The sequence below is a fragment of the Eucyclogobius newberryi genome, unplaced genomic scaffold, assembly GCF_026437365.1.
Source record: "Eucyclogobius newberryi isolate DKJ021-1_F unplaced genomic scaffold, fEucNew1.0.hap1 SCAF_8, whole genome shotgun sequence".
Classification (NCBI taxonomy): Eukaryota; Metazoa; Chordata; class Actinopteri; order Gobiiformes; family Gobiidae; genus Eucyclogobius; species Eucyclogobius newberryi.
The window spans coordinates 3577613-3721791 of NW_027316500.1; the positions used below are offsets into that span (position 1 = coordinate 3577613).

General features: G+C 41.7%; 4 protein-coding genes across 7 annotated transcripts; all 4 read left to right on the forward strand.

The window, feature by feature from the left end:
* Positions 1–34318: 34318 nt before the first annotated feature.
* On the forward strand, positions 34319–56901 carry usp54a (ubiquitin specific peptidase 54a). Of its 3 annotated transcripts, XM_072436301.1 has the most exons (22): positions 34319–34668; positions 41699–41791; positions 41872–42006; positions 42157–42270; positions 42991–43073; positions 43999–44101; positions 44184–44330; positions 44429–44578; positions 46145–46313; positions 46913–47104; positions 47223–47357; positions 47759–48419; positions 48515–48630; positions 48708–48872; positions 49139–49258; positions 49838–50000; positions 50488–51245; positions 51317–51414; positions 51910–52023; positions 53671–53902; positions 54694–54884; positions 54996–56901. In XM_072436301.1, the coding sequence occupies exons 1-22, from the start codon at positions 34462–34464 to the stop codon at positions 55377–55379; spliced, it is 4530 nt and encodes a 1509-aa protein (XP_072292402.1). In that variant the 5' UTR covers positions 34319–34461; the 3' UTR covers positions 55380–56901. The 3 variants fall into 3 exon arrangements, with proteins under 3 accessions (XP_072292402.1, XP_072292400.1, XP_072292401.1); XM_072436299.1 differs by lacking the exons at positions 53671–53902; positions 54996–56901 and having other exon boundaries at positions 54694–54901; XM_072436300.1 differs by lacking the exons at positions 49838–50000; positions 51317–51414; positions 51910–52023; ... (1 more) ...; positions 54694–54884; positions 54996–56901 and having other exon boundaries at positions 50488–50802.
* A 15277-nt stretch (positions 56902–72178) lies between these two features.
* On the forward strand, positions 72179–75789 carry LOC140351646 (homeobox protein Hox-D9b-like). Of its 2 annotated transcripts, none has more exons than XM_072437571.1 (2): positions 72179–72911; positions 73999–75789. In XM_072437571.1, the coding sequence occupies exons 1-2, from the start codon at positions 72251–72253 to the stop codon at positions 74244–74246; spliced, it is 909 nt and encodes a 302-aa protein (XP_072293672.1). In that variant the 5' UTR covers positions 72179–72250; the 3' UTR covers positions 74247–75789. The 2 variants fall into 2 exon arrangements, with proteins under 2 accessions (XP_072293672.1, XP_072293673.1); XM_072437572.1 differs by having other exon boundaries at positions 74002–75789.
* Positions 75790–92352: 16563 nt separating this feature from the next.
* LOC140351197 (homeobox protein Hox-D4b-like) lies at positions 92353–95181 on the forward strand. Its single transcript, XM_072436935.1, has 2 exons — positions 92353–93109; positions 93500–95181. Exons 1-2 carry the CDS (start codon positions 92686–92688, stop codon positions 93802–93804), a joined length of 729 nt encoding a protein of 242 aa, XP_072293036.1. The 5' UTR covers positions 92353–92685; the 3' UTR covers positions 93805–95181.
* A 3335-nt stretch (positions 95182–98516) lies between these two features.
* On the forward strand, positions 98517–104776 carry mtx2 (metaxin 2). The gene is made up of 10 exons (XM_072436936.1): positions 98517–98672; positions 99418–99465; positions 99553–99599; positions 100363–100435; positions 100519–100595; positions 101011–101103; positions 102179–102217; positions 102292–102417; positions 102610–102686; positions 103500–104776. Exons 1-10 carry the CDS (start codon positions 98633–98635, stop codon positions 103657–103659), a joined length of 780 nt encoding a protein of 259 aa, XP_072293037.1. The 5' UTR covers positions 98517–98632; the 3' UTR covers positions 103660–104776.
* The last annotated feature ends 39403 nt before the right edge of the window (positions 104777–144179 follow it).

A 144179-nucleotide genomic window follows, 5' to 3' on the forward strand; every position in this document is an offset into this window, starting at 1 on the left:
TACATTTTTCACAAAAATCACTTCCTCTGCACATGCTCAGTTAAGGCAAACCTGCAAAGCTCCTTGATTCCCACACAGGTTTATTCAGTGTGGTTTGAGCACAGATCCATGGGTTTGAGGCTGTGTGGTCCTCAGAGCACATGTGCAGAGCTCTAAAAGAAGCTGCTGTCCGCTCTGGGTCTAAAAGCTCATGTTAGAGAGCGGAGCATGAACGGGCCTCTGAACACGGCCACAAACTGAAAAGTGGAGAGAGAAGAGCAAAGCTACCCGCAGTACTGCTCAGCAGCCTGTAGTGGCCACTGAAACACACTGTGACTTCCAGCCAAGCTTCAGCAGCAGAAGTGAGGGGAAAACAAGCTATATTTCAGAACAATTTAAATATTTTCAATATATTTCAATATTTATATAACATTTCAATTTAGATTTTATTGGTCAATCACTGCTTGTCTTGAGTGTCCTAACGCACACCACTGCTTTCAGCTATGGTCAAATGCACAGCTTCCCTTAGTGATGTCATTCATGTGTTTTTAACATATAATGACGTATAATTATGTTTGTTTGTGGGGCCATAGCACCTTTTCTGCATCAGACCCTGTTTGTGTTAGCGATCTTCTGACCTTGGGCTGACTAAACTTGTCAACTTGCAAGAAAATGCTGATGGCAAAGAGCCCTGGGGCAGAGTTTGAATGAAGCAACAACTTTGGATAAACAAACGTGCTGCTTAGAGGAAGTTTGTGAACATCTTCATTCTATGCATCTGATTGGCTGATTCCCTCTCGCTCTCTCCCCCCACGTGTGTCCTCTGCATCCCTAATGAGTTGGTGTGTATTGTTGCATTGTTGCGTAAAATTAGCAACTGAATAAATGCTACATAGTTACACAGAGGTTCCCAGGCCTGTGTTCACACGCTCCTGCCACATCTTTGTATAGCTATAAGCACAAATGGACGTGCTCTCTGAGTGAGGACATTTGAGACGGGGCGCGTGTGTGTGGAGGGGTCAGGGTCAAAGCTAGGGTCAGGAGGCTCGGTTTGTGTGGGAGATATTGTGGATAGGGATGTCAAGATGATTTAGTTCATTGATTATCATGATTATTCAGGCCACAATATAACAAGAACTTTAAACGTTAGAATTTCCAAAGCTAATTTAAATGTTTATACTTAAGATTTTGATCATTTTGGTGATATTTTGCATGTATAACATAACTGTTACCTAGCAGCCATATTGTAAACAAAGGCCAAAATCAATATAAATATGTAAAATGTCAGGAAATGTGGGAATTGAGGGAAGGACTAACCATAACTAACTGAACCGTTCCTAAACGTTTAAGGATACCCAGATAATAAACTCTTGTACAGTCAAAACTTAACATTTGCCAAGAAAATTCTAAATGATTAGATTGCTAAGCTCTGCCTGTAAGCAACTAACCAAACTTTTTGGGAGTCTTGTTTGTGGTTGCACGATCTGCAGGAGAAATACCAATTGCACATGCGCAGTATTGTCGTTGTCATCCCTCATTCTTCCAGGAGTGTTCCATTGTAGAAAAAGATTCAGTTGTAGTCATCTGGACTCTGTTTTTAGAATATCAATGCGCAATATTATATCAAAGTCCATATTAGTTGTTCAATAACTTATTCAACAATACAAAAACACACATGGCCTTAGATTATGATAGGCCTTTATTAAACTCCAGTTGAAGTGTTTTATGTTATTTACGTCTAACATACACTTATTTACTGTTGAGTATTTTCTCATTTTCTCCTACAGATTGTGCAACCACACTGTAAATTGTCCCTATAGATGGAAAGACGCTTTAATGATGACATTTTGTTTTAGAACTTGGCTCTATTTCCTGTCATGTTCAGCTTTTCTTATTTTTCTTGCTGATATAAAACTATGATAAATAGGCAAGGTTTATTTGTAGAGCACGAAGGCAATTCAAAGTGCTTCACACAACGGGGGAAAATGCATTAAAGACATGACAGAAATCACAAAACCTTTATTTCTATTAATTTGGTTTAACAATTTTGCTGACATTGTGTCCGTGCTTAGTGATCCACCAGATGGAAAACCAAATCTATTGGACCACACTGGCAGACACTCAAGACAGTCTTTCCCATATTTATATGACATTGCCAGCGTGACAAGTTTCTCTGGGATGGGCACATCGCTTTTAGATTGATTCTTTTGACCGTCCCTAGACGTCAGCGCGTTAACTACCTCTGTACACGTCTGTGCTGAGCATATGTATCTTTTACGACGACTCTCTCGTAGACACCTCCACCTTATGTGTGGCACTTTTGTATCTTTAAAGATGAACCCAGTCTTGTCCGTCCCCTCCCGAGATTTAGCTTTTGCTAAAGTAATTGTCCCAGACATAACTTTTAAAAACACTTTTAGTCTTAAAACTCGCTCTTGATCAGTGGGTAGGTGCGCCAGTATTTTTAGGATTATAAATATTCACTACAGGTTCTATACCACCAATCTATGTTCTAATTATAAAAACACGAGAACCTGCTAGAGCAGTGGTCCCCAAACTACGGCCCGCGGGCCACATCCGGCCCGTTGGGCCTTTCAATCCGGCCCGCCAAGCTTGTCCAAGTTATATAAAAAAATATATATATATTTTTTAAAAGACCGTAGATGGAATGAGAACGAAAGGAAGGGGAATGCTGAGAGAGAAAGGAGGACATGCCGCAAATGTCGGAGTTGGGATTCAAACTCACGATACTGTGGCTGGCCGTTCATTTTACCTTTTTGCCTGTAATGCCCACATTTCCCCAAGAGATGGTACTGTTCCCTCTAAGCTGCGCCTGCGCAGCTGCGCACTGCTCGCACATAGTGCACTGCTCGCACATAGTGCACTGCTCGCACTTAGTGCACTGCTCGCACTTAGTGCACTGCTCGCACTTAGTGCACTGCTCGCACTTAGTGCGCGCACAAGAAAATCTATGGCGCACAGAAAATAAAATTCACCACAAACGGCCACCGGGGCCAATCAAGCAGGAAGCGCAAGTGTTTGACACTGAAGAAGACTCTTGTGGACAGTAGAAGACAGTAGATAATTAATCATTATTTAATGCATTTGGAAAACAGTTTGTACATTGAGCCTTGCATTTGCTGCTTTGTTACAAGTTACAGGTCAAATCTTGCGTGTAATTTATAGTAATTCATTAGTTCACACAACACACCATATTTTCCTGGCCCGGCCCCTCGGCCAAATTTTAGAACCCAATGTGGCCCTCAAGTCAAAAAGTTTGGGGACCACTGTGCTAGAGGCTCTTTAAGTTGTTTCAATTCAATGTCTACCCAAAATCATTTCCGTAGCACTAGCAGGGACTCAGCAGTGAGTGACTCGGGTCAGATGTGGGATGTGTGTGAGCTGTTGGATCAGATAGAGCGCTCTTTGTGATTGTGTGCTGTTGAAACAAAACCACTTTTATGTTTGCAACCCCCAGTATTGTCACAAGTTCATTATAATACCGTGCTTTGCCACATGACTAACAAATGACTTTAGAATAACAGACTTGGCCATTGTTACAACTTACACCATTTCATTTTCATATTCTGTGCAATATTGATAAACACCAACAGCAATGAGTGGCCCTGTATGTTAGAACAGTGCTTTCTCAACCTTTTTCGGTCACAACCTCCATAGTAACCGGTGCTCTCCCCAGAATCTTTTAAAGGGATGGTATATATGCCTCATATGGGGTTGCATTTTCCTCCAAAGATGGTTTAATATACCTTCATTATTTCCAAAGGTACATGCACCCTAAACATACTATTACATGGTGAATATTGGCTACCCAAAACTTAATGGAATAATGGAAATGATAAATAAACACAAAGACAGTCATTAAAATGTATTACCAGTGAGCACTGTATCACAATACACAATTTTATTACTAATTTTGGTATGTAATGAAAATGTGTACAGTTTTAGCTAATGGATGAAGGCAGTATTATAATGCTGAAATAATTTAGACACATCAACTCTTCTTGGCCTTTTCATCCATTGGACACAGGCAGCCCCACAGTCAAGCTCATCAGGGTCCCTCAGATACATCTTTATTTGCTCCAAGTTTGTTCCGGGTCTTCCGGGTAGTGTGTAGGCACGTCACTAGAGCGTAATCGCTGATTGGTTGCTGCACCGCGTCTGCCGCAAAAAAGTTAAGCTTTTCCAACTTTTCTGCTTTGGACGTGTGTCCGACGAGCCCCCCCGAAACGCAGGATTCGCGCCACTAAAACGTTGGACGCCCAAAACGTGTGTCTACATAGACTTTGAATGTAGGGAGTGTCTACAGAGCCGCGGCGCGTAGCAGAAACTGCCATGTTATTTTGTGTCGCGGCTCCTGAAACTGCTGCGCTATTTGACGTTTTAGACCGTGCCGGGTTAAGGTTAGGGTTAAGGTTAGGGTTAGGGTTAGGGTTAGGGTCAGGGTTAAGGTTAAGGTTAGGGTTAGGGTTAGCCTTGAGGCTATATGGCAGCGCCGCGGTTCCTGAAACTGCTGGGCCATTTGACCGCGCCGCGGCTCTGCAGCCACGGCCTTGAATGTAAACTGGACGCTTTGACATGGCGGTATGAATGTAGCTTTAAACTTGTTTATTTGAAGTAGTATTTTAATGATGGCGCTACCTAAAATATGGGATGAAGTTTGGTGTAGGGATGGTTTATTTCCCCCCCATGTCAAATCGGATTGCGGGCCATTCTGATTTATCATGTTGGGGATAGCGTCCCCACCATCCGTGTATGTACGTAGCGAGACCCCTGGAAACAATCGTTTGGCATTCACAACCCCGAAACGCACAAAAAGGCTACCCTCAAAAATATGTTGCCTCATGTCCAGTGTTTGATTTTATTTTTGTTTGTGTTATGTATTATATATATTTGGTAAGCCAACAAATGGGAGTCTACATTTACCACTGCATTTGGGTAAAAGCATGTGGTTTGGAGCAGAGTTTGGACTAATGTGTTGAAGGGCACTAGAATAGAAAGCGTGCTGTACAACAGTACCGGTAAATGGTATTCAGTATTGTGACTGATCAGTATGAGATTTTAGCTTGCCATATCGCTCTGCCCTGCACTGTAGGTATTATAAAAGTAACAATTTATACATTATACAACACTATTGTCAACCAATGTAGATTTGTAATTAGATTTCTAATTCTAATATCATTAGTTAGTAGTGAGTGACCCAACTGTTATTGGCAGTGTTCCACAGCTCTTTCTTTTTTATAATGTTAGATGTATAAAGCTGAATGAGAGTACATGGATCTTGATACAAATCTATATATTTTGGGTGTCAAAAATTCTGTTCTGAGCCATGAGAATGAACTGACCACAAATGTAAAGAGCAACTGACAAAATGTCTCTTGTAGCACAATTAATTTAGCTCCAGCACAGATGTATGGTCAAATCAGCTCTTAGGGTGAAAATGAGACCACAGAGTGCTGTCTGCATCTAACTGCAGATGCTCGAATCTCAAAACACACGCTGGCCTTTTAAAACGAGTCAGGTACAGTGCCTTCTATGTAATGTTGTGGTGTCATAAGTAAGTCTGACCTCACATGCGCAGAGTCCTAAAATCACTCGTCTTCGCTCCTGTTCCCTTCTCGGCCTGCTTTCCATCAGCAGTGGTTTTGGAGGTGCAGCTCTATCGCCTTGACGACCGAGTGCCGTCTGGTCGCCATGGGAGACGGCCAGAAATAAGCTGTCATTAGACATGTGTGAGTGTGTCCGCCTCCCTCTCTATAATCACGGCGTGTGTGCGGCTGTGTCTAGACTTCACTGAGCCAGTTGTCCACATCAGAACTGTGAGTGTCGGTATGCGAGGCTTAGACCGGGAACGAGTGTTGTTTTACCATGACATCACCATCTCCTTATCACTGCAGCACGTTAGATGTTTTTAACATGCGTATGACCGAACCTGTGGAATATATTTTTCATAGTTTTGGATTAGTCACATTGCAGTTTGTGAAGAAAATGAGAAGAATACAAGTTCTAAAATATGATAACGTCACACTCTTGGATTGTGGGCAAGGGCCTATGTACTCTGTGGGTCTATGTACTCTGTGGGCCTATGGAACTCTGTGGCGGGCCTATGGAACTCTGTGGAGGCCCTTTGTAACTCAATGGCGGCCCTTTGTAACTCTACGGCGGCCCTATGTCACTCTATGGAGGGCCTATGTCACTCTACGGGGGCCTATGTAACTACGACGTGCCTATGTAACTCAATGGAGGCCCTTTGTAACTCAATGGCGGCTCTTTTTAACTCTACGGCGGGCCTATGTAACTCTACGGCGGCCCTATGTAACACTATGGAGGGCCTATGTCACTCTACGGGGGCCTATGTAACTACGACGGGCCTATGTAACTCTATGAAGGCCCTTTGTAATTCTACGGCGGCCCTATGTAACTCTACGACGGGCCTATGTAACTCTATGGAGGCCCTTTGTAACTCTATGGAGGCCCTTTGTAACTCTATGGATGCCCTTTGTAACTATGGAGGGCCTATGTCACTCTACGGGGGCCTATGTAACTCTACGACGGGCCTATGTAACTCTACGGCGGGCCTATGTAACTCTATGGAGGGCCTATGTAACTCTATGGCGGGCCTATGTAACTCTACGACGGGCCTATATAACTCTACGACGGCCCTTTGTAACTCTATGGAGGGCCTATGTAACTTCAGAACGCCCCTTTGTAACTCTACGGCGGCCCTATGTAACTCTACAGCGGCCCTTTGTAACTATGGAGGGCCCATGTCACTCTACGGGGGCCTATGTAACTCTACGACGGGTCTATGTAACTCTATGGCGGGCCTGTGTAACTCTATGGCGGGCCTGTGTAACTCTATGGCGGGCCTATGTAACTTTACGACGGGCCTATGTAACTATGGAGGGCCTATCTAACTCTATGGCGGGCCTATGGAACTCTATGGTGGATGCGTGTTCTGAAATAAATCTTCCAACTAAAACTCCACAAACCTTATTGTGCTGGCACTGAAAATGTTGAACTTTGTGCTAGTTTAACAGTTAAAGGTTGAATGGATGATTTTTTTGGCCCAAATCTGAGTCTTATTTCCTCGTGGCGTGGACTGCCGATTAGTCCTGCCATGTATCAATCATAAAACGCACCTACCACTCACCTGCAGCCGTGTGCGGCTCGTCCCACGTTTCCGCGTGTCTAAGCGCTTTGATCTATCATAATATAGTTCCCTCAGTGTACGGGACAAAATGAAGACGGGAGAAAGACAGTTCGAGCTGACGCAGAAGTGGACGGAAATCTACGGGAGACGAGAGATGCAATGCGCTCCGTCGTGCTAATAAACAAACGCACATGTGTGTTGTATCAGTCCACACGGGGGAGTGCGCATGCGCACTTCCGCCTGCGTTCTCAAATCGCCGAAAAATCGTCCATTGCGCCTTTAAACGATGAATTCTACTTGAGAATAATTAACATCCTCCAGCTCAATTTGAAACTATAGTGATTCTAAAACAGACCTGGGCAAACTACGGCCCACGGGCCACATACGGCCCGTTTGTCTTTATAATCCGGCCTGCCAAACATGCTAAGTAATATTTTAAATGCTAAGTAATATTTAAAAAATAAATATATATATATATATATATAATATATATATTATATTAGGCCAGACCTGGGCATTTGTGGCCCCAGGGGCAAGATGTGGCCCTTGGCATGTTGTAATCTGGCCCCTAGAAAGATTGTAGTTTCTATTTTTTAACTGTCTGTAACATCTGTCTGCACTTGTATCTTTAATAAAGATGACATGAAATGAATTAAATAATAGATTCAATAGCCTATATTTGACAGAAAAGTGTTTTTTTTTATTTTATATTATATATATATATATATATATTTCCACACCAATGATCACGGGCCGGCCCTCCGCTACTTGCCTGGATTCGAATATGGCCCTCGGAGGAAAATAATTGCCCACCCCTGATCTAGAACGTTGTGATGTCACATGACCAATAGGTTGTTTTCAGGTTTAGAATGTGATGGAGGCAAAAGCCTGAATCTTCCATTGATTACATTGTATTTTGCCATGAAACATCTAAAAAGTAAATTCACACATTTTCTTGACAGTTTCAACAATCATTTAACAAAAATAAAGGTGTTATCAAGTATTAATATTTGTCAAATCATAATCAATGTGTAATTGATATCTTGTTTAGAGAGGTAACAGTTGTGGAAATGTCTCTACCACATCTGCTGCTCTTGTCCAACCAGGAATTATTTATAAATGTAACCAAAACGGTCCAACTGGGCTAAATTGTTGTAAAATCTTAAATGTATAATCATACATTTTAGTGAAAAGTGTTGTCTAATCTGATTTCATTGATTATATTTAAGATCTCACTAAAAATACTTTTAATTTTCTCAAATGTGGTAAAGTTGATATTATTTTTGTATTAGAAATCTGAAACGCTCACGATAACTTAACAGTTCATTATTTGTTTATTCCTTTGGTGGTGTAACTCCTGAAGCCACATCTGCCCTGGGACTGACTGACTGCAATAGTCTACAACAGCCATATGTTTTATTGTCCATTAGTCACGATTATTTGCTGCAGCACTGGCCATCACTCAGCCACTGCCACCGTGGTGTGTAGTACTCACTTAGTACTTTGTACTACTATACTCAGTTATATTTACGTTTTTAAGAATATGTTTGAGTCCTGTTTCTGTTGTTTGACTTCTTTGAGTCCCTTTTTGACACTCTGCTTTCACTCTTACTAGAGTAATACCGGTAGTTTTAATGAAGTAACAGTTTCTTACTTGAAGTGACAAAAGTTTTATGTTGACAATATGAATATGATTTTGATGATGAACATTACTGTTTGTTGCATCCCCAAGTCAGATATAATTTAGTTTCAATTTTTTTTTATCCGTCTTTTGAAAATACAAGATTTTGTGAATTATTTGATGTTTTGTCCATTGCATAAACTTTAAATTATAAATCAGATGATGCATCCAGATAGTTACTCTTAAATTTACTCTTACTTGAGTAATAGTTTTCCAAAGTTCTTTTGTACTCTTACTTGAGTGGTTTCTTGGACCACAACTTTTACTTGATTATGTTAACTTTACTCTTGGCTACTCCACCCACAGAATGTTTTATGCCCATCAGTCATGTCCAAATGTACTTTGTCCTAAGCTGAATCAGTGGTAAGTGCCTGGAACATCACTTCTCGCAGAAAACATATTAGATTAGTTGATATGATATTATAGTCATTGCAGGTCAGGGATTTTTATAAAATGAATATATCGATGTCATGTAAAATCTCAATCTTGCATCCTAAAGACTTGCAGTAGTAGTGGTACCACAGCACAACATAATTGGATTTTTTTCCCTTGTTCATATTCCAAACACTCATGCTCTGACTGCTTATGGCCTCGCCGAGTCTTGCTGCTATGAAACACTTTTATTGTGGCGCTGCTTGAATCTAATAAGCACAATAAGCACACCCTGAGGTCAGATGTGAAAGTCTGCGAACACCGTATCAGAACACACAATCCCACTTTTTACCCACTGAAAATATGCAAATGATCCGCACTCTTGTGTTATGAAGTTTTCCTCTTCCGCTCTTCTTTCTTTGAATAATGCCGACCCAGGGCCTAAACCACACAGAAGGCCACATCTGTACTTGTGCTAAAGCGAGTTAATTGCTTTGGCTCGCTTCCAGAGGAGATTGTATTCAGCGAGGACACTTGAGAGTAACAGTGGGCCAGTGTGAAGTAGAGTTGACAGCAAAGCGCTCCAGCAGAGAAGACACGGGTCAATGTCCACACACGGGACGTTCTGCTCTGAAGGACAAGTGACAGTTCAATATGGCACAACCAACTGCACCTTCTCACAACAAAATACGGCACTTAAAAGATGTATTTGTATCCAAGGTATTACTCAGCTGCTCTGTGGTCTATAGGCCTACTGTTTGTATTACTCCAATTGTTATTACTTTGGATGTAACAATAACCAAATAATAAGATACAAATGATATCATATCGGCAAAAATCTCACTATAATATCATGCTGCAATATATTGGGTTGTGAAAATCAGATTCTTCTCGATACTTAAATTAGTATCGAAACTAGATACTCATATGAACAAAAAATCTCTGTAAAAAGAAAAAAAATAACTGTTCTATCAGAACTAGTATAAGACCACAGTGTTTAATATTTTGTGTTAAACTTGGCAGTCAATTGAGTTGTTGCAGAAACAGCTTAAAAAACAAAGGAAACTACATAGACCATGATCCTTTGCTCCATTTCAGTGAAGAAATAACTTTTAGACTTTTATGTGTGAATATGATTCACACCAAAGTCAAAGCATTTTAAGAGGAATAAGTAACATAACTACAATTCTGTCAGACTGCACAGTATCACTGTAAATATTGTACCGTGTGATTTGCATATCATTACTCCCATAGTAGTTACTGCTACTACATTACATCATGGTACTCCCAAGGGCGAGGCCATACTATCTCGTGGATGATTTATTGTGATATCAATGAGGATGATGTAATTGCATGTGCACTTAAACACACTTAAATAGCTCAAAAGAAGTAAATGCATAAAAACCAGTGTTAGGCAGCCTTAGGTATGTTATTATCATATAATTACATATTCTGGCTTTTATATTATTATAGAAAATAAGCAAAAATAAGGTATACAAATGTTTTATGAGAATTTATGTAAAATGCAAAATGCCTTCGATCAATTTGCATATATACAACCTAAAATTTTAAATGATTGGATTGTATCTTCAACAGTACCTTCAATTACGTTTACTTTATTTCATGAGACATTTTCTGCCATAATCCTACAAAATCGAGATATGTAACCTTTTAACTTCCGAGGTAATTGGAACTGTTTTCCTCTGAAAGGTTACCTAATCCAATTACTCCCTGGATCAGGTTACATAACACTGGTTTCATTCACAGCCCTTCTCAAGCCCCAGCCCAACTTTATTGTTTTTTTTTGCCCAATACCAATCTGTCGTTTAATCTGTCCATCCTGCTGTAACACGCCGCTCCTCCCGTGCTCCCCGCTGCGATCAGGGCTGATGGCAGTCCAACGGAGAAGTGCCTTTTCCTCGCACGTAGCATCAACGACACCACGGAATATTGAACCTCCTCTGACTCCTGCTGCGACACATCTGCTGCTCTAAACCGTCAATTATACAATGCACAGATCAGGCCCGACGCTGGCTGCCGCACACACACCCACAGGAGCGCGCAGAGCAGGGATAACCGGAGTGGAAGTCCCCCGCAGAGCAGCGTCTGATGGGCCGAACACGACAGTCTGCTTGGGCCCTAATTGGCTTGTTGTGAATGGAAGAAGCTGGAGATTGTACTTCCATAACCGAAGAGTAGAGTCACGGGTTGGAACGCCGCGCCCAAGCTCATGTCTGACTCTCAGCAATGTTTTACTTTCTTTATTCAGGTTATTAAAATGTCATGTAAAGAGTTCTACCTGAATTCTTTCTGACTGTTCTTGCCCGTGCAGGTTTTGACGAGCAAAATGGTGCAAAAAAGAAAACGTTAAATATTAAAAGAGGTGTTATGAAGTGAATAATACTTCAGAATACTAGTTACTCTAGAAATCTTCTAATTAACTGACACACCATACAAATTACATTGAGTGAGTTTAAGTTGATTTGTTTAGTGCTTTTCACAGCCATAGGTCACAAAGAGTTTTACGTACAAAAACAGGATACATCTTTAGTCACAGTGGCTCTGAGCTTATGGAGGCGGGAACGCTCGCTCAAAAAGGAAGTGTCTACAGAACCCAAGTGGAAGGGCAATTCATTCCAGAGTTTAAGAGAAATGTATTGGGTTATCTCATTCTATTTCTCCATAGTTTACTGGCAAATGTGCTGTGAATTGATTTTCACGTTTATTTTATTTTACAATATTCATTACCTAAATAATCACCACTTCTGTGCTGGGCCTGTTGTTATTGTTATACTTATTATAGCCTATGGTATCACACGCACAGAAAATTGTACAGAATCTGGTATCGGTTCCTGGATATCAATACAGCCGATATGTGGCATGGCTGATATTGTTTTTCTATTTATTACGGACTTCCATTCCAGCTTTTGGTATCCATGATAGAGTATTGATGATGTAGTGATTTGTGATCTTTGTCCCTTAAAATAGACTTTCTATTTTTTTTATTATTTTTTTTTACCACAATAACAAACTAACCCCATCCTCCTCGTTTTGTTACAGGCAGAATTCCCACCTGGCGCTTCTCCTTTAAGACATCCAGGAAGTGAGCGTGGCTGTTAGTTGTGGGCGGGGCTTTTCTGCCCTGTGGGAGGCGCTGTGTGTGGAAACAGGTGTGTGTGCAAACAGAGATGATGTCATTGTAAGCCTGAGTCACCTGGGAAACGGCTGCGCAGCGAGGAGGCGATAAGGAGAGAGGAAAGAGGAGTGAGGAGACAGCAGCAGCAGCGTGGCTCCTTCATCACTCCCTCTGTGACGCTGAAGAGGAGAGGATTAGAACGCCGCCGCTCGACTGTCAGGGTGAGACAATTATACACAGTGTTGGGAATACTTTGAAAATGTATTTGGTTACAGAATACTGAATACCTGCATTCAAGAATATGTTGGTACATTGATACATGGTCCAATCAGAGTAGTGTTTTCTGAATACTTAAAATACTTTCACATTGAGTGTTTGTTATTGATTTTTTTTAAAAATCAGTTCATGTAATAATTTTAGTACATTTGTCAACTTTATCTGTGAAAATCTGTTTCTTCGCTCAAATTAGTTTGAAAAAAGTGTCATCTTTTGCCTCTATGTTACTGGAATTCCACTTTTTGTATGGGCCTTTTATTGGGTCGTGTCACCAGAATATTTTTTCAAACTTGAAAAAAATTGGAATTGATTCTAATCGTTTTTATATGATGTAGATGAATGTTGTAAAGTCTTAAATCCAGCTTGCCTAATGGTGAGTTTTAGTCTCACAAATGAAATGCCTTAAGCCTGTAACACCTTTAAAAGCCCTTCATTTCGAGGTAAGTCTTTTTTTTTTATCACAATTTAAACTGTAAAATAACTGACATGCTATATAAAATAGTTAGCTTTCAAGTTGTAATCTATGGACTTTTATTATACATGATAACAATTGTAATTTCAGCAGGTATCAATTAGACAAAGTTGGACCTTTATTGAATAATAGTTTTAGAGAATTTGAGGTTCAGTTATGCTTAAATATAGGCGAGAGACACAAGCCTCGACAGCTACTCCCTCATATGCAAATGGTCCTTTCAGTCATGATTTTTATTAAGTAAGATCCTCTTACTTAATAAAAAGGAGGAGAGGAACTTTATTGATCCACTGCTGAGGAGAAATGAAACAGAGCAGCAGGATACTAGCGGCCCTTATTACGTATACAACACATGTTATGCAACTGTAATAATGCTATTGGCTATTTGCATTCTAAATGTCTCCTTTCAGTTGATTTGTTTGGATTGTAGGCTTGGGCAGTGATAAGGAGCAGTGCAATGTGTAATGTGAAATTAGCTTTAACCTATTGAGAATATTTCTAAAAATATTTGAGTTATGTTGTGTTATATTTGTATTTATACTTAAATACAGTGTGCTGTGCCTTAACCTTTCGACGACACCAGTCAGCACCCAGAACATCGTCTTGTCTTGACTGGGACGTATCATTGATACTTACTGTGTTTTTTCAGTCCATAATGAGTCTTAATCAAAACACCAATTTAACACTCACAGCGTGTAAGTTTAGTGTTAATTAAAGAACACTAAACTTGCGTGCGTGCGTGTGTGTGTGCGCGTGTGTACGTGTGTGCGCACGTGTGTACGTCTGTGTGCGTGCACGTGTGTGTGCGTGCACATGTGTGCACGTGTGCGTGCGTGCACGTGCGTGCGTGCACGTGTGTGCACGTGTGCGTGCGTGCACGTGTGTGCACGTGTGCGTGCGTGCACGTGTGTGCGCGTGCACGTGTGTGCACGTGTGGCCATGTGTTTGTGTGTGTACAAATAAGGTTACAGACAAATAGTTTTGTAAAGTCTTTCAGACAGCGCAGCCACAGAGGCTTCAGGTCGTGTAAACTTCTCTGACTCTGACTGTGACGGACCTGCACTTGGGCCTGGTTTGTGTTTCTATTATGAATCGATTTCAGCTCAATATTGTGGTTTACAATAATCTAAATGGGAAATGATGATCTACGTATTTTATAGTTTGAGATTAATTACTTGTAAGTAGTAGTAGTAGTAGTACTATTTGTACTGTTAGTAGTTCTGAGTAGTTCTTATATAAGGCCATACTAAAACTATTCAGGAAAGGTCCAATTTTGTGTGTAATTAGTCTCAATGTTGATACTGTTGATGCAAATTTTTATTATTGATTTCTAGGGCTGGGCAACGATTAAAATTTGTAATCATGATTAATCACATTATTTCCCTGATTAAAATTGCAAAATTCAAAATGAATTCAAAATAAGTGTAAAGTGCATCAGCATTTTTATTCAGTAGCAAATATTAAGTATTCACTTGCCACAAAATCCTGAGCCACCATCATTAAAGATGAACAGGCCACTTCGGAGGTAACGTCAGAAACATTGTAATCTCATGAAACATTAGACACTCAAAACACATTTTAGGAGCAGCATAAACAGTCTAGGACCAAATGTCCCTAAACCAGAAAACACTTCAGTACAGTTTGTACATTCATAGAACTTGACACTAAAGCGCCATAACATTAGTTGTGCAAACAAACACTTAACCAGTTCAATACAAATAAATGCATTGTGTACATTTTTTAACTTAAACAATGTTATCAAACACAAACCTAAAGCTTATTGCCACTGCCAGGGCATTGAAAAGAACCAGAAATGTTTGTAGATTCCTAAAAATGGGTGTTTTTTTTTACTCCTCTGCACTAAGCCAGTTGCTAAGGCACCAGATTATTCACGTTTTCATCTGATAAAGACGCGCGGCCCTACACGCGCTCAAATTCTGCGTCGGCCACGATTCGGCTGCAGCGGTTTGTACGAGGCTTTAGAACTGGTGCGGACCAGGAGAATCCGAAATAATTGAAAATAACTGATTGCGTTAAATAAGTGATGAGTTAACGCGATAATAACGCTAATAATGATATCTAAGTTTAATTTTTTTTTTCAAACCATAGATGACCTAGACTGGATAATTTTCATATATTTAAAATGCATATGACATGTGGAAATACCTCTACATGTGTCACATCTACTGTCCATGTTCAACCAGGAAGTAACATTATAATCTTCACCAAAAAACTGGGGGAAATTGGCATAAACAGCTAGACCAGGGGTCGGCAACCTTAAATGTTCAAAGAGCCAAATCGGACCATAAAAACAAAACACAAATCCGCCTAGAGCCGCAAAAATTCAAAAGCCTTACATACATAATGAGCGTTCCTGATGAGATATTTATTTTCCCTGCAGCGCCCCCTGGAGAGAGTGACGCACCACGTGACTCTGCTATATGATATTTGGTGCTTTAAGTTTAACTTCTATTATATCCATTTATTTATTTATTTTTTTTCTACCGCTTGTTCCCTTTTGGGGTCACGGGTGACTGGAGCCTATCCCAGTGACTTCGGGCCTTAGGCGGGGTACACCCTGGACAGTGGCCAACTTGTCGCAGGGCCAACACAGAGACATAGACATTACAGACAGTTCACTCTCACATTCATTCACTAGGGCCAATTTAGAGTCACCAATTTTTACCTAACACATGCATGTCTTTGGACGGTGGGAGGAGCCGGAGAACCAGGAGAGAACCCACGGTAACACGGGGAGAACATGCAGACTCCACCCAGAGAGACCATGTGATGTTGGTCTGGTCTGAGTCACCTGGCAAGAGCGCTAACCGCCTTTGCCACCGTGCACCCCTTATACTTCTATTACAATGTTAATGTATTACGTTTTGTTGCGTTGATGAAAATATAGAAATACTATTAAGAAATCTTTTGGTGTCTTTTTTTATTTTGAGGGTTCGAAACAAACAAAAACGCAGTCCTCTTCCAGCCTCAATAACAATACAATCCTCTTCTCTTTCCCCCATATCTTGGCAACAGTGGAATTGAACATAGCCTGCAATTATATATTCCATAATTTCTTCTTGCGGCCCATCAGAGTTCACATACCTGCATAACAGCGCTGTCTGTCCGATATCGATCACACGACTCATCACAGGCACTTGAGGATGCTGGAGCTGAATTAACGTCCTTGATTTGCCAATTGGTGATGTTGTTAGCCATTTTAATGTCCCTTTCCTTCACTGTCTTTGCGGAGAATCCTTCATGTTATCCTGGAAATGTCTTTCCAAATTACTCTTTTTCGTATTTTCTCATTACAAAGCAAACATGCAGATAATCCTTCTGCATTGGCAATGAAAGCAAGTGATTCGGTCCATTCTTCCTTGAATCCTCTGTTCTCATCATTTCTTTCGTTCCTGTTTGTTTACAAAAGCTGCGCCGCCCACGTGCGCCGACAGAAATGTTGAACTTTAATATTCTTTATCAACATTTTTACAGCGTTGGAAAACATGAAGAATGTTTGCGTCATGTTTGTCCTCCTACAGAAACCATATTAAAACAACAAATATATCCCCCCCATCTAGTCCCATTTTCATATTTTTTTAAAAAAGCTCCAGGGAGCCACTAGGAGGGCGCTAAAGAGACGCATGCGGCTCCGGAGCCACGGGTTGCCGACCCCTGAGCTAGGCAGATTTAATTACACTTTAATTCCTTGTTCAGGCCATATTCATGTAGCCAGCCCATGCTGAGGCTATAATATACATTCTTATGTTATCTTTTGACTTTCTCTGACAGTTTATTGTCCATTCATTGTAAAGAGTTTGGCAGCGTGTGGACAGGTGTGACTCAGGGTTGGTGACCTCATGTTTCTACCACCACATGATGACTACAGCAAACAGTACACACAAGGGTGATGTCATACAGGAAGTAACTGTACTGCACCGGTGTCCTATGACTTTTATGTATTCTTTGGCTCGTTCTGTTTGGTTTAGACTCCTGAAAAGTACACATTAGTCATTGTCCGTCTGTTGTTGTTCAGGGGTATGATGTGTAAAAAAAAAAAGGTGCATTTATAGTTTTTCAATGCAAGTTGATAAAGAATATAAAATATAGTGGATTTTTTCAGTTCAGTGAGGCTCCTTCATGAGCTTTTACTTACTTTACTTAGGGTGTTGCTGGTTATACTTCAAAGTTTTGATTTGTTTTAGTCTCTTGTCTTTGCTTATTGATCATCTGGTTTAGGCGGAAAATAGTCCTAGTTTTGTCTCTGTTTGAGTCACTTGGACACTTCAAGACACTTTTCCCACTTTGCCAACACAGACTGGAAGCCTTTCTTCCTTCAGAAATAGTGTCACCGTCATCACCAGGTGTGCAGTGAATGAATAATGTAATGTAAAGCATTTTGGACAGTCCAAAAATGTGCAACATAAATCAAATGCATTCATTTGTACTTGGCTATAGAGGTTTTGTCCTGGTTACAATTTAGACCAAGTTTAGATGATTTAAGGTGGCACTCAAACCATGAATTAGTCTATTTTAGGTCGTGGTACTTGGCTCAATAACTACAGTACTATTAGGTGTATGGCTTGGTTCCATTGGTTTGCTTTGCATTAAATGGGGGATGGTCCAAAAAGTCACTTTTCCACTAGCCCTGGTCCCCCAGACCAGTTCACTTCAGAGCATCTCGGGCCGCTTCTGTAAAGCATAGGATTTGGATAGTGGATGAAGTCTTGGAAGCACTGGAAATATACTATTTCTGGTCTTGACGTTTACTGCACGAGTGCCATGCATTAAAAAGGAAGCAACTGATGCACTAGCTTTGTTTTCTGTCGGCTCAAAAAATAAAGTTATCATCCCTGGAAATACGGTTTGTCACCAGATCAAGTCAGCGTTTGGCGAGGACTGATTATGTTATGTTTATTTATGTTTTTGCCATTTTGTTTTTACCTGTGTCTGCCTTCTTTTGTTCTCTCTTGTCCAAGCCCTGCGCCCAGTGCCACCCCGCGCCACCCCGTGCCATCACTAAAATATCTCTTCTGTCCTAAGTTAACCTTACTGGTATATTTAAGAGATCCACAGTGGACCCTAGCTTTCAAAGGGGTCTCGCTTGCCTTGAGTCCTGGAACACTTCTAAGCAAGATGACTATTCCAATCAGAAAGCAGACTCGGGTGAAAACAAGACGGCCAAGAGCAGTTACGTACACAAAATGATCATTTCTCCCCAAAAACTGACTTGATCTTGTGATCAAGTCAGTATTAGTATTAGTCAGTACCATCACTGTATTTCCAATGATGGTAGCTTAAATGTTGAACCTCAGACTTAGCAAAACAAAGATAGCACAAGTTAGCGTCAGCTGTTTCCTGTTTGTCGACACAGGGCACTCCCCTCAGGACCGAAAATATTATTATATTTTTTCCCGTGGATAATGCGTCCGACATCAGCCAAACCCAACGCATTACACAGAGACATTAAACACGGCACAGAGGTTCAGGAAAGTGAAATAAATGCAGAAAAAAATTGTTTACTCTAGCTGAAGCTACAGAACCACAAACTTGGAATTATTAAAAAAGAAATTAGATCGGCTTTATGATTAACAAAGTCATAATTAGTTACGATTAGACTGGGCCCTGAGTTTCATTAAAATCATCAAATCAAATCAATTTATTTTTGTAAGGCCCAAAATCACAACAACAGTTGCCTCTGAGGGCCAAAAAAGAAAAAAAGAAAAAGAACAAGAAGAAAAAGTAAAAGAACTGTTCCAAACCTTTCCTCGGTAAAATGTGCCTATACTGGTACACTCTTATCAAATATAACAATGAAGTATGATACTGTGGCCTTGCGTGGAAGCCTAGATGGATATTCACACCTCCTGAATAGATTTGAGATGATCATTCACTTGATAAATTTGACAGCTGAAATATGCTCTGTTGCCCAAAATAAAAGTGTTTATAGCTTGAAGCAAACTATGAAAAACTATGTGTGAGATCATTTACCACACCAAATGTATATTTCAACGTAAATACCCATGATAATTTATCTTTTTTGGTATTGATTAGTTTACACAGTAAATAAATGTTACCAATTGGAACAAGAAATAAAGAACAGTTTTTATTGTGTGTTCATACATGCAGAAGCAAGCTCCGTAAAAGTTCAAAAACTCTATTTAAATGTAACATTTTCACAGTCTATTGTCCTGCCACAACCTTTGCGTCTCTGTTCCCAGCTGACTGCATAAATGGCCTCAGTTGTTTTGCAATGACCTCATCTGAACATGCCTGACCCAACGTACTGGTCTAAACTAATGAGCGCCACTGCCCTCACACTCTTTGTATTCAAATCAGGGGCCGCTTGTGTGTGTGCTGAAGAAGACAGGGCCTTCTCCTCACTCCACTGAGCCTTTTGTCTGCTTGTCACAGAAAAACAGGATGCGCCGGGACAGTAGCATCAAAGAGAGCAGTGTATGTCTGTAGAAGTGACAGCCAAGCCCTTATGCCACCACAGAACACACATCCAAGCTTGTAGTAAACTTCAGAGACTGGCACCAAACAAAAACAAAGAGATCCTCCAAGAATGAGACACAACTTATGTAAGCGGCCATGGACTGGAATTGGGTTGTGTGTGTTTTTGAGCGGGGGAATGATTGGCCTATGGGGCGTTCAAATTTACATGCAGAATCTATGGTGAAGGCCGCCCAAAATCGTTTTCTGTTGTGCGTTTCAAGTATTTGGCACAGCTCATCTTGAGCGTCCGCCGCAGCAGCGTCTGGCATCCACACGGCCCAGGCGTCAAACGTCAGAGTTGGAAAATCAGAACTTTTGTCAAAAGTTGTAGCGCGGCAGCCAGTCGGAACTTCCTCCCGAGTAACAGTCAACAGTAGCTGTCATTTCACAGTTTGAGAGAGAGTTGTTCAGACACACGTCTCCAGCGTCTGCCCAGTTGTTTTATACTGCTGACATTTAAATATTTACAGATAAGTGTATTATTGATGACATTTGAAATGTTTGGTGTTGTTATTTGTATCCCTGTGATGGCACTCATAAGTAAAGCCTGTATTCACCTCCTGGTACTTAATATCCATTGCAATATTTGACAACACACTTGAACTCACAGCCACTTGCCACCCGCGCATGTTTCTCCAATAAAGAACACATTTATATTTACACCCCAGCAAGTATATTTCCATCTGTTGTTGTCAAAAGTCTCTTTACTCCACAAGGAGGGATGTGTGACAGATTTAATGTCTGCTGCTGGCTTCAAACACAGACCGACTCAAGACTGTGTCTGTCTCTAATCATTTAGAAGAATTTTTGTTTTGCATAAAAGTAAAGGAGATTTGCCAACATCATTTATTGACCTTTGATATTGTCTCAAAAACATAAACCTGGAATTGTATTTTGTTTCAGTCACACATTGTAAACTGCAATATTGATCTAAAACGGCTTAGTAATAGACACTGATCCTTTGACTTCCTGTTCAATACTGCAGAACTGATAAGCCCCGCCTCTTCGTAGCGATGTTTCACGGAAACAAGGAGTGATTTACATGTTTGGCTACATGACATTTTAGGGCTGTAAATGTGTTACATGGAGTCTTATCTCAGCTAAGTACAGGGATGTGGGCGGGGATGGGGGGTAAGTGAAAAGCACTCGAGCCTCGGTTGCAGGACAATACAGGATTATTCAAATGTGCAGGAATCAATCAAAATACAACTTTGAGTAAACTAATGATGAGGAAACACTGTTGTAACAAGGTTAAAATAAATAAGTTACCAAACAACTACAAAAGTGTATCTAATAATCCAATTCAAGAATCAAGCTGAACTGTATTTACTTTAAGAATAAACTGTATTTACTCTCTATTGCGCCCCCTTGTTGCTGTTTCCACCGCATTGATTGCTATGGTTCTACTGAACGTCATCTCTGCCCACTGTCCACAGCCTCTCACTGATAAAGCTCTCCTGCCGCTTTAAAAACAGACTTTCCCCGCTGCACAGCTGGAGCCCTCCAAAATATCACTGTGAAATGTGGGCTCAGCACTTTTATCAGATGCCCGTACGTTTGGCTTATCTTGTTTTCTAAAGCTGTACAGATGCTGCCCCTCGAGGTGTGGTGTGAAAATGAGGACACTTTCCATCATAAAGCATATATATGAGCCTGTTTATGTCATGAGAGCTCTCCCCAGGCTTGTACTGCACATGTGAGGGAAAAACAAGTCATGAGGCAACTCATAATGTTTCTTCTATAAAGTGAAGTTCATTTCATTCTGAAGTGCAAATCTGATTTGCATTTGTCGGGCTGCTCAATGTTGTAGAACTGTTATATGAACCCTACATCCAGTCAGGTGATAATCAGCTGCTTTTACGCAAGTACATTTATTTAGAGGAAGCGGATGATGCTAAATCTATTTTAAAGAGCTTTTAACCTTGTTACAACTGTGTTTCTTCATCATGGTTTACTCAGAGTTGTAGTTTGATTCCTGCTTGTTTGAGTAATCCTGTATTGCCCTGCAACTGAGGCTCGAGTTTGCAGAAATGTCTGTTTTCACCTACCCCCTATCCCCGCCCACATCCCCGTACTTATTTGAAATATAAAGACTCGATTTGGACACTCGACCCACTCTACTTTCTACTTTCTCCCCTGGAAGAAATAAATAAAAGTCAGCAAAAATTCAATGAAAAAGGATTTCCCTTATGAATATTGTTCTAATCCGTGTGACATGCACATATTTAAGGAGCTGCAATCATCATACAAGCTCTATTTAAATGGATCGCACGTTAAACATCAAACAAACTGGATTACTCAACTTTTTTCCTGTGATTGTGACTTTTTACAGCTCAAGTTAAGGTAAGCGGGTAACAATAACTTTACCGCCAACGGTAGTTTGGGGTTTGTTTACGGGTCAACAGAGCGTTCAAACTGTTCTTCTGTCTGATTTAATTTAGTCGTGTTGTGTCCTGTTAAAACCTGTCTCTGTTCGCTGTTGTTTTTTTGACTCTTGAAATGCATTGTGGTCTGTATTGAGCGGTCTAGTGACCAGCATTGGACACTACTTTTTGCGGTGCATTGTGGGATATTTTTATTGCACTACTTTTTCACCTGCTGGACATTCAGACACACTACAAAATGGCAGACCCCTATTTAGTGCTGTGGACATTCGCACACCGCCTCAGACTGAGACATTTCACACAGCCACTGTTCAGTGTCAAATAGAAACATTTAATGACAATCTGCTGTTTGTAACAGTGAAATGTCACCATGAAGAGGAGAGGCTTATCAGTTTTGCACAGGAAGTCAATGGAGCTGTTTCTAATACTGAGCTGTTTTAGATCAATATTGTGGTTTGCAATGATCAAAAGGTAAATTTATGATCTGCTTATGTTCAATCACATTTTTTCATAGTTTTGGCTGGGGTGCAACTTATATGTGATATTATTCGTTATTTTCACACTGACAACCGCATTTCACATGCTTTGGTAAACATGTTAGTTATCTGAATAACTGTTAATATGTTACGTTAACATACCAGACACTTACCACAGTTCGTTGTCTGTGCGTCATGTAGCTGAAGGTGTCACGTTTGCATATGTACACCTATTCACCATGTTCTCTAATCTGTTTTTATTTTAAATTGCATTTCAAGATGAAATGTCTGTTCTTAGTCTTGGATTTTATCAAATAAATCCCCCCAAAAAATGCCTTTTATACGCCAGTGTGACTTTTATGTTTTTTTCTTCTCTATTATGCATTTTTTTGGCTTCTTGGTCTTTAAGTAACTTTTATACAATTTTTCTGCTCTGAGCAGTTTTCTGACACCAAAGGTTTTTTCTTCAGTCTTTTGAATTCCAGATTTTGTGCATTTTGCCCTTAATACAATAATCACATGCACTTGCTTTGACTTGGAATTATAGTACTCAAAAACTCTGAAGTTCTTGGACCTTGTACTCGACCAATTTCATTCTATCACATTTTGACCGAGATGTGGATGTTTTTTTTTCTTAGATTGTAAAATGCGAATATGTGTTATTTAAGAATTCAAGTGTTTAGTTTTCATCATCCTGATTTAGCTCAAATTCAACCTTATTTTATCAAGAGATTTTCATTTGGATCCACTGTTGAACAAGGTATTTTGTTTAGATGTATTTGTACGCATTGTGTCAATATTGCTGCATACAACATTCATCAATCATTGCATTCTTGTCTCGTACCTCCCAGGCCCACTTTGTTGATAGTGCAAACGATATTCTGTGGCAACATCCTGTAATCCGTCCATCTCATTCTGTCTATTTTACTTCCTTAGTTTTCGGGTTTGTCTGACCACTACAGCTCTTGTGGTGGAATCCAAAGAGGTTTCCACGCCTCAGAGATATGGGCAGATAGAGCAGTGAACACCACAATGTATTTGATGGAAAAAAGAATGGATTCTTGTCTGCTTTGGAGGTCTGTTTACATGAGGACTCCCTAGGGTGACTACAGGACAGGGTGTGGCCTCTCTGTTTTTCTCCAACACCAAGTTTTACTCCTAGTTTCCAAAGTTAAGCGATTTGTTCCAGTGATAGTTGGATATAGTAAATTTGGTCTAAAAGAGTAATAGTTTAAATTTTAATGATGTAGAACCTTGATTTTCAACCAGTTTGCTGAGTACCACTAATGTGCCTTGATGTATTGCAGGACGGGCCTTTGAAAAATATTATAATCTATTATAATGTTATACTTGATGGAATAATTGACCATTTTGGAGTGTCCTGAGCAACTTCTTCACCAAAAAAGAAAGCAAAACGGTCATCATTGCCAAATTTAAAGAACCAAATACTGTAGCATTGACAATATTTACTACAGTAAGGCCCATTTTTCTTTTTTTAATGGTGTGATTTGATCATATTTTAGTATGTGTACTAGAATATAAAGTTGCGCTACATAATCATAATAAGCACAACAGTTTAAATTGGTTATGAAATATATTATAGAACAGAACAGAACTGATCAGATAAGGTATTTTACAATAGCTGCTGATATTTCCACATTATCAGCTCTTGTCATAGCTTATTAAATGTTAAGCAAGCAATAAGAAAATGATTAAAGCACTACTGTGTACACAATGCTGTTGTTGAAGGAACTATTTTCCTTTTGACCTACAGTCAACCACTATTGTACCAAACGTCCTTAATGATCCATTCAGTCATTTCCTGTGTTCTTGATAACGACTTCATTTACCAAACCTTCATTGTTAAAGGAGTTGTATCATACTACCTCATATGAACCTTCATCAATAACCTGCACATTTACAATATTAAAGGGCTTGTACCTGGGCTTTTACTCCATCCATAAAAGCAGCTATTTGTGAAAAACAATAAAATAAACAAGATTAGAGTGAAAGAATATTTCCTATACATGAAAGGCAATTTTATCCAATCAGAGACTATGTTAGATGAGGACCAAGTGGAAATATATAGTTTCTTTGTCATGGTTCAACATGACTCCAGCTTCTCTTAGCAGCTCCATCAGATTGAAAATGATGTTACAAACATTGTCTAGATAACTGCCTTAGAAAACGTGTCTACGATGGATCACTCCTGGATGAATGAGTGATTACACAGACAGATGTTCTTCACTCATGGTTTCAAATAGCTACAGGCCTTTTCATTTCACCTCTTTATCTTTACTGTGTCTTCTAAAACCCGGCAAGCGCACTGACTCAAAACAAGCCAGACACAATTTCATCAAATTTTAAAGCCGGGGGACCTATCTTTCAAACATAAGGAAGTAGGCAGATCACTAGTATTTACGTGCAGTTTTTTTTTTGGCCACCAGCACTGCTTTAGACACACATGGATTTCGAACGATAACATGTTTAGTGTAGTGTAGTCTGCTTTTACAATTACTCACTTTTCCCAATTTTAAGTAACTTCTGAATTTGCAACCCGACTAGACAACAGAAAGTCTAACCCGGTGTCATGAGCTGTTTTGCCTGCAGCTTTGGGATGGCACTAAATGGATGCAGATGGTTTACTCCGTCAATCCCTGCAACTGGAAAAAGGTTTCGTGGACTGCAATATAAGCACTTTTAACAGACAACCATAATAGTCTAAATCTGGCTGCATTTGGGTTTGCTTGTGTTTAATAGGAATCGTGCTTGGGAGTTTCCACCAGAGGAATGTTTGAGGGTTCATGTCTGTCCTCCACCCAAAAGCACTGCCCCAGCTCCACAGGACACCCACCCGCGCAGCCTGAATAATGCTGTGTTATTTTATTATCAATTTATTTCCAACCACACCGCACTGTTTTGCTCCGCATGTCACATATTTTATACTCTTGTTTACACAGATCTGCTCTTATGAAGCTCTCCTGGCCCGCGCCGAGATACTGTTTTTATAGCAGCAATAGATGTGGTAATGCAGCAACAGACAGTGGTAGGAACATGACGTATTGGAATACTGTTGCTACATGACGATCACAGATCAGAGTATCTTCAAAAGAATATTACTGGACCCCAAGTTCAAAGTTGTGGTCCAAGAAATCACTCAAGAAAGACCAAAGTATTTGGGGAAACTACTACACTTTAAGAGTATCTGTAAGAGTAACATCTGATTTGTAACTGTACATTACTCAAGAAGTATAATCGGAGAATACAATCAAAGCTTTTTAACAAGTTGTGCAAGCGAGACCAACTTTCTTAATGAAGTGGTTGTGGGCAAAATCCCATCCAAGCTTCCATCCACAAATCTCAGTCAAATGTGGCCAATCATAATAGTGCATTTTGAGTGGTGTAGCCAATGGGTGTGTCCAAATAAGTTATATCTTCCTTATGCTTTATGCTTTTATAGTAACTGTTGTAACATGTACATAATGTGTTAGTGCTGAAAGTGTTTTATGACAGATTGTTTCAGTGTTTTTCCTACAATAGCATTGAGGGAGAATTTCTTTGAATCTTGATCTGTTAACAGAAAATTGCTTTTTGTCTTGTGGAAGTGTAATTAGGCTTGTCTCTATGATAAGAGTTCGTCATAACTACCCACGCATCAGCGCACACATAGCTGGTGTCCGTCCGATTGCTTATTGATTCCCGCACAGTGAAAATAAAAATGGTAAATAGTTTACATCGTGTACTGTAGTTCCGATCACTGTTTTGCTGATGGCCTGTGGGTGCATGGCTTGTGCATTGTGCTGTGGTGTGCTGAGGTGAGCTGCCAGTTATAGGCTCTGACATGTCCTCCTGTGTGTCTGATCCGATCCATACGCTGATCAATACTCACTCAGAGGGAGAGAGGGTGAAGGCATGTTCACTGCACTGTAAGCGCCCAGCCTAACATCACTGTTACTCAGCACTCCATGCAAGTGCCTAGGCTGTATAAGAAACAACTTTGTGTTGGTTCAATCTTAATACACTGCGAATTACCCTTGGGTCGATTGTTGTAAGTGCAGATTAACAGGATTGTTGAAAATATGGCTCCTCATACAGGATGTAGCCTGGATACTTGGGCTGTTTTAGCTAGTTGTGTAAATGTGAAGGCTTAATTAGGCCTAGCCACAAGTACTTCCCATCCTTTTTTGTCATATTTCACTCCCTAAGCTTTATCACACACCATGAGTATCCCTGTCATTTAAAAAATATATGTTTACTATACTATATTATGAATTATTAGGCTTACATAGACCATTTATTTGCACATTTTCCACTTATCTTACCTCTGCTATCTATTTATTAATTAAGATAAAATAAGATATTCCTTTATTGTCCCACATGGGGAAATTTCATTGGTGCAACGCAGGTAGATACAGAGGTAGATACAGAAGAACAGATCACTTATAGGAAGTTTGAAAAACACTTTCAGTAGAAATTCTTCTATAAACAAAAACTCCCATAGACAAATAAATCAATACATAAATACATAAATACCATTGCATGTGATCACGACAGTAATTGCACATGAATATGTGTCACGACGGCACATGGATTGCACATGAATTTCACAGTAATTGCACATATGACGGAATTGCACATCAGTATTAGGTTAGGTCAGTATTGCGAGTGTTCAGGACTAACAGTGTTTGTTATAAAGTCTGACAGCAGCAGGAAGGAAAGACCTGCGAAGCCTCTCCTTCACACAGCGAGGGTGGATCAGTCTCTCACTGAAGCTGCTCTCCAGAGTGGACAGAGTGTCCTGCAGGGGGTGAGACTCATGGTCAAGCATACATGTGAATCTAGCCAGGACCCTTCTGTCCCCCACCTCCTGCACCAAGTCCAGAGCACAGCCCAGGACGGAGCTGGACTTCTTGATGACTTTGTCCAGCCTTTGTCTCCCTCTCTGTGATGCTGCTGCTCCAGCAGGCCACACCGTACTGGAGGTCTGATGCCACCACAGAGTCGTAGAAGGTCTTCAGGAGTGGCCCTGTCACTCCAAAAGACCTGAGTCAGACAGTGCGTCTGTGTTGTGAGTCCAGTCCAGTTTGTGGTTCAGATGAACACCCAGGTACTTGTATGAGTCCACTCTCTCAATGTCCCATCCCTGGATGTTCACTGGTGAGGGGGCAGTGGAGTGGCGTCTGCGGAAATCCACCACCATCTCCTTGGTCTTCCCCGTGTTGATGAGGAGGTGGTTCCGCTGACACCAGTCCACAAAGTCCTGCGCATCATCGTCGTCCGTTATTAGGCTACTATTATATTTTCTTGTTTTAATAATATAGGTGCCCATAATCCTCCAAAACTTTGAAAACAACAGAAGGATGTAAAATTTAAAATGTTTGTTTAAAATAAATCTAAAACCATTTGGGGAAACACAATAGGCACAGTCTTGCCTTTATTGTCTTATTATCTAATCATTATTCTCTAAGTCATTTGCATACTAATAACGATGATAACCGTGGAGACAGCGTGTAATCATGACATTAATAATACATTAATAGATGGCGCATTTTGGCAGACAGACCGAGCCACACGGGTGACATATGCACAAACGCACGTGACTCTCTCTCTCTCTCACACACGCGCGCGCGCGCTCTCGCTCGCTCGCGCTGCTGCAGGTAGTAGCTCCTCCCCCTCCTCTGGCTTCATTGGCTTCGTTCATTCTGCCGCTTTAAACCACGCTTTAAAACACACAATGCCCGCCGCCTCCCCTCATCCCAGCCCCAGCGCGGACCCGCACGGGGACTACAGCCGCTTCTGCCCGCTCCACGGACCGCAGGTGAGCCCTCTTTCCCCGCATAGCCACCCGCTTTTTGACCGTCCTTGCCCTCTGGTCGTTCCGCGATTCAAACGGAGACTTCACTTCACCGGCGTCAGCGCTTACTACGTCCGCACCGGCTACACCAGCCCCCGAGCTCGTGCGTAGTAACGACGTGCTAGCGCTGCCGACTGCAAATATCTCCTCATTTATTCACATTTTTCACGCTGTAACTTAAGCCTTCGTTATATTCCCGATGCGAAGGCGTCCGCATCGTCGCGTTGTCTCCATTGCTCCCCGTTAAGTTTGCTGGAAGTGATGTCATGTTGTAGCTCTCGTAGTGAGGAGAGCGAGCACTGCGTAGACGTTGCGTAGAGACTTCAAACAATGTGTTACAAACCAGGGAGAACGGGATTATTACGCGTTTTACAAACTATAGCGCACTTCAAACAAACACGTCTTTTTAAATCCTACATTGGCTCATTTGTTGCAGTCAGGTATTGCCTTTTTTTTTGAAATACCTCTCTGGAAGCATTCTGTTTGAAGGAAGTTTCCCTCGAATTGTGAAAGGTAAGAAAACGACACGCACTTGTTCACACTGGAGTCTTAAATGTGGCTGAGTGGAGCCTGGTACAGCACTAACATCACATAATGCTGATTCACCGATTTTGGGAATGACTCCTTCCTGAAAGTATGAACTGACCTCAGCGCACTGGACTCATCTGAGGTGCATTTAACAACTTATTGAGCTCATTCTCCCCACAAGTGTCTCATGCATTCTTCTTTGGAGCCTGCTGCTGCCTCATAATGGTGGGTTTGGATATCCAACATGAATCATCGCTTCATATTCTGGTACAGTATGTCAACAACAGAAATATCCTCTGATAATATTGAGAAGAAATGAGCAATTCTCGGGAATGATTTGAAGTCCTTTAGTGCATTTGAAGGAAGATTATTCAGCAGTATTCATGGGAGTATAATGTGTTGTAAGAAGAGGAGGAGGTTCCCCGCCAGCCCCCCCAAGTCTGGATGATTTACTGTTTATTCACTGGGATGGTGGAAGCTGCTGCCGCCCAGGAATGTGTGAGAGAGAGAGAAAATTAGAACAATGCATCCACGGCGGGAGACATAATGAGGGGAAAGGCACGGAGAGACTGAAAGAATATGAAGAGATGCAGAAAACATGAAGGCAGCCCAGGGTGTCAGAAGTGTCCCGACTGAGAAATCAACTATAATTGTTCTCAGATGATTTCCACTTAAGCTAAAGTTGATGTTTTGGAAAAAGGTAAGAGGATAAACATCCAAGAAATGAAGAGGTAAGTTTTTGGGGATGGCTGCCTTACAATACAGTGTAAGAGTAATCATGTTTGGGGCTGTTTGAAAGTATCGATACGCTGATGATCGATACGAAAACTACATCGCAACGTATTGATTTGATATCGAAAAAGTCACAAACAGGACAAAACTGGACTTTCCTGAGTAGTTTTATTACCAATAGTAATATCTGTGGAAATATTACATTAATTAAGCCTGTCACGATATCGTTTTATTGACTTAACTATATTGACTCGCTCAATATGAGTGGGAATCTTTTTGTTGGTTTTTATAGTACAAGATTTGGGCTTTGGAGAGAATAACTTCTACTATGACTTATTTGATAGTAAATCAATTCAAGCATTAATTTACTATTTGTTTATCACAGCTCATTCTTTGATGTCAGTGGCATGAAGTTTCTATAGTATTGTTTATCTTGATATGAATATTCAGCAATATATTGCAGTTAAGATTTTATTGTGACAGGTCAAGTTTGTAAAACAAATATTAGTATTTTGATCATCTGAATTGCGATCTGGACTATACAGACTTGAAAACCCATACAAAAAGATCTTTACAATGTTGAAATGTACAACAGAAATGATCATTTAACTAGTTGGCCGATTGAAAAACTGATTTTTCTGACTAATTGACTTCTGAAGTAATCCTTTTTTTCAGCCCTAGTGTTGCAGTATGTACAGGACAGGTGTGCAACAAAACCTCCTACACACCTCGGAATAAAATCTAAATATATACTGTTTTCTACCACTGCAGTTGCTGTGATATTTCCACTGGATGACCTTTTTACCAAGTGATTGGAGTGGGCAGTTTGGATATAGACACAATAGGTCACAGGATTGAACCAGCCGCACTTTGGTTGGTGGGCAAACATGACTCATTAAAGTTTAAGACATTTTTATAAGGCTGTTTTTAAAACATGTAAAGATGTTTAGGACTATTATGGCTGTAATCTTTCAATTTCATTGGTGGTCTGCTGACATTATGTCATTGCAGAGTTGCTTTTGGAATGACAAACTATTGTAGTCTGTCGTGGTAACGTTTAGTGATAACAGGAATTTTCTCCTCAGAGTTGCTTGCCATTTACTCTAGTGTTGTGGCTGCGGTGATGTTTACTTTTAGCAGAGATAGCAGAAGAATGCTAACAGGCTCCATCTTTCACATAGCCCCGCCTGCCTTGAAGCTTGTACATGCTCTATTGATCAGATTTTGACATTGTTTGTTTCACCTTGTTATTGATGAGGCAGCTTATCCAGGTTTCTGGTCGGTTTAGGTGGTGTTTGCATTTCATTCCAGTTGGTCCAGAATATGCCCAATTCCCAAGCATCCAATGGCTCATCAGTTAGCAGTATAGCACGTTTTCCTAAAAATGCTCAAATCAAACTGTTGTAAACATGCTGAAACTTGATAGAACCAGGCTGTTGTTTCACTTTCCTTAAGGTTAAGTATCTCTTAACACCATCTCACCTACCTAATTAACCCTTGGTCACCTTAATCCTCAAGTCATTCACACTGTAGATTGGCTTTGGGCCATGAAACCTGAACCTAAGTTTAAACTGGCCAAATACATAGATTGAACTGTAAATCTTGCTTGTATAATTGTCTTTTATCCTGAATATTGGTAGTATATAAATAAGTAAATGCAAGCATCGTTGTCTTGTCTTCTCATCTCCACTTGTTGGTTTGTTTAGCCTCATTCATAATAGCAGGTATTGCTTATATCCTGTTTGCTTGAATGGAGCGCATATGGCAAAGGTTTGGCACACAGCCTTCTATGGTTCAGTTTGTGAGTCACTAAGACAGTCGCCAAGACCACTCCAGCCCCTGTGAATGTGCCACCGGCCAGCGTCTCTTTAAGTCAAGTGATGATTGGCAAATGATGCTCCCTCAAGTATTTATTCAATCTCAATTCTCTGAAGGCACATGAATCACGGAACAAAACTAAACACTCTACTCACTTTACAATAAGAGCTATGCAGCACATTTTGGCAAGATGTATCACCAACTGTGATGACTAACTATGAGAATGATAAGATACACAAATCTCTTCTTAACACGGTGTACAGTAGGTCGTCTCAAATGTCTGTATCAAATGTGGAAGAGCTACGATGGCAATAATGCAGCGCAGCTGTAAAGTGTGACTCATGAATCAAGATTGCTTTTTAAAAATTAGACGCAGATTTGAACCAGGGTGATGCATATTTTTTGCCTAACATAAGAATTCCAGTTTTGTGGCTACTGTGTGCGCAGAATTAGAGCTGCAGTTATGTTTAAAGGTCAGGTGCACATTTTAAACACATCAAGGAGGTGCTTGAGAGAGAGGGGGAGTTGATAATATTATTAACTGTGTAATTCATACATACCAGCTTCATTAGAAGGATCCTCTAAACCACCTCAAAGAATGGCCCTGAACTCGGGTTGTTCCAGAGGTCAGAGGGTGCATGTTACCTGCCACTGCTTTCACTTGTCCTTGATTCTCAGACTTGTCTCGAAGGAGCCAAGTCGACAAGCTGCTTATTCCTCTTTTCACCGCCGCGAATCAAGTGAGTGAAGTGCTCCACATTCCCAAATTCTCTGAGTTACTTTGGTGAAGCGCGGCTGTATATCTATGTGCTCTCCTTTTAGTCATTAGGGCCCAAATCTTACCCCAATAGGCTGCCAATGAGGTCAGCCCACGCTGCAGCCTCAGTTCTAGTGCCCAAACTGCTTCTTTGGAACTACATTTTCTCTAAGTCAAGTCCCTCCAGAGTTTAATAGAGAAAAAATGGATGTGCCAAAAATGTGGATAAACACTAAAATGCACTCGGCTTCATTCTCTGATTAGTAAGTCCTCCGTGCTTTATTTGAGCATATGGTATGCTAAATTGCACCAAACATGAGCACTGTTAAGATTTATGGAGCACAGACTTATGAGGTCTGTTGTCACAAGTAAACAACTAGTTTACATCTAAATTGGTCGGAAAGCTGAGCAGCCTCTGTGCTTTCCGTCTGCTCGCTGCCACAACATGTTTTCCGCCTCCGTATCCCCCTGGGCTCCTCCCAGCACTCCCAGTAGTGCCCTCAGCGCCATCAGAGCGCAGCGCCAGCATGGAGCCGGCAGCAAGCCAGCTCTGAGAATTAGAGGTGATTACAACTCTGTGAGTGGGTGTGTGTGGGGCTCTGCGACAGACTGCTGGCTTGTTATATAATCCATTTTACACCAAAACAAGTTGAGAGCGCATCACCAGGAAAAGAGACCTCCAAACCCAGCTGAACGCTCGGATTGATTAGCTATGCAGCTGAGATCTGTCGGGTGCAGTAGTGATTCAGAATGTTTCTTTCAGATATCAAGTCCAGCAAGATGCTGCTCCCAAATGTCCTCTAAAACTTGAAAGTCTGGATAGGCAGGATTTTAATTATGCTAATAGTTAAGGCCTCAATTACACTACTATATTAAATCTTGGGTTGGGGTGGTTGGGAGTTGGTAGGGTTGGGTAGCATAATGGGAGGGGTTAATTTGTCATTTCTGTACACGTGTGACATTTCACCAGCCGTGACAACATTGAAAATCTAAATAAAATATCAATAGAAAAAACAAAGATTTAACATGGAAATGACCATGTGTCCTCAGTAATTGATGAACATGCACAACAGGTATGATATAAGTATGATCCACCTGCCAAGGTAGTCCTGGTCAAGCCTAGCTCATTGGAGAATGGGTCAAATGCAGATAACAACAAAGTGTACCCTAATGCAGCTAATGCAGACCTTTAAACCCAATGTGCCTCCTAAGGAAGTGTTTACCACATAGAGATTTTTTTTTGTTAAGCAAATGGGCATTCTAAAGTTGGGGAATGTTTATGTATGGATGATCGTATTCCTCAAACACCTTGAATGTATTTTAACCCATTTGTGACAAAGCACATGAGGGGTTTTTTGCCCTTAAAGTGTTTTAAAGGTGTTCTGATGAATGAGGACGTGCCTCCACAGACGTGTACACAGAGGGTCTAATCTACACAGACAGACAGAGTGTGATCAGGCTAATCCTCCTCAGCTCCTCCCCTCTGACCGGCACTTTACCTCACACACACCCACTTACAGTACACAAGTACACACACTCCTCCTGGGTCTGGCTCAGGTGAACGTCTCGCTGTCACTTCCACTGTTATTACCCTAATGTCATGTGGCACTTTAACTGTCGGAGCGATGCCTTCATCAAATATGACGCCATCACGGTTCTGTTTAGTCATTCATTAAACTGCATCTATCTAATCTTAACAATTGTGAAGTGAAATGATAGTAATCAAAATATCAACATTGACTCTATATTTTGCCCTAAATGAGGTTTTGAAAAATGCCATATGTGAAGCAGACTACTGAAATTTTTGTCATCAAATCAAGTAAGCAAGAAAGGCCCATTGTAATGTAATGTATTTATTTGGTTATAAATTCCATCTCAGCTCATCACGTCGTCTGTAGACTTATACTTCAGCTCGTTATTTCTTTGTTCTCTTATAACTCTTATCCTCTCTGTCCTCCACAGATCTGACGCCGCAGCCTTTGAAACCTACTGCCTGCTGAGGTGAAGGTGGACCGACATCTCATTAGCACGTGTCACCTTGTCAGAAGAGGTCAAAGGTCATCTCACATTTAGCCCGCAAAGTCCACTGGAAAACACTGGGATTATAACCACAAGAACATTTAGGCAGTTGATACGAGATTTGAAGGGAAACTAGTTTTGTTGGAATGTTTTTGACTTCCCAGGCTTCGTGAAGGAGATTTTATTATTTTTATCCATTTTTTTTAAATTTTTTTTATAATTTTTCACCATCTTCATTTCTCTGGGTGGAAATGGGCCTGTCTTTAACAACACTTGAACGGACTATAGTAAGTTGATCCTGAGACAAAATGGATGGCGCTAAAATGTCTTGGAAGAGGAACTATTTTGCGTCGGGCAGCGGTGGAGGAAGCGGTGGCGGGATCGGCGCCGGACTCAGCGGTGGCGGCGGGATGCAAGAGATTTTGACTCCACGAACCATGACGTCCATCGCTCCCAGCAAAGGGCTGAGCAACGAGCCGGGCCAGAATAGCTGCTTCCTGAACAGCGCTCTGCAGGTGGGCCGCACAGTACAATTACAGGTGTTACTTAACAGGTCAAATGTATTAGAGGATGAGCTCTGTTATTGTTCTTACTTATTGTCAGATAATCCTTAGGAAAGACCAAGTGCCTGTAATCAATCTACATCTAATCCTTCATCACAGACAGGATCATAAACACTCCTCATTAGATCATTATGAAAAAATGAATAAGGACTTTTTTTACTCAATGATCACAGGTTATATTTATTTTGTCATATTCAAAACAATTATATTTGGCATTGTGAGATCAAATCAATTTACTGCATGTCCTCCCTTCTCTCATCCCCATTTCACGTTAAGCTGTCCTGTCTAATAAAGCCTACGGGCCAAAAAATCCAAAGAAAACAAAGAACTAGTCACATTTCATCCTCCAAAGTCTGAACCCGGCTCCAAACCACATTGGCCGCGGCTGCGGATGTCTTTAGATGCAAAAGGTGTTGTTTTGAGCTCGAAGAAAGCCTAGGACATGTACGAATTTAAAAAAGAAAAAAAAAAGAAAAAGAAAAGTAAAACGTGGCGGTCCGACTTTGATTCGACATGGCTGACTTCCTGTTTATCATAGAGCGATGCTGCCAGGTGTGTTTTAGCCAATTACAAATGAATCTCAGGGTGCCTTCACACTTGCACTTTGTAGTCCATATCAAAACTGGGACCAAACTAGAGTTGTCAAAAGTGTCCAAAATCAGATATTAATCAATACTTAAACAAGTATAAACTAGATTCACATTTGAGTATTGATACTAAAAACTATCACAGACAGATAAGATGTGGCTTTTTGGCTCTGATCTTGGAACTTTATCAGTACAAGACAACATTGTAACATAAAGTACCATTACCGTTAGTCTGTTAAGAAAAAACTAATGGCCCCCACCCCCCACAGTCTGAAGTAAAAGTTGATTCAGAGAGTTACCGTCAAGTAGATGTTTATGACTTGCATTATCTGTTGCATTCTCTGACTGCAATTACTGGCTCTGATCTACAGGAAAGCAGCTCTGATTTTGCATTTTTCAAGTTCTGGGAGGACAGCATTCTCCTATTCAAGCATGATGTCATTCATGGGTCAACTTTAGTTTCAAGAATTTCACTACTCATTTATTTTATCTTGCATAGAAAATCATATCTATGAATCAATCACTGCATGAAGCCCAATCAGCAGTAAGCCTTGTACACATGCAGCTCTGCCACAGTGAGCCAGACGGTCAGACGACTCCACCTTGTGCCACTGAGGCCTGTAATCACAACAGCTTTGTACAGAGCCTGGTGTTAACGTCTGACACTACGGCCACGCTGCTGCTGCAACAGAGGTGGGAGCAGTCATTAAGGCCGTCTGACTCTTAACTCCGGGTGGGAGGGGTTCAAATGACAGAGAGGCAAAGACACAAACACTCATTAAAGGCTTCCAACCACACACAGTGATGCCACTCTGCGCACACCAAGGGTATTTCATCATCACCACCAACTGCACTGCAATACCAGATCATACATATATTCAACCATGATCTATGTCGCGGGTTCCAAAACATTTGAGGCCACGACCCCCTAAACTATACAGCTGACCCAGGACCCCCACAGGTGACACAGTAGTGCAGCGGTTAGTGCTCTCGCTTCACAGCAAGAAGCGGGGATCCATTCCCAGGTGGCGCTGGGACTTTCTGTGTGGAGTTTGCATGTCCTCCCTGTGTCTGTAGGTTTCCTCCGAGTGCTACAGTTTCCCTACCACTATAATACTACTATAAACATGTACAATAGTGTGCTGGTGTATTAACGAGTGTGTGCTGTGAGTGAATGCGGATGAAAATGAGCCCATGGCTACAATCCGGCGTGTTTACAGCATGTATTTCATGTATGTTCATTAACATCCACTGTCCCCACCAAATTAATACATCAATTCAAAGCCAGTAATTATTTAAACTGAAAAAACTGCTAAAATCGGGTACTTATTTATTATTTATTTTTGTATTTATTTTACCAAATGACACAGTGGGATCGGACTGCTTTGTCTTTGTTTTTATCAATTTAAGAGTCAGTGACTAATCCGTAAGGAGCACAGGTTTTTTGTGAGGATACAGACTTACGTGCCATGTCTGCAACACACGGTCCGCGCTCATGCACCTTTACATACCGTTACTCAAACTAGTCACAATTTGAGCATTTTCCCTCGTTGCTCCTCTGTTGCGTTGCCCTACCTCAATGCCACAGACTTTTTCTCGCTCTGTGTGTTCTCTTGATTTTCCCACTTTACACACAAGGAATTAAAACATTATTTCGGGGGCAGGGTACAGCCCGACCTGTGCACATTTGCCACAATCAGGCAGCATTAGAGACTGATCAGCTGCAGTGCTGAGCAGAGAGAGAGTGAGAAACACACGGGACCCTGGTGCCTGAAGCGACAAGTGGGTGCTCCGTGTCCAATGTCCAAGTCCATTTGAGTGATATAAAGGGTCTGCTACGTGAACTGCTGATGTCACCCAAACAGAAGCAATGTTTTCTTCTTCATAAGGCAGATCTGAGTTAACTAGACACAGCCGCCTTTTTGTATTAATTAATTAATTTTCTACGCCACATTTATTTATGTAAGGTACTGGATTTGGATAGTGATAGATTCATTATGCACTGGAAATATTATATTTTGGGTCTTGTCGTGAGCTACTGCACGAGTGCCGTGCCTTAAACAGGAAATGACTGATGTTAACATGAACTTGTTTTGTTAAGTCTGTTGGCTCAACAAATAAAGTTAGAAACAGAAAGTTCAGTCTCACTAAACGCTGACCTGATCTGGTGCTATCTGTCTTTGACTTTTTATTTTCACTGGAGTCGGCTGCATTCTCTTTTGTTCTTTCTTGTCCAATCATCTTGCGTTAAACTGCTCTGCGGGCCTAAATTAAATCATTTGTCGACTAATCAAAAGGACAACGACTGTAGTTTGAATCATGCTGTCGCCCTATCACAAAACAACAGTGCCTGATCCATGGCTGCATTCCACACTATTTGGCTGTGCTCTGTTAACAAAACTAAAAGCTTCAGGCATGAACGTCATAATAATCATAAATCATAACAATTCTGTCATTTTTTATACATTTGTTGAAAACAAATAGTATTTTCGAAAGTGTAGACTGACGTGGAAGAGTCCAGGCCTGGCAGCACTCATCAGAAGCTTGCAGCAGTTGAACAGAACCGCTCTCCAATGTGACAGAGAAAAAGTGAAGAGGAAGAACATTTCAGTAACAAGCAGCTGAGGCCTTCATCTCTCTATCACATCCTCCTCCGTTTATCATCTACATTCATCTCTATGAACTGTCACAGAAAGCCCACATCTGGAGGATTTTTGGCCATGGTGTTTTTCTAGGGCTGCGTTTGCTTTCGTTCCAAATCCCACTTCTTTTCAGGGGCTCTTGTAGGTATTCGGCAGCTTCAGTACCTGGATTGTTTGTGTTTTTACTACAATGTTTAGAAAAATAGAAATATTCCTTGTGATTGGAATTGAATGTACGTTTAGATATAGAGCATGAAATAACACTAGGCCGGATGGTTAGGCTGCCATTTCTTTTTACGAGATCAGAAACGCACACCATTTAAACTACCGGTACTATTGCCACGGAAACGGATTAAAGGACCTATGCCTGGTTTTGAACCAATAACGAAGAACTTGTTTCAGGGCCTCGAAGTCTAAAGAGTCAAGTCTAAAGAGTCAAGTCTAAAGAGTCAAGTCTAAAGAGTCAAGTCTAAAGAGTCAAGTCTAAAGAGTCAAGTCTAAAGAGTCAAGTCTAAAGAGTCAAGTCTAAAGAGTCAAGTCTAAAGAGTGTTTTCTTGGGATTCACATTCAACAAAATGCTAGTTATTTGAATCACATAGTGATTCAAACTAGTTTGCTTTGAACGGATTGATGACGTCTGAAATTGTCTCCACTGTGAACCGTACCATCCCATTTAAGGGGTCCGGAGTGGACTGTGCGAGGTACTTGCTTCCAAATAGGTCTGGATTGTTTGAGCTCCTTGAATGCTTCAGCTAAGGCGGAGCTACACACCAGAGCGAGATGATTGGATAAGACTCAAGATTGGCACAGACTCAGGCCAAATTAAGATATCAAAAAGCAGATAGAAATGGTAAATAATTCATCACCAATGGCTGACTTTATGATTTACGTATTATGAGCCTGCAGACTTAGCAAAACAAAGCTAGCAAACTGTTAGCAACAGCTGTTTCCTGTTTATCAACACATGGCACTTGCTTCAAGACCCTAAATATTATATTTCCAGTGCATACAGCATCCAACATCAGCCAAACCATTACATAAAGAGAAGTCAAATATGGGGTTGAGGCGCAGAGAAGTGATATAAATACAGAACAAGTTAACAATTAACAGGAAGTAGTTTCTTGTTTACTCTAACTTTAGCCACAACTCACAGCACCACAAACTTTGCAATTTACAAAATGAAGTTTGAAATTCCGCGATCGGCCATAAGTATATTTTATGTACAATTAAAAGTGTCCAAGTACTTAAGAGCGGGACCAGAATCAGTCATATAAATATAACTCTAGGTTATATTTGATAGATCACAGCACGGATGGGAATGAAAAGAGTGACAGACTCTTGATATTTAGCATCAAAACTCGGGGTACCCTTTTGTTTATCCCAAACTTGTAACTCATCTCAGTAATATACCTTGCATTCTTTGTTAAGTGACAAAACGCCTCGTACTTTAATAGTATTTCACACAATCTTTAAAACTATGTTTATTCTCTTTATGTGAAAACACTCTGGGTACACGGAACTCTCACCTGACTGTGACATATTGGCGCCAGTGGGAGGGACGGGGTGGAGAGCACAAACAGGCCCAAAGTGCTGACGACTCAGTTTCGCACAGTCCAAAGATGGAGCAGATTCACTCGGGGGGGTGCGTCCGCTACAGACGCATTCTGACCAAAAGCACTGTGCAAATCCCCCAGAACCGCACAGATGAAGACATTCCTCTGTGAATGCATTTTTGTGGCACTGCAGGAGAGCTGACACACTAGACGAGGATCAAAACAAGGCTTATGTGAGAGGTTGTGATGTACTTTAACAGAAAAAACATTTACTGATTCATTATGCCATTCTGGTTTGTCAGGTCCTGGGAGGGGGCTGCGTAGACCCTCCAGGGACACTTGGAAGCAGCCCACTTCAACGTTTTCAGATGTATTCAAACAGTCGATACATGAGCATTGACCGTCATTGTTTTTGATTTTGCCTATAAATAGAGTTTATGATGGGTGATTTCGGTACTAATATTTTAGAACCAGAACTGCAGATGCCCAATAAGCACCGCCGATGTTCTTAGGTCAAATTGTAGAGACAATTTTCACAATTATTTTAAAATGGTACAAACTCAATGACTGCCTGTATGGTGCGATGCATACTGTGATACCACCCTGTCTTACTACTAACCTCTAATGGAGTAATGTATTCGTCTTTGTGTCTTTTCTTTAAGCAGTTGGTTGGCCCATACAGAATATCGACCCGTGCTGGAGATTCAAGGCTGATAACCGATATGTCAAAAAGTGTAAATAACAGCCCGATATAGTCCAAGCGATACATTGGTCCGTCTATAACATAAATGAGTGATGATGTTTGTTTCATGTGGACAGGCCATTAAAAACTAATATCAACCATAGATCATGCTCCAAAAATCAAGACATTTGCCATGAAGAACAGATTCTACTTGTGCTGCAGAATAAATCTAAAAATCTAAAACTGTGCAGCTTAAATTCTGCCTTCCAATTCTCATCTTCACTTCAGAGTCTTAGGACCTCAACACAACCTGCCTACAGTGACTCATGTTGTTTTCCACGTTTGCCTGTTGGCATATTACAGCGTCTGTCGTGTCATCTTCTGCCGGTGACACATGCGTTCACCTCTCTGTTCCCCTGTCTGTTCCCCTGTCTGTTCCCGTGGTGCACACTTCACACTCACTATGACTCTCTGTCACACGTGCTGCAAACAGGAACACAGCCTCATAAATAGCTTCTGTTCATGTCACATCATAACACTCTTGAGTTCTTATAGTTCAAGGTTCTTCAGCATATTCCTCCATATTCTCTGTCAATATAAATGCATAAACAAGAGGGAAATCATTAGCTTCAGAAAGTGGTGCCATTATTAAGCTCCAGAGACGTGATTGTCAGTTAAAAGGACATTCATGTGTTCTCGGAAATGCTGAGATATCTACGTTATCACCCGACTTCCAAAAATTCGGGTGTTCGACTGTTAATTAGAACGGCTCCCGAAAACACGTGCTACAGTGAGAATAACATACAGATGTATAGCTTTCACTTGCTTGTCTTTGCTGATTCTTTGGAAAGATATGAAAAAATCCTTCTTGTGTGTGTTTGCAACGTAGAACTCTGTGTTTAATAAAACAAAATCCCCCTTGGTTTGTGTCACTGTGACATAAACTCTGAGTACGCTTCTGCTGCTGAGGTGAAATTCTGACCTCAGGGGTGTTCAAGTTTTTCCCAGTTGGATATTTTGAGTTTCAACGATTACATAAATGCGGCATTGAAATCATATGATTATTATGACAAGGTTGAGGAGCCAATTCCAAACTAATATTGTAAGTTTTGGATTTAAAAACAAAAAGCTGTAAATCTTCAATAGAATTATGAATAATCAAAATCTAGAACGTGAACACAACACATTGGACTCGTGTCAAATATTGTGTTGCCTGGTTACTTTTAGCAAATACTGGGTCAAATATTGTGCAGCCTGTTTGTGTCGGTTTAGTGCACTTCACAAATGTGGTTGTAGCCTCTTTGACATTGCAGGCTCCTGGCCTTGTTTCTATCCCCCTTTCACTTCATTTTATATGATGAATCTCCTGTCTGGTACATCCTGCAGGTCAAAAACAAACAAATGTAGTCCGCTAAATCTGTAATGACATTTTAGTTGACAAAATTAACAATGAACCACATAACCTAACAAATGAATTTGAAAAAAGGGATATTATTCTCTGTTCTGTGTTGCTTTCAGGTTCTCTGGCACTTGGACATTTTCCGCCGCAGTTTTCGCCAATTATCAACTCATAAATGCATGGAAGACTCCTGCATCTTCTGTGCTCTGAAGGTAAATCCTCACCTCTAAAGCTGGATATTTCCAAACCTCCCTCCTTTGTTCAACTGTACTTTTGTCTTGCTTCTCCCCAGAGTATCTTTGCTCAGTTCCAGTACAGCAGTGAGAAAGTATTGCCATCCGATGCCCTTAGAAGTGCGCTTGCCAAAACTTTTCAAGATGAGCAAAGGTTTCAGCTCGGAATCATGGACGACGCAGCAGAATGCTTTGTAAGACTTGCAAATAATGTGGAGTTATGTTTTTATCCCTCTCATTTTGTGTGTGTTTTTAGGATTTAGTTTGGAGGGGAATTGGCATGTAAATGCCTGTCGTCCTCTATGAATTCATTACCAAAAATATGGCTTTCCTTTTGTCTTTAGGAAAATATTTTGATGAGAATACACTTCCACATCGCTGACGAGAGTAAGGAAGACATCTGCACAGCCAGACACTGCATTCCCCATCAGAAGTTTGCCATGACACTCTTTGAGCAGGTGACTGAAGTAAATAGTATCACTCATTCCTTTTCTACTGCTTGTGGCCTTTAGGGGCTGTGGATGACTGGAGCCTATACCAGTGACTTTGGGCTTAAGGCGGGGCACACCCTGGACAGGGGATAGCTATTATTAACAATAAAACAATAAAAAAGCTGCATCAGTTTAATTTCAGCACTTCTTATAGACCCCTTAAACGTGTGCAAACAGAAACTTATTCGATTGGTAATTTAATTAAACCACAGAATATCACAAAACATGAAAATTAAATCTTTGATATCAGAGCCTGGGTTAAACACGTTTACAGTTGTGTTTTACATGATTTGTTTATGCAATAAGAGATTATGATTATTATGGTTCTGGCTTTTTGACAAAGGAAACATTTAGATTTTTATGTTTTTGTTTCCAATAAATTATACTTTTTATGAAGATTTAATTTTTTACATCATTTGTAACAGAGACGCAAATTTCCTAACATTTCTACCCCTGAAATTCATATTGTTGATCGATCTGATCTCACTAAAATATTGAAAGTGTGTTGATAAATACTTTGCTTTAGTTTGCTTCCAGTGGCCTCCATTCTCCACACATTTTTATGCCAAAGGATTTTAAAGGGTCTTTATCAACGATCACTAGGAGACACTACTTGTTCAGATAATAAAAGCCTTTTTGGCGTTCTTTACACTTACCGTACTTTTGTGTTGTTGTGTGTGTGTTCAGTGTGTGTGCAGCAGCTGTGGAGCCTCTTCAGACCCGCTCCCCTTTATTCAAATGGTCCATTACATCTCCACCACTTCTCTCTGGTAAGTCCTGGAGCTTTTCCTGCGTGTGGTTTTTCCTAAGGTAACTTCAGGACAGCACAACACCTCATCACCACTTCCAACGTTGCCTGGATACCTGTAACTCAGGGCAACATGCCTAATGCACTCAATGACACAGGCGATTCATTTTTTTTAACTATATCAAAGTGGAGACACACGTGAGCAGTCCATCTGCTCCAAATGATAGTGTAATGGCTAAATTACATTGGCATTTTTTGTGTGTAGGCTACAAGCTCACTGGTCTTTGATAAATCAAAAAAATAATCATTGACTAAGGCCGTAGTTATTTTATTACTTGGTTTATGGATCCGCCGCACTTAGATTATTGATTTATACAATATAAATAAAATTGAGTATTATCAAAAAAGAATTTATGAAGTACCGCCGACAACACAAAATAGCATTAAATGAAATATAAAAAGCGGTATTTAGTCAAAAGATAAGAGCGCGTGAAGCGTGGCGGAGCAGCTCTGTCCCTGCGCGGTCCGGTGAGAGCGCGCGTCCGTTTCCTCCGCCTTTATATCGCAAATACACATTTTAAACCCGTTTACCACATTTTCTCCAGCGCGTTTTGCCGTGACTAAGGCTGAACACCTAGAAGTGTGAGTTCTGAGTGTAAAACACGCTAAATCTACTGTTACATGCTCCTGCGTGCCGCGTCTACCCCCCCTCTCCTCCCGTGGTCCGTTTTGGGCAAACCCGGAAGAAAACATCTTTTGAAATTGAAATTATATTTATATTTCGTCTGCCTGTTCAATATATTTCATTTAAAAATCCGTAAACCAAGTAATAAAATAACTACGGCCTAATTGACTATTTACTGAAATCATTTTTACTAAGATATTGTTTGATTTCCAAATCGCCCAAAGCAATCTTCAAAATCTTAACTGTTTCTCCCCTTTCTTAGTAACCAAGCAGTGAAGATGTTGGAGACCAGGGAGAAAGCCACTCCTAGTATGTTTGGAGAACTGCTGCGAAATGCCAGCATGGGCGACCTCCGCAGCTGTCCTGTAAGATTCATGTTTGTCTTCACTATAGTTTCCCCCCTTATGTTATATCAGTGTATTTCAAACTGCCCTTTTCCCCCCTCAGAGTCAGTGTGGACAGCAGCTCCGCATGGCCCGGGTCCTACTCAACAGCCCAGAGATCATCACCATCGGCCTGGTTTGGGACTCGGACCACTCAGACCTGGCCGAGGATGTGATTCACTCCCTAGGAACATGTTTACGCCTGGGAAACGTAAGGACGGCCGACTGTTTTTACATGGAGTCCTAGACTAAATATTGAAAGCGTGTTGTCCTATCAGCAGTGCAGTGACAGAGCACTTTGTCTTTCAGTTGTTTTACAGAGTGACAGAAGAGAAGGCTCGGCAGTCGGAGCTCTACCTGGTGGGAATGGTTTGTTACTACGGGAAGCACTACTCCACGTTCTTCTTCCAGACAAAGATTCGAAGATGGATGTACTTTGATGATGCACACGTTAAAGAGGTATTTGTTTTGAACATAATTCTACAGGAGAAAAAAAATAAAAGTATTTGTTTCATCTAAATGCACATTTGAAAGTTTTGATAAATATAACATTGTTCTTTCGTCAAAAACATGCCTGGAGTTGCATTCCTCTTCCTCTGAGCCTCAAAAAACACTGCTTCAAATTTCCCAGTTTTGTGACTTCAAAGTTAGTGCCATAAAAACAGTGCTGAAGATCTTGTATGCTGTTCTTTCTGAGCATTTCTGCTGTCAAATTGCATTGATTACAACTGTGTGCTTACATAAGCATGCCCCATGGTAATTCCCTCTGCATCCAGTAGATAGCCAAAGCAAAGATACTCAATAGGACGTTTAAAGGCCAATAACAATTATGCATCATGCTTGATATGTGTTTAAATCCAAGTGATATTGGGTGTGAAAGCTACAATAAATTCAAAGAAATTACACATTCAGTAGTGCAGGAACATACTACAATGTAGGTCAGTACTAGCCACATCCATAGAGCCTAAACTATATTTTAAAATACATGAAAGTAAAGGAAAAGAAACTAGTTCTAGCTGAAGTAGTTTGTATTTTTAAATCCCCATTGGTTTACAATCATACTTGACCTGTTTTCTCAGAATTTCTTGCACTCTCATGACACATTCCTGAGCTCTATTACACTATCATGATGTTTTAGGATTTAACCCCTAGACATCTTTTGATTAAACTAGGAGGGAGTTTCCATGAACAACTGATGCCCCTCAGGATAATGCAATAAATATTCAACATTCACATCAGGATCTGTCATAGGAAAATCCCATCAGAGTCACTGTTGTTCAATGGTTTTCCCAATAATAACAACAATGTCAGCATTCTTTTCTCACCAGTATTGTGTCTAAAAAAGACCAAACCGACAAGCGTATAAAGGAAATGAGTTCACGGCGCCTACAGTCCTCCCTCTCTGTCCTTCCTCTCCACTTGTGCTTTAGTGCAGGGCATTTTCCCTGTCAGTGCTGTCATCTCATAACTGCGCTCCAATGAGAGATCCGTGGCTGTGGGTCGGGGCGCTTGTCAAAACAAGGATATCCCTCCATTGTTCATCCGTCCAGCTGGAACCGAGGGCGTGGCTTCAACACTTTTGCTCACACTGCACACTCATTCTGTCCTCTCTGAAACATGCATTTAACACAAGGCGCATATACGGGTTAGGCGGCAGGTCCTCAGGGAAGTGTTGCGGATTTTTGGGAGCGCTTCTGTTGCCTTTGAACTGAATGTCAAAGGCAACATAAAATGGAGGAAGGGTTGGAATAACAACTTTTGGCGGGACAGTGGTGAGGCAGGAACAATACTGGATCTGAATTGATTAATTGTGACTTGTCATATTTTGATCATCTTAATTGTTCTTTGTTGTTTTTAATGTGTTTGAGATTGTACAGTCCAAAGACAATATTTATTGTATCAAAATTACTTATTACAATAATTGTTTGTTGCATCCCTATTGGAAACATCAGGGTCTTGAAGTATTTGTACTCATTTTTCTTTTCTTATACTATAACTTTACTGGAGATATTTGTTTTGTCGTAGATTGGCCCGAAGTGGAAGGACGTGGTGTCGCGTTGTATTAAAGGCCACTATCAGCCTCTCCTCCTGCTTTACGCCGACCCCCGGGGGACTCCAGTGTCTGCCCAGGACGTCCCCTCACGCCACGATCTGCATTCCTTCAACAAGTCTTGTTACGACAGTGAAGACTCGGGTAACTACAACACAGCTAGGAGCCATAGTAGTAGCACAACAGCCCGCGCACAGGTAACTAAACCTGAACTAGTGCTTGTTTTGTCGTAGTTCTAGTACTATGACTGACAAGCCTGGCTTCACTCAGCACAGCTAGATGTAGTACTGTGGTTGTGGCTGTGGTTGTGCCAGCATGCGACACAAGTGAAATATATGTTGTTTGCAATTGTGCATCAGACATTAAATCTTGAGTTTATGTAAACATGAATATAAGTATAAATTAATTCAATTCAATTTATTTTTGTAACGCCCAAAATCACAACATTTGCCTCTGAGGGCAACAAAAAAAACATCTACCAATGTCAGTGCAGTTATATGCAAGAAGAGATCCAACTCCTTGCTTATATTTCACTCAGTTGCAGCCGGAATGCATTGATGGACTAATGCTGCATGAAAAAAAAAATACTCCAACAACAATTTCATCTTCTGACTAAATTCTGCATTAACTCTTACTAACAGTCTCATGCATCATACCAGACCAGTCAACATACTTTTCTAAAGTGATTTCAAGTAAAGAATGAAATGCAGTGATTTAGTGAGATGTTTTCCCCTTCTGACCAGGGCGAGAACCATCCATCTCCAGTGACACTCGCACAGACTCATCCACTGAGAGCTACACGTATCGACAGCCCTCCCACTCACACCATGAGTCCCTGGCCAGTCACTACTCCTCTGACTCCCAGGGAACAGTCATCTGTACTGAGCGCTCCGACGGGGCTCTGCGCACCTCGTTCGGAAGTTTGGATACCATAGGTAGTTGAAAGACATTCAAAGAAATGGAGTTCATAGTGTATCATCTCATGTCATGAGTTGTGTGTCATTGTGTTGCATCTTGGTGTAAACATATGTTACATTACTTGTTGTTGCCAAGGCCACGAGACGGACGGTGAGCACCAGCATTCTCTGAAGAAGGGAGGAGGGGCCGGGGAAAAGAGGCGGGGCTCTAGCCGCCCATGGCGATCTAAAGCTGACCACGAAGCTTCTTTGGCCGGTTACCACAGTGAGGGTAGGCAGTGCTGGGGCACTCGGGGTAGCTTTGTAGACAAAAATGAACATGTCGAACAAATCTTTAATGTTCATTTTTATGTCAGGTTTCACCATTCAGACCCCATTCAAAATGTGTTCATGTGTATTTATTCCCATTCATCTGTATGATGGCCATCCCCACACACTTCTGTTGAGAAGCTGCTGGACAATGGGACATGCCTGGTTAACTAAAGGTCAAACTAAATAAGTAAACATGGGCATTGTAAAGCTCTGAATATTAACCCGATATTTAAAAAAATAGTTTGTCTGTATCTCGGTTCATTCATATCTGATGTTTTTGTTCTTGTGCATCTCATGCATTATTTGGTCAAATTATCTTTGTGTCAGGTTTTTACGCTCATCATTGCGCTTGTCTTCTAGGAGAGACATTGAAAGAGCAGCAAGCCCCTCGCCATCGGCTGAAGCCCACCTCATCAATCTCATCCTCCACCAGCCGCCTAAGAGACTTTAAAGAAACCATGAGCAACATCATCCACAGCCGCTCCCTCTCTGCGTCATCCTCGTCTTCTTTACCTGCTGCTGCCCTTTCAGCTGAAACACACTCTTCCCCCCACAATCATCAGCCCACGGGCAAAGCTGCTCCGTCTGCGTCCACCACCAAAGTGCAGGAATGGGAGGCAGACGGCATCAGCAGTGAGCACAAGTCCAGCTGCTCCGGAGGGACAGGCAGGTACCGGCCGGCATGGAAGCCCAAGAGAGAGGCCCTGAACATAGACAGCATCTTCACACGTCGCAGACAGGGGGGATACAGTCCCCTGGGGGCCTCTGTGTCTGACGACTGTGGGGCTGCTGTCTCTGAGGAACAAGCCGTGTACTCGGCACAACCACAACATCCAATCAGTCGGCCCGGCTCGTCCAGGACACTACCAAACTGCAGCAGCCACAGAGGAGGAAGTGCAGAGCTGCCTCCTCCTCCTCCTCCGCCTCCCCCTAGGCTCATCCAGCGCATGGAGAGTGGATATGAGAGCAGTGAGAGGAACAGCAACAGTCCTGTCAGCCTGGACCTCAACCCAGGTGACCGGTATGTAACCGAGTGTGCCAATTTATCTGCAAAATAGCTATTTGGTTTGGTGAAAACTGGCTTAACACTAATGTCTTGTCTAAAATGTTGTGTAGGGAAAGTAGCACAAAAAAGCTGCCCTCCTCAACTTCTTCCTCTGGACCCTCATGGAAGAGCGGCCGCTCAAAGAGCAGTGGTGCGCTCCTGCAGGATGTCATCTCTAGCAGGACAGGTAGAATTTAGCAGTATATAAACAGTATGTAGCCACTTTGTGTTGTGTGCTGTAATATTTGTATCTCTGGTGGGTAGTGGCCTCCACAAGCCGGAGTGAGCTGGACGAGCTGCAGGAGGAGGTATTGAGAAGAGCCAGAGAGGAAGAGCAACAGAGGCGTCAGGAAAAGGAGAAAGAGGCAGCACTTGGCTTTAATCCCAGGCCTAGCAAGTACCTGGACCTGGACCAGCTGCAGATACAGGGTATGGAGCAACACAACACAGAGCTTTGGAACAACAGGAATGTTCCGCATTCACCAGCTGAAAGACTCGCACACAAAAGATAGTCTGAGCCTGCAGTTGCACTCACAAACAGTTTACACACGGATGCACACACATTTGAGAAAATAGTTCAATCTATATACAATCTTTGGCTGCCAAGATTTTGAATATTTCCTAAAGCTTTCCACTTGGTTAAAAAGGTCATATTATGTCATATCATATTTAATTTTTCATTTGTATATCCTCAGGTAAAGGCGACCGTTTTGAAAGGTGTGTCTCTGAAGCAGAACTGCTCTTGGACCAGTCAGTTTGTCTGGAGCAGGCGGGAGAGGTGGCAGCTGCACTCACTGCAGTAAATGAAGCTGTGTGTAAGTATTCTCCACCTGCCAGACTGCACTGTGCAAAGCATCACGCCACACAACGCCACACAGCGCCACCCAACGCCACCCAACGCCACACAGCGCCACAGAACACCATACAACACTATACAATGCCACACAACACCACCACCCAACAAAGGCATCATAACCTACAACAACAGACATGACTCTCCCTCAGGCAGCTCTGTGCTCTGTGGTTCATCTTGACTGGACCAGAAAGGGGGCTTTTTTTCTAATCTATAAAACAGATTCTGAAATCTTTGGTATTTATTTTTAGTACAGTTATTTTCTAAATAATAATTGATTTATTATTGATTGATTTATTTTGCATCTGAACAAAATGTGTTTGGGAAAGTCAATGTGGTTATGTTTGTTTTGTATCATTTGTGTGCATGAGTTTAATTTAACCATTTCATGGACAACTATTAGATTTTAATTGTTAATTTGACGTGTTTTACTTTATACTTTTGCATGTATTCATCATGATTTATTTTCCTCATATATTTTTCTTTTTGTTTGGTTGTTTTCCCCCTTTTTGCTTGATGTGGATTTGTGGCTTGGCTTCAGCCAAACTGCATTCAGCAGCAGCTGAGTCTGGAGCCAGTAGTCACACAAGGCTCCAGCGCTGCATAAGGAGAGCCCGGGGCCTGCAGCAACGCATCACACTGCAGCAGCGCCACTTAGAGGCAGGCAGCAGCAGCGCAGACCAACCACAGCACCAGATGCACAGGTACTGCTGTAGTCCCAGTAGAACATCCAGGGGTGTCCAATGTGCTTCAGGTCTAGTAGTACCATTTGACCTGTTAGAAAACCAAATGTATGTAAGTTGAAATTGTAGTATTTAAGTGAATGTGGATATTTACACAAAGTATTTGATTTAATTTGAAATGGTTGAGCTTGAGTCTTTATCGTGAGGCTCGGAGCACGGATCCTGAGGTTGCATGTCTGTGGTGTAAAGAGCTGTCAACTAGCCCCAGGAAATGAACTCACAACACACGTGATCTAACCATCTGCCTCAAACATACTGCAGGCTGTACACTACGGATCCACAGCCTGGGCCCTTTGACACAGGTGGTACAGGTCATGTCAATGCCTCAAATGAAAAACGCCCTCTTAACATTACATTGTGGTCACTGCACTGCTCTGGTCTTGGTGGTACGAGGTTCTGTAAGAACAATCAAAACTCAGTATCTTATTTCTCATCTCTTCTTTTACAGTGAAAAGTCTGTCCCGTTCCAAGTACTTCTGACAGATGGACAGGGTGACAAGCCAATTCTCAGTCAGGATAAGCTGGACCCACCTCCATCTCCATGTCTTCAACTTGCTCCTCCTGAAGATGTGTCCACTGTTAGTCCTTCACCAGACTCGCCACAGGAGGACAAGAAGCATGCAACGTCCTATTCCCACTTTGGAAAACCTCTCAGTAACTGCCGCTCTCTCCCTGCCCTGTGTGCGGACAACTTGGAGCAGAAGGAGCAGGACGATGAGGAGGAGAATGCACCTCCTCATTGGGCTAGGACCCCTCCTGCTCCTCTGTCCACGTCCCATATGAGGACACCTTCACCCGTATACACTAACGGCATGCAGCAGCAGATAAAGGAACATTCCCCATCACAACATACATTTCCTACTTCAGCTCCACCCAACAATTCAACAAGAAACTGGTCCTGTCTGCAGCTCAACATGCCAGATGACTCACAGATAAACCCACTGGTTAGCCCCTCTCTTCCTTCACCCGCATCCTCATGTGCTCCTCTGCGGCCCTCTCAGAGCTTTTCACAGCCCCCCTGCCACGACTACAGAGCAGCCACTTTGCCCGTGGAGCGCTGGGCCAAAAACGTCAACAGGTATTACGGCACGGAGAGCGAGGCAGGAGCGCCAGAGGCAGCGGAGGAGCTGTCGGAGCTGGACTGTCTGTACCAAGCCAGTCTGCGGGCTCCCAGTGTGGGCCCTCAGCACACCACTAACAGGACAGGTACGGCCATATGCTTTCACTCTCCCCTCTGTCACTTAATGCTGTGACTGATGCGTCATATGCTCCTGCAGGTGTTAGAAGGATCCCATCAGGATCTGGACGCTCCAAAACACCCACCGCAGAGATCGAGAAATATGCTTACAGAACACCCGTTTCACCTGTGCAGAAGGTACGGAACATAGTAGAATGACACATTTCCAACTAAATCTATTATTTGCCCAGGTGAAATGCTCTATGTAACTTTTCTGGTGTGGGCTTGTCTCCATGGAGATGTTTCTGTGTTCCACAACATGACATTATACTTCTTTCTTACATTTATTACATTTTAGGTGTTTTCACTGCTACAAACATAAATTCTTACTGTGAGCGGGCTCGCTTCTTCACAGGTCTAAGCTGTAAATTAGCCTCTTTAAGTTTAATCAAACTGTGGAACAATTCACAGTTTGATATTAAACTTCATTGAGAGAAACCGGTGGCGGACGCTCAATCAAAAAAGTTACATTTATAATGTACCATAAAATTCTGGACGTTCTTTGATATTCTTGGTATAATGATGGAATGTTATAATCACACAATAAATGTTAATCTTATTCATATTTTACCATCGAGGGCCTGTGCTTACACTATCAAAGACTATTCCAAATGAAATGTTTGTCCTCTGCAGGTTCCAGGTGAGGATGAAAGCTACAGTGCTGACAACATGAGAAGAATCACCCGCAGTTTGAGTGGGACGGTCAGTGGATCCCGGTCCCAAAGTCACGGCCCGTCTCACGCCTCTGTAAGTCAAACACAAAGTCCATCACTCAATTCAAAATACTGGAATAGAATTTGACTATGGCCAACTTCCTCTTCTCGTGAAGTGAACATACACCGCCCCCTTGTGTTTGTTACAAACACTGCAATGTTCTTAGTCATTCACTTGACCTTGCCTTTTACATAATGTAGAATTAAGGAAATATTGTATTACTATGTTTCCTCACAGCTCATGTTGGGTTTAAACTTTGGATGCAAATGATAGGAAAACTATATTAATGATCACCTCAATGACAAAGTATTAGGTTCAAAATAATCTATAGCTTTGTTGAATGTTGAGTGAAAATGAACTGACAAAGACAATTCTGTTTAAAGTGACAAATTACAGTGACAATTTCACAATGTTGCAGCAAATATCACATATAAAAAGGGTGTATGTCTGTATAGTTTTGTCCGTCTTCATGTCTACAGCAGCATTAGAACAGCCTGAGCCCAGAGCAGAGCAGGCTGTTTCCTTACATCTGCTGTGTGTAGCTGCCGAGTTCAGCCATCATGTATTCAGCCCTCTGGATACGCCTCGGGCCAGCACATTAAACATTGATAAGTGATTTAGTTCTTCCATTAGGCTTTTAACCCTGGCGCCGGCCGCCTGATCACAACTGACAGAAACACTCAGATATCGGCGCATTTGACCGATGGGAAGTATTCAGCCTATGGATTCACCGAAGGCTCAGCGTCTGCAGCTCCATTTTTGTTCTGCTGCTTCAAAGTGATAAATGTTTGACGAAAACGGAGCTGACTTTAACCTGCTGTCAGAGATCGTTATGGAATTCCCCACAGAATCTAACATTTATATCTCCTTTTACAGCCTAACTGTTAGTGTTTTTTATGTGTAACACGTTTGTGTGATATAGTGACTGCAGGATCTCTTAAAGTGGAACTGTCTGATCAACCACACAATGTAAATATGAATGAACATTATTCATTAGTTTAAGTGATTCAATGTACATATAGGTGCATTGGATAACTTTTCTGGCCACATGCTTGTATCCATGGAGATGTTATTGCATTGCCTGGAATGTCCCACAGTACCAGGTTAAACTTCTCTATCTTGCAATTCATTAGATGTTTCTATTGCTGAGAATTACCTTTTACCTCAAAAATATGCATTCTTCTTACTGTAAGCGCCACACGTTTTTTGGCCAAAGCTGTAATATATCAGTCCCTCTTGTCCATTTATGTGATGCCATGTGCTCATGTTATAATGACATTTGGTCAAACACATGCCTTTGGTTTAATAAAGTCCTCTTCGCACACTTTAGCCACTAGCGCCACCTGCTCTTGTGGAAAGGTGTTGCGTCGCTGGTACAGATTTGACACTTGAGTGAGAAGCTTTTACACTGGAGAAAAGAGGAGCTGTCCTTGGAGAGGTCGAATTGGTGAGAAAGAGCCTTAATGTCATACCGTGGAACATTCCAGTCCAAACAATCGCACTTCCATGGACCAGAAGCGTTCCACAGTACACTTTCAAAAGGATCATTATTGCATTTGTTTACCATTTCTGTGCCATTCCGTCAGTGATTTTGATTTCCATTATTTTCAATGTCCACACATTTCATTCATCACTCTTTATTTGTTTCTGTTGGTTTTGTCTCCGCCCCTCACCCAAAAGGACCCCCCCATTTCCAACCCCCCCCTGAGACAGATCAGGTCCGCCTCCACACTGCCTCGTCGGCCCAGCTCCTCCTCTGTTATCCACGCCCCTCCTCCCTCCTCCACCCCCTTCACTGCAGACCACTCCCTCCACCTGCCCCCCCACCTCCACCAGCACCAGTACGGCCCATGCACCCCTGCACCTCCTCCACTGCACCCCCACACGCAGCCACCACGGACCCACGCCTCAGGTAACACACCCTCCATCACCACCTCCGGGATCATGTCCAGGTGGTGCTCTTTGTTACAAGCGTCATTCATGTGTCGTGTGGTTATGCAAATGTCATTGCCCAACGTGTAATGAATGAGTCCGCAATGTTTGGGTTAAATGCAAATGTATTCTGGGAAATAATTGACCAAAAATCATACATATTTTAGCATGTGTCGTCATTTTGGCCTTTTTAAAAGATGTATTGATCTATAACATAGTTAGATCACCAATTTACCTTGTGTTCATTGTAAACTGCTCGAACCAAGGGGCTACATGGTATTTTAGAACACAAAGTGTATCTCTCAAAGTCTTAAAGTCCATATGAAGGTTCTCCTGACAGTTTTACTCTCGTGAAGTTGCTTGTTGTTTGTGAAGGAAGTTTGAAAACTTTAACTTTATATCGCAGGAAGTAGTGCCGAGTTCTTTCTGTGACGTCATCAATATGTGACAAAATAATTTACAATGAACTGGCTGAAATGTGTAGTCTAACCTGTCATATAGACCTTAAGTTTTCAAATCATCACAACTAATTACAGGGATGTGGGCGGGGATAGGTGATAGGAGAAAACAGGACTTTCCTGAGCACCGGAGCCACAGTCATAGGACAAAACAGGATTAACTCAAACATGCAGGAAGGAACCAATGAAAATACAATGCGTAAACTTATGAAGTTGATTTTGCATCATATGTCCCCTCTAAGTTCAGCAATGACCAGAGTGGCCATCTGCTACTATCCAGGTCTTGTTGAATAAATATTTTGTTTTTCTTCAGGAGCTGGAGCGCCTCTGCCGCAGAAACCGTTTTTGGCTGTGCCTGACCGGTACCAGACTGTCCCAGGTGAAGGCTTTCACAGCAGCGCGTTAAACTACGGCACACTGCCCCGGGCCCCGCGAAGACCTCCTCCATCCCCCACTCAGTCCCTCTGCAGGCCCCGGGGTGGCTCTAGCACTGGTCCCCCCTCTGTGGGTGCACAGGGCCTGTATGCCACCTCCACTGTGGGTGCACAGGGCCTGTATGCCAACCCCTCTGTGGGTGCACAGGGCCTGTATGCCACCGCCACTGTGGGTGCACAGGGCCTGTATGCCACCGCCACTGTGGGTGCACAGGGCCTGTATGCCACCCTGTCCCATCCTCAGCGCTCACACAGCTCTCACTACAGACAGACATCGTTTAACGGCCAAGTGAATGGAAGTGCTCTCTCCACCCAAAGCTCCAGGGGCTCGGGAGAGGGCCCACCCCAGCCCCGGCGCATGGACGTGCCCCCTGACAACGACTGGCGCCGTGATGTGCGCCATGCCCTGCCCCCTCGTCTTCATCAGCCTCTGCACAGGACTGACCTGCCGCTGCACAGGAGTGTGCAGCTGTGCTCTCTGTGCCGCCACCTGCCTGCAGAGCCCATGAGGCCCTTCTGCTCCTCCTGTGGGGCGTACATGACTCGCTTTCGCCCCAACAGCTGAACACACACACACGCCATACTGCAACACTCACATTTGCTTCCTTTGTAAAATGTGCCAACACAAAGCTTCAGCGTACTACTGTATAACATGAAGGAACTACCTTAAGTCTGTATACTTTCTGAAACTGAGACTGATAAAAGCACACACCGTTTATTTCACTTTGAGACTAAGAGACACTCTAAAACTCTTATTGTTGAGTTTTAATTCTTACTTTGGCTTGGGCTAATGTATCAAAAGTCACAATGTTGAGTTGCAAAACAGAAATGGTATTTTTAAAGAAAAATCACTTTGAATGTTTTAGTAGCATATGCCACTCAAAATAGAAGTAAATATATCTAGTTACAATGAAGGGGATTGTTCATTGTACATTTTGATTTGGTCTTCATTAGGAGTCTGAATGTAATGCATAGGGTGCCTTAAATATGCTTTTGTCCCATGTTGAGCTACATAAGCCTTTTCTAATTCATATACATGATATAACCTTTTTATGAGTCATTATGGGTGAAGACTGCTCTTGGTGCAGTATCTGTTGTTATTTACACTGTTTAAGACCAATAATAATCGATTAGTTTATTTTTGTAGCTTTGTGCAGTAAGCATCTAACATGAGTGTAATTCTATATTATCGACCTACTTTAACTTTATGTACATAGTGTGCTGCCGTGTCCTTTTTCAACATAACTAAAACTTGAACAGCTAATATTTAGCATGTTATTTAGCCTTGTAAATGTGCTGTAAGGAGTATATTTATATATGCAGATCCTTTAGTGCAGTGACAGAACTGCAGTTAGTGTGTTCAGTTGTACTGCACTGCAAGTGTTGCAGGTAGATTTCCTTTGGCTTGTTGCTAGTTACTACACTTCTCCCCTTGAAAGGGAGCGTTCTCTGTTCGACTATTAGACTCGAGCCTGCAGGAAACACTGATGCTCTGCACAACATGAAACTTTTAGCAGTGTACTTTAGTGAAGAATATACTGTTATACATTAAAGATGTGGACCTCCTTTTTCTGTCTCCAACAGAGCATCTCGACAATCTCATTGGTCACTTTGGTTTAGAGCAGGCTTCAGTTTGTTACGTTTCAACACTTCAAATGTGGAGAAGTTATTTTTTCAAATGATCATATCAACATTATTTTTGCTTCATGAGAGTTTTTAATGTTTTATTTTTGTGACATTTGTATGCTGTTTTTATTAGATCTAACATGTATTTTAGTAGAAATGGCACTACATGCCACAGCGGCTCCTCTGTCTGAACTCTGATACTTCTAGCTTTTATTGAATGAAGGTGAACATATTTTCTGATAGCCTACGTTAACGTTAAACCAAAGAGAAGATTGACACAAAAGTAAATGAAAAGGTTTCAGTTTCTACAGGCTATTAGAGGAGCTCTGCTTCATTTTGGTTTTGTGCTGAATTATTGACCTGATTTCTCCTCGTGTGTATACAGTGTTTCCATGCTGTGCAGAACACAAAAAACTAAAGTATTTTTTCAATAAAGCTGCAGCAATGACACAAGGAGCAAATTGTGCTTGTAATGACTGTTTCCTTTTGCATTAGGCCTAATACACGTCACACACTGGTTATTATTCACTCCATACTTAGTGGTGGTAAGCTACTTCTTTTGCCACAGCTGCCCTGGGACAGACTTACCAAAGAAAGGCTGCCAACCGACACTCACCACATTGTTTAATCTGCTTCTGTTTTGACCTGTTACTCTGATAAGATCTAATCCCCATTACCAGTCGAAATAAAGCTATTCAAACGTTTTCAAAAAGAGCCTAGAACACGGCCAGAGAGAAACAGACAAAAGAAACTGAACGTAAACAGCACAGGAACATGAACAGAAATGAAAAAGCAGAAGTGGGCCCTCCTGCCCCAAACGTCTGTTAAATCTGTCCAGGTACTAGGTCCAAATTTAGTCAAATGTGAGTCTTCCCTGTCCTGTCCCATGAAGCCCACGGGCCAAAACGCCTTAAGGGTCTCACACAGGTGCACTTGAGTACAATCTACGTCATATTTATTAAACTTGTCCATCTCCAAACAGACAAGCAGGTGATGCACCAGCAGAGTTACAGGTCAGATCGGTGGAGTGCTGAGCATGTTAACAATAAGAATGCAAGTTTTTCAACATGGGTATGAGCAATAACACCTGTAATTGGATAAATGTGATGTAGCGATGTATAATTCCATACTGTGGAACATTCGCAAAGCAGTATCTCCATGGAGACGGAAGGCAGACCCCCCTCCTAGGACTTCTGAAACTACTAGAACTACGCCAATGGAATTCTGATGGGAGTAACTAGTTTGTTGGTTGGAGTTAAAGGTTAAGTCATAACACAGAAATAAAATATATGGATACAGGAAAAGTCAAAAAGTGAGGAAAATCTAGGAGCAGTCCAAATGTCTCTGGAACATCTGAATGAACTTTAACATTATACATTGTCTTAACAAAGTGATGGTGAGAGAGATCAGAGACAAACGGTTTGGTTGCATGACATCACCACGTTCTAGAATCCTTGTGCTTTAACCTGTGGTTTATGGTGAATATAAGGCCTATTCACACGTCGGCGCCTGTGACGTCGTGTTACTTTTAATGGCAGTCGCAGCCAACTGAATAGGTACATTTACCGCTGTAGTTGTACGTCTTCTGTAGTTGTACGTCCTCAAGGTATGTTTTACGCTACACTTTTTTTTTTAAAAGAAAGAAATCACGAGAGAAAGAGAGATGGAGAAAGAAGGAGAGAGAGAAAGAGGTTGAGAGAACAAAAGCAAATTCATATGGCTTTGGTTTGTGGGACATATCCCTTTCAATGATAAACAAGGTTCAACATTTGTGGATAATGATACATTTGGATTTCTTCCAGAAAGAGTGATCCGACTTGTTTCCTTTCAACTGACATTGAACACATCTTCCTAATTGAATACGAAAGGCACCACTTTCTCAAGTTATCTTTTTTTTTACTTTATGCTGGCAGAGAAGAAACTGAACTTTGTGCCATATTTTCCCCCAGAAATGATGCTACAACAGTGGTTCCCATTCTTTTATTTGACCTAACCTCCCACCCGAGAAGCTATTGTCTAAGGAAATCAAATATTATTTTTGGGTTCACAAATATATAATAGACCAGTTTAATCTTAAGATTAAGCTTGTACACAATCTTAAAACCTCTTTTCTATGAACTCCTGAGCTAATTGTAATTTTGAGCTGTCTCCAGCTTCAAACTACCAGGATTCTAGAATCTAGTGCTCTGGCTCTGAAGGGGGCCGGCTGCCCACGTGACCTGGCCACTGCTGGGTTTATGACATGTTTATTAGACTGTGGGGCCGTTTGGTAGATAAAACGGCCTACTCTTCCACATGCTGCTAGAACAGCCTACAGGAGCCTGTCCATGGGGTTCAAAATGATGGCAAATTAGGACCATTGCCATAGCAATTAAGAATTAAGAATAAACAACTGTCGATAGGTAAAAAATCCTCAAAATCTTGCCTATAACAGGCTGAACCCCTGAATAAGAGCACATTCATCCAGGTCAATGAGGCTCTTGTGAAGAGCGGAAACATGCACACAGCTGCAGCAACATGCGCCTTTAGCATCCACCCAACACTGCTAATGCAGACCCTCATCATGTCCCTTTAACGTCACTAATAGTCAAGTGTTTGTTTCTTTGTGTATTTGTTTAGTTATTATTTCCACTGAAAGGATTTGGCCCGTGTCTGTGCGCGCAGGAGACACAAGAGGGCGCTAGAAACCTCCATCCTAAAGCAAACTGCTGCACGCAGGATCTCAGCTGGAAAAGAACACTTTATACGGGTCAATTCATCCAGACGACTTTATGAAATATGCAAAACATGCTTACCACCCGCGGTTCTTAGATCAAACTATGAATTATCACCTGGAGCAGAAGAAATAAAGAACTTTCAGATCATTGACAGCGTCTCAGTTCCCAGCCAAAGTGTTTCAAATGGGTCCGCTGTGTGGTGGGATTTGGCCTGCAGCTTTGGCTTAATACTTGCAGCTTCTTATGGACTCTTTAAGAGTTATGGGCCCCATAAAAGAGTGTGCAAGTCTGCCCACTTCCCCCTCTCACTCACACAGTTAAGTTAATGTACGATATATTAAATGTGATGACCAGTCCTGATGCTGATGTTATTTCCGTTTCATTAACCCGCAATAAATTCACCGGTGAATAAAGTGAATAGTGAGACTTATCCACCTCTGGGCTATTTACGGCTGGGTTCAGTAAAAGATGGTCAAATGCAGTAACAGAATATGCTGAAATGATTTTGTTTCCAGGTGGAGGGTCTGCAGAAGTACTGTTGGGATCCCACCCACTGAGAGGTGTCGGCCGTTTGTCTCCGGCTGCATTTCTGAAGGACAGTTGAGGAGTGGCTGAGATGACTGTACTTGGCAGTGGAGGAATCAAACACCTGCTGGAGGACATACAGTAAGTCTCTGCTATGTCTCTGTGTGCATGGGCTTCAGAGGGAGGAGCATCTAGCACCACTGCCATGGAAATGAACAATTCAATTCTAAATATTCTGGGTAAATCCTTAAAATGTGACCTGTGATTTTATTTGACTTCAGCTCAAATCCAGTGTGTTGAGTCCCACATTTTTTCCTATTACAGAATTTATTCATTTATCTATTTAGTATTTACAACCATTGTTAGGAATTAATTATGTATATCTTAACATGAATCCTGCAGGAAACAACACGCACACACAAATCTACTTACATGAATTTCCTGCAGAGAGACCGATCCTAGTCTTAATCATGGTCACTACTTGCTTAACTTTAACCTAAACCATAAGATATTTAAACCCAAGTCTGATATGAACTTTTGTTTTTGTGTGTTTTTTCTTTCATGAAAGAAAAACCCCCGAACAGAACAAAAAGAATACAAAAAGCTGATCCGCAGATGCATATGTGGCCATGAGCTGCTTATTCACCTCCTTTCCTCCCTTCAACACCTTTTCACATGCAATACTGTCCATCTTTCTTTCTTTCCACATTTTCAAGGTAAGTCACATGGTAACCAGCCCTGCACTAATCCCTTTTCCTCAAAAGGGAGAGACCTCTTTTAGAGCATGTGTAAAAGTATACCAAATCTGAGCTATAACCCATGTTGTTGATCATAAAAGTTATGCATGATTTAGTCCCCATAATGTGATAAATACCCACAAACCTTCATGACCACTCCCCTCCAAACCTGCTGTTTTGTGTTGTTTAAATAATTATGTGTATTTAAAATAAAAGTTGTTGAAGTTTTCTGTTACTGGGTGTTTCAATAAAATGTAAATAAATGAGTCTTAATGAAACAAAACTTGACCAATTAATATATATTTTTATGATAAAAACAAGCCTATTAAAAATAATACCTTTTAAAGTAGGAAATGTAAAAGTGATGAATGTACTCCGCAAGGTTGTGCCGCATCATAAGTTCTCTGCACTACTGTGAATGGAATCTTCATTTCCACACTAATCTAGCAGATCTCATTATTATTATTTTTTTCTTTAATGATAAATTTAGCAACATGTGTTTATTATTATCAGGATAATATACAGCATCTCTAAAACAGACTTAATTGTCTTCTTAAATTACAGTTTGTTTATTGTAGTTGTCCCACACTGACTAATGAGTACAAGCAAACAGAATGCAGGTCAAAAATATGCATAAATATTGTCAAGTTGTTTATTAAGGAAATATACTCCAATCAAGGCAGAACAAGATTAAAGGAGCACAACATATAGCGTGTGTTGTGAATAGGATTTTCTTTTTGTTTGAAGTAAATGAAATGCACATGTCATTTTGACATGAACAATACAAGGTAAGTTTGGAGGAAACAAATAGCTCTGTTGTCAGCCTGAACTCCTGCTGTTTCTATAAGCTCACTGGTGTAGGCTTTTCATGGCTCTTTAGGGCTGGAAGTCCGGTTAGTGCGGCGCATATGTAACTCATGGAGAAAGGGTATATTACACTGGGAAGCCTACAATATATCACTATTTTGTAGGCCTGCAGTCGACTATTGAAATTCCCAGTCGACTAAAGACATGCCCCATCGACCAATTAGTCAACTAAAAGCAACAAAAAATAGGACTAAAAGCAACAAAAAATAAATAAAACAGGATTACAATTGACAAAAAGTAAGTGACAAAAACGCAATTAAATGACAAATGTGCGACTCATTAATCTACTAAACGATTACAATCCTAATTTGAAATAAACAATTCAGTTTTAAATAGTATTGGCTCAGTAAATCACTACCTGCAAAATTGTTTTTATGAAATGGAGTTATTATTTTAAAATCAGTATGGAGAGTGGGGATGGTTGTCACATTCACCATATATCAGCTTATAAATAGCTATAAATTATTTGAGATCTTATAAAATGTCTATGCAAGAAAGAAGCTTAAAATCTCAGGTAATAAAATAATTAACTTACTGCTCTGTATCTTATTCTGTTCAATAGCTATAGATCACTAAAGATTTATATGGCTGTTTTACAAGTGTTAATAAAATCTTAATGAAATGCGTGTTTTTATTTGCCATTCACATTTGTTTTTCTTGCCTTTTAAACTCAAATTAAGCATTTCAAAATGAAACCAAAGATTAGTCATACACCCATGGGGCGTGACAAGTAAAAAATGTCTATTTAGTGATCAATATCATAAACCAAATAAGAGACAGGACATTGGGTGGACAATTTTGTTACATGGGACTTCAGCCTTCATTCTTGTGTTGAAATAGATTTTTTTCTAACAGAACTTACGTTTTTGGAGCAAAAATAATGTAAAATAAAAATAATAATAAAAAAGACAACGAACCCGAATTTCCCCTAAATACTTACGGTCAATTACCGTATTCTACAAAAAAATAAAAAGATGATAATAATAATAATGTGCTGCCCAAAAGTACTGTAGGCTGTTAAATATGGTCTTGATACAAATAATGGCCTAATATGTATGTGTAAGTGATCAAATATGAATGGTCTACATTTTGTGGCCTTTAAGAACGGGCCTGTTTCTCATTAGCGACTCAACAAAGTCAGCATCATGACGTGCAAAAGGCCAGGTCATTTTGTGTTAGATCATTTTTATTTCATTTTAAAAACAAACAAAAACCTGGTATTCTTTGTACCATGTCACTTGTTTGCGTGCACGGGCTTTTGCGTCAGTGCTGAACCAATGCGCGATTAAATGAGTCTAAATAACACGATTTATTTTAATAACAAAAGTGACACACTGACGGCCAGACTATGGTCACACAGACACAGAAACACACAGTCTAAAGCCTTCAGATACACAGAGTAACACAGACGTGAGTCAAAGCCATTAGATGTGTTTTTGTAACAGCTCGGCCTACTTTTAGTGCGGAACAAGCAGCTGGGGCCACGGCCAATTCCGGCCTGTTTGCCATGTCCACACTGGGTCATCTGCAGCACCTGCACGTGCACTACAGCCGCAAAACGGCAGCACAGAGAGGAGCACAGAGAGAGAGAGGAGCGCACAAAGAGAGAGGAGCACAGAGAGGAGCACAAAGTGGAGCACAGAGAGGACCACATGGAACAGAGAGAGGAGCACAAAGAGAGAGGAGCACAGAGAGGAGCACAAAGTGGAGCACAGAGAGGACCACATGGAACAGAGAGAGGAGCACATAGAGGACAACATGGAGCACAGAGAGAACAACATGGAGCACAGAGAGGAGCACATAGAGGACAACATGGAGCACAGAGAGAACAACATGGAGCACAGAGAGGAGCACATAGAGGACAACATGGAGCACAGAGAGGAGCACATAGAGGACAACATGGAGCCCAGAGAGGAGCACATAGAGGACAACATGGAGCACAGAGAGAACAACATGGAGCACAGAGAGGAGCACATAGAGGACAACATGGAGCACAGAGAGGAGCACATAGAGGACAACATGGAGCACATAGAGGAGCACAGAGAGGAAAACATGGAGCACAGAGAGGAGCACATAGAGGACAACATGGAGCCCAGAGAGGAGCACATAGAGGACAACATGGAGCACAGAGAGGAGCACATAGAGGACAACATGGAGCACAGAGAGGAGCACATAGAGGACAACATGGAGCCCAGAGAGGAGCACATAGAGGACAACATGGAGCACATAGAGGAGCACAGAGAGGAAAACATGGAGCCCAGAGAGGAGCACATAGAGGACAACATGGAGCCCAGAGAGGAGCACATAGAGGACAACATGGAGCCCAGAGAGGAGCACATAGAGGACAACATGGAGCACAGAGAGGAGCACATAGAGGACAACATGGAGCACAGAGAGGAGCACATAGAGGACAACATGGAGCCCAGAGAGGAGCACATAGAGGACAACATGGAGCACATAGAGGAGCACAGAGAGGAAAACATGGAGCCCAGAGAGGAGCACATAGAGGACAACATGGAGCCCAGAGAGGAGCACATAGAGGACAACATGGAGCCCAGAGAGTATAACATGGAGCACATAGAGGACAACATGGAGCCCAGAGAGTATAACATGGAGCACATAGAGGAGCACAGAGAAGAAAACATGGAGCACAGAGAGGACAACATGGAGCACAGAGAGGAGCACATAGAGGACAACATGGAGCCCAGAGAGGAGCACATAGAGGACAACATGGAGCACAGAGAGGAGCACATAGAGGACAACATGGAGCCCAGAGAGTATAACATGGAGCACATAGAGGAGCACAGAGAGGAAAACATGGAGCACAGAGAGTATAACATGGAGCACATAGAGGAGCACAGAGAAGAAAACATGGAGCACAGAGAGGACAACATGGAGCACAGAGAGGAGCACATAGAGGACAACATGGAGCCCAGAGAGGAGCACATAGAGGACAACATGGAGCACAGAGAGGAGCACATAGAGGACAACATGGAGCCCAGAGAGTATAACATGGAGCACATAGAGGAGCACAGAGAGGAAAACATGGAGCACAGAGAGGACAACATGGAGCACAGAGAGGAGCACAAAGAGGAGTACAGAGAGGACCAGAGAAGAGCACAGAGAGAGAGGCCCCCCTGGAGGGGCCCACAGAGAGGAGACCACAAAGAGGACGGATCACAGAGAGTCCCAAATGAGAGGCCCACAGAGAGGAGCTCGTGAAGCCTGCAGTAGACACGTCTCTGGGCTTTATGCTTCATGCAGAATGCTCAGATGAAGATGAAGCTCCACACGTAAAACAACACTCGTGTGCTCAGCGGTGCGATCAGAATCATCGTGAGGATTTATTAGCGATAAGCCATGTAAATAAGACGTATCTGAGGGGAATCTTTGCACATTTAGTGTCCGTGACGTGCGCTCGCGGCTTTTCCACACGTCCCGGGCCGTGGAACAGGACGGCTCTTGTTAAAGAGGAGGAAAACCCCTGATTCCACAAGGCATTTTCTACAAAAGTCAAAATTTGAAACAAGCGTGTAATCTGACACTGCTGCACATGTGTATTATATTCCTTCTTTTTGCCCATTTAGATGTTTGTCTTATAAGAAACACTGGTGGGCTCACGCGCACGTTTTAGGCCTTTTTCTCCATAACCTGAGCTTTTATCAAACCTGACTAAATCTAAATAAATGCCCATATGCTGTAAAACAAATGCAGATACACAAATAGGCCTACAAATTCCCCTAAAACTACTGCAAATAATTTTCCAAAATGACAGCTTGAAGTGACTAGAATAAACAAGCATGGCTATTGGGGGAATGCAAACCACTTTATGAGCACATTATTCTTGACTGTTGAATACAGTAAAGCCCCCTGTGCCTTTGACCGTGAGCGCATCCTAAAGAGCTTATGCTCATGTGCACTTCTTGTGACACGCACAGGCTCAAAGCTCCACACACAAGCCGTGTCTTTGTTCAGAAACAAACTTGTACATGCACCTACTCTCTGTATGTTATGGCTCAATGTCATGTGTAAATCTGCAGAAATGACTGTACTTTGATGTATGGGTGTGTTCATGTGTGTGTCTGTCATGGGGCAGGCCTGGAGTGGATTTTTAAAAACATGCAGCAGCCTGAAGCTCTATACACTCAGTCTGAAGACTCCAGGCTGTATGGCTTTTGTGCAAATGTTTGATATTGACAATCAAGCAAAGAGCGTTTATAGATCGATAAACCTGTAATTTTGACTAATGTATTTACCGAGCTGTTACAACTTTTCATCCAAGTCTGACTTTGCTTCACTGGACCACGGCAACGCTCCCGCTAGAAGATGGTCTGAGTACAAGAGTTACTGGGCACACGGCTCCGCGGGTAAATGGAGCGTGTATCAGCCGCAGCACAGCGGAACCCCGGGGCCTCAGCCCTGCTTTACCTCTTCAGCAGAAGCGGCGTATCACCGGGAGCAGCTGTACGCGGCACAAACCTTCCACGCGTTCACCGGAGACACGCACGGCTTCTCGGGGAGGTTTCCTGCGCCCGAGCTGGACTCACCGCTGAACCTCAGGAGCAAGAACAAGATTTTACCCACGGCATTTGACCAGTTTTTTGTTTGTGCTGACGAGGGAGAGGCCAAAACACACAAGGAGAGTGTCCCGGCTCCGCGTGAGCTGACGAGCTGTCAGAGCAGCGAGAGCGCGGAGGAGAAAGAGGCTCAGGACGAGACAGAAGAGGACCACTCCGGGGGCCCCTGTGAGTACATGCTGCATGTGCACTGCACAGGCAGGTTATCTGTGGGTTCCAGAGCGATTCACATTTAGCACTGTTGCCATGGCAAGAGTTAACAATTCTAAAGTAAATATGTTGTCTTTGGAATGCGCAAAATCCTCAAAATGCACCTTTAAGCAAGATGCTGAAACCCATGAAGTACAGGCTCTAGAGACGCACGAGACTGGCAGAGTAACAATAATCTGAGTGTGTTTTTACATGTGGGTCAAAGAACCTAAAAAAAGTTTAACAAAAAAATGTATTAACCTTTATTTAACCGGGTGAGAACCTACTGAGATCAAGACATATTTTTCAAGGGTGACACTTTATACTTTTATAAATGTCTGATATGAAATGGGCATACAAAATACCTAATAATTGTAACCTCATATTATCATATGATAATATTAACAACAAACACAAACTGAAAAGTGTGTTTGAGAAATGTGTACATTAAATGTACATTAAATGTGTACATGGCTCTTTAATGTACATATGTTTGTGTATTGCCATATTGAACTTTGAGACTCTTCCATCAAGTTAAATTGTAATACCAGTTCACATTAACACGTCGTTTAAAGTAAAGTTTGAGTTTTAAAGTGATCTAACACAATATATCGGTGCTTTTTATTCAGCAAATCCTGGTGTGAAGAAAAAGCGCTGTCCTTACTCCAAACAACAGATCCGAGAGCTGGAGCGAGAGTTTCTTTGTAACGTTTACATCAACAAAGAGCGACGCATGCATCTGTCCCAGCGTCTTCACCTGACAGACCGGTATGTTATTCTCCAGTCAAATATGTAACACTGCAAAAGAAGTGCTCCAGAAGTGGCTGTCCTCTGACATGAACACTCCTCTGCTGTAAAAAGAGAAATAAAAGGCTGGTCCCTGATGTGTTCAAACTGCCACACCTGACCTGATGAGCTGATAACAAGTTTTAGAGGTTACCATGTTAAAATAGGTCCAGGCTTTGGAGTCAACCTCTTTCAATAGGGAATTCCACCTTAACCGGGTCCTGCTTGTAAATCTTTCAACATAAATATCACTATGAATGTACTTTATAGCTACACTGATAAATTGTAGTTTGTGCTTGTATTATTACTGTGTTGTTTCCCAGACAGGTGAAGATCTGGTTTCAGAATCGGAGGATGAAAGAGAAGAAACTGAAGAGGGAGAGTTTGCAGTATTACACAGGATACCACCTGTTTGGATGAGTAAAGCCCAAAGCTTCACAGGAACTGCACGTGTGCCGATTTTTAACCGGGCTCTTTTGTCTTTTTATATCAAAACATTTGGGGAATAAGTTCTTAAAAGTAGTGCCTTCTTGCCTCACTTTTTGATTCTGTTCTCCAAGATTTGTCTTATTGTTTTAAATGTTGAGTGTATGTATGTAGGTAGTGGTTCTTAAAAGCCAAATGTAAAAGTCACACAATCCACACTTTTGGATGACATGCTGTGTTAGTTAAAGCGATTCCTTTGTCAAAGCACATTTACTAGAGCAGAAAAAAGAACTTATCTGTGAAGTATAATCAAGCAGACTTTCTTTTGCCGCAATATAGAAAATCCAATTTTCCCCTTTTTTCAACAAATATATTGAATTGAAGAATTGAATTGCTGTTTTACAAATTAGGATGAATCTTCTTTGTTCTTTGGACACATATAAAGCCACAGACTATTTGTTTACAGCTCTGATCATGGTGATTGGGTGACCTCCAAAACTATTGAAAGTTTAAAAAAAGAAAATAAGAAAATCCAATAGACCTAGATAATATTTTTTGTTTATTTAATTTGATGAATAAATATAATATGGTTTCTTTAACATAGATTAATCTGATTTCTTAATCTTTACAAGTAATTGAAGCACTTGATCCTGCGACAAGTTGGCCCCTGTCCAGGGTGTTCCCCGCCTAAGGCCCAAAGTCACTGAGACAGGCTCCAGTCACCCACGACCCGGAAAGGGAACAAGCAGAAGAAAATGAATGAATTTAGCACTTAAAGACATGCACAGACAATCCTTTTTCATTATTACTTATATGTGACTTATACTGTTTTTATTTTGTTATGTAAATGTAATAATACACACAAGAAACATGTATTGACTCCTGTTTTTTGTATCTGTTATTTATTCATTTTTGAATTACATTTTCAAATCTAAAAGATTAGCTCATATGATAAGAATAAAGACACAAATGCTTTGGCTAAAGATGTGTTAAAATAATAATGAATGACTTTGTAAATTCTATCATTCAATTTAAAAAAAAACTATACATATATAAAGTGTAAAATAAACATTCAGTAAAAATAATAATAATAATAATAATAATAATAATAAATGTATACATACATACATGTACACATTTGTATTGTCTATAATAATCGACAAACCAAAATAAGAATGATCAGTTTTTTCACTTGGAAAGATTAAATACAATTGACAGAATTCAGAATCAGAAAGGGTTTATTGCCATTGTCAATGAACAGAATTCACAAACATAGGAACTTGTCTTGGTGATTCGATGCAACATAAAACAATTCCTGAAAATAACTGAGACTTCAGTCTCAGTTATTTTCAGGAATTGCTTCATATTTAGCTATTAAGCCTATATATTTATCTAATTGTTTAATCATGTCTGTTGCTGTAATTAATAATTTCACATGCACAAGTAAAATTAGATTTTTTGACTTATTCTGGTGTCCCGACCCAGACTTTGAACAACATCAAACCAGTCTGCAGAAGGAGTCCAAGGCTGTAAATGAACCTTGAACCGCAAAGCCACCACAACAGAGCGTCACAAGTGGCATTTCCTCTGCTCAATGCCTTTATTGGGGCAATAGAGACAGTCTGCTACTCTGCTCTTTGTCTCCTGCATTTGTGTGTGACGTAAAAAGAGCACAGGACACATGAAAGCCCAGATTGTCTTTCTGTTCTGTGACCACCTAAAAGCACCCAAACTAATGGCCTACAATAAAGCACAAACGCACACTCAGCCCTTTCTAATCCCCCTTTTCTGTCTTAGGCACATCCAGACAGGACAGACCTGAAACATGCTCAAATGTCCGTATTTTTAATTGTGTTCGAACAATATGATTTTAAATGTAATTATTATGCTAATGTACCATTCTCACTGCTGCATGATTGTGTTACATCAGAAACCACAGCCTTTATGCATTTGTTTGTCTTTATTACCAGATAGCCCGTGCCGTAATAATGAACTATTGCTTATAATATATTATTTGAAACAGTTTATGTACACACATTACACAAAATCAATTACAAATGTGTTATTGTTATTTTTGATTATATTCATGCTTTATTCTTTTGAAGGAACCATATTATTGCAAAATAATAGTCCAAAAAGCTAAAGTAAGAATTTTATCAATAAGAATAAACAATCTATATTTCTGTGGTTTAGTAAATTAGTCAGACGGCTTTAAATTAATGCTTATAGCTTATTAGGTTTCATTATTAAACTAAAAGTTAATTTCTTTCATTAGCAATAACAGATGTTGCACAAAACCTTAAACAATCCTGTGCGATGTATAAAATAAAAGAGTGTGTTTGAGAGAGCGAATGGCTCCAATGGCTCAGGTGTGTTTGCAGCATGTATCTCATGTATGTTCATTAACATGCTCCGTTCAGATCAAATAAACTATATGAATTAAAGCTGGTAAAAAAAATATATATATATATATATATATATATATATATATATATATATATATATATATATATATATATATATATATATATATATATATATATATATATATATAGTGTTTAGTGAGTGTTTGAAGTGTTGTGTGTTTGGGAATGTGTGTGGAGCTTGTAATCTAACCTACAGCAGCTGCACTTAGCACAGGGTTAGTAACGTCTGGAATGACACTTGAATGTGCTGATAGTAATATAGTACAGAAGAAGGATTAGAGGAATTCCAGTGTATTAGTTTGATACTGTGGAGGCATTAACATGCTATGCCTTTGGAATCTCACCTGACGGACCGCGCTGGCCCGGGTCAGAGCAGGACGTTTGCACAAACACACTGGTCACACACTGGTCCACACTGTGCTTCTAATGAGGACAGGTGTTTCCTGTTTAAGGTGGTTATAGCTGCTGCTGAAATAATGGTCCATATAAAACACTTCACCTGAAGGTTAATGCCAAAGTCAAACTTTATGAAGACTTTGCCACACTGTTTTTGACTGTGTGTTTTACCACACTTTTTAGTAAGATATAAACCGTATGACCTTCTTTATATGCCTATTGCAGTCTAAGTTGATTACTTGATTAGAGTGTTGTTATTGTGCTGTTTTAGTCCAAGTAGAATGCCTTGAATGGTTGTATTTCTATTTGTTCATAATGCAGTTTAAAAGTCATAAATTCCTTAATTTCCCTAGAAATACTTTCCCCCCCAGTTATAATAGTTAACAATGTAGCACCTCTACACTAGCTGGAATTCTGATTATTACATTTTTCCTCAAAGGCGTTTGATGATTAAATATGAAGTTCCCAGACCAGCAGGAGGCGCTAAATGTACACAAGAGGCAACAAGCAAGGTCTCAGTGAAAGTGTTTGGAGACTGATCAGATTCAGCAACAGAACCACTTCTAATGTCTGCAAGAAGCCCCTCTCTGGTGTGGGCTACAGGAGCGTGTTAAGGAAACAATCAAATCCCTTAAAGACAGATTATATGATTTGAGAAGTCATTAACTGTCACTTCTGAAGCCAAATCTTTAAAATGAGAAAAATAAATAAATAAGAAAGTTAATTTATATAGATTTCTGCCAATGCAATAAGCGTTTTAAGCAAAAAATAGATAAATACACAACTTGATATAGGTAATGATCTTAAGATGAGGAAAGGCAATCTAGGCCTTCTGAGACTTCCGTTTAGCCACTGACACAGTAAAATGCTTATTATTTTTCTGAAAGAGGCTGGTTAAAACCATAGGTCACCATATAGACAAATAATATTTAATACAGACAGAGGGAAGCTAAAATTAATATTGTTGAAATGCAGATTTTAGTTGTAATATAATAATACGTTTAACGAGTCTGATAAAATAAATGTTCCGATTAAACATTTGTGAATTTACTTTTTAGATATGTCATTGCAAAGTACAAAAAATAAATATGTAATTCTGCTCGTGCCCTCATCTGAGATTTGGACATCACCACATTCTGAAACCACAAATATTCTGAGGCATTAGCGGCCCAAACTCACAGCCAAACGCGTTTTTTCACTGAATGTATGTTTTTAAATACAACGTAACGCTAGTGACTGCGACCACAATTATGTAAGCTACTGGAGATACAATTACGTACATTTTAGTTTATTATTATTTAGTTTATAAACTAGACGACGGGGACCCATCGCTCTGTAACAATGATTCTATTAGGCTGTAACAGAATTAGCCACTTCATTAGGCGCCAAACTTCATCTTGACAAAGCCTTGAGCTGTAGATAATATGGACTGTATTGATCACAAATTATATTTGATGAAAAAATAAATACACATTTTTGTTGGGATAAGAATATTCACAGGGCACTTTTCTCACATAAAGGCCCGTGCGTAATGTGTGCGTAATTGCGCGAGGCTTTAAAGAGACAGGCCAATGATGAGCATGTTTTTTTAAATAATTATCATTATGTTGACGGTCAGCTGAAGGTTACAGCAGCTTTGTGCAGTAGCAGGCCTGTACGGCGCGTGCCCAGTGTAAACATGCCCATCTGACAGTGACTGTGATCCGCCCAGCCAAAGTAAAGGTGTGTTGTGTGATAAAATAAAGTAGTCGTGGGTTGTAGGTTTTGCTTGGTGGAGGAATGTCCCGTACACACACGTAGGCGCGCGCGCGCACACTTAACCCACGCTCGTAAAAATCTTGGCGCTACTTTTACTCCCCTTGTAAAATCCTTCTTGACGAGCAAAGTATTAAAATATTTCGCCTACATCAGACCCATTTGGCAGCAGACAGTAGGCCTACTGTCACATCCCTGCGCACAAAAGAAGCTTTTGATTTATTCCTCATACTGGGTAAATACAGTCCAACCACGTGACACAGCTCACAGCCAATAGGCTGCCGAGGAGAGGGTAAGGGCAGGAAAAAAATTACTACCATTTTAGGGGAGGATGTAAGCCACTATAGCAGCCCATCTAAGGTTTTACAGTCGCACTTAAGTGACTTTTTATTGAAATAATAAAATAAACATGTCGCTAACAAATTATTATTCTATGATGGGGCTCCAGAGCGACGAGCCATACGGAGCACACTTCATCCAGGGAGGTGTGCAGGGTGCGACGGCCAGCTGCTCCAAGCCAGTCCGCGGCGGCGAGGAGGAGGAAAGCCCGGGCGCCCACATCCCGGATTTCTCTCATTTCTCAAACAAACAAGCGCCTCTCAATGGCTTTTCTCCTTGGGTGAACACATCCACCTCTCCGTCGTCGTCTTCTCCGCAGCTGCAGTCCACTATCCCGGGGCTTTTCCATCCACACCCCCTCCTGAGCCACCATCACCCCGCGCAACACGCGTATTATGGCCCACAGACCCATCCCGAGCACCTCGCCCCTGCTGCGGCGGCCGAGAGCAGGTTTGTCCGCTGCTGGGAGGGAGCGAGTCCTGCGCAGGAGTCTGCGCTAACGCAGCCTTTCCCCGCGTGTCTCCCCAGTCCCACCGCGACCACCTATGAGGCAGTCAAACCGGAGAGCTCTCCGCCGTCCAACCCGAGCCCCGAAGACTCCAGCTTTGCCAGTCCGAGTGAGGTCGTCCTTGAGCGGCTTGGGACCGCGGAGGAGCTCGGGAGAAAAACTGAGCCCAAGAAGGAGAGCGAGGAGAGGAAAGCCTCGGCGCAACCGCAGCAGCCTGAGCCCGGTAAGGACATTTATAAGTTTACTGCGCTCAGGGATGTTTATTAGACTTTACAAGTGCTAATTCAGGTGTGTGAGTGAGGCAGCAGAGGAGTGCGGCCTGTGGAGGAAGGAAGTGTGTGTGACTTTTATTGCCCTATAAATGTCTAGTAAACGACAAAATATAAAACTTTATTGTCCATTAGAATAATTAAATTGTTATTTAACAATTTGTCACGACAAAAAGTGCACAGGTTGGGACTAGTGCTCCATTTCACACCAGGGTTATGGACACAATAGTCAGGTTTTATTTTCTTAAAAATATTTTAAAGTTCATGCCCTAGTCCGGTTCATAGCCTGATACAGTACTTTCACTAAGCAGTTTGACAGACATGGACAGTTATATTCCTTACGTAATAGTAGGCTAATCTGTAAAAAGTATGATAATAGACAGGCCTTATGTATGTCAAGATATAATATGTCAAACAAGGAGTTACTGTCTTAGCTGTTCAGACCTTTGAAAAAAAGGTCTGTTTTTGAAAAGGAATATTTTCTATGTTTATTTAGATTCTAAAGTTGTAAGAAAATAAATATATTGAAAGTCTGCATGCATTCTTATGTATAATTTCACAGCACTTTTTTGCTTGGTAACTATTTAAGGGGCCTGTCATATTCTGCAAATGAGAATCAATTTGGTTGTCTTCCAAGTCTGCCTCATGACCTACTTTGTTATTTACTGCTATGCTGTCCTTCCAAATGCATTTTCATCTTTAGAGATGTACAGAATTAGGATCTACGTGCATAATCGTACACAATATTTTCATATGCTAACTTGTGAAAATGCAGGTAGCACCTCAACAAGCAGAAGCAATAACTCTTATCTGAGGAACTGAGCACTATCCTAATTTATAGAGCAGTGTTTTAGAGTATGGTTTGGTTTCCTAATGAGCCCAAAGTTGCAGCCTCATAAAGTTGGTTCCTGAGGCCATTCTTGGCTTTTAATGTCAGTGTTTGAAGTCGTGCAGCATGCAAACACGCAGCTCGCAGCTAGTGGAGGCGGAGAAAGTATGTACTGGTGTGTGGTTACACTGAAATGTCTGTCTCATCTTCAGTAGAAAACCCATCAGCCAGCTGGATCCACGCCAAGTCCACCCGGAAGAAGAGGTGTCCCTACACCAAGCACCAAACCCTGGAGCTGGAGAAGGAGTTCCTCTACAACATGTACCTGACACGGGATAGGCGCCTGGAGGTGGCAGGACTCTTAAATCTCACCGAGCGACAGGTGAAAATCTGGTTCCAGAACAGACGCATGAAGATGAAGAAGCTGATGATCCGTGAGAGGAGGAGTATGAACGAATAATGGCATGGCTGCAGGAGACGAAAGCTGGTGACATTAAAAAACTGAAGTGCCCTGAAAATGTGCACCATCATTAGCATTACCTGGCATGGTCAGCAGTTAAGATGCTGCCTCGGTAAAGTCAGTGCTCAAACTCTGCAGGGGAGACCAGGATGTGTTGTAACACTTGTTTTAATTGTCCTTTAGCTTCACGAGCCAGACTCAACATCTCTGTAAAGAAAATGCAGCTAAATTCGAGACCTCTTATCAGACAATCTCATCTGTTTTTAATACAACTGCATAGTTTAGATAAGAAGACAAACGTCGACAGTAAGTCACGGAGTGCATTTGCGTGACTATTTTCATGGGCTGTGCAAAAGAGGTTTTTGTCAAATTCTCTGTAATATTTTATGGTCTGAATCTATCCATGGGTTTCACAGAACATTTGCACTGCTGACAGCGATTGTGAATGGTGAAACTATATGAAGCCTATTTGACATAGAGAAGACTTTTCACCATTCAGAAGATTTTTTTCAATTCAATTTCAATAAAAGTTAGCTATAAGAACGAAGAACAAAGTCATGAATAAACTGTGATTCACACACATCCATTGCACCTTCAGCAACAACTATTTTCCGTTAAATATAAGTACAATCAAGTGCATACAACCAATTACACAATAATGAAATAATAATAGATAGTTTGTAACTGATTCAATTAGCTTCAAACAACCAATTCCTTCCACTTTTTCCACAGCCATGGCCATTCTTTTCACACTTTGTGCGTGTAACATTAGATTAGGGAAGGCTAAACATTTCATTAGTGTTGTCAATAAAACTTCTTTACAACAAATGCAAGCGCAGCTCTTGAAGAATCCACATGATAAGATGACAAGAGGCTTTTTTAGCATAGATAATTTGTGTTTTATGACACTGCTGCCTGGAGCGTCTTTATGTGTTACAACTGTCCCTAGTCTCCCCTAAAATATGATTACAAAAGTTATTGACATATCCTTCTTCAAAGCAGAATAGGCTTACTTTTTGTTCTTGTTTAGTTTTTTTTTTTATAAACGTGCATGTGGCCAAATGGGCTTATTCGTTGTTTTAATTGCTGTTGTTGTAGTCAGTGTTGCTAATATGTACAGTATAGGCTATCTGTTGTTACCGTGGGTCTTATGATATCAACACAACACAAACCAGTCATGGCTAAGCTACAGTGTGACAGCAGTCTGATGGTCATTTCTCCTCACTTTTACCTCTCATTTAGCAGATAACAGAGTATTGCACAAGTACTTTTCTTTCTCGGATTAAAAAAGGAGTTGTGTGGATATTGTGAACACATTAATGATTGTACAAACTGTGTCCATTTGTATTATATTGAGACAGTCAGCAACACATTCTCTTTGGGGGAAAAAGAAGCTCACAGGCTATGTTAGCCTACCGGCCTGCGCTGTGTGCAGTGTGCGGAGGAATCAAGGAGGCATACCTAATACAGGCCTTCATCTTCTCATCTTCAGCAGCTGCTCGTGTACTTTTTTGTATGAAATAAAACATGGCTTACCTTGTGAATGAAATGTGATTTATTTTTGAGATAATTAGCTTTAGTTTATAATTAGCCTATCCCAATACACTTTATTGATTATTAATATCTAACATAAGGTAAATGCTTGATTGTGGGCTTACTGTTGCACTGTTGCATGATGGGCACTGCAGAGTCTATGAAGCACTTTTCAATAGGAAATAACCATAAATAAAAAAATAAAAAAACAAGGCTTAGCAATAAGGGTTTATTATGCCTTATTTTTTAGTCAATTATTTCTATTGATCATTTTTAATCAAATAAAAGGTGAAGTATGGGGACTGAAGACCACTAGCCATCATTGTATATGTATATATATATATATATATATATATATATATATATATATATATATATATATATATATATATATATATATATATATATATACAATGATCAAAATATGACAATACAATTATTTTTCTAGTTTGCTAGTCACGATAGTGAAGTCGTTTTTTGCAGACAAAACAAAGCTAGGCTTTATTTTTATCTCAATAATTTCCACACATCACATCCATAACATCTGTAAATCATTGTGATATCAATGTTGCTGTTGAGTGCCATGATATCAATATTATTTAAATAATTCTATATAATTTATGGCAGATTCATTTCAGTTAAAGAGTGTGTGCATACTTTAGGCACACTGTAAAAATAAAACTTACCAGTGAAAATCAAAGCTAATTTAATTTTGTAATGAAAAATCATGCATGCATAAAAAATAATGTTTAAAATAATAATAATAATTTAAAAATCTGTCAGATGGAGGACCTTGAGTCATTGCGATGGATTAAGTTTGACGATATCGATTATAGCTATAGGCAATATTGATCCTTTTGCGATATATTGTGCAGCCCTAATCCATACCCACTTATACATACAGTAACCTAATTCATACAACTAAAAACAATGTAAAATAAATAAATGAATAATGTGTGCAAACTCAACGTAAGCAGACGTGTCAAAGTCGTCTGCGCCTCCGCTCCAACTGCAGCGTTTCTCACAAAAACGACTTTTGTTTCTGGATGTTCTGTCAAAGTCGGTGTCGCAGAGTCACGTAGGTTCTTCCCGTGTTTATTGCAGTCATATAAAGTGTTCAGCGCTCATCCTACTGCAGGGTCATAAAGCAACAGCATGCATTTGTAGAATAAACGTGACTTTCCCCCCACTCACGGCATGAGACATGCAGAGAAGAGCCGCTGCCATAAAGTCATTTAACCCAGACACTCATCGTGACTATATGGTTTTATTGTGCAGCCTTTACTGCCTAGGAGCCAGAACTGTCCTTCAGCGTGTTAAAGTCATTGTCTGCAGATGAGACCAGACAGCCCCAATCACTTTTGTACGCCACAAAAACGCAGGAAATGGCCTTACTGCGAATTAGACCATGAGACAAAAGCGCGTCGGACTGAAAGGCGTTCAGTCTGGAGCCATTTCTCACATTTAACCTCCAAATGAGCAGCTTAGATACTTTTTATTGTTTTATTTATGATATACACACATATTTCATTTTTTTTTAAATTTAGCATAATTAGATGTTGGTAGGCCTTTTTTCTTCTATTTTCTTTATATTCAATGTTGTTTAGACGTGTAGGAACACGCGTTTACACTCATGCAGGGCGTTATTAGGACAATGTTTGAACAATGCTACTTCACGGAGCTTTTTCTCCCTCTATCGTGATAATATATGGTACTTTTATAATCCTAATCTGAATGTTCAAATTCCTGAATGAAGGCGAGTGGAGGCAAAAGACACACATTTTCAGTGGTTTAGATGACATCAGATAGAAATGCTGGAGCCTTTCTGTGTTTTTAACGAAAATCAAGCTACACATTTGAATTCACGAGACAAACATGTCAATTAGCTTGCACTCCATTAACAACAAGTGGAAAACAATATTTGATAAGCTTCTAAATCGATGTTGAGTTAAATAAACAATAGTATGTGTAGCCTTTAATGCATACATCAGTGGCTTCAGTGAAGAACTATCACCGGTCCATTATTTGTGCAGCAAAACCAAAATCAAGATTTCGCCTTCATCAAAAGGGCCACGCGTGTATTATTACTATATTAAACCAACAAATCAGGTCAAATGCATCAGCTAATGTTTCCTAAAGATGCTCTGATGTTACTCACAAACAGCGGTGTGTTTTTATTTGCCAAATGATCTTGATTTTTCACATTTTACGATATTCTGAGGCTAAATCACATTATTTTCCACTTCATCCATGTGTGTGCTTACTCTCTTTTAAAGGGCCCATGATACAGCAAGTAATATCAACAAAAACATCTTAACAAACTAAAATATTATAGACACAAAATAAATGTATTGTGTAAAAAACACAACTATACAGCACGTAGCTTGTTGTTGAGGCCTACTGTTCATCAGTATGTGAGAAGTATAATTAAACAGGCGTCGTGCGTAATGGCCGCTCAGATTAAATGGCGTTCCCTCTTCAACTTCTGCTGTAAAACAAATTCACCACAGCGTAGTAACAATTAATGCAGACTACATGAAACAAGAGGGAAGGGTGTAGTCGTTTGTATTTAGTGTGCAAATAAATAGTTTATTATTGTCCTCCAGGTGACGATGCGCACGGCTCGTTGTGAGCGCACGTTACACTAACAGTTGTGACCGGGGGGAAAGCGTGTCTGGGGGAAGCATATGTTTTTGACTGAACTCTTTTGTGCTAGTTTTATTTCCTGGTCTGCTTGAGGCCTTCGGGATTAGATTGCCATTCATTAAGCAGTGTCAGAAGGTGCAGGTGCGCCATGTGTCCGCTAGATGGCAGAGTCGTGCTGCGTACTGTTGAGAATGTGTGTTTACCGTGTCGCTTTACGGCGTGGAGCGTTTTCTTTTTTTTATTTCAAATGTTGTTTTTGAACCTCCTCTTCTGCTGAAAATGAAAATGGATTTCTCTTGTCGGTGTGATAATGATGGTTCTACAGATCTAGCTATCTTGACTAAGGCGCAATGTGAAGTTTTCAATTTGGCCTCTTTTTATTGTCAGTGTCTGAAAAACATCTCTTTTAGTGACATTTTAAGGTCCTCTCATTAAGCAGATAACACAGATTATTGCACAAGTACTTTTGTTTATTAACCTTTTGCTTGGGATTATTTTTCCCGAAAACGCCTGAAAAAATGACCCTCATTTAAAACGGAAGCTGTTCCTGAACCCTCTGGAGAACAAATATTGCTGGAGCCTGTAGTTTTGGACTCTGATGTCTGATTTACTTTAATCAATGAATGTGTAAATCTGGTTTCTGGAGGGATGGGCGTACACTACAATGAGCATCTGTTGGTCTTTTAAAAGTTGAAGGCAAATTTACTAAAAATTAGTTGTAAAAAAGCACGTCCAGAAAGAATCCATATAAAAGTCCTATACACTTTTCATTTTATTTTAGAGTATTGTATTTGTGGGTTTGGGATACAAACTGAGCCTGGTGCTTCCCAGAATGATTAATTTGACTGGAAATAAGTGCGTTACAGCTTTATTTTTATGTACAGCACATCGAGCAGCTTAAGACTTCCCTTTTTTAAGATGGTGGACAAGATGGGGGAAAAGAAGGTCAAGAGAAGCCCTTCTCTAATGCTATTTTATACACACACATTTGTCAATATAGAAAATAGAATAAAACACAATTAAATTAGGCAAGGCTGCAAGGCAAAAATCCCCAACCAAAGGTGAAGATGTTCTAAATGTCCAGTCACAGTCACGTGGGACTCACGACGGGGGAAACCGTGTGGTCCGTGATTTAGAAAAGCCTGTTTCATGCATGTTATTTTTGCAGAATAGAAGCTGGTTTTATGTGAAAGAAAAACTCTCTTCTTCCAGAGGTCGCATCTCTCTTTTACCTCTGCTTTCAAATCCTAATCCCTGCGTCCTGCACTGACGTGAATGTTTTATTATTGCGCAATTCGTGGGTGGGGCTACATAAAAAAACAACAACTTCAAATTAATAATAAAAAAACACGTTCAATAATTTGGCTCGAGTTGTATTTTGAACCACAGGCTAAATTACACCCCAACATCCAGGCCTGCATTATACGCATTGTGTATTTAGCGTGGGTATTGGGCTTTTTACTGTTATTTTTTTAACGTATTTTGAGGGAATCCACTATGGGACACATAAAGGTTGTCTAATATCTTACAATTTGGAGTATAGGTTGTATCGAATTGCAGTTGGTTGAAAGCTGCACGAGCCTCACTTCAACCGGGTTCTGATTTGTGTCTATAATTATAGGCCTAAATGATGAAATATCTGACCAAAATATTCTTTCTGGCTTTCAGGTGACATCTCATTCTATATTCTAATAACATTTAATGCAGATGGGACAGTTAAAATATATATGCCCTATTGTTTAAATGCAGATTTACTTTTTGGTTCTGTTGTCACTAATATAGTAAATGTTCAGGTTTACCTTCAGGATATTTTATGGCAAAGTACAACGTGATCAATCATAATATTCTAGAATCTGAAAACAAGCACCGATCGGTTGTTTTCAGATTCTACAATGTGATGACGTCATACAGCTAAACAAGGGGCAAGAGACATATGTCATAAATAATCTAAATGGTAAATTCACAGATGTTTAGCATGTTCATTTATCAGTGACTAGAGCCCAGAACTCACTACACAACAAAAATCTGCAGTTTAACAAGTATTCACTTTAACTGCCCCCATATATTGGCCTGTAGCACACTGTGACGTCATCTGAAACACAGCATTGGGCCCTTTGCAAGTTATCTTATGAAATACCGTATAACGCATGTTTTTTTCTTTTGGGTTAGTGTAAAAACGCGTTGTGCCAAACTTCTTAGCCATAATCATAGGCCTGCGATTGTCCTGAACGTAGAGCACCGATTTGTACGTTTCCATAGAAAAGGCATTGGTGTCGAGGCCTGTTCCAATATGGCGCGTCTGGATAAATCAAATGTTTGTTGAGGTCACGACAGCAGCTGCTCCACACACACACACACACACACACACACACACACACACACACACACACACACACACACACACACACACACACACACACACACACACACACACACGCGCGCGCGGAGGCCATAACCCGCTTTTACGAGCTGAAAATGTCCGCCATTGGCCGTTAACGGTCATGTGTGCGTGTGCAGGGCAGAGGCTCCGAGCCACCTCTCCTCCCGCGCCCAGAGATGCTCCTGATGCCCGCGCGCCTCCATGAACGGTAATCACATTTACAAACTCTTCTCTGTTCCATTGCACATTCTCTTTGCTGTATAAATATTCCAAATAGACAGTTTGTTAGACGTAATGTGTCCTGTTCTGAGAGAGGTCCGAGTGTGTGTCATGTGTCATCGGGACCGCGCTTCTATTCTTCATTTTCATATTATTCGTTCAATCATTTTCTACCACTCGCGGGTGACTGGAGCCTATTCCAATGACTTTGGGCCTTAAGCGGGGTTCACTCTGCTCGTTTCAGGGTTGACACATAGACATAGACACACAGACAATCACTCTCACATTAATTAACTAAAAGTCCATTTAAAGTTGCCAATTTAGCCTGGCACATGCATGTCTTTTGATGGTGGGAGGAAGCCGGAGACTCCACGGTAACACGGGGAGGACATGCAGACTCCATCCAGAGAGATCATCGTCACAGATATTAATATGTGACAAACAGGTGTTCGTTCTGTGTCTTGGCGTTTATGTGACGTTGTCCGGGAATGTTCTGGGCGCGGAGGAGGGAGATGGGCTTCTGTGGGCAGGCTACGTAAGCTAAGGGAATCCAGATGTGACGAGCCATACGCACTAGAGCTGCAACAAACCATCACTTTAGTAGTCGACGAGTCAGCAATTACTTTTTAATAAGTCGACTAGGTAAACAATTTCTTTTGCACACTGTGAATTTTTTAGATATGAACTAACAAACAAATAAAGTCTGAAATGTGGTAACTGAAAGCTTCTGGGTGGATTAATAAGTGTATTATTGAGGAAAATCCGATTTATTTATTTTTAGGCCTAATCACGTCTTTGTTATATATAAAAAGTATGTGTTTTTGAGGTGGTATATAGTTAAGAAAATGATGATCAAAATATGACTATGATTGTTTGATTGTCCACTACAATTAATATGCACTAACTAGTGTGTATTAACTAGACAGCAAATAAACTTAACTGGATATATATTCAAGGCTATGTTACAAAATGATAAGTGTAAGTGGGGCAAGCTTATTGTGATGGAGAAAAGTGTAAGAGAATACAGTTTGCATAAGTGACATGCAGAACATGCTTTGAAGCTAAAATATGAAAACATAATAAGCTGCATCACCCATGACAAAGCAGTGGATCGGCCTAAAAATACAGCTGTCGAACTGGAAACATTTCCCCCTTCGATATGCTCTTCTCACCATGAGAACATGCAAATGCACAGATGGAGGATTCCTCGCCTCCTCTCTGCGTTTTTGTTGTGTGTCTGTTTTATGAGAGTAGCCTCGGTGTCAGGCACACAAAGGAGCCCAAACACAGTCTTTTCCCCTGATTCTGATTTTGACATTTCCCTCTTTCACAAGGCCTGCTGGGGTGTGAGAGATACACCCAACAAAGACAGTATTTCACTGGTGCTGCTCAGTGGAGCTCAGCTGGCACTCAGTATTTACAACCTACTGCAATGCGGCATGTAGGGACCCTGTGTGTGTGTGTGTGTGTGTGTGTGTGTGTGCGTGTGTGTGTGTGTGTGTGTGCGTGTGTGTGTGTGTGTGCGTGTGTGTGTGTGTGTGTGCGTGTGTGTGTGTGTGTGTGTATGTGCGCGCGCGCGAGAGAGAGAGTGAGGGAGTATATGTGAGTGTGTGTCAATGTGTGTGAGAGAGAAACAAAGAGACAAAAGCAGATAGAATCACACTGATGTAAAATGCTCATCTTGGACTGACAGCCCGAGGAGCAACAAAGAAACCTAATCACATCCATTGGTGTTGACACGGCTTGCTTTCAAAGTGGTTACCTAACCTCCATGTCTCTGCAGGTCGCTGTGCAGAGCTCTGATGTGCTGCTGAAGTGCAAAAGAAGCTCTGTGTCATGTAAGTCACTTCGATTATAACATTAGATCTATTACTACACTGTTGAATGCGGTCCTCTTGTGTGTTATAACCTGTTTTGTTCCTTTGCAGCCTGGAACAGAAGCGTTAACAGCAAAATAATCTATTTGAGCCTTAACACATCATTCAGGTAATTCATAAACATACTGAATTATTAATAATGATCTGAGAGCTGCTCCGGGTCTTAAGGTAGCTTTTATTCCTCGTAAGTTATTTCCAAGTCTTTTGAAAGTCTCTTTTTAATATTGGTCTGTAAAGATGCACTATGAAACCTTTCCAGTGGAGAGTCATGACATCACTCAGTAAGAATATTTTTTTTTAAGGCATTACTGAGTATCAAAAAGATAGATGCTGTGGGGCATTGCAGGTAAAGCAATAACAGGCAAAGCAATAACATCTCCATGGAGAAAGTGTACCGGACCCTCCTCACCACCAGAAAAGTTAGATAGGGCACCTTTAAATACTACCTTTTGTCCTTTTTTAATTGTTGCAGTTGTTATCACAGTCCACCAGGTGGAGGCAACACAAAGACAATGTACAATGCACTAGATTTGCCCATTAGACATGCCCAAGACAAATTTCCCTCTGAAAGACAATAAAGTTTAATATAACTTAATGCACATTGAAATGAGAAAGTCCAATCTACAAAACACTATGGGAACAAAAGGGTTTTTTGCCATCGACCTGATAGAATAATACAATCTGAAAATATAATCAGTTCATTCTGCATGTCTTTGCTCTAAAATCAGTCGACTTCTTTTTTGTATTTATTAAAACGACTAAATGTTACATTTTCCACGTTCAAATATATTTCTCACGATCAGTGAATGCTGCTGTGGCGCATGAATTGTGAATTAATTGTTTAAACACTAGATGGCGCCAAAGACTCACTCATCTTCCATTGTGCCGCACGTACCACGCCCCCTCTGCTTTTCATCATCTGCAGTGATGCACGTTCTGCCTCCCTCGAGCTTCATCTGGATCGTGAGAATTCCCTTTTCCCACTTACCCTGAACAAACACTGAACAAAGCCTCTGCTGCTTTTTCGTGGAGCTGTTTTGTTCTGTCGGTGGCAGCTAGGGGGCGTTACCACATAAGCCAAGCGGCGCTTGTAAATCACAGGTTTGAATTTAAAACAGCAGTGACTAAAGGAAGAGGAGAATTTAGATCTTTTAATGTTTCGCTTCCAGTGACACTCTTAGGCTGGAAGCACATTGTGAATATTGTTTTACAGCCTATTATTGCAGTTTTTCAGGTGTTCATAAAGCACTAAGATAAAGCAACAGTATGTAACTTTCTGGAGGTGGAAATTTACCTGTATGATTCCAAGGAAATAGAAAGTAAAAACCGTTTGTCTGAACATTTCTCCTGGAGATAGATAAGTTTAATGTCATACTATGGAATAGTATAGCCAACACAACAACATTTCCATGGAAAGTAAGAACCTATGTTTCAATGCAATAAAAACATTCACAAGGAAACAATATAAAAAAAACAACAACAACATGCTTTTATTTCAGTCTCTTTTAACCATAATACAAAAAAAATAAAAATAAAAAAATAAATAAAACTGAGAAATAGTTCATGGCTAAATAGTTGTTAAATACAGTGATACATATTAGTACCAGTTAGCCATTAACGTGTGGTTCATAAACTAAAATTACAATTCTTATTGTTATTATTGTGAGTGCTGTTGGCATGGAGCCAGCAGTCACAGAGGAGCTGCTAAACAAGCAGAGCCGCGTCCACTGTGACACAGCCACAAACACGCACAGACACAGCCACAAACACGCACAGACACAGCCACAAACACGCACAAACACGCACAAACACGCACAAACACGCACAGACACGCACAGACACAGCCACAAACACGCACAGACACAGCCACAAACACGCACAAACACGCACAAACACGCACAGACACGCACAAACACGCACAGACACAGCCACAAACACACTGCGCTCTGCGGCGTGTTTTCTCAGAGCGCACTTTATGGCTTTATTGCTCCCTATTTACGGAAATCAAAGCAGGAAACAAATGCCCCAAGCATTCCAGAAACATCCGGGAAAATGCCAAACAGTGATTGAGTCTGCGTCGAGTGGAAGGACAGAAAGAGGAGCAAAAACAACACTGCAGAGCGTTTTGACGCACGGCCATTTCATGTACAATTCAACATTTGCTGCTTATTGTGACAGAAATTCCTTGTGAGAAAAATATAGATGTAGACACATTTCAAATATATAATAATTGAAAGAAAAATGAACAAAACAGGCGTAAATCTTTCGTGAAAAAGTAGCAAAAACAGTCAAACCTAAAACAATTTATTTTGGAGCATAGCCCCCTGAGATGAAAAGGCTTTTGCGTTTGGCGCCATAATGGAATAAAGTGGCTCTTGGTGCAGGGCCTAATAATTTATGAACCCGCGTGGGAGCAGGGGGGGGAAACGGAGCACGTGACGGTAATAAAGTCTGTTTTATTGCCGGTGGTTTGACAAGCCCCAAAATATAACTCAGAGAGAATAGCCGACAGGCGGCCAGATGGGATTGGGAGCTGATATTTGTCCGTAATCAACAGAATGCTCTTCTTTGTGTCGCGGGGAGAAGCGCCGCAGTGCCGAGCCGACACCGGCCTGCAGTGAGCGCGCTCCGAACGGATTTAGCCCGAGCCCACATCCGCTCCTGAACGCCACACCACAGCGCTACATGTAAGTCATGCTTTTCATATTTGGCTGCGATATGAAGTTATGAGTGTGCGGGGCAGGGGGGCGCGCAGTGCGGAGTGCATGCGGAGGGTGGGGGGATCGTGCAGTGATGAAATGAAATGCCTGCAGTCATCGCGACTCACGGGCCAGACGCAAACATCCACCTGTAGTCTCCGGTTTAATTCAATTAGACTGGGACCGCCATTTCACTCGTGTTTTTTACCTTTTACTGGACTATTTTACGAACCTGCAGAGGCTGAATTATCCCCGCCGGCTCAGTTACCCACAGTGCTGTTTAAATAATAACCATTTAAACAGACTACAGCAGGCCTCTATATCACTTTAGGTTTCCTTTTGGACTCAGTTCAGTCCTTATTGGGGCAATTCATCCAATCATTTACCAATACGGTAATGGACATTTTTATTTATAAAAAAACAAAAAAACAACAGTATAGTTTCTGCAGTCATAATTAAATTACAAATGATTCCGATAGACTGCTTGTATTTTGTTTGTTTTTCCCCCTATGCCTTAAACATTTAATTTGTTGCCAAACATTTGAAACGGTAATATTTTGTTGTTTTTGTTGTTGTTATTTTTGATTTGATTTTTTTTATTATTATAACTTAGCTTCTTGTGTAACCTGTGTTTAGTGTCTGTGTTTTAGGCTGACACACACACACACACACACACACACACACATACACACACACACACACACACACAGACACACACACAGACACACACACACACACACACACACACACACACACACTGCGCACTGGCTTGTGTGCTTGCGTGTGTCGTTCTATGTGTGTGTTATGTGTGTGTTATGTGTGTGTCATGTGTGTGTTATGTGTGTGTCATGTGTGTGTCATGTGTGTGTCATGTGTGTGTTATGTGTGTGTCATGTGTGTGTTATGTGTGTGTCATGTGTGTGTCATGTGTGTGTTATGTGTGTGTCATGTGTGTGTTATGTGTGTGTCATGTGTGTGTCATGTGTGTGTCATGTGTGTGTTATGTGTGTGTCATGTGTGTGTCATGTGTGTGTTATGTGTGTGTCATGTGTGTGTTATGTGTGTGTCATGTGTGTGTCATGTGTATGTCATGTGTGTGTCATGTGTGTGTCATGTGTGTGTTATGTGTGTGTCATGTGTGTGTCATGTGTGTGTCATGTGTCTGTTATGTGTGTGTCATGTGTGTGTCATGTGTGTGTTATGTGTGTGTCATGTGTGTGTTATGTGTGTGTCATGTGTGTGTCATGTGTATGTCATGTGTGTGTCATGTGTGTGTCATGTGTGTGTTATGTGTGTGTCATGTGTGTGTCATGTGTGTGTCATGTGTGTGTTATGTGTGTGTTATGTGTGTCATGTGTATGTCATGTGTGTGTCATGTGTGTGTTATGTGTGTGTCATGTGTGTGTTATGTGTGTGTTATGTGTGTGTCATGTGTGTGTTATGTGTGTGTCATGTGTGTGTCATGTGTGTGTTATGTGTGTGTCATGTGTGTGTTATGCACATTATGAAACATACGGCTGCTGCAGCGCGCACACCGCGGCTGTAAAAGAGCCACACGTAAACCTGGCACAGCAGTGATAACAGAACGTGCTGAGTACAGTCATACACGAAATACACTCCAACACACAAATTCAGAATCATTGTTTATTCACAGGCTATTAACAAATCTGGCATTTCTTAAAACAAAACTATTGGTTTAACCATCACGAAAACAAATAATTGTCTTCAAATTTCACAAAGAAATGTATCCTGATGCCGGCCCGGTCCCGTGGGCACTTGGGCGCGTCTGTGCGCCCATACGAGTCCGAGCGGTGGCCGGAGCAGGGCTGGAGGTCAGTTAATGTCTAAACCGGGTTAAGGCTGCTGTGCTGCTCGGCTTTGACCCGGCAGAGGGCCGGGGGCGGAGGGGTGAGCCGGCGGTCAGCCTGTCTAAGATGAAAAAGTGAAACGACCCTCAAAGAAAAGACACAGCTCAATGGCTTTATATCACAGCTCCACATGAGGGACAATTTATTCAATAGTTTATCTGCAAAGCAGTTTATAGCTCACACTATCTGAAATAAGAGTCTTTTAAACGGGCTTCAGCACCGCCTCAGTGAACACCAGGCCCGGCTCAGCTCGATTATTGAACAATGTTTGAAGCAATCCTTCTGATTAGACTGCAGCTCCAAATAAATGACCACTGCGCCAATTGGAAATCGTTCACGCTTCATTAAAATGGTGCTGCAAAGTGATAAAAACTTACTGAGACTGCGCAAAGCCCACAGTCAAATATGTGAACACTCTGCGCGTTCAGGTGCCGCGGTGTTGCGCATTTGTAAGCGCTCCGCATTTGTCTTGTGCACAAGAATACACTAGAGAGGGGCAGGGCAGGAGCTCTGAAACAGCGGGAACAATGGGCTCGTGAACCCTGGATGGTCCCAGTGCGAGCCCCTGCGTGGCCCTGTCCAGCGCGAGGACTAATGGAACGGTGAAGCAGCGGTCAACGCTTCAGATTGACCCTCCTGCGACCTGAGCAGCTAGGCTACATTCTCACACAAGAATGCTCTTTCAAGAAGCGCATCATCTCTGCTCTTGTTGCGCCTCTAAAGCTGCATGGGCCATTCAGCAGTGACTCCACCTTAGCCTCCCTGGAATAACGGTGAATAATGGAAGTATTAGGTCAAAGTCCTTTTTACTCGGGGCATGGATTAATTGTCCTGCTTCAATAGATTGCCTCATTTGTATTTACCTCTAAAGGTGCCCTGAAAGCTGCCATGCCATTACTCACATCCAACTGAAACATGGGATTGATGTTTACTCTTTTGTGCAGAGTCAGCCCAATCTGACTGTTCTGTTGATCATCTCTGGAGTTTGCCTCAGACTTTCCACCATCATCTGGTCCAAATGACCAGGGGAAGTCTGCACACAGCTGAAACAAGTGCTGCCAGAGCCCAGACAAGAGCCCAAGGCTGAAAAATCTCTGCCATGTTGTGCAGAATATACAGTAATCAGCAGAGCCAAGACATGCCAGCACTGCTCTTAATAAAGCTTTTCCACCGCTGAAAGACACTCAGCAGAGCATGGGAAGCTCTCAAGTAGAAATAAATCATCACACACAGGATAATGCCTCACTGTCCACCATATAATATTCATTCAACTCAAATCCATTGGATAGAACTCCCTGCACATCGGCCGCTCAATCTTTTGACTCACAAAAGAAGCCGGCCTGGACAGTATCAACCAAAGCACAGTTTAACCAGCAAAGCAACTAAACACAAATATTTGAATTGTTAATTAAATATTTTGTTAATATGAATATATTGAGACGAAGGAAAATATAATAAAAAATATTGAATTATAATGACAGTTTTCTACATATTTATTAATAAAAGCAAAAACTTTGAATATCCTTATCCTAATAAAGCATGAACCAAGACTCAGTTACAATGAACAAACAGTTTATTAAGAATGACTCAGGCTTATAAACTACATAATTACTAGGATATAGGATATTGCTAGCAACTATTTATTCATTATGACGTAAGGCTTTATTAAGATGTCTTTTTGCAGGGCTTAATCTTTTGTAGATTACTTTCATATTTATCTCTTTTATTAGAATCTGCGTATGCTTATTTTGTCACTTACAGTGCACTTAATGAATGGACTTCTAATGGAAACTATGTGATGTAAACAGAGTGTAAATAGAACACTGTGTAGAGCATCCATTCATTACCGTGTTGTTTCTGTTACGCCTGTTAAATTACTGTACTCATTTGGATTTCTATAGGAAACCCACTCTTTCTATACCCGCACATACGATCATGTCATATGGATATTGGCGTCACGCTGTTTCTCACAACAGGTTTTATCTCCTCTTTAGGGAAACCACAGAGTCTACTGTAATGACACCTATTCATCAAAATTAACGCTGTGGATTTTAACGAGTGTTTCATATCAAAACGCTCCGGCTGCATTAATGACTTCAATAAATTACACCCTGCCACCGATGTATCTTATATGTGTTGAACAATTACACCGTGCCTGAGTGAGAAATGAGGAGCTACGGGCCGAATGGTGTTTTAAATACTGTCATTACGGAGCAGCAAATGGGCCGAGTGTGCTGCAAATGTCACGAAGAACCGGAGCATGGGAACCAGGAGAACCATGGCCCATATATACCCTGTAGAACCGAATGTGTGTGGAGATAACTCGTCACAGATTGGGTTCTAGGGGAGTCTATGGGTCGTGACTAAACATCCGAACAGCTCTGTGTGGAATTGAAGAAGGTTTGCAGAGTGTTAAAGTGGTTTGTGAAGCTAATAATGAAACTCTGCATCAAAATTAGGACATACAAGCAAAATTTGGCTGTATTTACTCTTGTTTCAAATGTGGCTTTGATTCATTTTGGTCAGATTTGATCAGTGTAAACAGGCCAAGTTTAAAATTCTGCTATTTATGAGTATGAGTAGTGTTCACCAAGGTCAAATACAAATAATTATGATATATTGTATTTAAAACGTTACTCAAGATTATTTGGATGGTTTTAGGCCTTTCGCGAAAACAACATTTTAAGTGCGATATATCAAAATATCCCGGAAAAGGATCATATTTAAAGTACTTTATGACGCTGACAGAATCCCAGTAAACCTGAGGCTAATATACCTCTGTTTATCTTTGAAAAAAAATGAGCGGCAACAAATGCAAAGAAAATGTTCACAGGATAAATATTGTATTTATTTATTGAACAATAAGTCGATAAAGTTATTGTGACTGGCCTATAAAGAATCGCTTCACCGATACTATCCAATTCCAATAATTAAACTATATCGAAACAAAATACTGATTTGAAACATCAATACTGGGAAGAAAAAAAATCACATAAATGGGACAATTTGGATTTTCCTTGAATAGTCTTAAAATAGCTTAACCTGAGAAGAAATCTTAAAGAAAGGATGAAATAGAATATATGTTGTTGTTTTTTTGCATTGTAATCGCCATGTAGTATTGAGCCTTTCCCTTAGTATTGCAGTTGTCATTGTATACAAATGCTGTTTATTAAAAATACTGCATTTTCTATTGGTGTCTTTAAAATGTCTGATTCAACGTTACCCATGTTTGTATTAAAAGCAACACTCACACGCAATTTACACATTTTTAACGCAACTTTTTTTTTTTCTAACTGAAAAAAACATGGGAAACCAATAACAGCTGATCAGAAGTGTGACATATAAGGCGTTTGCACATTTCAAGACAACAAAACCTGCAGTATCAGCCTCAGAAACCCCAAATGCATCGCGGATCAAACAGGTTCAACCCATTTAGCTCTTTCACTGAGCCCTGCCAAGACCTTAGATTAAACCGTCTTTACCAAAAGCTAATATTACAACACGTTTGGCCCGAGCACCTCCTGGAGCAGCTGCTGTCAAAAAAAAAAAAGAGATCCTCGTGAAATCCCGGACCCACTCCTCCTGGGATGTATAACCTAGCTACACGGATCATTCTCATCTCCTGTCATTTATCTTCACGCAGAGAAAGAGGAGCTGCGTTGTGCCAAATGCGTAAAGGGGGTTATCCTATTGGCATTACGCATTCTGTTCGTGCGTTGGCATTGATTAAACCTCTATCACATTATTTCTCCTCATTTCTCCAACGTCTTGGCACGTCTCTGTTCACGTCGGTGTCATTTTTTACGCGTTTGGGGCCGTGTGAAGGCCGAGTCATCGGCGGACACCTCGATCTGACCCCTGCGTAACAAAGCCATCCACAACTAGTCACTGTCTGGCACTCTTTATGCGCTTTCTTCAATTCAACTGGACCGACGCCTTTTGGTTGCCACACACAAGGCCAAATATGACCCAAGTCGTTCAATACGGGCCAGATTAATTTTTCAGAAAAAGGACCATCTGGGTGGGGGGTTCAACTCAGGCCGCAAAAAGTCATAAATTACAGTCCTCGGCGCGCTTCTTCAATAGGTGCTGCTCGGAGTGGGTGGGGGATGCGCGCGGATAGACAGATTTATAGAGGGACTTGAGTTATGTCTCAGATAAACAATGGTCGGATTACGGTCCATTCGTTTGGCTTAAGAGCGTCACAAACATGAAAACATCAGTCAATAAAAAGAAAAGTGGCCAAATGTGACTCTAAAGAAAAGCACTGCCGCACCAAAATGGGAAACAATGTGATTATATTTACGATTAAACGCGACTGAACTGAATATACATGTCTTGGCGTCATCAAGCCTCTCTATGTAAGGAATGGGCTTTATGTCTTATGGAGAAGTTACGGCTGCAACGATTACTCGACCAATCGTTACTAGTTCACCATATTTTTTAAAAACTTGTATTATTTTGATAATTTCGATGGTTATGTGAATAAACACATACGGAAAAGCCTTTTTATAACAAAGAAAGCGGCATTATTAAACCAAAATGTCTTTGTATTAATGTTACTATTTCTTATATTCCAAATATTCTCTATCTAGAAGTTTTATCATTATAAATTTCAACCTGCATTTGTTTAAAATGTTACAAGTCTCAATGCACAATAGAAATAATCGCTGACTATAGTCGACTACTAAAATAATCGTTAGTTGCTGTTTTGCGTAATAGTTGTGATAATTGATCATATATGTCATTTAATTGATCAAAATCCACCAATATTCCGGGTTATTTGTGCAAAATTGGAGATGCATATTCATACTGCGAATACGCGCTCTGGCCAGTCACTTTTAGTTCTTATTGTGTCGTTGAGAAATAGGCCTGACACATTGTAAATATTCGGGTTGGATATTTCCACTGTGTCCTTTTAAAAGTCCATTAAGGCTGTTGTTGTGTGAGCGCGGATCAGATGAGCCTTTTCCAGCAGCACGTCTTCATTAGCTCCATATAATGAACATTTTTCCCTCAAATTATCCCATTACATGAGACATAAACAAGGCGAAGTGCCGCTTCTGATTGGCCAGCCTCGGGGTCACGTGCCCCGCGTGGCTGTCCGTCTATTTGACAGCCTCAGGATGGCTTGATGCCAGAGGGGGGAAAAGAGACAGAGAGAGGGGAGAGAAAGAAAAATTAGTATTCTCGTGCTAGCCTCGCTATAAATCAATCATGGAGTCGTACGTGGTGAGCTGTAAATACGCTGAGCCGCAGTTCCCGCCTTGTGAAGAAGATTACAGTAATTTTAGTGACCAAGGGGGGTATTACAACAACCCTCCGGACAGTGGTACTTATGGAGGGGGCTATCAGTCCGGCGTGCACCCCCCTCCACCTCCGTACACACCACAACAAGCCGCCTATGTCCACTCTGTGCAGGGCCCGCTCCGGGAGGACCAGGGCAAGGAGCAGCATCCGACTGGACACTTCCCCGGATTCACGGAGCAGGAGCGAGTGGCCAAGGAGGGCTACCTGCAGTGTGAGGCCTGGATGACGTGCTCCAAGCCCGTTCAGGTGCAGAGGAAGGCGGGCTGCCTGGTGAAAGACAAGCCGCCTATCGTGGTGTATCCCTGGATGAAGAAGGTGCATGTGGCGCACGGTAAGTGTCTGACTCGAGGCCCGGCTGTTTCATCTGCGCTTAACTGCACATTTGCATTTCTATTTGGGGTCGGAATTATTTATGATCTTAGTGAAAGTCAGAGAGAGTTATTGCCCCATAAAGTTTTATAGCTCTGGCCAAACGTACGTGTGTATACGTGTGTATGTATGTGTGTGTGTGTGTGTGTGTATGTGTGTGTGTCAAAGCTGGAGGTGTTGTGATGGTGCAGCTTCAAAAGTTCACATGGCTTGTTGAACATTTGCTGCTTACAGATTTAGTGCAGCTCAGGGCGATAATTACCTTCCAAACTAATAGACAGAAAAGCATTCACTCTTAATGAAACGGTAATGATGATGTCCGGTCTCATTTTCTATCTCCATCTCCGTGCAGTGAACCCAAACCACATGGGTCCGGAGCCCAAACGTTTACGCACGGCCTACACGCGCCAGCAGGTCCTGGAGCTGGAGAAGGAGTTCCACTTCAGCCGCTACCTCACGCGCCGCAGACGGGTGGAGGTGGCGCACACTCTCTGCCTCTCCGAGCGCCAGGTCAAGGTTTGGTTCCAGAACCGACGCATGCGCTGGAAGAAGGACCACAAGCTGCCAAACACCAAAGGACGCAAGAAGAAGGCGGCGGCAGCGGCGGCGGAGAGCAGCGGAGGCGTGGAGCGGGAGAAGGCCGTCATCACGGTCTGAGTCGCGGTGTGAGGCTGCGGGCGCGGGTGCACAGCATGGCCCGGGGCCGCTCCGGTAGAACTCTGGTGACGCGGCGCGCGGTGCTGAGCAGGAGAGGCAGACTAGGCTTTTGAACATTGTTACTTTTACTTTATCTTTACATGTACGTGTCATATCGATATTTAGCCTTGAAGTTGCATCAGAATATTTTTCTATTTGATTTCATGATGAATGTCTTCCATTTAGTGCTGCAGGTCACGTGACACGACGGGATGTCAAAGAGTATTCGGTGAATTGATTATCGTGATTATTCAGGACACAATAAGAATCAAACAATAATAATCATTGCCATTTTAGAAGCACTGATCATGTGAAAAGTGTTGATCTGGACAATTTGAAAGAGAGAAAATGTAAGATTTCACTGTTGTTCGGTCATGGTGCCAACAATCGTGAATTATGTTTCTTCTCACAATAATCGTAACACTAGAATTTGATATCATGACATCCCAAGTGACAGGACAGGTCCAAAATAAAATAGGTTGACCATATCTCCATTTGAAAATTAGAATCAAGTGGCCACTTTTTTATCATTATATTTTCTTTTTTATAAAGACGCACATACATTTATCAGCAGGTCTATGAGAGTAAAAAAATAATAATTTGGAAATATGGTCATCCTAAATTAATATTTACCAACTCAAAAGCCAAAAGCAAAGTCGCCAAACTCCCATCTGACGTGAAAAGAATGAGAGGTGGAATTTTGGACAAAACAGGGTTTGATTTCTACAGGGTAAACTAACACACGTACAGGGTTTTTCTATGAGCTACCTAGACCTGAGTAATTTATGAACACGAAAAGAATGTTGCTCCCACAAACTGGCGCTAAGGAAAACACGACCAAACGACCCGAGACTGCACCAAATGCTGCGCCCTGCACTGTACAAAGACTATTTATGTTACACACACACCGGACTGAGCAGGACGGGTATTTCTCACAAGAAAAAAACAACAACTTTGCGTTTGGGAATGTTTTTACGCACGAGATACAAAGAAAAACAAGTTCTTTAAGAGGTTTGATTTGGCACAGTTATTATTTCCCCATCATTCCGTTCTCAGGGTTTACATGGTTTTATTCATGAACATCTTTTTCCTGGAGCTGTTTACAGAGCAACGAGAGCTTTAAAAAATTCTCTCAAAATGGCACCATTTAGCTTTGCATTCCAGTTTATTATGCTATTGTGTTATTATTAGTCTACGCCAGTACTTATTTTATGTGTCTGAATTATTATTAGACGTGTATTTTATTCTTAGTATGCATCATTATTGTTTTTGTTTGAGCAGATTTTATATGTGAAAATGTTTTTGATACTAGAAGAAACAATAAAAACACAAGTTGTGCTAAGTTTCGTGTTTTTCTGTTCCTTTTTGTCGGGTTGTGTGGTGCGCGCTATTGATTTGCAGCAAGGAAAATCCATTGTACCCTTTAGCCAAGAGTGAGCATCTGTGCCATAATAGATCTCTGTCCCAGCTACAAATCACTTGGGCCTAAGGTCGATGGAAGGAAGGAAGGTAACACCAATACAACATTAGATCTGCTGCAGGTTTAATATAAATGCGACGACATTATCTCCCGGGGGCTTCACCAGTGATCAGAATAAACCCACAATTTCATTAAATGCACTGTAGGCTGAGCAATTTTACGAAATAATAAAAAATCTAACTGCATGTTTTCTCATAAGCAATGCAATTGTGATTCGATTTGCGATTTGTGTTTTGATTGTTCAGTTCAACGGTCACATTTGAAACACATTGACATATGGGAGAAGACGTTAATATGAGCTGATAAACATTATAGAATCACGTACATTGCAGAGGCATGTTTTATACATAATAAGGCAGGATATGTCTGGTTTGTAGAGGAAATTGCGTGCCATTTGGTAAGTGTGACCATTCAAATAGCAATTTCTATTTGATTTCGACATATCTTACGGCATTAAAATGCATTAGAGGCGTCATGAGAACATCTGAACATAAAACTACACCCAAATGACGTTTCCTTTCATGCAAGTGCTTACATTTTCAACTATATCACAAGTTCAAAATGATATACACGATTTATGGACAGCTTATTACGGATGGCTTTTTACAAAAACGCACATTGCCTCAAGACATATACGTGGCATATAGACGAGCACATTACACCACGTTCCCAATTACACTCCAATATCATGTCCTTTTACGCATACTTTACGCACAGTTTGCAGCATTTCCCGCTTTTTCTAAACGCACATACAATAATACAGATATGTCACATGTATATTGGGAAACTTCATTATAATGTCACACAACACAACACACACACACACACACACACACACACACACAGAGGCCATGTGCGCGGTGGACGTCGAGGGAAATGAGCGCTGAGAGCAGTAATTGGTGGCTTCCGTGGGAGACTCAGTTCAGGCCGGAGCAGCGCTGACAGAGACATATCTATCCCCCACTGCAGTGCCACAACAAGCGCATCTACGTGTGTTTAGTAAGACGTGGTGAAGAGAAGGCAGCAGCCACCGCAGTGCAAGCATAGCCTATTCATTACGTAAAACAAAAAATGAAATTTAAAGTAGGATGAAGGCTATGATGAGGAATATAGATAAACCTGGTTGGATAGATTGGAACCAAACACATAAGCAGATGCAGATACATCCTCAGCATCAGTAACACAGGACTGGACTGCGAGCAGTGCAAAAACAAGGACGTCATCTGGTGGAAGTATACGAAACTGCAGTCCTTCATCTGTATAACCAACAAAGGTATTATAATGTTTGTATATGACAATAGCATTGATTTGCTTTTTAGAATTATGTATTGATTACATTTTGAAACATGCTCCGGAGTAGATAGAAATATATAACAAAGCGATGCATGGTGACAACAATGCCCCCACCATGGACACAATACATGGATATCTCTGGAACAGTCCTTGCAGCTGGGAAAAAGGCCCTCACAAAAAGATGGATGACACAAACTGCTCTGACGACAAGACCTGGACTTATATTATAACTGGCATATGCACAATGGAAAAAAATAACTTCTGGACTACACTTGAAAATAGACAAAATTAACAGACAATGGACAAAATGGGATTTTTATTTTGGACTCAATAGGATTTATTCCTTCTTTACGTTGGGTGCTGCCCTCTTATTGCCTGATTTGGTCCCCTATGTTTTTTTTTTTTTAAATAAATACATAAATAAAAGAATGATGACTCATTTGTTTTCACACACACACACCCCCACACACACACCCACACACACACACACACACACACACACACCCACACACACACACACACACACACACACACACACCCACACACACACACACACGCACACACACACACACACACACACATTTTTTTATATATGCTTTACATAAGCATAATATGCTTTGTATCGTAATGTATTATCACGTAATGTATTATGTAGTCACTATATTATTACAGTTTATTACGATTGAATAAACACTCAAATCTAAAGTTTTGCCCAATTATCAAAACCTTACACTCAAGGAGCCAAACTCTCCCTCAGATTTGCACCACTGTAAACACAATAAGTCAGTTCACACTTTGTGCAAAACAATACACACAGTGATTTACAACACTCAACACACTTGTATGTATTTAGACACAGAAGTTTATCAAGATGTCACTTTCTTGCAATTCTAAAGCACTGACTGTCAAATGACCACACCCATTGATTGAACACTGTCATCAGGCGCGCAAACACAAGATCGCTTAATTGTAGACACACCGATCAGGTTTAAGCACTATAAAAATGCAGCAGGTGAGTTCACCAAACTGAAACAAAGTGGAAGGAAGAGGAAGAGGAAGAGTGAAGATGAGAAGGGGAATCAGAGGAGGAGAAGAAGAAGGAGGCAGAGGCCATGCCAGAGGCTGTGCCAGAGGTAGAGGTGGAGGTGGAGGTCGAGGAAGAGGAAGACTTCAAGCAGGAGGAGGTGAAGCTGAAAGGAGAAGAGGTCCAACTGTACTGTGTTTTCTTTTTTGGGGAGTTCTTCTTTTTGTACTGGATAAAATGTAATGTTCATGAAAACTGGGAAATGTTTTTTTTTGCCATGTTGGCTTGAGTATATGAAAAATAATAAATGACACTGTCAACAGCATTAGTCTTGTTTCCTGTGTGGTGTCTACAGTAACACACACAAGTGTGTTTAGTGTTCACTGTGTGTGATGTTTTGCACAAAGTGTGAGCAGATATTGTGTTTACAGTTCAATCCGAGCGATGTTTTGCAAATTCACTGTGTACTTCACCCACACGACTCTGTGCACTTAGAAGCAGAATTAGCCGAAAGTGTTTAAGGTTTTCAACAGCAGTGTGTAACTGGTGTGTAACTGGTGTGTAACTGATGTGTAACTGGTGTGTAACTGATGTGTAACTGGTGTGTAACTGGTGTGTAACTGGTGCAAACATAGTATGCAACGTGTGTGTTTCATATGGTAAAAAAATATGGTTTTGATAAATTAGTGTAGAGTTTTTACAAGAGTGTTTCCTTTTGCAAAGGAGCTAAGGTGTTTTGCTAATTGGGTTTGTGGTTTTGCTAAATAAAACAAAACAATCAAAATTGTGTTTATTCAATCGTAAAAAACTGTAACTATAACTATTCTACACACTGGCCACATCGGCGGAACCTTAGACGGTAGTGTGTGTGCTCTCGGGGACACAGATCCAGGACGGACCAGCTGGAGTCAGTAGATCAGCATTTGCCCTTAAACTTGCTTGTCCTTTTATACCTTATCTTCTTGTGGTTTGGACTGATCTTCCTCAGCACCATGTCTCTGGCGGCTGAGGCGTTCGTGTCGCAGATGGCAGGTAACGTGTTTGGACCTTGTGTTTCAGCAGAATCAACACTAAACTAGCTCATGATTTCAGTGCTGTCCTGCTTTACCCAACAGCACTATTATGATCTGCCATTGTCATTTTAAGCGTCTAATCCAGAAGTGCAACGATGGGACAGAATATACGGTGTAAATCATTTATTCTCATTATAATCAGCTCATTTTTTCTACTGTTTGGGGTTTCAGACTTGCAAACATAAACGAGCAGTCTCGGATAAAAATGAAAATCTTCAGTCTGCTGGAAAAGTGTGTGTTTTACTCCATGAATACATTAGCATATATTTGTGTTTATTTTGTTGACATTCTGCAACCAAACCGAGTTAGAGCCAAAATGGCGACGTCTCCTTCTGTGGTTTAGCAGTGTAATTTCCCCCCGCGTTGTGCGCCCTCTTGTGGATGAAAAGTGCCTTGAGAGCTACTTTTGCAAAACGCCAGAGAGCTAAAAGCAAAGATGTACCAGACTTTTACTTGTAGCATGTGATAAATCAAATCTGATTCATTCAGCGTCATAATTCAAACAAATGTGAAGAATAAAAAAATGTATACTTACAGAATAAATAAAAGGTCTTTCGTAACATTCTGTGACATGGTCCAATCTAAGGCTACCAGTTAATGTATTAATTGCGACTAATCTGTGATAGAATTGAGACGGCCCTGGCCTTGTTTTTACACCTCTATGTTTAACCGCTCTCGTGCTTGTGTTTTGTCGGGCTGAGCAGCTGCTGAACCCTGGCCTGAGAGTGCGACACTGTACCAGCCTCTCAAGGGTAAGATCCTAACCTGACCTGACCTGAAGATGTGACCTGAAGACCACTGGGAAAAACACATCTTAATGTTTGTCTTTTCTTTCACAGATGAGCAGATTCTACTGTCGGACTGTGCGTCGTCGCTGGCAGTTCAGGTGAAGTTTGGGCTGAAAACACACGGACCCTGACACCGGACCCTGACACCGGACCCTGACACCGGACCCTGACACCGGACCCTGACACCGGACCCTGACACCGGACCCTGACACCGGACCCTGACACCGGACCCATTTGGCAAACAATTTCTTTCTTTTTGTGTCTAGAACTAAGCATGCCATTTTTTTATTTTATTTAAATTTGTCTAAAAAAACAACAACTACAAATGACATCCAATGTTCAGGACGCTTTTGAGTTTAAATGTTTTATTACATTTCCAAAAAATAACTAATAGATATGTTAAAGGTACAGGAGTACTTCTTATAAACCATTCTGAAAAGTGGTTGGACGAAGCAAACAATTATTCTCCCCTATATTAAAATACTAAAATGGTAACTGGTCGCTCTTACAGTGCTTTTCCACTACTGCTTATTCTAATTTACTTGTAAATACTTTTGCACTATTAAGCTCCAAAATACAAACTAAATGGCTGCATTTTTGAGTTTGGGGGTGCCTGATTTTCACACTGCTAAACTGAAGTATGTATTAAACTCAGCCTAACTTTTGAACCTTTATTTCAGACTGAGCAGTGAAACTCTGATTGTCGGTAGATTCCAAAGATACAAGCTGATATTTGACACTTAAAATTACTGACTCTCAATCTTTATTCACATAAGATATTTGACCACATATTTGACCACATCTAGACTAATAAGCTTGTGTCTAACATTCATCTAAGACTTGTTCTGCTTGTTCACGCAGGCTTACCTGAGGATGTGTGGACTTCCTGTGCAAGTGGTTTGTAAAGCCAATGCAGAGTTTATGTCTCCCTCTGGTGTGTAGCCACGTGAAAACCATTCATTTACCACATGAAACATGACCCACACTTTGCTGACCAGCTTTAATCCTCTGCTGTAGGTAAGATTCCCTTCATCCACGTTGGAAACCAGGTGGTGTCTGAGCTCGGACCAATAGTGCAGTTCACCAAAGCCAAGGTGAGAGTCACATAAGTATTGATACACAAATACTAGTGGGCACTAAAACTAGTATGGAGACTAAATCCTCATTTGAAGTATCAATGCTTAAAAAATATGACAAGTTTAGCTCCTCTGAATTGTTTCACATGGTCGTTATCGATATCAGAACCACACGGTTGTAGTAAAGGAAGGACTATTTTGTGTTGAAACGTGAAACTTTGATAGATAATAATTTCAACAGTATTACGGTTATCGGTTGGAATTGTTATTTGTGTTATTGTACCTAATTCTACATATTTGATCTTGAACTCCTCCTCCAGCTCATCGTGATCATCCTCGTGTACATATGATTGTATAAAGCTTCTTGAGTCTCTGATCAGGGTTGTGTGTTTGTATTATGTTTGTATTTGTGACTTCCTGTTTGTGGTCGCAGGGCCACTCCCTCAGTGACGGCCTAGATGACGTGCAGAGGGCTGAGATGAAGGCCTACATGGAGCTGGTCAATAACATGCTACTCACAGCAGAGGTACATGTGTTTAGTCTCTGCATGTTTGAGGCTCCAGTGCCCGCAACATTCCTGTTTTCACCTACCCCCTATCCCCGCCCACACCCCTGTACATAGTTGTGATTATTACAAATATTTCATCATAAACACAAAGTTCAGGGATGCTTTGTAATCATTTTGTCAACAATAAAGTGAGGTAAAGGAAAGTTCTGCATTTTAGTGGGAAGTTAATGAACCTGTTCCTATTACTAAGCTATTTTGTATCAATTTTCCATTTTACAATGAACAAAATGTATGTTATAGTTCAATAATAAGTACCTGAAAAAAACAATATGTCTCCTTTAACCTTAAAACATCCCAATGACGCATAATAATAATAATAATAATAATAATAATAATAATAATAATAATAATAATAATAATAATAATAATAATAATAATAATAATAATAATAATAATAATAATAATAATAATAATAATAATAATAATAATAATAATAATAATAATAATATAGTCCTTTTATTACTACCATGGCAACAGAAAGTCCTAGATTTGGACCTGGTTTAGTTCAGATCTGTGGAGAGGCGACCCTGCTCACAGTAAGAATGCATGCAGTGCTGGAAAGGAAAAGTACTGTTCTTAACATATTTAGGTATATGTATTCAGTACATTCGACAGTGTTACTTCTACTACATCTGAGAGCAGGTCGTTTTACTCCACTGCCTTTTTGAACTGAAAAGTAAAAAGGTTTGACAAAAAATATAGAAATAAAAATGATTATTAAAAGTGAAAATTGTTGGTTCAGTAGCTTCCTTTGACCATAAATCTGTACAATAATTCATCAAGATCACGTCATTAAGTATTTTTAGGTTTTAAGTTGTAAATATGCTACTTTTATTTATATTACTTGCAATAATTTGACACCTGTATCTGTACTTTTACTTAAGTAACAGAATTGACTGCTTCTTCCACCACTTTATGTTTGTCAAGATGTTTCGGCACCTGTAATTGTATAAATGTTAATGCCATACACATGACTCCTCCTCCTCACCAGAAACAATGACTTTAATAAAAGCCCCTCTTCTTTCCTTTACAGTTGTATATTCAGTGGTGTGACGATGCCACAGCCGCAGAGGTACGGAAACACATGCATTTATTATTACTTCTGATGTTGCAGTGCCAGATTCTTAGGTTTGGTTGCTCCTGTAGATCACACGTCCCAGGTACAGCAGCCCGTACTCGTGGCCCCTGTGCCTGGCCCTGGCCTATCAGAAGCAGTGGGAGGTCCGGAAGAAGATGAACGCCATTGGCTGGGGAGGGAAGTCCTTGGATCAGGTTAGATCAACGACACTTAAAAGATATGATTGAAAGTATGGCACATGATGATGGATACTTGGGGAGATGCAGCAAGAAAAGCAGCCATAAGGGCCAGTTTGAAGCATTTTCCCTCTCTTCTGTTTGCTTTTATTTTGTATTACGTTAAAACAATGACAAATGCACATATAAAGAAAGTGTGTGTCGTGTCAGGTGTTTGAGGACGTGAGCCAGTGCTGCCAGGCTCTGTCTCAACGACTTGGGACACAACCGTTCTTCTTCAACAAACAGTAAGTTCTCTCTCTGGTTTCTATAAGAGTTTTTGTGAGATTTCTTCATATTCATAGCACCCTCTTGTGGTCAAATGTAAACTAGATATGTGACAATGGCAAAACGAGTCAAATACATCTGACATACATTTCTGAAAAACATTTTTAAAGATCGAGTTGTTTGAATGTCATGAATGTCAGTTGAGAATTCTTAATGGAAAGCTTAAAACAGTTGTTTATTATCCAGGGTTTACAGAGATTGTATTGTGCATGTTTTTTCCAGGTTGTATTGAACTATAACATAAGTACATCATCATTTTACATTTTGCACATTGTAAACTGCAATATTGATCTAAAGCAACTTCGTAATAGAAATGGGACAATTTGTTTTTCCTGTTGAACTGACATGAGCATTTTCACAATTTGACTGTAACAAGCAGCAGATTGTTTTGTGCTTTTATTCATGATAAATGACAACTCAACATGACTGAGTTTTCATTTTTATAAAACTAAGTACAGGGATGTGGGCGAGGCTAGGGGGTGGGTGAAAACAGGACTTAATTCAAACATGCAGGAACCAATCAAAATACAACTTTGAGTTAACTAATGATGCAGAAACACTGTTGTAACGAGGTTAAAAGATAATTTACATTGATTTCCCCTTTTCAAAAAACAAAAACAAAATGGTGTCATTATTGCTGTTGTACATAGTACTAAATTACAATAATATAATGATAAATAATAAGTAAAGAAATACACAGTGTGAATAGTTAAAGGCGTGGTCTTACATAAGCTACAGCGCTGAACAGAATGTCCTGTGTCTCTGTCTCGTAGGCCCACTGAACTGGACGCCTTAGTGTTTGGTCACCTGTTCACCATCCTGACCACCAGACTGACCAGCGCCGAGCTCGCCGAGAGGGTCAAGGGCTACAGCAACCTGCTGTCCTTCTGCCGCCGCATCGAACAGACATACTTCGAGGACAAGTCATCCTGAAGCCCCCCCGAGTCCTCCCCCCCCAAGTCCTCTCCCCGAGTCCGTCCCCCCCCCGTCCCCCCGAGTCCTCCTCCCCCCCAAGTCCTCTCCCCGAGTCCTCTCCCCCGAGTCCTCCACGAGTCCTCCTCAGAGTTTCTGAAGAACCCCCTGGTCGTTCCTCCTCTCGTCTTCGTCAGATCTTCTCCTCTGACTCCACATTGTGTCATTCCCTCACAGTACATTTTCTGTCCTCACTCTTTTTTTGAGCCTGTAAAATGTTGCACGTTGCTTTTCTTTTTAAAAGTATAAGATGTACACAAATTATTTCTTTTGATAGGCACACTAGCTCAGGGGCCTCAAACCTGCGGCTCAGGGACAGGTTCTGACCAGGTTCTGACCAGGTTCTGACCAGGTTCTGACCAGGTTCTGACCAGGTTCTGGCCCTCAGAGTCAGAGTCATGTTAATGTTGCTTGTTTGGCTCAAAAGTAACATGACATTTGACAGTTTCACATTCGTGATACAAAAGACTCCTGAGACCCCTGGACTCATAGAAGGGGCACCACGTGGTATTTGAATATAGTGGATAGATTAGTAACACTCACACGCACCATTTTTAAATTGTATTTTTGTAAATTCCTTGGCCTGGTCAGACGTTTTATTCTGCTAATTGTCTTGGTACCACTTTATAATAACTAGCATTAACTAAAACTTAAATCATAACAAATAGTTTATTAAGAATTATTCAAGCTTCATAATAAGTAGTTACTAAGCCTGAATTACGTCTTTGTTCATGCCTTTATTAAGGTGCAGTTATTATAAAGGGTTTGTTTTTTTTCCTTTTACTTTTAGGACATGAAAGTATTGAACGTGCCATCAGATTATTTTTAGTAATTTAATTTAGTTGGAAGAGAACAAAGACAAAGCGAGCAGGTTTGAGGACCAGGCCATGGAACAGGTTTTAAAATAACAACTTTTATTTTATTTTTTTTAAACCTCAACTGGATTTATTTTGGAAGGAATATATAAGTGGCTTATATATACTGCCAGCCTGTATTTATGCAAAGCGCCATGAACATGATGAGAGATGTTGTATGTGTAAATGGGAAGTGCCTCCATTAAACAGACACTGGACGACAAGGACCTCTGCGTATTGCTTATTTTTTATTTATGTTGTGCCAAGTTTAGCAAAAAATAACTATATCTAATTTTAAAACCATAACTATTTTATCACCTGTTAGTTAATTACTTCTGGTGGATGCTGATATGAATATAGATGATGCGGTGTAGACCATCTTGTTATTGAAAGAGCAGCAAAATTCTAATAAAGAATGTAAAAACTAGGCCAGAAAGATGATGAATGTTTTTGTTTTCCTAATAATGCAGAAAATTCTCTCTGAATTATAAAAAATAATACTCATCCTAAAAACACTACACTTGTCTATATTTTACGTAGAATTCATGTTTAAGTCAATACACGACCACCACATGGACACAAGCAGAGGGATGTGGGCGGGGATATGTGGTAGGTGAAAACAGGACTTTTCTGAGCACTGGAGCAGTTGCAGGACAATACAGGACAAAATACAACTTTGAATAAAATATTGAGGAGGCAACATTGTGCATAATGTGTCCCCTTTAATACAGAAGGAGCTTGCAAAAAGTCATATCATTAAAATGCAGATTTCTGTGCTGCACCTTGACATATTTCAGAAAATTCAGGAATTGCATGACTTTGGTGATGCAGGGCAGTGGTGAGACACACTTGGCCTCCTGATGTGCTTGAGGTCATGTGGACACGCTCATGGGGCTCCTCACCCCTCCACGGCCTCTCTCTGCCTCAGGGTCAGTCATGAGCATGTGCTGTGACCCTGTGCACCGTCTGAGCGATGGACAGCCTGCTCATTACTCTGCTCCGTGCTTAGACAGGCAGACTAAACAGAGCACATGTCCGCTCAAGTCTGTGCCCTTCAGACCATTTGTGACCCCGGGCCCCGCTAAGAGCTAATGGGCCCCGGACACAGCGCTGGGACCCAGATGTGACACACTGTTGGGTGGGTAAGGAGTTCAGAATTCACTTCACTAGATAAAAGAGCAATGTGAGTTCACCAGATACTTAAAAAATAAGTATCGGTGCGGACAGGCCCAGTGTGGACAGGCCCGGTGTGGACGGGCCCGGTGCGGACAGGCCCAGTGTGGACAGGCCCGGTGTGGACGGGCCCGGTGTGGACGGGCCTGGTGTGGACGGGCCCAGTGTGGACAGTCCTGGTGTGGACAGGCCCAGTGTGGACAGTGGACAGGCCCGGTGTGGACAGACCTGGTGTGGACAGTGGACATACCCAGTGTGGACGGGCCCGGTGTGGACAGGCCTTGTGCGAGTGGTAAGAGTGCCCCTCCCCTGTATGCAGCTCATGACATTAATTAGGGTTAGGCTGTTACACTTTATCGTCCCCGGAGAAGTGGGGCCACAGTGCAGCGTCAGATCTCTGTCAGGACTTAAAGCTGGAAAACAACCCATGCGGACACAGAGAGAGACATACAAACGTCCCAAGGCCTGGTCAGACCTGCAGGTTGAACCTTCTTGCTGTGAGACATGAGTGCCAGCCACCATCCCACCGTACAGAGACTATGATGATTACAATGTGCAGCACAGAGAGCTGAGCTAACACAAAAGCACTGTGAGGCTCTTAAAGACGAGTGCTGGTCCAAACAGCATGTAGGGAGAGCTAAATGATACTGTAGGAACAGTTTGGATTCATAAACATGATCCACAAAGCTTTCAGACACTTTTTTTTTTGGAAACTCTGCCTGTTTGTGAACTGGGTATATTTAAGAATATCCCCAGTTCACCCAGACCGGTTCACTTCAGAGCATCTTGGGCCACAGGGTCTGCTACGAGAGCAGCTGACGTCACCCAAACATAATCAATGTTTTCTTCATAATAAAATCGAATCAATAATGATTCTAAATCTTCATAAGGCAGATTTTGCCGATGCACAAAAATAATCTTTTCCAAGTTTACGTGGCTGTGAGACTAAAGCCAGCTAAAGCTAGAATAAGTCTAATAATACAGGTAAAAGCTCTCATATGACATTTATGATTTGTTTGTCCTCCAATGTCGACTGATTTGGGGAAACGAGCGTTCTGTTAAGCTGCTCCCACAGTTTGGAACCCTTTTCAAACTGAACTAAAACTTTTATCTGGTTTAATTGAGGGAGTGAGAATTCAGTACATGAACATGTGTGTTTAAGATAAGACAAGATAAGATTAGATAATCCTTTATTGAACAATATCACTTATAGGAAGTTTGAAAAACACTCTCAGTAGAAGATCTCTTATAAACAAAAACTCCTATAGACAAAACCTCCCATTTCCCAACAAGGGATGGAGGGGAAAAATAATAAAGATAAAAATAAATAAATAATAAATACCATTGCATGTGATCACGACAGTAATTGCACATGAATTGCACAGTAACTGCACATGAACAGTAATTGCACATGAATCACGACAGTAATTGCACAGTAGGACTAAAAGAGCGAGGGTGGATCAGTCTCTCACTGAAGGTGCTCTCCAGAGCGGACAGGGTGTCCTGCAGGGGGTGAGACTCATGGTCCAGCATAGATGTGAATCTAGCCAGGACCCTCCTGTCCCCCACCTCCTGCACCGAGTCCAGAGCACAGCCCAGGACGGAGCTGGACTTCTTGATGACTTTGTCCAGCTTCTTCCTCTCCCTCTCTGTGATGCTGCTGCTCCAGCAGGCCACACCATACAGGAGGGCTGATGCCACCACAGAGTCGTAGAAGGTCTTCAGGAGTGGCCCTGTCACTCCAAAAGACCTGAGTCTCCTCAGGAGGTAGAGCCGACTCTGGCTCTTCCTGTACAGTGCGTCTGTGTTATGAGTCCAGTCCAGTTTGTGGTTCAGATGAACACCCAGGTGGACTCAGGTATGAGTCCACTCTCTCAATGTCCCTTCCCTGGATGTTCACTGGTTGGGGGGCGTCTGCGGAAGTCCACCACCATCTCCTTTGTCTTCCTCGCGTTGATGAGGAGGTGGTTCCGCTGACACCAGTCCTCAAAGTCCTGCGCCAGTCCCCTGTACTCCGCATCATCGTCGTCCGTGATGAGTCCGATGATGGCAGAATCATCAGAGAACTTCTGCAGGACACAGCTGTCCGTGTCGTGTCTGAAGTGTAAAGGGTGAAGAGAAAGGGCGTGAGGACAGTGCCCTGAGGCGCCCCCACACTGCAGGTCCGAGTGTCAGACAAACAGTTCTGGGCTCTCACAAACTGGGGTCGGTCTGTGAGGTAGTCCAGGATCCACTCTGCCAGGTCATACTCCACACCAGCCGTCTCCAGCTTGTCCCTCAGGAGCAGCGGCTGGTTGGTGTTGAAGGCGCTGGAAAGATCGAAGAACAGAATCCTCACAGAGCTGCCAGGCTTTTCCAGGTGAGAGAGAGAGCGGTGCAGCAGGGAGATGACGGCGTCCTCCACTCCGATGCCAGACCGATATGCAAACTGCAGCGGGTCCATGGCTGAGCTCACGGTGGAGCGGAGGTGGTCCAGGACTAGCCGCTCCAGTGTCTTCATCAGGTGGGACGTGAGAGCCACTGGCCTGAAGCTGTTGAGGTCTTTGGGGCGCGGTGTCTTGGGCACAGGTACCAGACAGGAGGTCTTCCAGACCTGTGGTACCACCCTCAGCTTCAGGCTCATGTTGAAGACATGCTCCATAACTCCACACAGTTCATCTGCGCAGGACTTAAGGAGCCTGGGGCTGATGCCGTCAAGTCCCGCTGTCTTCCTCACTTTAATCCTCTTCAGCTCTCTCCTCACCTGTGCTGCTGTGACAGGAGTGTGTTTAAATGTAGTCCTGTTTTAATGTCTTTATATAAAGTGTGCTGTGATAAAAACACTGTACGTTAGTGCATGTGGATTTATTCATCTAAAATACACATGATCAGGAAATTATATTTGTGTGAGGTTTAGTGACGCCCCTGACAAATTCCAAGCAGTATAAAGTAATGTATTTACTGTCAAAGAACTTGTGGATAAGAGTAGTCTGGATTTACATTGCACTTATAGTTTGACAGCTTCTCAAAGCACAATGGACCCGACAGACAAGTCAATTCACTGCATTGTGGGCCTAGACTACATGTTCTCACAAATTACAGACCACAACTTACAATTTAGCAGCGACTACTTTTAGCCTAATTAAAGTGGTTTATTCCTGAGCACAAGAGCAGCTGGAGCCCTAAGACTCTGTCGGAAAAAAAACGTGGCTAGCTCAACTAGTAAGTCTCCGTACTTTCACTTGAGGAACTCAGGATCAAGTCCCCCTTGGGGCAGAATGAGCATCCATGTGGGTCCTGAGGCAAGACCCTTAGCCTGCCCACCTCATACAATGAAACACATGAGATGCAACTATCGGCCAATAACCTGTCTCTCCACAATGTCACGCATCATTGAGGCTAAGAGAAGTGGGCACATGGATCAATACATGAGCAAAGCACTGATATAAACATACATATACATACATATATATATATATATATATATATATATATATATATATATATACACACATAAATACACATATATATATATATTTCTCCTACCACTAAATACATGTACAATAGGCTCCTCCACTCTCAGTCGGACTTAATAACATCAGGTTTCCAGGGACGACAGGAGGAAATGAGCACTTGAGCTATAAACTGGTACAAAAAAATCTCCTGTTGAGGTTAATGTACATATTGCATCTATTAGAGGATTAATTCACCCTGGAGAGACTCAGACACAAAAGCAGAAAAGATGTTTTAGCGAACGGCTAGGGAAGGCGTAGCGATCATGGGCACTCCATGATCTATTTGTATTAGATGTCTCCCCCCGGAGCCTGGAGACTGGTGGTGGTAGATGTGAAGAGAAGGTAGAGGATGAGGGGAATGCAGAGGAAGAGCTGGGCAGGTGGTGGGTCGCAGTACGGTTTGAGCGGCCGAGCCATCTGCCTGAGGCTTAAATGTGACCGCCTGGTGCCGATTGGGAGCGGGGAGGAGTCACTGAGAGCGTTGATTGGGGATGAGGAGCAGGTGCGAGGGCCATGGTGCAGACGCCCCCTGACCTTTCACCCTACTTCTTGGCCGGGAAAAACTGCATAACCTCTTTGGGATAAGCGCAGAAACCTGGAAGAGTCCATGGTGAAGTGAGGGATCTGACTCTCACAGACGGACAGGCGGACGCCCGCTTGAATGCGATGATAGCGCTGGGGAGAGGGGTCCTTCCATGGAGGCCGACGCAGATTTAAGTTAGGTCTTCCAGGTGAATTTACGCCGGCTTCATTAGTGCAGTTACATAAAGTGCTGCGCTCAGAGGACAACCCTGTTTTACACCACGACACACATTAAATGGCTTAGTTAAAACTCCATTAACATTAATACATACAGTGGACTGAAAATACAAACATTTGATCATATCAATAAAATCATGAGGAAAACCATATCTAATCCATAAATAGTCCCAGGATACAAAATCAAAAGATTTTTTTGCGTCGCGACCCAAAATATAAAAGTTCTATTATTCTTATTCTGTGTAACTACCAGTAAACTAGTGGTCCAAAAATGTGTTAAATTATACTATTCAGCCATTGTAATATTTGTAATATCCTGTGTTGGGTGTAACTTTGTTACTGATACTTAGTTACTGTAATTAAATTAGAATTGCAATTTGAAGTCACGTGTAGTGTAGTAGTGTAAAGCACTGCTGTAACTTACTGTTAGTTACAAACAGTTAGAAACAAACAACAATGTTTAGTATTAGAATGTTTGCTTCCTCTGCAGGATGAGCATGTGCACACACCCATTCCTCCTCATGTCAGTGATCTTCAGGCTGCAGAGCAGTGTCTTATGTTGTATTCTAATGTCCATATCATGCTCTGTCTTATGTGTTTACAATTTTAATTTACAATTTTTTCAAGATCCTTCTAAAAGGTCACATTTGGTCCTATTTCAGTTATTTTCTTCAGTACTGATGTGTTACTTTTCATATGTAATATTTGGACAACCCTGGTCTGAAAACTGAACTACTGGCTAAATAGAGTAGTTTTGGCTGTGTAGTCGTGACATGTTGGAGCACTGGACTGGTCAGAATCTGGATGACCTCCACAAGAGGGAGATCCTGAATCTGCTGCAGAAGAAGAAAGAAACACAACTCCAGGAATGTTTTTATGATGAAAAAAAAATCTACATTTTCCAGCAAAAAACAAACTAAACAAAAAACACCTGTTGGGTGAATTTCGTGTAGGGCCCGGTCCCAGGGGGCCCGGTCCCAGGGCCTGGTCGCGTCCACACTGTAGTTACACACTTTGTCCAGCAGGGAGAAGCATTTCACTGTTTTGAGTCAGATTCCCAGTTGCATCCACACAGCGGATGTAGTTATAGATGTAGATATAGTTTTTCTGGCCTGCTGTTATTTCTGATTGCACATGTCTCCAAAATTACGAATAATAAAATAAAATAGAGCATTCACTGATTACTATTGTAAATAACACTTGACCTGATGGACAAGTTGTTGATGTTTTAATTTGGTGTTTTGGTTGATTCTCCAATCAGAAAGCAAAATGAGCCTGACATGAGCCTCTCTGGCGTGTTACCATCATCAGACGCTTAAATCCAGGGTGTTTAAACCTGCGTTTTGTCTTGTCTCTGATCTGACTGGTCACGACCTAAAGCCCAGCTCCAGCACCAATCATGAGTCAGAGCTGGTGGGGTCCTGGAGCCCTGGAGCTCAGGGGTTCTGGAGTTCTGGAGGAGGAGCTGAACATGAGCCATGGCCTGAACACAAACTGAGGACAAACACTTGGATGAGTCTATCTGCAGGTGAAGGCTCTGGGCACAGGCTCAGTGTGATAGTAGGAACAACAGCAACATACTGTTTCTGCAAGACATTTGAAGCCATCCATCATTATTTATACAGGAAAATCCCAATGAGAGAAACTCTCTTTTTTGTGAGTATCCTGTTAAAACATAATACAGATTAAACAAACACAGGATATTCAAATAAAATACCACTAACATTCAATATAACAAATACATATAAAATACATAAAACACACTTACATATACAAATGGGATACAATCACTCAGAGCAAGAGCATTGTGGGTAGTCTTTAACCAGTGCTTTGAATTCAGAAAATGCATAAAATATCGTGTGTGTTTTGTTCCTCTGACAGGGAGAAAAACAGCTGAAGGCTTTTCAGTAGCGACTCTAAAATAAAAATGTCCTGAGACCTCAAACGGTGAATACCTCATCTGATGTTCAGTAAACATGATCAATAATCAGACAAAACCCCAAAACTAGATTCTTATAAACAAACACAAGGCAGAGCTGTTCTCTTCACTTCCAAAGATCATGTTCTACTTTAGAGTAGAATTCACAGTGGTGAGTTCTGTATCCTTCTCCTGTAATAAACCTTAGAGCTGAACATTAGAGCTGAACCTTAGAACTGAACATTAGAGCTGAACCTTAGAGCTGAACATTAGAGCTGAACCTTAGAGCTGAACATTAGAGCTGAACCTTAGAACTGAACATTAGAGCTGAACCTTAGAGCTGAACATTAGAGCTGAACCTTAGAACTGAACATTAGAGCTGAACCTTAGAGCTGAACATTAGAGCTGAACCTTAGAGCTGAACATTAGAGCTGAACCTTAGAACTGAACATTAGAGCTGAACATTAGAGCTGAACATTAGAGCTGAACATTAGAGCTGAACATTAGAGCTGAACCTCAGAGCTGAGCCTTAGAGCTGAACCTTAGAGCTGAACATTAGAGCTGAACATTAGAGCTGAACCTTAGAGCTGAACATTAGAGCTGAACATTAGAGCTGAACATTAGAGCTGAACCTTAGAGCTGAACCTTAGAGCTGAACCTCACAGCTGAACATTAGAGCTGAGCCTTAGAGCTGAACATTAGAGCTGAGCCTTAGAGCTGAACCTCACAGCTGAACATTAGAGCTGAGCCTTAGAGCTGAACCTTAGAGCTGAACCTTAAAGCTGAACCTTAGAGCTGAGCCTTAGAGCTGAACCTCACAGCTGAACCTTAGAGCTGAGCCTTAGAGCTGAGCCTTAGAGCTGAACCTTAAAGCTGAACCTTAGAGCTGAGCCTTAGAGCTGAACATTAGAGCTGAACCTCACAGCTGAACCTTAGAGCTGAACATTAGAGCTGAACCTCACAGCTGAACCTTAGAGCTGAGCCTTAGAGCTGAGCCTTAGAGCTGAACCTTAAAGCTGAACCTTAGAGCTGAACATTAGAGCTGAGCCTTAGAGCTGAACATTAGAGCTGAACATTAGAGCTGAACAGTACATTAATAATTTTAAATTAACACAATCTTGTAGATGACATGAAAATCACTTATATAAAATCACATCATCTGCTTCACTTCAGCCACTAGAGGGAGCTGTTGTCCACTGCAATTTAAAATCTTTTTTGCTCTGACACTTTTGGTCATCTTTGATTTCAGGAATAAAAACATGTTTAAAGTGTCACCTGTTTAGAAGCCTGTCATTCTCTAATGGCTGTTTCCTGTCATTCTCTAATGGCTGTTACATTACATAACATTACATTACACATGGTAAATTTACCTTTGTTAGATATAAGATAAATGAGAACAGGAAGAAGAAGCAATGTTGATGCCATCAAAGCAGAAACATAATCTAAATGAGATTAAATCTGTCACACATCACGTCCTTCGAATAATTATGTTAAAGATATATTATGTTTTCATTCTGTTTTAGGTCCTAATGACAGAGGTGGAAAAACTATAGCTACAACATTTACTCAAGAAGGTTTTGGAAGTGACACTTACTTGAGGAGTAAAAAAGTATTTCTTGCAATTTTTACTATTAAAGACACATGACAGAAATGTGGTGATCATGATAAAAGTCCATCCATTATTACAATGTTTCAAGACTTTTAAAATATATAAGTATGCGTGGACTTGAATTCAAAAACTTCAGGCTGATTTCACCATTGATGTGCTATTAATCTGAAACCATAAGAAAATACTTACTTTTTAGGCCTGTTCAGAAGTAAAAGAGTATTTATGAGTATGTTACTTCAGTACTTTTTCATTGGTTCTTTGTTACTTTCCATCACAGCCTAATTATGATTTATGTGACAAAATGACACACATCCTGCCTTACAAATAATAACAATTCTAAAAATATTGCAAGGACAAAGCCTTGGGTGGAAAATAACTAACCACAAATACTCACGTTATTGTAATTGAGTAGACTGCTTGAATAATTAAATATGTTCTTGTAATTGAGTATAATAAATGTCACTGGCTGCATCGCCTGCTCTGATTGGATCCCTAAGAGAATATTTAGATTGCTGTTTGAAACATTTAATCAAGTTTTGCATTTAGACATCTGTAAAATGATACTGAAATGTTAAAAAGTGGTAACTAGTACTCTGAGTAGTTTTACTTACACATTCAGAAGCAGTAACCTACTTGTACTTTTTAGTCATGTAACTGTACTTTTACACAAGTACAAAGACCAAAAATATCAATCTAGACCAGATGTGCGTCATGAATTAGCATGTGCCAGAGGTCAAAGGTCACTCAGAATGACGCGCTCGGCACTAACTCTAACTCCGGCTAATTCTGTTTACGTTGTAGAAGTTCGAAGCTAAAAACCTCACCTTCTTTAACACACTTATGGCTCCAAATCCAAATTGAAGTCAGTTTATACTTTACCGAGCCAAACAAACTTATAGCCAATTGTTTCCAAATGTGGATCTTTATTAAACCAAAACAGATGACATTTGATCTGGCCATTTTTGTAGCTCAAACGTCTGAAAAGACTGGACCTGTTTGCTCTAAATGTGATCAAAGCGTGACTAAATACAAGAAAACACGTTCAAAAACAGCAGCCAAGAACACAACGAATGAGGCAAACAATGTGTAATCCATATTCATCATTAAAACAATGCCGTGCCGTAATAATAAGCGTAAAGGTTGTTTGGAGCGTGGGAATGAGCTCCGTCAGTGCAGTGTCGTGTAATGTCAGTGACGAGCTGATCGATAGAAAGACCTCTAGAATCCTGCTGTGTGTCATGTGACTGAAGTATATCTGCAAATGTATTTTGTATCATATTCTGTATGTTCTGATCGTAATACTGCATTCTGAATACTTGCAACTTACTTATATTCTTGTAAAAACACGACATCAGAGTAAAACAGATTTGTGGTTTTGTTTCACTGTTTGCTCTGCATTTATTTATAAAATGACACATTGTCTTTATAATCCGGCCGGCCCTCCGCTACTGGCCTGGATTCGAATATGGCTCATTCAGTGAAGTTTGAAGCCTACGATTTGTGCTCAAATACTGTGATATTTTACTCTGATTGTAGAAAAGGAACAGTATTCTGAACACCAGCAGAGTAACTGAAGCAGAACACAGTACTTCTAAACGAGTACTCTGAATCCCATCACATTAGGGTGCGTTGAAAAAATATCCAATAAAAATCCAATTTGAGTTTACTGATTCACACGTGGAGTTAAATGAATAAGTTACATTCCTGAACAAACTTCTGAACCATTAGGAACAAATTGTGATTTGGTAATATTTTATTTGGGAATGTTTCACGTAATATTATCCAACACTTGTTAAGAGACATTAAGAAAGGAGATGTACTGATTGCTCTGATTAGAAAAAATACCAGCATTATTTTTGTTGTATTTTTAATTGGGATGCAGTACTATTACTACTATAAAGATGAAAAAGAAAATAACATAAAAATTCAATGCATTTTTGAAATACACAAATCACAAGTGCAGTTTCTAAAAGCGTGCTGTGACTAAAGTCTGACAAACACTGCTCTGTTCTCTGGAGACATAATGTAGCTGTCACAGATCTATTTCCCTCTTTTCTCCATTCTTTTACATTATATTGTACATATTGACATAAACGCAGCTATATCCGGCACAGCTGGACCTGTTGACACGACGGCTCGCATCACTTTGGTTTCTTCTATAGACAGGAAAAACAAACAGTAAGATATATTTCATTTCATTTATTTGAGTTGAACACAAACAAACAAAACAGTTATTCCTTGATGCATTTTCATTTTATTAAATAAATATGATAAAAACACCAATTCATGGACTGGTGGAAGGGAAGTCAGAACATCACACATTCTCTGACCCCTGCTCTCCAGAACAGATATATTGTATTAACGCTCTGATTGGCCGTGCTTGGGCTCAGTTTCACTTCAAAACTCTTCTAAAACTGTGCATGAGCTGGAAATGAAGACTTTTGGATACTAAACTGCTCATCTCCAGGCTCAAATCGAGATTAAAGACATAAATACTGTAATCTGTGTGCATATGTTGAACGTGGCAATGCCTAAAATGTTAAACTACACTGTACAAGTTTAACGACTGTTCTGAAATGTTCATGTTTAGATAGAAGAGAATTAGCACTAGCTATAGTTCCTGTCAAAAAAATAAAACAAATACATAATTAAACATCAGAGACAAAACCTACATCCTCCTTTTGCGGTGGGAAAATCAGGCCCCCCAGCTTTACCTGCAGGGTCTTAGTTTGAGTGTAGTGGGCTCCTCCCTGCAGGGTCCGGACTCTCCGGATCTGTCAGAGGAACTGAAGAAGCGATGTGGATGAGTGATAAATATATTCAAAGTCACTCACACTTAAAATTGTGAAAAACAGTTGATTTGAAACAGTTTGCAGCGGTCTATTTCACCCTGGAGAGACGCAGAGACCACGAGAAAGGACTGTTTAGCAAGCTTTATTACGTGAGTTATTTGGCGCTCAGACCCCGGCGGAAGACGTTGCAATCATGGGCACTCCATGATCTATTTGTATTAGATGTCTCCCCCCGGAGCCTGGAGACTGGTGGTGGTAGATGTGAAGAGAAGGTAGAGGATGAGGGGAATGCAGAGGAGGAGCTGGGCAGGTGGTGGGTTGCAGTACGGTTTGAGCGGCCGAGCCATCTGCCTGAGGCTTAAATGCGACCGCCTGGGCGCTGATTGGGAGCGGGGCAGAGTGACTTGAGAGCGTTGATTGAGGAGCAGGTGCGAGGGCCATGGTGCAGACGCACCCTGTCCTTTCACCCACCTTCTTTGGCCAGGAAAAACTGCATAACCTCTTTGGGATAAGCGCAGAAACCTGGGAGAGTCCATGGTGAAGTGAGGGATCTGACTCTCACAGACGGGCAGGCGGACGCCCGCTTGAGTGCGATGATGGCGCTGGGAAGAGGGGTCCTTCCATGGAGGCCTTGACGTAGATGGGTGGAGTTAGGTCTTCCAGGCTGAATTTACGCAGGTTTCATTTGTCACTCACATGATGCATTAAAATATCCTAATTATTCAAGTTTAGAAGCAATTTTCACATCTTTCAGAGCCCAGAGCTAACGACAACAAGCATGCTAACAGTGCACTTCCTGCTTTTCAGAGTAAAATGCCTCTTCATCTAGTGGCAGCAGAGAGAATTACATATTTGAGAGAAAAATATATCTGTGGAATAATGATGGTGAATTAAGGGCAGAAATGCACCGAAGCAGCCTGGCCATGATTTATGGACTTAAATCCATGATCCATATCACAGATGGAGAAAACTTCACACATTGTTGAAAAAGAGTATTTTCGATGATGGGAAAGGCATTCATCAAACAAGGGTGAATGAAGCTAAATACAACTCAAGGTATGTTTTTGAAGAGGGAACAATGTTAACGTATGGACTTCAATCCTGATCATAAATACACAGAATATAGTTGTTTACTGAACATGAATCTTATAAGTGGAGTTAAAGGTCTGTCAGTGATGTGTGTCAGTGTAGTATGTATATGTAGACGATTGGATTGAACTAAAGAGATTAAGCGCGTGGATAATCCTTTGCACTAAGTCATTACTGTATCTCCGTATGATCTAATGTTCTGAGATGTGCCTGTAAAACTAAGCTGCTTTGGAAGTGTGCAGAGTAAAGGGTTTAGAATAAAATTACTCTTACATATAAGTAGAAGTACAGAGCAGTTGACCACTCAAGTGAATGAAAACAAATACTTCAGGTTAATTGTAAGGGGAAACTGTCTGGACATAACTGATTTATATTTGTACAATTATTAGAAGGACAAATCTGAGGGAGCGGTGCAAACACAAAAGTTCAAATCATTTCATATTGTCAACATGAAGCTTTCGTCACTTGTAGATTTACTCACAGTGGGACGAGAAACAACACTTTCACTCGAGTAAGAGACTGTTAGTGCGATACATTACTCAGAACCTTTTAAGAAATTGTTGCTCGGAGTTTGTGCCTTTCGTTTGTTTCCCTCAGACACAGGCGGACAGTGGGACAGCACGGACATGTTCTCTGTATGTTCAGCTGCAAAACGCTGTGTGTTTTATTACAATCTGACTCATATTCACAAAGAAACAAGTCTGACGAGGAAATGAACTACGACATGGCTAAATACAGAGGCGCAGAGATAAACCCCGGTCACAGCAGTCATTGTCAGCCTTTTACGAGACGGCCCAACTCGTCCCGCTGTGAAACCCTTTCTTGGTCCGACCCGCACCATGAGCCCACTGCCCTCCTGTGGCGCGGTGTGAGAAAGCTTTAACAGCGGGAGATCAGCCTGATTTATTCTGACTAAATAAGAAAGAAGCGCAGCGCAGGCTGATTTTGCTTTGCAACACTCAACTTTTCTGCTCTTTCAGAACTACCAGAGGAAAGTCAAGGTTTTTGCATGTAACAGCAATCAGCCAATCACATCGCTGCATTGTCAGCTTTATATTCTCCCTAAAATGAACTTTGAAAAGACCAATAAAACATTTAAATTTATTTTAGAACCACCATTAGATTATTTAATATAAAATATAATTAACTAGTAAATTATGAAAAATAACAAGGCTTTTTATAATACTCATTATGCTCTAATATAAATATATACCATACTTATCGGATTAAACAGTGCTCCTGAATAAAAGCAGAAATTAAATAAACCATCAATAAAGCACGGGTGCCCATACTTTATCTTGAGATATTTACACAAATAAATGCGTCGTGAACCGGGGCGATCGTCTCATTAGACTCATGTCTCAGTGAATATGAGTTGGATTGTAATAAAACATACAGCATTTTGAAGCTTAACAAAGCACATCACAGCTGTCCCTACTCACTAATAATCCCGCATGTGTTTGATGCACTGTCAGAACATTGGCCTCTACATTTATTGAAAGGCTTTTTGGTTTTATTGATGAAGTTACAGTGGAAGATCTTATAGGCCCAACATTACTGGCTAATGCATGTAATAGCAGAGAGTTTAACACAAACGCCTTAACCCCGCGACAAGCCCAAAGTGGCTGGGACAGGCTCCAGTCACCTGCGACCCCGAACGGGAACAAGCGGTAAAAAATGAATAAATGAGTGAACACAAACGCGGCCTCCGTGTGTTGTTTTCCGCCTGTGCACTCATGAAAAAAGTCATGTAAAGGGAAACCAGCTTTTCCCTCCCCAGAGGCCTGTGTTGTGCGATGTCATGTTCAACAGCAACACACGCCTGCTCAGCGAAACGTGGAAGAACAAAATCAAACTTCTCTCACCTCAGAATAGAGTTCTTTTTATGCTTCGCTCATTGATTCGTTAGCAGCCATGTTTAGTTTATTTATTAGAGATGCGCTGTTCCAGGTTGTAGCGCAAATGTTTTATACAGATGGACCATGTGTGTCCCCGATTGGCTGATCCACCTGTCAATCACGGCCTTCAGAACACAGGGAGCTAAAACTGGTGAGCAAATTCACATCATTGTAAAGTATTGAAGAAGTGTGGATTCTTGGTTTTTAAACCTCATGTCGCTGCCTCACACGTGGGATTTATCTCAAACCATTGTGTTGTTCCAGATTTACACCGGATATGTCCCACTTTTATTTCCTAATGGTTATTTATGATGCTTATTATATAGAGTCATAAGATAAGATAAGATATTCCTTTATTGTCCCACATGGGGAAATTTCATTGGTGCAACGCAGGTAGATACAGAGGTAGATACAGAAGAACAGATCACTTATAGGAAGTCTGAAAAACACTTTCAGTAGAAGATCTCCTATAAATAAATAAAAACTCCCATAGACAAATAAATAAATAAATACCATTGCATGTGATCCCGACAGTAATTGCACATGAATATGTGTCACGACAGCACATAGATTGCACATGAATTTCACAGTAATTGCACATGAATTGCACATGAATTCCAACAGCAATTGCACATACGACAGAATTGCACATCAGTATTAGGTTAGGTCAGTATTGCGACGGGATAACGTGACGATCTCCGGGTAAGACGACTGTTCTCCGCAGTTTCATGAGTTCCTCCTTTGTGGAAACGCGGTACGGCGCCGGGCGGGGGGCGGGGCCGGAGCCGGGGGACTCAGAGCCAAGACACATCGCATGAAAGCGATGTGAACGAGTGCATTTTAATATTTTAGAGAAAACAATATATTGCAAGTCAAAATAAAAATAAGGCTTAAAAGGAACAAGATCTCATGTGTATTGGGAACATAAATATGAATAATGGTTAGAGCCAGCTGGAAAAATCATTAAAACAATTAAAAACCGCAATAAATCAGACTTTCTATTAGATGTCAACAAATGCATCTGTAAAAACCTTCAAAATATAAAAGTATATGACAGAAAAAAACCATAGGAGAATTTATTTAGCTCCAAGTAAAGAGCACAAGATGGCTACAAATCGCTCGCCATTGTTTTTTTAAAAAGTGGATTGTTTTCTTCCTTTGTTTTAGTCCAGTTACAAGATTAGATTTGTAACCTTGGATATACAGCCTACTATTTATTCACTCTGGTAAATATAATAAACGTGTGTGCTTATTCCACAGTCTGTCGATAAAGAGACAAATTCTCTTTAGCTTTTATTGCAGCCCACAGGGCTTTTTTCCACTTTATCCATCCACACTTACATCAGAGACGGTGTTTAAAACGCTCTGCCTTCACATTCATTCACCTCTTGCTGCGGCGGCATATGGAGTTACCATGACCTGATTTACTGTAGCGTGTGTATATCTGAGGCCCGTTTACACAGTAATCAGTCAACTCGCCGACGCCTACATGCAAACTGAGAGGCAGCGATCGAAGGAGCTGGCAGAAGTCGAAATGTCTGACAAAACATGCGGAAAAATTGGCTGGATAATTGACATGAAGAAGAGGGCGGTTTGATGTGAAGTTGTGTTTTACATAGTACACTGGAATAGATCTTTTCCATTCTGTAAGGCAAGGCAAGTTTATTTGTAGAGCACATTTCCTACACAATTCAAAGTGCTTCACACAACAGGAAAAATGCATTCAAATCACAAAGACATTACAGAAATCACAAAACAGTTTAAGAAATAAAAGAGAAGAGTGCTAAGAAAAATCATTTCAGTCATATGCACAGCTAAACAAAACAGTTTTTAGCTTAGATTGGAACATTGTCAGAGTGGAACCTGTCTCACATCTTCAGGAAGAATGTTCCAGATTTTAGATCAGGGGTGGGCAATTATTTTCCTCCGAGGGCCATATTCGAATCCAGGCAAGTAGCGGAGGCCGGCCCGCCATCATTGGTGTGAGAAAAAAAAATCCCAAAAATTTTACATCAAATAAAATATCACTTTTCTGTCAAATATAGGCTATTGAATCTATTATTTAATTTATTTCACGTCATAGGTATTAAGGATACATGTGCAGACAGATGCCTGAGGGCAAAAAAGGAAAAACCAACAACAACAACTTTAAAAAAAATAAAATAATAATATTACTTGAACAAGCTTGGCGGGCCGGATTGAAAGGCCCTGCGGACCGGAGTTTGCCCACCCCTGTTTTAGATGCATAAAACTGAACCTAAAACATTCACAAGAGTCAAATCCTCCAGCAAGGTACTCCTGACCAATCCTATCCCTCGGCACTAGACTGCATTGCCCATTGCTCCTGACAGGTTTAACCTCATTGAAGGGTGGGTCAAATGCAGAGGATAAATGTCCCCACAGTACTTTTAACTTAAATAATCCTGTTCGTCAGTAAAAGTCAGTTCCATTCTAATGTAAACTTCCTAATCACATCATCTGCAGACAGTCTACACAGACGCATTTCTCTGAGCTCACTTTTATCTTCTTCTGGAGGACTTCGAGAACACAAGTGCTTTGTGTGTACTCACGAGGGATGGAGTGTATTCTGTAGAACAGAGCTCTTGTTGTGATGCAGAGTGATTGACAAGAGCGCAGACAGAAACTTGATGCATGTGTTGACACAGAAAACACTCAAAATTGGCTGTTTACGCTGATGGATTATCTCTCAACAAATATGGTTTTAAGATTCAAGAGCAGCAGATGGTTTGTTTAGAAGCGAGGCAGAAACACCTTTGATACGTGCTTTGTCTGAGAAAAGAGGGCCGGGCACAGAGACTGGTGCTGGGTTTGGTCTGTGTGTGAGTGGCAAAGGAGAGATAAAGTTCAGGAATGAAGATTTCTCTCTCCAAAGAAACAAATATTTCCTTATTGATTACAATTCATTTTTAATATATAGAAAACAGTTCAAATGACCACACTTTGCAAATCATAAAGGCTGTTGTTATTTAGGCATTTAGGCTTATCCATAGTCATCTGGGGCACATTTACATATTGAAGATATGTCGCACACTGTCTAACTTGCAAGGTGAATTTTTATTTACAGGTGGAGAAGCACTTGGCCTTCGTCAGGCGTTTAGCCTTGTTGTATATTCAGCGTTACACATGCCTTTTCCGACACACCTGCTATAGAACTGGATGTGCGAAGCCCCGTCTTCATATGAATGCACATTTACATAATAAAGTGTAATGAAACACTAAATTAACCTTTTAGGTTGCCACTGTAATTTTAAGTGTATAATCACATTGTACAGCCCTGATTAAAGCCGGTGTTTCTGATGTCATTACGAGCCCGACTCAAAACGCAGCTCCAGGCCATGGCAAGAAATACATCCAAACACAAATGCAAAGTGAAACAAACGAAGCAGTTTCATGGCTGATCTCGACGAGGCATGAGCGGCTGCAGAGTCGGGTGTATGTGTGTGTTTGACATACTCACTCACCCTGTGGTTTTGGGAAGAGTTTAACTGTGTTACATTTAAAGCCTATATGACAGCTCAGACTACACATTTCACTAAAACTTACTGTACACAATAATATTTTGTACCCATTTTGACATTTGACAGTTATCACTGTACTATCTGGTTGGACATAGGCAGCAAAACATCTGACTAGCGCCGCACAGTTCATTATGGGATGTATAAGGCAACAAAGTGTGCTCAGATGTGACTCCATAGAAACGCGGGCCACATTCGTCAGTCGCATTCGTGGGCTGCGTGAATTGGGACGTATTTGTCAAGAAGGAAGTGATGCTACCGGCCTTCAAATGCAGCCATTCTACGTAATCCTCCTTTCCCTTGTATTAGTGCACATAATACATACACCCTGATAAGTTTTTCACAGACTGAAAAGCCCTTTTTGGGCTGCGCAGGAAATCGGTGCATTGTTGACTTGTCACATGAACATTGGACATTTTACACAAATCTATCTACTTTCAATCTCCATTTAAAAGAGCGGAGTTCTCGCATGACCGGAAGTACCATTACAACAGAAGTGTCGATCCGACCAGTGGGCATGGCGGAATAAGGTCAATAGATTGAGGTGATTCCACAACTGTTACCTAGCAACCATACTGTAAACAAGAGCCAAAATCCAGATAAATTACACAATAATGCCTTTATTTTGTTGAACGATCTTTAAAAACGGTCAGAAAAGTGTAGATGGTCTCAATTGTGTTTTCAATTACTTTTGGACGTAAGAGCACAACACGGCACAAACACGGCACAAACACGGCGTCGGGGAGGTGTGCGGCACTTCGGCGTAGATTTGACAGAGAGGCATTTGTGTCTTGAGCATCTGCATTGTCTTTAATAAATCCATGTACAGTACACATCGTGGCACAGTGCACTGCAGGAGGAAGAGAAGGGGACAGGTGAAGAGGGGGACCATACCTGTTTACTCCATCTGTCTGTCCAGTAGTGTAAACTGAATGTGAGTTGGTCATGCCGCTCCACAGTGTCACCATGAAGCTCCTGTCCATCACCAAACGCGTAATTAAAATAAATGGAGTTGGAGATGTAATCGCTAACTGAGGTTCAGGAGCGGGACCACGCCTCAACCTACACTCCACTAGTAAACACGCCCCACTCTCTAACCACACCTCTAATTACCCAGAAGCCCTATTTATAAGGCCTATTCACAGCATATCTTGTTGTCTCAGCTCTCTCGACAGAGAGAACGTCAGCCAGTGCGTTCGCTCGATGAAATCATCAGATTCTGACCTGTTCCCAGTCGAACTTCAGTCGGTTGTGTCTCCAGTCGTACTTTATCCAGAGGACCCGCCAACGCAGGTCCGCTCTCCACGGCGCACACTCTCGGTAGGGGTGATCAATGCCTCCAACACCACTTCCTCTGCACGCGTTCTCCCGCGGACCCTACCTCCGAGACGTCCACACGCACACGACCTCTACTCCAGCAACGGGACCCAACGGGACCCAATGGAGCCGCCTCTTACTTCTTGGCCTCAGCTCTCATCAGGTGCGCCCCCGTATGCCGCGAGCTCCGGCACCTCGCACCCTGCAAGTTCCCTGCACCGCCTCTTGCGCGCCGCCTCTCGCGCGCCGCACTGTACGCGCACTCCCGTGCACGCGCGTGCCCAGCCCGCACCGGTCCGAAGTCAAAGGGGGACTTTGTTCCAGACCATGTTCCAGACCTACGAGGATATTAAAAAACTAAACTTTCGCCAGGGTCCGCACTTCCTGGTTCCAGCACGCAGCTGACGACGTCACCATCAGCCCACGGCCGCAGCTCGACCTCTCACCTCCCCCTGGTGGTGGGAGCCAGCTGCACTCGACTCCCTCCACACGTATTTCTCTATCTCTCCACTACTACTGCCACATTCTACTGCCATTCAATCACTACATCTACAACTCACACCTTCAATTCAGTTACTCGGTTACAACGCACAGTTACTCGGTTACAACGCACAGTTACTCGGTTACAACGCACAGTTACTCGGTTACAACTCAGTCAGCTCACAGCTTACAGCTCAGCTCACAGTTACTCAGCTGCAGCTCACAGCTCAGCTCGGCTCACAGCTCAACTCACAGCGACGGCGACAGCTCAACAGCTCAACTCACAGCTCAACTCACAGCTTACAGCTACAACTACAGCCACGCTCACGGCAACCACACAAACTCGAAACCACGGCGACAGCCACGCTAGCTCTGAGCACAAACCTCGCCAGCAGCCTCGCTCGCCCCGACCCACGGCAGCCGGCCACATGCTCTCCACGGCAGGAGCCACGGCAGCAACCACACGCCGGCTCCCTCTCTCAACCACTCATCCCTCCTATCACTCATCCCCTCCCTCAACCACCCCGGCCTAAAGCGGCACCAGGATGCCAGGTCGACTTTCTTTCCCCCCATCTCCAACCCCCTTCCCCCCTCGGCATCGGGATGCCAGGTCTACTTTCTCGGCCACTCACACTCGGCCATTCACACTCGGCCACTCACACTCGGCCACTCGGCCACTCACTCGGCAGCGGCCACACGGCAACAGCCATGCCCGCTCCCTCCCTCTATCGCTCATCCCAATCATCCCCTCCCTCAATCACCTCGGCCACACGCTCGCACCGAACCACAGCAGCCGGCCACAAGCTCGCCTCGGCCACTTGGCCACACACTCGGCCACTCGGCCACACACACTCGGCCACTCGGCCACACACACTCGGCCACTCGGCCACTCACACTCGGCCACTCACACTCGGCCACTCACTCGGCAGCGGCCGTTTGGCAGCAGCCTCACGCCCACTCCCTCCCTCATCCCCTCCCACCCCACCCCTCCCATCCCTCCTCAAACCTCTCATCCCTCCCATCCCTCCCTCAATCACCCATTCATCCATTCGACGCCTCTTCCACGTCCTCACCAGGGTCCTAGCGGACACAGGGACGCCATCTCTCCCCGGAGCAGTCACCGGGCACCGGGATGCTCAATCATCTCACATTCCTTCTTTCTCAGAAGAGGCATATCTCGGCACGCACCTCAACCCATCGTGCATCTCGAGGCATCGAAAACCGCTCCGCGCACTCATCATCCTACAGGACAAGCCCCTAAATCCAGACCAAGGATCCACTTCCCGTTCTGTTCAGGTGACCATAGGACTCTGCACTAGGATGACTCTTCTCCTCAAGACCCAAGGGAAGGCAGCTCGGATTATACCCCACTATCGTTCAGGACATTTTTTGGGGGGGGGTTTGACCAGTCAGAAGGCACTCATTCGACAACAAGTCTTCGTAGATCAATAAGGGATATTCTATCACGCCTCACCTCCATAAGTCTCTAAACTGTCTACTCCCCTCTATCAATCCGTCACCTGCATTGCTTGTACTCAAAACCATAATTGACAAACAATCTATCGCACTTGAACCTTTTCGCACCCACGTACTCTATCGATGACCCACAAATGCTAAAACGCATTCAAATGCACCAGTACTCGTTTTTGTCTTCGGTAACGGACAGACCGTTTTTAGATCAGGCTACACTCCAGAGAGCCTTGACTATCCAGCTCCTCTTCTCTCGCGCCACTGTTAACGTAATTTTCAGCCAGGCCTCCCTTCGATATCCGGATCATCTTCATTTTTACATCATTTTTGGGGGTTCTGAATCGGCTGGGCTAATTGCCCGAGTCAGAGCCCCCATCCTGAGTCTCTACCCAGCCAACTCTCGTGCTCGATCATCGCTGCATCGTCGCTACCACGTAGCTCGATCGTGGCTCCATCGTCGATCTCCATCGCCGATCTCCATCGTCTCTCCCCATCGCCAATCTCCATTGTTTCTCCCCATCGCCGATCCCCATCGCCGATCCCCATCGCTGACCTCCATCGCGACCTCCATCGCCGAGCTCCATCGCCGAGCTCCATCGTCGTTATTATCAATAAATATTCTTTCATACTCCATTGTGGCGTGGTCCCTGCTAGTGAAATGGAGTTGGAGATGTAATCGCTAACTGAGGTTCAGGAGCGGGACCACGCCTCAACCTACACTCCACTAGTAAACACGCCCCACTCTCTAACCACACCTCTAATTACCCAGAAGCCCTATTTATAAGGCCTATTCACAGCAAATCTTGTCGTCTCAGCTCTCTTGACCCCGCCCTCCCACCCCATGTCTCCACCATCTTCACCATATCACATCACCATCTACGGAGGGGGGGTTCTGAATCGGCTGGGCTGATTACCCGAGACAGAGCCCCCATCCTGAGTCTCTACCCAGCCAACTCTCGTGCACGATCGTCGCTGCATCGTCGCTACATCGTAGCTTGATCGTGGCTCAATCGTCGATCTCCATCGTCGATCTCCATCGTCGATCACCATCGTTGATCTCCATCGTCGATCTCCATCGCCGATCTCCATCGTCTCTCCCCATCGCCGATCTCCATCGTCTCTCCCCATCGCCGATCTCCATCGTCTCTCCCCATCGCCGACCTTCATCGCCGAGCTCCATCGTCGTTATTATCAATAAATATTCTTTCATACTCCATTGTGGCGTGGTCCCTGCTAGTGAATGTAAGAAAATTGCAGAGAGCTTTGACAAAATACTGCAGAGAAAAGATTGTGCTGTCTTTACTTTGGGACTAAATTATACGCTGTGGCTTTATAGGCTTTTTAACCTCCTGTGCTGAAAGAACCTTTTGTATCCACTGTCACATAAGCTTAATTATATCAAATTAAAACAAGTGAAATAGGCATATAACTTAACCAACGATTCCTACAGCACATATGCTTTTATATAGTGCCTTTTTAGACATATTTAACACTTTTAACACAAATTTTAGCCCACAAATCCACTGGTAGATCTTCGAGCCTTGTTGCCTACCTCTGGCCTATATATATATATATATATATATATATATATATATATATATATATATATATATATATATATATATATATATATATATATATAACATAATGCATCTCTTCTTGTTTTGACTTCTGCCACACGTTAATGTTATGGTTCCACCACCTCTGCATACGTGCACACATATAGAAGCGTCAATCAAAACCAGAGATGTCAAAACTGCACCTGCTGGACAAGTTTGTGGCTCTACTCGCTGTTTGAGCACCAAAGCGATTAGAACCAACTAGGCTTTAAAACTATACAAATATTGATCAGAGGGAGGATCGGGATGATTACTTTCAAAGTTTCTGCAATTTCACTCCATGTCTCCAAGCTGTCTTTATAAAAGTGATGTTTGATGTTGCAAAGCATGTTATATTTCTCCAATTTGACAATTAACTAGTCCTAGTCCAATTAAATAATAAAAAAAAATTCCACCTTTGGTTTAATAATGAGAACTACTAAGTTATGGTTCAGTCTATAATTTTAGATCTGGTTTAGCCCTAGTTTAGGTCTATTACGGACCTGGTTTGGACCTGGTGTTACTCAGAAGTCTTCCATAGTACCTGCTGTGAATAGTCTGAAAAGCACTGATATACAGTTTTGCCAGATTGTCCAAACAAGCACAGAACTCCAACCACAAGGTAATGAGACAAGTCATTCCTCTTTGTTCATTCTTTTTCCTTTTGAACTTGTGTCATGTTTTTACAGCTACTTTCACACATTTCTATTTACGTTTCAATCAAGCAAAGAGACGACTGCGAGGTTTCGTTCGGCCCCCGCACATGTTTTAAATGCTGCTGCTTAATGTTGTTTAGCTGTAATCTGAGGTGTTTCATTTCCTGGACCTGTCACTCTCTGGCAATGACCTCATGGCGCTAGTATACGTGCATGTGTGTGTGTGCGTGTGTGTGTGTGTGTGTGCGTGTGTGTGTGCGTGTGTGTGTGTGTGTGTGTGTGTGTGCGGATGAGGGGCCCCGCTCTGACCGTGGGCTCTGTGTAATTACCCACACGCCTGTAGCCTGAAATGTAATAATGATGAGAAAGGTAAAGGAGCGTGGTTGTGGGTCAAACGCCCTCCATGAGCGGGCAGACTAAACACTGACCCGCTCGCCTGTTTCTGCTGATTAGAGCCGCTTGCTAATGAGGGCTATTAACATCAGTCTGAAACGGGCATGTTCTACATAGAGCAGGAACAGCAAGGCAGGGTCAGGAGGCAGGGAGGGGTCAAAGGTAGGACACAAAATGGCCCCTGAATGTGTGAGTGTTGTAAGAACAGTTTTTATTGTGACCCAATTTCTAAAGGAAAACATAATCAACTTTCATGAGCTTTTAAGCATGTTATATTGTTTCAAGTATTTGAGGCTTAATTGATGAGAAAATGTCTGCTTTCACCTACCCCTTAGCTCCGCCCATAGCCCCATGCTATTTGAAAAATTCTAACTGTTTGTCATACACCAACTCAAGGCTATACACTAATGTTAATATTTTAAGTGGCCATTGCATTTGGAAACACACTGCTTACTCTGGTTGAAATGTTTGTCCAGAATCAGAACACAAACTTCTCCAACACTTTACAAAGATCTCAGTCTGGTCACCACTCCGTCCACTTCGCCTCGAGTCAAACTCAGGCCGAAACGTGAACCAGGTTCTTTTATTTCAGTCATGCATGTTAAAGAAATTAGTTAATTTGTCATCTATCATTTCAAACACCTCTCATCTCAGTTTTCTCAGAGTTTTATGCTTTGCTTATTGTTACTGCAGAATAATTCCTTGTTCTTTTTTCCTCATTTGCAGCCATGTTTGTTTTGATATGGAGGACCATGTGTGTCCCTGATTGGCCAATCCACCTGTCAATCATGGCCATCTGAACTCGCAGAGATGAACGCCGTAACCAAACTATTATGTGACTATGAAGAGGCGGGACCAGCAGCAGTTTTCAACAGGAAGTCAGTGGATCAGTATTGAGTCATTCTATATAAACATTGCTTTACAATGAAAAAAGAAAATAAAAATATACACATGGAGTAGTTATGACTAAATACCAGGGATGAAGCCTCAGATGTCTTGGCTGTAGACTTTATAGGACTGAACTGTATCTGCATGAAATGGAGATGAGGATACGAAGCATTCAGTTTCAAGTCTCTCATGAGAAAATGGTAAAACATTTTGAACAGATTCTGTAATCTTTCAACTGAAAACACATTTTTGAGGTTTAAATAATGTCTGATTGGTCAGTACTTTCTGAAGTATATATGAAAGAAGGGAGTGCAGGTAAACACAACCCAAGCGTTTTCAGCTTTTGCCTGGAATGTTTCACTGTATGGCATTAAACCTTTCTTCCATAGACAGGTGACACAGCCAGGTTAAGTTACAACTCAGCTCTGTGGAGAGGTGAGCCAGCTCATAGTAAAAGTGATTTTCATGGGATTTTTAATGAGCTATCGAAACACTTGTAATTGAATAAATGCAAGATATTTAGGTCTAATGCCGCACTGTGGAACATTCAAGGCAAAGCTATAAGACGCACACCAGAAGAGTTGCAAAGTGCACCTTTAAACATGCAAGAATGAAACAAATGTCCTCTATTTTAAAAATGCTTTAAAGATATATTTTGCACAGTTTTCAATAAAAAGAAGACTTTATTGTGCAGTCACGGAGCGTGTCAAAGCCTGGTGAGAGATGGGCTTGTAAGGTGTTACATTTGTGGACTTCCTTGACTCACAGTGTGTTTCACTCTCAGACTAAAGGCCAACGCAGCCGCTCACGCTGCAGCATAGGTCACCCTGACACCTGGCACAAGATGTTCGAATGTGAGGCCATTTTGTCAACCCGGTAATCACCACGGCAGCATCTGTATGTGTCTGTCGGTGCAAGCGCCGGGATCTGAGCTGCTCAGTGTCACCATCAGGACGGGCACAGCACTTTGCACACACACAGTTCATGGGTTAAAGTTCCTCTTCCCAGCGTGAGTCTACAAGGGACAAAAGTTGATTTTGACTGTATTCAATTATTTGAACATTTGTGTTTCAGATATTATTAAATATTTCTCACCAGGTTTTGTGCATTCGTTTGTCCTTTCCAATGACATTACCACAGGACAAAACATAAAAGGTCTCGCCTTGAAACACAACTGTGCCATCTGCACCAAAAGATGTTTTATCATTTCATTGACTCAACTTTCATTGATTTATATTGGACGTTCTAACTGTCTCTCGGCTGCCTGGGAACACTTTGGGATCCCCCTGGACTTGGAGGAAGTGTCTGGGGAGGGGGGGGAGCTGGGAGTCCCTGCTTAGACTGCTGCCCCCGCGACCCGGGGACAGCGGAAGAAGATTGATGGATGGATTCTAACTTCATGGTGTTTTTCTAATTAGACATTTTGAACCTTGATACATAAAACTTCACAATCTTAGACATTGAGACGTTGAAATATTTTGACAATTATATGTTAGGATTTGTTGATATCTCATTCTAAGCTTTATTTATTATTAAGTTTTGACTCATAAAAAAAGAAAATTACATGATTAAAAATGTGTAAACTATAGAAGATTAGATTAGCCTTTATTTGCCCCGCAGGGACATTTGTCCTCTGCATTTGACCCATCCTTCTGACGACCTTTGCACCAGGATTTTAACATATTGTGCATGTTTTGTGCTGATGGGGGAAACCAGAGCCCGGAGGAAACCCACCCAGACGTGGGGAGAAACATGCAAACTGTTAATTCATTAATTCAAGCAGCTAGGTTATCTTGCTGATTGATAGGGCTAATCGAAAAAGACAAACAAATAAAAAACACAACACAAACTTTGGGTTGAACATACTGTGTTTTGATTTTGCTGTTTCATGTTTCAAAATAAATAAAGTGAAACTAAACCAGAGGCTGTTCTAAATAATTATTAACCCTGAAGAGGACAAAAGCATAAACAGATCCGTCAGTACATTTTGTAATAAAACAGACAGTAGGGGGCTCCACACCACCAGAGGCAGGTGAGGCAAGTTTATTTGTAGAGCACAATTTGTACACGAGGCAATTCAAAGTGCTTCACTCAACAGGAAAAAAATGCATTAAAATCACAAAGACACGACAGAAATCACTAAACCTTTATTTCTATTCATTCAATTTAACAATTTTGCTGACATGAATCATAACAATTGGTCCGTACTTTGTGATCCACCAGGTGGAAAACCAAATTTAGTGGACCACACTGGCAGACACTCAAGACAGTCTTTCCCATATTTACTTGACATTGCCAGCGTGACCAGTGTCTATGGGATGAACACATTGCTTTTTGATTATTTCCCGTCCCTAGACGTCAGCGCGTTATCTGCCTCTGTACACGTCTGTGCTGAGCATATGTATCTTTTACGACGACTCTCTCGTAGACGCCTCCACCTTATGTGTGGCACTGTTTTATCTTTAAAGATGGACCCAGTCTCGTCGGCCCCTGCCGAGATTTAGCTTTAGCCAGTGGCGGCTCGCCCATAGCTGGGGCGCCGCCCCACCTGACCTGACTGCCTCTTTTTATTTTAATTCGTTTTTTAAATAATCTCTTATTTTGAAAAAATAACCTGTGTTAATTAGATGCTATTGATGATTTTGCTTTATGGGCTTAGAACTCTCCAGAATTATATTTGCATTAACTTTCAAGTTCCACGTTTAAAACGTGAATGTTTATCATGTTTGGTGTAGGAGCCAATAGGCTGTCTTGCTGGGGCGCTTGTTCGATCAGCCCCATTGTGCTGTGTTTAAGTCAATAGCTCCCCTGTTGCTTGCCAAAAAGAATACACATCCGCCAATCATCGTCGAGGAATTTTATGGGTTTGGGGCGCTGAAGATTGATTCCAGCAGCGAAGTGTGTAAAATGGTGACGTCGGATGAATTTGCCGCAAATTCAGTCAAATCCTTACATCTGCTTCTGAAGAAGAACTTTTGAGGAAAAGCTCATTGTAAAACAACTCGAACCTGACAAGCCAGAAGTGAACATGACCCAACAGACGAGAGAAAAGGGGAAAACATACACCAGAACCTTTTCCCGAGATTGTGCGTGTGATAGTTGGACTCTGTCATCATGGCAGGAATCACCCAGAGGTTCACTCACAGCATACATCAGGTGGGCTATCATTTTTTTTGTGGTGATGAAATTGTGATATTTATAGGAAGTTCTAGTATTGTGCTCAGCCATGTGGATTCATGATGTCATTGTTTACATAGAGTAGATTGAAGGATAACCGAACAAAACTCTACTCCCGCTTGGCTCACGGATGCAATACTACATGCCGTTTCATTATATTTGGTAGGATGAAGGACACATTAGTTGTGAATACAGTCACCGAGTTTGAAAGGTATTTTCCGTTAATAGCGGAGTGACAGCCGATTAAACAAAATGATGCCGGCTAGTGAGCTAGTTTTAATGTGAGCACACTAGTTTTAACTGAGCGCTATGCTATTGCACGGCTGATTAGATTTTTTGTTTGGGATGACACACTGTTGTGGTAAATTAGTAGTTATGTGTAGTTTTAGCAAAGACCGCCACCGTGCTTTTTACGATTACCGTAATTAACAGCCACATCGCGCAACAGATTTTCTCGTGCGGGCCACTTTACCGCGGTCGCTCTGGGGGGGAATCTCCCGCTTTACTACGCGTTATCTCCCTCTGGGATGACAAATAGGTTGAGAAGAAAGCCTAAAATGCACCAGAATGCAGGAAATCACATCTACGAAATTTCAAATTTTAAATAGCCCCACCTAAAAAAAAATTCACCAGCCGCCACTGGCTTTAGCTAAACTAATTGTCCCAGACAAAACTCAACCAAAGTTTTTAGTGTTAAAACTCTTGATAAGTGGGTATGTGCGCCAGGCTCTTCCTGGAATTGCTTAGAAACCAAAGTGATTTAAACAGACAATTAAAATCTCTCCCTCACACTCATCCCCACCTAACAGTGACCACCCCTCCACACACACACACACGCTCACTTTCCTATCACATGTATTAAAAGTATTAAAATATAAACAATGTTTTAAATATATTAAAATGTGAATAAATGATACTCTTGTGGTCTATGTTGTTCTATCTAAAGGTTGCCTCTATAAAACACAGCCCACAAAATAAACAGACACAGTATGATCACCAGCAGTTAGCAGCCATATTATTATAATCACTCATTTCCTTACATAGTACCTCCCATAAAGCATGCTTTTTATCACTGCATGCATCACTATACTGCCTGATATTTACGTCTTCTTCACCAGAGAATACAATTCATAAAAACACAGAAAGAGTCTGCGTCCCGCTGCAGACTGGCCTGCAGAGCACAGCTGGAAAAACAAAGTGTGGGCAGGAGATAGATGTTTTCTGGGAACATGAGAGCGCCGGGTAGAGTGTGTGCACATAATACTATCTTACTATACTTATTTTAACATTTTAGTGTCTTTTGTATGTGTTGCGATGTAAGTTTATTTGAAGATCTGGCAAAGTTTAATTGTTGCGGAGAGCCAAGGAAGTATAGCGTTCCAAGGCTGATTCACCCGAAAACTTTAACATGCAAAAAACAATGTTATTTTCCACAAAAAACATTTCTACGCAGTTGAATATGCAAACAGTGTTTTGTGAAAAACAAATACAATAATCTATTTTGCCACTGGAATAAACTAATCGGCAATACACAACCTGAATACAGTTTTTGAATAACATGAGACAATCTGTAGCTTAATTCATGTATGTACTTAGCGTCATTAACACTTGTTTGATGAATCCCGTTAAGAAAGTCAAAAACACTCTATTCTGAATTTCCCCGATGTCTGACATCATATTCTATGTATGACATGGTCCATAAATAATCTCCAAACGTCAATCATTACAATTGCGTTTGCATGTCAGAAGAAAGCTAGCATTTCTTCATCTCATTTATGTAACTCCCTCTGCAACCAGTAGATGGAGTAAAAGGTCTGTTTCTAGCGTGGGAAAAATAACATGAAGTAATCATACTTATTCTTATTTTAGCATGTTTGAAGGACAATAATCATACAAATAATGCATAATACTAGACTAATAATATTAACTTATGTGAATTCTCCACCACTTCAGCCGCCAGTGTGGCGTTCTGGTATAATTTGGTATATTTGCATTCATTCTGTCCTATTTTATTATTTTTTGTGTTTTCATGTGTACTTGAACCATTGTAACCACATCATTTTCCTGAGGGCGTGCATGTGAATGATGGAGTGTAACAATGAGAGCACGTACAAGGTGCAGGAATATGTTTCTTATGTACTTGTCATGTCCTTTACGGACCACCGAGACCAGTGTATGTACGAGTGCTCTAAGCCCACCTATCCCTGTCACATCTCTATCAGGGATGTATTTTCCTCTCATTATAATGGCACAATGGTGTAGTTTTGCTGTTGTGTGTAGGTTTACAGCTGCTGTAGGTTTCATACACACTTTTTTATTTTAGAAACAAATTTACAGTACAAATGATGAGTGGAAGAAAGAGTGCTGGAAATTTGTACTTAAGTAAAAGTACAGCTAGATGGCTAGACATTTTCAAGTAATGCTGTCAAAATTTATGCCCTGCAGCTCCCTTGTGATGGTACATGGTCAGAAAATAGACAGAAAAGCTATTTGTTTCTTTTTTTATTTATAATAAGAAGACAGTCGAGTGCCAAACATAAAAAAACACGCCAGGTTTGTCTTGTTGCAAGGCTGGTTTTCTGCCCAGAGACAGCAGGGGGGCGACGACGGACACTTCAAACCCCCTGAAAACAAAAATGTAACCATCACTTACAAAGACGGTGAAAATTTTACTTAGTTCTGATTTAAAATAAAAAGCCTACACAAAACACTAGCTACAATTAGATGCAATTGTAGTGACATTCTTTCATGCAACACGTTTTAAGGGACACTTCTCAGACTTAAAGAACAGTGTTGTTTTGTGGGTGACAGATCTGAAGAACATCAAAGGTTGTCTGAGAAATGATACTGTTCATCATGTCTTTGTCCCTCATATAACTATGAGAACAGTTGAGGAATCTACAGTAATGGATTGTAAAATGTGTTTTTAATGTGAAAATGTAATTGAATATAAATGTGTGAACTAATTTAGAGATTATTTTCAAAATAAAGAACAGTATCAAGTTCAGCCCCTTTAATTCACAATAGCCCACTTCTTCATATACGTTTTGACCATTTTCATAAAAAATAATACAAAAAATATTATCCTCATTCCAAAGTACTACATTTGTCACATCATCTCCTCTTCCAGGCTATACACTGCTGTGATGTTCTTATTTCTCCCAAGTCCACCGAGTTGTTCACAGTCATTCTCAGTGCCCACTGAAATCACTGTGGTGCCCTGTCAAAATAAAGGTATTATCATTATAACATGAACAACTATTCCAGCACAATTATATTTTCCCAAAAGTTTTGTATCATTGACGAGATATTATGCCACATCTCCTGCATTTGAACTTGGACGTTTGGCATGAACTGGCACAACTGGAATAACTGTTAAAAAGTTCAAGAAAATATGCGAAAAAACCCAAACATCTTTATGCTCCATTGGAAGACGACCAGAAAAGAACAGAACAACACTGCAATGATAATTACAACCACGTATTTGGAGCATAATTTCTTGGCTCATGTTTAGCAAAGTTCTGTACAAAAGTTATCAGAAAGTAGTGTGGGAAACTCACTAATCTTAATGATACTAATGTCATTATTTCTATGGAAGATTATTTTTTAGCTATTTATAGTCAATTAATCCACACAGAGCAGATTATTTAGCTAATCGTGCATCCCCCAGCCCTGTGAGTAACGCGCTAAAGCTCCGGTGTACAGTAAACTCTACCTCCGTGTCTTGGGTGTCTGGCTCCATCGCTCGCTCCTCTTTGTCCTCTCCTTCCCCAGTGTGTCTCTTGTGGCTGATTAGCCTTTAGCCGCGGGGCAGGCCTGTAGACACTGTGCTCGGGCGCTCAAATCCGATCCTTCTGCTTCTATAGTTAGCCGCCGCTCTGCAAACGACCATTATAGGTGAAGCTATCCTGGGGCGCTAGTGGATAAATGAACATGTTATTCTTCTCATTCTTCCATGGCTGGGCTGCGTTTAGTGAGATGCTGACCACTTTCTCTCACCCATAATGTCCAGCCGATACAAGGAAGTTTAAGTAATACTGTGGAAATGTTGTGGAATTTGAACCAAGGTATTGATCGTGAAAAATAACGGGTACATGTTTATTACCCCCTTTTGACACTAGGGGCAAGGCAGGTTTAGTGTCAGATTAGTGGCCCCGGCAAAATAAATTGTTGGTCAAATTTCCGGGACAAAAAGAACATCTTTTGCATTAAGTCATTTTTCCTATAAAGTCATATTTGCTTTTTAAGGTGAGACACTACAGGCAAGTAGTGACCAATCTGCTCCTTAAAATGATTTTTTCATTTTTTATTTAATCCACTTACATCCATGATTTTTTTCCCAATAGCATTGTTCTCACATTAATGTCAGCCCTTAAAGTAGCACCAACACAGAACAAACTGTACAATCTTGGACTGAAACAAGATTTTGACGCATTGTACTGAAGGATTTGTTGGTACAGTTTCAGTCAGATCTGATTTATGGAAAAACAAAATAAGAAATCCCAAATCTCCTCAGTATTGCGCAAAACAAAATTAACCAAGAAATTGAAGCCCGGCTCTGTCCACAATTTTTCATATTTTGTCTTATGTGAGGAAACTACAAAAGGAATTATCTTATTCTTATTATTATTATGTAGCTTAATTGACTATTTTGATCTTATTCTAACATTGTTCCCTCATCTAAAACATACCCTAAGTTGTATTTTGCTTCATTTACGCTTGTTTCAGCATGTTTGATCCTGTTTCTGAGGTGCACTGTTTCCATTTTTCCAGATTGTTACGTCGCAAGTAAAAATCTGGACTTTTCCTGCACAGTTTTTAAGTCCATAAACCAACAAACTCATTCTGGTATGGCTCTATTAACAGTCACAAAAGCCACAAGCAAGAACTAGAATTTTACCAAGAGACACAGCTGATGCTCAGGACCGTTGCTATTGCATGAACTGTAACAACAATATGAATTTCAAATACAAATAGGTTTTTAAAACCATAGAAACAACATCTATCCATCCATCCATCGATTTTCGACCACTTATCCAGGGCCGGGTCGCGGGGGCAGCAGTCTAATCAGGGACTCCCAGACTTCCTTCTCCCCAGACACTTCCTCCGGGGGGATCCCGAGGCGTTCCCAGGCCAGCCGAGAGACGTAGTATCTCCAGCGTGTCCTGGGTCTTCCCCGGGGCCTCTTCCCGGTGGGACATGCCCGGAACACCTCCCGAGGGAGGCGCCCAGGAGGCATCCGGAACAGATGCCCGAGCCACCTCAGCTGGCTCCTCTCGACGTGGAGGAGCAGCGGCTCTACTCCGAGCTCCCCCCGTGTGGCAGAGCTCCTCACCTTATCTCTAAGTGAGCGCCCAACCCGGCGGAGGAAACTAATTTCGACCGCTTGTATCCGCGATCTTGTTCTTTCGGTCACTACCCAAAGCTCATGACCATAGGTGAGGGTAGGAACGTAGACCGACCGGTAAATCGAGAGCTTTGTCTTTCGACTCAGCTCCTTCTTCACCACAACGGTCTGATGCAGCGACTGCATCACTGCAGCCGCTGCACCGATCCGCCTGTCGATCTCACGCTCAATCCTTCCCTCACTCGTGAACAAGACCCCAAGATACTTGAACTCCCCACTCACCTGGAGAGGGCAAGCCACCTTTTTCCGGTCGAGAACCATGGCCTCGGATTTGGAGGTGCTGATTCTCATCTCAGCCGCTTCACACTCGGCTGCAAACCGTCCCAGTGCATGTTGCAGGTCGGGGTTTGATGGAGCCATCAGGACAACATCGTCTGCAAACAGCAGAGATGAGATCTTGTGGTCCCCAAACAGGACACCCTCCGACCCCGGACTGCGCCTAGAAATTCTGTCCATAAAAATTATGAACAGAACCGGTGACAAAGGGCAGCCCTGGCGGAGTCCAACATGCACTGGGAACAGGTCTGACTTACTGCCGGCAATGCGAACACAGCTCCTTCTCCGGTCATACAGGGACCGGACAGCCCTGAGCAAAGGGCCCCGGACCCCATACTCCCGGAGCACCCCCCAAAGGACACCCCGAGGGACACGGTCGAAAGCCTTCTCCAGATCCACAAAGCACATGTGGACTGGCTGGGCAAACTCCCATGAACCCTCGAGCTCCCGATGGAGAGTATAGAGCTGGCCCAGTGTTCCACGACCGGGATGAAAACCACTTTGCTCCTCCTGAATCCGAGGTTCGACTATCGGTCGGATTCTCCTCTCCAGTACCTTGGAATAGACTTTACCGGGGAGGCTGAGGAGTGTGATCCCTCTGTAGTTGGAACACACCCTCCGGTCCCCCTTCTTGAACAGAGGGACCACCACCCCGGTCTGCCAGTCCAGAGGCACGGTCCCCGAACGCCATGCGATGTTGCAGAGACGTGTCAGCCAAGACAGCCCTACAACATCCAGAGACTTTAGGTACTCAGAGCGGATCTCATCCACCCCAGTAAACGGTGTTGATGAAGCACTGCTTCCCCCTCCTGAGGCGCCGTACGGTTTGTCAGAATTTCTTTGGGACAGTCCTCCTCCATGGCCTCCCCGAACTCCTCCCAGGCCCGGGTTTTTGCCTCTGCGACAGCACGAGCTGCGGCTCGCTTGGCCTGCCGATACCTGTCAATGACCTCAGGAGACCCACAAGCCAGAGTGGCCTGATAGGCCTCTTTCTTCAGTCTGACGGCATCCCTTACTTCCTGTGTCCACCACCGGGTTCGGGGGTTGCCGCCATGACAGGCACCGGAGACCTTGAGACCACAGCTCCGAGCAGCCGCATCAACAATGGAGGCGGAGAACATAGTCCACTCGGACTCAATGTGCCCAACCTCCCCCGGGACATGGGAGAAGCTCTCCCGGAGGTGCGAGTTAAATACCCTACTGACAGAGGGCTCCGCAAGACGTTCCCAACAGACCCTCACAATGTGCTTGGGTCTGCCAAGTCTGTTCGGCTTCCTCCTGCGCCAGCGGATCCAACTCACCACCAGGTGGTGATCGGTTGACAACTCTGCCCCTCTCTTCACCCGAGTGTCCAAGACACACGGCCGGAGGTCAGATGACACAACAACAAAGTCGATCTTTGACCTAGGGTGTCCTGGTGCCATGTGCACTGATGGACACCCTTGTGCTTGAACATGGTGTTCGTTATGGACAATCCGTGGCTAGCACAGAAGTCCAATAACTGAACACCGCTCGGGTTCAAATCGGGGAAGCCGTTCTTCCCGATCACCCCTCTCCAGGTGTCACTGTCATTGGCCACGTGGGTGTTGAAGTCCCCCAGTAGAACAACGGAGTCCTCGGTCGATGCACTGTCCAGTACCCCTGGTACTCTGCTGTTCGACCCGTAGGCCGCCACAACAGTGAGGGGTGAACTCCATCACGTGGCGGCTGAGCTGAGGGGCTATAAGCAAGCCCACACTAGCCCGCTGCCTCTCCCTGCGGGCAACACCAGAGAAGTGGAGTGTCCAGCCCCTCTCGAGGAGATGGGTTCCAGAGCCCAAACTGTGCGTGGAGGTGAGGCCGACTATATATAACCGATATCGCTCAACCTCGCGCACAAGCTCAGGCTCTTTCCCCCCCAGCGAGGTGACGTTCCATGTCCCCAGAGTTAGTCTCTGTGTCTGGAGATCTGGTCGCCGAGGCCCCTACCGTCGACTGCCGCCCAGATCTCTTTGCACCGGCCCCTTATGGATCCTCCTGCGGGTGGTGGGTCCAAGGGAGGGCGGCCCCACATCGCTCTTTCGGGCTGTGCCCGGCTGGGCCCCGTGGGGTAAGACCCGGCCACCAGGCGCTCGCCATCGAGCACCCATCCCAGGCCTGGCTCCAGGATGGGGCCCCGGTGAGGCCGATCCGGGCAACGTAAACGGCCTTGTTCTTTTACTCATCATAGGGGGCTTCTGAACCGATCTTTGTCTGACCCGTCACCTAGGACCTGTTTGCCTTGGGAGACCCTACCAGGGGCTTTAAGCCCCCGACAACATAGCTCCTGGGATCATTCGGGCACTCAAACCCCTCCACCACATTAAGGTGTCGGTTCAAGGAGAGGTAGAAACAACATACTAATTTATAACCTTTACATATTTGGGGTTTGGGATCCCCCACCTGCTTGTCTCCATGGAAATGTGATCGCTTTTCCTGAAATGTTCCACAGATATGAGCTGACTATTGTTGTCTGATGGTGTCCATGCTGGTCTCCATGGATATAGATATGTTTGATGCCATACTGTGGAACATTCCAGGTTCATACAGTTTGTAGCTTTCGAACACTTTTCTAACATTTCTATCACCTTCTGAATGTTTATATAGGCCCAATTTAAAAGCTCGGAACATTAGAAGATGCAAATGCATTTGAGAGAAAAGTGATTGACAGTGTACAGTAACACATATCGTAGAACAAAATCCGTAATTGTTTTTTCTTGTTTTAACTCTTCTTGACCTATCTCTTGTCCGTAGAACTAACCCGCTGGTCCTGCACTTTACCTTAATCCCATTTCTGTGGATGGTGTTTTGTGCAGTAGAAACTTTCTCTCCACACAGACACAATCAGGTTTGAGGGATTTCCTGCGACTTTAATAACAAGCTTACCCCCTCCTCCTCTTTTGGGATGGGAGGTCTGGATGATCTGAGTGTTCTAAGCACACACACACACACGCTCTCTTTCTCCCATGCAGATTAACTCTCGCGCAGGGGCCAGATGTAGCTGTTGCCTGCGGTGTCTGCGAAGGTGGGGGTTGGTGGTCCTGGCTCTGTGTTATCACCGGCCACCATTGTTTCCACCTGCAGGCTCACTCTGACCTTTACTGAAGGCTATGTGTGGACACTAACACCCAATGCGTTAATGTGAAGATGGCTGCTGGATAAACGCTTGAGAGCATTGTAACTTTGTCTGTTTTCTCTACAGAGGTTGAGATGTTCTTTATTGTCGACTTAGATATTTTTCCTCTGCTCTTGACAAATCTGGTGCGACCTGTTAAGAGCAATGGGCCGCTACAGTGTCCAAGGACCATTTTTCCAAACCTTGAGCTTAGATTGGCCTACTGATCAGGAGTGCCGATAAAAGGCATTCTAATGGCTGGTACGGTTCCATACTCTAGCTTTACTATATTGTCTTTTTTTTTCTTTTTATTGTAAACCAAACCAAACACAAGCAGAACAAGATATCCCAAAATGTTCACATCATAAATTGTATTGAATGTACATGAATTGTACATGTCCCATTTAGTCCAAAGTCTGCCTTTTTCCATGTTTGACTGCTGGTTCAGCTTGTCTCATCCATTTATTCAGATCACCTTCTTCCCTGCAGCCAAAAGCATATTGTGTCCATGGCAGGAGTTTTGATTCCCATAATAGATATAGCTCTGACAAGGTAAGTGGGATGCCCATACCAAAAACAGCCTGGTGCTGTATTAATCTCAGTCCAGTATTTGTGAACAGTCAGACAACTCCCAAACACCACTCCAGCAACTAGTATTTCCCTGTGCATAATGTGCACTTTGACATGTTTTTTATAAAAAAATCATGATAGTTTTCCAACATAATTCTTTTTAAAAATTTGTGGTCTTTCTTTGAGTATTTATATGTTCCCATTCTTCATCTGTCAAAAATTCATCCAACAACATTTTCCTTAGCGCTCATACGTTTTCAATGTAGCCTTAGCCTCTAAACATCACAAACTATGAAAAACCAGGATTCTTTTTGCAACTGACAACCGCTCTACCACACATGAGTAACTCCAGAGCAGAGTTAGAAAACATTACCACGTGTAGCACTGTTAACTTTAGAACAGGGATGTAGCTCATTTGTTCACATACTTAGGGTGAAGTCGTCAAGTTTGTCTTTGACAAGGACTGACTGACTCAGAGTGCTGTGGACAAGGACTGACCCGAACACTGTCCACACAGCAGAAAGGACAGTTGTGACCGTCAGAGCATTTGTTGGTGAACTAGGCTGTGACACTGCCCAGATACAATGGAATACAGACATTTGCCTGTCAGCATTACCATGGCTTAAATGTATTCAAGAAAAAAAAAAAAAAATTCAACATTATATTCTTATTCCTAAACAAACCTATAGTCCAGAAAAAAGGCTATCAAAACTAAACTTAAAATGGCAGGGAAGGGGGGGAGGCTGGGAGGTTGGGTTGCGAGACGTGACCAATTAGAAAAAGTGGGTCGCCACAAACAATGTTTGAGAACCACTGATCACTGATGTAGCAAACTGTGCAGAAATGTGCACACATGCTAATTGGCACGTAAATAATAATAATTTCTAAAACCTGAAGTCATGCTGGACAATAATGCATAGTTTAATTATGAAATTTCAGGATAAAAAATCCTTCAAACATAGAAAATAGAGAACATTAATAGATTTTGACTTGTACTCATTCCCAAATGTAACTAACATACAGTATAAACAACAACCATTTGTCTGCGTCATCTAGAATTTTCAAAATCAAATGTTGTATTTATTTTGCTGCCTCATTTAAATGAATAGGATATAATATATCCGAACCAGGCTGTGTGCAGTACAGTATATACTACATACAATGTCTCTAGCTCTTGTTCTGATGCCAAATAAACCACTCTTACGTCTCTCCACAACTCTTGACCTAACTAAATTATTTACATTTATTAACCTCTGAAAACAAGTTCTGAAAAGTGTGTCATTCTTGTCTCCATTTCACAGTTCATATCTCTTCTCTCAGGTGAAAACCGCTCTCCTGTTTAACACTGGGAAATAAATCATGATTCGAAAGCATAAATTGCAATTGTAATTGCCATAGCAACACAAAAATAAACCTGCACCACTACCTCTGATACTTCTTGATGAATTGTATATCCTTGTGTATATTATACTCGTATTACTTAATATTTCATAGCTTGATTCTACATTGACCCGCCATTTAACTGTTATAATGAAAAACAAACATTATCTTATGTCCCAAACTTCATTACATGGTTCTGTAGATTTATTTCTGAAATACTTGAAATGACTTTCTAACCCTCTGACCAAGAGACAGAGAAGTGAGTTATTCTAAAGGATTTCTGCTCGCTGGTCCTCATTTTCATCCATGTTTCTCTTTGCTTTTGTAACTGAAACGAGACCTGGAGCGGTTGATCGGAGGTTGACCTTTCACCTCTGTCAATCACCCGCTAAATACCCCCAGAGCCCGCCTCCCGTCAAAACAAGTGCAAAGTATCAAAGCGACAGGAAGGTATAAGATTTATGTTTTGAAAGGTTATTATGATAAATAATTGCCATAACTCGTCTGAAAACTGGTGGGACTGAAAAGGAGAAGATGGAAAGGCTGAGGTGGCTCCCGTCAATCACATAACTTTATTTATCCCCAATCTAAGCACATTAAGTAATCTTTATTGG

What these genes read in the sequence shown, in the direction of transcription:
- mtx2 (XM_072436936.1), top strand. Translation starts at nt 98,633, where the DNA reads ATGTCTCTGGCGGCTGAGGCGTTCGTGTCGCAGATGGCAG. An exon ending in GTTCGTGTCGCAGATGGCAG is followed by an intron (nt 98,673 to 99,417) that starts GTAACGTGTTTG and finishes CGGGCTGAGCAG; the next exon opens with CTGCTGAACCCTGGCCTGAG. An exon ending in ACATGCTACTCACAGCAGAG is followed by an intron (nt 101,104 to 102,178) that starts GTACATGTGTTT and finishes TTTCCTTTACAG; the next exon opens with TTGTATATTCAGTGGTGTGA.
- usp54a (XM_072436301.1), top strand. Translation starts at nt 34,462, where the DNA reads ATGGATGGCGCTAAAATGTCTTGGAAGAGGAACTATTTTGCGTCGGGC. An exon ending in CCACAGCACCAGATGCACAG is followed by an intron (nt 50,001 to 50,487) that starts GTACTGCTGTAG and finishes CTTCTTTTACAG; the next exon opens with TGAAAAGTCTGTCCCGTTCC. An exon ending in ACGGCCCGTCTCACGCCTCT is followed by an intron (nt 52,024 to 53,670) that starts GTAAGTCAAACA and finishes CTCACCCAAAAG; the next exon opens with GACCCCCCCATTTCCAACCC.
- LOC140351197 (XM_072436935.1), top strand. Translation starts at nt 92,686, where the DNA reads ATGGAGTCGTACGTGGTGAGCTGTAAATACGCTGAGCCGCAGTTCCCG. An exon ending in GAAGGTGCATGTGGCGCACG is followed by an intron (nt 93,110 to 93,499) that starts GTAAGTGTCTGA and finishes ATCTCCGTGCAG; the next exon opens with TGAACCCAAACCACATGGGT.
- LOC140351646 (XM_072437571.1), top strand. Translation starts at nt 72,251, where the DNA reads ATGTCGCTAACAAATTATTATTCTATGATGGGGCTCCAGAGCGACGAG. An exon ending in ACCGCAGCAGCCTGAGCCCG is followed by an intron (nt 72,912 to 73,998) that starts GTAAGGACATTT and finishes TCTCATCTTCAG; the next exon opens with TAGAAAACCCATCAGCCAGC.